This window comes from Nyctereutes procyonoides, unplaced genomic scaffold (genome assembly GCF_905146905.1).
Source record: "Nyctereutes procyonoides isolate TBG_1078 unplaced genomic scaffold, NYPRO_anot_genome, whole genome shotgun sequence".
NCBI classification, from domain to species: Eukaryota; Metazoa; Chordata; class Mammalia; order Carnivora; family Canidae; genus Nyctereutes; species Nyctereutes procyonoides.
In genome coordinates, this window is record NW_026575131.1 from 127,354 (window position 1) to 271,532 (window position 144,179).

The 144,179-nt window shown below is 45.9% G+C and overlaps 1 protein-coding gene and 1 pseudogene across 6 annotated transcripts; both read right to left on the bottom strand.

Moving 5' to 3' along the window:
• Window positions 1–1,602: 1,602 nt before the first annotated feature.
• On the bottom strand, window positions 1,603–2,571 carry LOC129521596 (E3 ubiquitin-protein ligase RNF152-like; annotated as a pseudogene).
• A 6,308-nt stretch (window positions 2,572–8,879) lies between these two features.
• SLC41A3 (solute carrier family 41 member 3) lies at window positions 8,880–103,726 on the bottom strand. Of its 6 annotated transcripts, none has more exons than XM_055344263.1 (11): window positions 103,584–103,726; window positions 80,367–80,647; window positions 59,447–59,554; window positions 38,823–38,894; window positions 30,121–30,265; window positions 27,044–27,190; window positions 25,473–25,617; window positions 24,276–24,355; window positions 22,137–22,271; window positions 10,985–11,133; window positions 8,880–9,774 (listed from the first exon to the last, which is right to left on the bottom strand). In XM_055344263.1, exons 2-11 carry the CDS (start codon window positions 80,613–80,615, stop codon window positions 9,565–9,567), a joined length of 1,440 nt encoding a protein of 479 aa, XP_055200238.1. In that variant the 5' UTR covers window positions 80,616–80,647; window positions 103,584–103,726; the 3' UTR covers window positions 8,880–9,564. The 6 variants fall into 6 exon arrangements, with proteins under 6 accessions (XP_055200238.1, XP_055200233.1, XP_055200234.1 ...); XM_055344258.1 differs by lacking the exon at window positions 103,584–103,726 and adding an exon at window positions 98,374–98,462; XM_055344259.1 differs by lacking the exon at window positions 103,584–103,726 and adding an exon at window positions 98,321–98,378.
• Between the last annotated feature and the right edge of the window lie 40,453 nt (window positions 103,727–144,179).

The window sequence follows — 144,179 nt, forward strand, 5'->3', positions numbered from 1 at the left end:
ACAGCGGCGGGGCCAGCTCTGGAGCCCTGGAGTCAGCTCCCACAGTAACTCTGGAGCTCTCGGTCTGCAGGGCCTGGAGGCTCTGGGGCGGGGCCGCTGATCTGCTCAGCTCCGGGCAGGAGCGTCCTCGCTGTCCTGGGCCCTCCCGGCCTCTGCCTGTCCCGGGGGAGGCCGGATCCTGGGCTGTGTCCCGGCGCTCTGTGCTCCGGGGCCTGCGCTATGGGATTAGCGCTCCCGCCCCGCAGCCCCCTCCGCGGAGCCGCCGCCCGAGCCCCTCCGAGCTGCTCCGGGTCCCGCCGTGCGCGCTGCAGCCCTTAGGGAGCTCGGAGCACTCTCCCGGGGCGCAGGTGTCTGTTAGTGTCCCAGGGAGCCCGAGGGCATCCCCGCCCTCCTGGGTCCTGCTCTAACTCCCTGCGGGCTCCTTTCCCCCGGGAAGGTTGGTGCAGCTCCTGCTCCTCCGGGACGGGGCTCTCCTGTCCTGGGGACACTCGCCCCGGCCTCAGCCCGGCTCCTCGCGGGGCCCCTCCACGTTGGAGGCCTTTTGTTTCTTTATTTCTACCCCACCCCAGTCTTCCTACCTTGATAGGAGCGTGAACTCTTCTCACTGTAGCATTCCAGCTGTTCTCTCTTTAAATCTCAGGCCAAATTCGTAGATTTTCAGGATGATTTGAAGGTTATCTAGGTAATTTGGTGGGGACAGGTGACTTGGGGACCCTACTCTTCTGCCATCTTGCCCCTCCTCCCCCAGGAATATATATATATATATTTTTTTAAAGACATATTTATTCAGCGTCATGATCAGACTATTACATTTATCAATCGACAGCATGGGTGCAAAAAAAAAATCTACATTAAAACCCTTTGTTGGAATGCTTTACACTTTCCACAGAACAGAAACAGAAATAACCTGTTATACAATTAGTCACAAATACAGTCCTCGAGTTTTTTGCCCGTACACATGAGTATTGTCTAAAACATGTCTTCTTTGTAGCAGCTAGGCCCTGCCACCACTGTGCTTGGGTGAGTTCACAAATCTGTTGTAACCTGTAGCTTCCCTGTCACTTCTCTGGCTCTCCTCTCTTGCTAAGCTTTGTTTCCTGGCAGTAATTAAACTAAAGGAGACTGGATTTCCATTAAAAAGGGAAAGAAACCAGCACTGCATGTCACTGCTGAATTTTTACCTGGATTCTCAGGTTTAATTCTACTTGTATACAAAGTATCTTTGTTTTAAGCTACCACCTTTAGAGAAAATCACATAGTATGCACTTGCACGGTTTGACGTCTAAGTAGAAAACGTTTCTTTCGTAACGTGATTTTGAACAATCAGAAATTACGGTGCATTTCCTAAATGCTTATGAGGATGCATGCAATCATCTTCGAAGCTGTTGCCACCAACACTCAGAATGATTTGCCTGGCACCCTGTGGAGACCTCTCCTCTGCCCTCCGGGATTGTCTTCCCTTAATCAAGGGGCAGCCCCGAGGCCAGCGCTGGCACCAAATCTCAGCGTCCCCCAGCCCCCCCACCTTGTCGCTGGGATCCCATTACCAACACCTGCTCAAGTCCTAGTTGGCACCCACGAGAGACTTTGTGGCAGGCCCGCTCAGCCACAGGATATCACAGTGAAGCGCTTAGCAATGCAAGACAGGTTGTGCAGCGCGATGCCCAGGAGGAAGACCAGGACGCAGGCCACAGGATCACAGTGCACACCCGGGACCAGGTGGCGGTCCCCCCGACCCCCCTGCTGGGGCTGATGTTCCCCAGGGATGGTCACCACCCTCCGGGACGGGCTTCTGCTGGCCCAGGGGCAGCAGGCAGCAGCCCACGTCTCTGGGCAGCAGCGCTCGCTCCTTGGAGATGGGCAAGGGCAGCATGTAGCACCCCTTCGCTGGGAAGTCTGATGAAGCCCGGGGTGTGCTGGGACGCGAGCCGAATGGTGATGACCGCCAGGACCTCGGTGTCGTTGGGGAGCTGGGACACGGAGAACCCGGGGGCAGCTTGGTGATGCCCCAGCACCGCAGGCATCTCACGTCCTTGTGGCTCGTCCTCCTCTGCTGGAGGCCTACGGAGCAGCAGGTGTGTTTGCAATGCAGCAGCTTGGGCCTTCGACTGGGGCTGGAGTCCCTGAAACGCATCTGACGTGGCAGCAAAGACTCTTTGCGGAGGGTGTCCTTCGTGCCGGGGCGGGGAAGCCAAGGCCAGGGCGGAGGAGCTTGCTGTCAGAGGCCGGCACGCCCGCGGCCTCCTCCGTGTGGTCTTTCCTAGTGGCCAGGTGACCCGGGAGCTCACAGGCACAGAGCACACTCGGGTGTGTTAGTTCTCTCTCCTCAGCAGGCTCCGGCGCTCCCTGCAGAGGCGGCGGCGGCCTGGCCCAGTGGTCCCCGCGCGCCTGCCCCCCTGCTGGGCCAGACCCGCGCGGCGGGCTGCGGGCTGCGGAGCGGGCGCGGGGGGCTCGGCGGCGGCGCCTGCAGCCCCTGAGGGAGGCTTGGCGGAGGCTCGGGAGGCGCCCCACCTGCCCGCCGCCCTGGGCGCTCCCGGTCCCGGTCCGAGCCGCCGCCAGGAAATCAGGCATTCTTTTAAGATCTTCATCTGGGTGTGTGTGGGGGGAATCCCTGGGTGGCTCAGAGGTTTAGCGCCTGCCTTTGGGCCAGGGCCTGGTCCCGGAGTCCCAGGATCAAGTTCCACGTCGGGCTCCCTGCATGGAGCCTGCTTCTCCCTCCTCCTGTGTCTCTGCCTCTCTCTCTCTCTCTCTCTCTCCCTCTTTCTCTCATGAATATAGAAGTAAAATCTTTAAGAAAAAAAGATCTTGATCTGTGAACTTGAGAGACCTGTCGCCTTGAGATGCCATCTATTTCCGGGAGTCACCTCCCTCGTCAATTTTAAGTTTAGATTTCTAGCTGATGTGCAATTCCAAGAGTCTAAAGTCTCTTTTAACTGGGACATGTGGACCTAAAAGTCAAGTTCCTGAAGTTTGACTACTGTATGGGTAGTGAGGAGGACCCGGTATGGTCTCTACCAAGGGGGTTCAAGGCAGTCTTTCTTCTTAGACCTTCCAAATCAGAAGGATGGGAGAAAAGTGACTTTACTATGGAGAGTTGTAGGAATCCACTTCAGTTTATATGTATATCACAAAACCTCAAAGACAGTAAGTAGGACTAAAATCTGAAACAAGAGGAAAAGAAAAAAGTAAAAAAGAAGTGATGGCCACTGTAAGCAGAGAGGTGGACTTTCTGGGGAAGGATCAAATGGCAACTGTAGACATTAAAATCATGCTAACCACACAGGAATTTAGTGAGCTCCTGAGCACGGAGCATTCAGTGAGCTTGCAGGTAGCGCCCCAGGACTTTCACAAACTTAAATATAACCCAAAACAGACCAATGAGAACAGTCAGGAACTGTGGAGAATGAGAAAGGATATAACATCTGTGTAGGGAAATACTACAATGAGAAGAAAACACGGGACATAGAAGAAATAAATACTTGAAGTACTAATGACAGAAAACTTGTCTTTCATGTACCTGAACCACAAATCCATACGTCTCAGAAAAGTCCAAGCAGGATACCTATCATGGGACCAACACTTTGCATGTGATATAACTTTGTGAAACATGAAGATAAGAAGAAAATGTTGACAGAAACTTCCCTGGAGCAAAACGAGAGTCATCAAAATTTCATTGGGTTCTCTTCAGCCAGACAGAGAAGCCAACCCAGTGTTGGAGGGACAGATTTCAAGTATGGAAAGAAAAACGCTGTCCATCTGAAATTCTGCATTCATCAAATGACCTCTCCAAATTGCCCAGTGTCCAGAACTTCCATGCTTTTTGTCCTTCTTTCTAATTATTGCTGGCACTTGAAGAGTTCTCTTCTCTTTCAGGCACTGGGGAAATTTCATAAAAATGACATTTTTTTTCTTTTGCAGTTTGACTTGCCAACATATAGTATAACCCCCAGTAATCATCCCGTCAGGTACCCCCCACAGTGTGTGACACCCAGTCACCCCATCCCCCCACCCACCTCCCCTTCCACTACCCCTTGTTCATTTCCCAGAGTTAGGAGTCTCTCGTGTTCTGTCTCCTTCACTGATATTTCCCCCTCATTTGCTCTCCCTTCCCCTTTATTCATTTTCAGTATTTTTATATTCCCCAAATGAATGCGACCATACACTGTCCTTCTCCAATTGACTTACTTCACTCAGCATAATACCCTCCAGTTCCATCCACGTCAAAGAAAATGGTGGGGATTCATCACTTCTGATGGCTGAGTAATATTCCACTGTATACATAGACCACATCGTCTGTATCCATTCATTGCCGATGGACACCGAGGTTCCTTCCACTGTTTGGCTATTGTGGACATTGCTGCTATGAACATTGGGGTGCAGGTGTCCTGGCATTTCACTCATCTGCATCTTTGGGGTAAATCCCCAGCAGTGCGATTGCTGGGTCGTAGGGCAGGTCTATTGTTAACTCTTTGAAGAACCTCCACACAGTTTTCCAGAGTGGCTGCACCAGTTCACATTCCCACCAACAGTGTAAGAGGGTTCCCCTTTCTCCATATCCTCTCCCACATTTGTTGTTTCCTGCCTTGTTAATTTTCCCCATTCTCACTGGTGTGGGGGGTACCTCATTGTGGGTTTGATTTGTATTTCCCTGATAGCCAGTGATACGGAGCATTTTCTCACGTGCTTGTTGGCCATGCCTATGTCTTCTTTGGCACTCTGTTTCAATCATCTTCCCAAGGGTACTTCTACATCTTCTCAAAAGAGATTAAAGATAACCCCTAAAAAGAATAGTCTGGAGGACAAGTATGTCTGAGAATATAATATTCATAATAAACAGCTTCAAGGTCTTTCTTTCATCAAACCAAAAGTAAGCTCCCAAAAGGAAATTGAAAGGAAATCCTAAAGTAAACCTTTTGATCATCACTTTGTATGTATGTACCCTTCCATATTGTTCTAGTTCATGAACCCGTACCTAAGCATCTTCACCGAATTTCCATTTTAACTGTATTTTGAACAGGGTAAATCAAAGTTGCATTTCATGCCCACATCCCAATCCTGTAGCTCTGGGCTAGTGACCTGCAGTTGTCACTGAGCTATTGGACCATCAGTCACTGAACAAGTCCCTCATCCATTACATGCCTAGAAATGCTCATCTACAGGGCCACACCTTGCCCCATATTTTGAGGGGCTTCAGTGGACGGACAACCCAGGATACATAATACGTATTTAAGAACTCATTTTGGCATAGTCCTTTGTGTGGAACACACATAGGAAGCACACATGCTCGTGGTCAGCCCACAGATCGTGAAAGGTATGGATGTAGGTTCCACCCTCCACCATGCAGGTCGACATCTGTCAGAGTTGGGGCAAATTCTCATGGATTGAAGCCTATGACAGCACCTCCCACTCCCTTCTCCCGACAGTGCTTGGCTATCAATCCTCTACTCTCTACTTCCATGACTTGGACTATTTACATACCTTGTGGTCACACAAACACACGGTATTTGTGTTTCTGTGATTGGCATATTACACTTACAATAATGCTCTCTAGCTTTGTTCGAGTCAGTAAGGGTCTGAGAATCCACTAGAAAGATCCAGGAGACAGTTGATGACTGACCACACTCTCAATGAAAGTAGGAAGAGTGGTTGGGCCCCTCCCTAACAACAAGATTGCTAATGCCATGTTTCCCTAGATTTCTGTGTGGAGAACCTTGAGGATTGAAGGAATGAGATGGGAAAATCTCCAGGTAGGAAACAATGCTGAGTAAACCCAATGGGAGAGATTCCCTGGGGAAAGTTGGGTTAGAGCTGCACATTTGGAGACTGAGCAAGTTGCATAGGAAATCAGATAAGAAAATGAGTTATGTGTAGGAATCACATTTGTCTACTTTATAACATAAATAGTCGTGACATAATACTAGAAAACATGAGTTCAGTGTGCGGGGTTTGTGAACATCTGTTCTCACTTTCTAAAAAGTACCTTTCCCTACACTTTCCCCTCTTTGCCAAAATCAAATGTCCAATCTCGGTTCTGTCTGGTTGACATCACTTGGGAATCATGCATGAAAGAGTTAGGATCTTTCTTGTCATTGACCTCCAGGGCACATAATCTGTGGCGACACAAGAACTCGCTCCCAGATACCTGAGCCTGGAGACCTGTAGGCTGTGCCAGGTGGTGGGTGGGAAGTAAAGTCTATAACTGACAGGACATGTCACATCATGTTCATGTCTCTGTCCTCACTTTGCCTCCTCCTCCAAGACCTCTCGTGCAGCTGGATTCATTAAAGACTATTTGCTGTGGAGCTCTGCACGTGCTCCATTCTAGTTTGGGCCTTGCCACCCTCCACACCTCACCTGAGTGTGATGTAGAAATGTGTTTCCTTCTTAGTGCGACCTCTGCACACATGCTCTGGAAGTTCTCAGTGGATGGTAGGATTTCTTTTCTTTCTTTTTTTTTTGTTTGTTTTGTTAGCCTTTTAGTCTTTTTTTAATAATAAATTTATTTTTTATTGGTGTTCAATTTGCCAACATACAGAATAACACCCAGTGCTCATCCCACCAAGTGCCCCCCTCAGTGGCCGTCACCCATTCACCCCCACCCCCTGCCCTCCTCCCCTTCCACCACCCCTAGTTTGTTTCTCAGAGTTAGGAGTCTTTATGTTCTGTCTCCCTCTCTGATATTTCCTACCCATTTCTTCTCCTTTCCCTTCTATTCTCTTTCACTATTATTTATATTCCCCCAAATGAATGAGAACATATAATGTTTGTCCTTCTCCGATTGACTCATTTCACTCAGCATAATACCCTCCAGTTCGGATGGTAGGATTTCTAGAGGGCTGTGTCAAGGGGCTGTTGGGGCTCCACCACAGACTTATTCTCATGGACCTGCTCACCTGCCACCTGACATTGATCAGGTCCAGGACAGAGACTCTGGGGAGCAATGCAGGGGTCTCTGCTCCCCTCCAATCCAGTAGTACAGCCACACAACCCTGGCCCTGCCTCCTATCAGGCCCCTGGTATCACCACACTCTGATATTTCCTCAGGCTTCTCCAGAACGTACATCCCCATCCTCTCTTTCCAACGTCTTGGGCAAACTCTGGCACGTAGCATGTGTTCATGTGGCCCTACTGTTATGGATATTGGAATAGAACTGTAGGTACAAAGTCAGAGGTCAACCTCCACAATACACAGGGGAAAAGACCCAGGCTGGGGAGGACCTAAGGAAGGGACAGATCATCTGGAATTCAGGGCACCTCAACCCTGGAGAAGTGAGGTCTAGGATATCACTGCCAGTAGTTCTGTACTTTACTTTCCCCCACCCACCCTGAAATCATTGCTGCGCTGTCGATTGGAAATGAGTCTGTGGATTCAGGGGATTCCAAGGAATGAAAAAATATGGTGCCTGTAATGTATTTGCTCCTTCATCCTTTTTCACTTCCTCTCTTTGCTCTCCACAGTTCCTCTTTATACCGCTCATCCATTTTCTCTTTCTAGGACTCTGGCCCTGTAGATCCTGGTATCATCCAGGCACTGGAAGCCTTGCCTCATCAGGGTCTAGGAAATCTCTGCAGCCACTCTCACCCCCTTCCTTAGCACTGCCCTGCACCTGACCCTGGGCCTGCACCACTGATTCATGGTGAGTGATCTGTCCTGAATGGCCCAGCAGGGAGCCAGGCTGTGAGTCAAAAAGCCAGCCAATCTGGCTCTGCCCAGTACAGTCTCCCTGCACACGGGTGACTCTGCTCATACTTGAAATCTTCCCTTCCTTTCAGCTGTCAAACCTTCTCCATTACAGGACCCAGGAGAAAGAGCAGAGGATGCAGTTTCTCAGCAGGAACACAAAGCCATGTAAATGTGCAGGGCCTGCCATGAAAAGGGTAAGGGAAAGAAGTACACGTGTTGTTTATCACTCCCTCAACTTTCTTGGTGGGTCTGCAGCTTGATCAGCCAAAATGCCTAGGTAGCTGCTCTTGCCTAGGTTCAAAAAATGAGGATGGCCGACATCTATGCAGGCCACTGGAGGATGCCCTGAGCACATCCCCCAGGGACCCAGTAGCTACTCCCATCATGCAGCAGAGCATGAAGGGCTATGTCCGCCAGCAGCTGCTTCCCTTGGACGCAGGGCTCTGGGTGCCTGAAGGCCATCATGGGCAGGCCTGGAGGAGGTGTTGTGCATTCTTTGCTTTCTGAAGGGCACCCTTGATGCTGTTCTTCATCTACCTCTGCAGGACACAGCCCTGCCTTTGTAACAGGCTCAGGTCAGCAGAGAGCTTGCTCTGTTAATCACTAGTTGTGAAGAGACTTTTGGGGGTGGTCCTGTGCTCCCCCTACCAGGCATCTGTTAAATGAGGGAAGGCACAGGGCACTCCAGTGTTCCCGCAAGCACGACTGCTCCCCTCTCCCAGATTTGCATTCCTCTGGCACATGGTAGGCCCTGGTATCGAGGTGGGAACATGATGGGATCCCCATTTTTGAGCATAGGTTTTTCTTGGTTGAGTGTTCACTTGGTTTTACAGATATGTAACTGGTTTTTAGAGCTCTCACAAAGCTGTTCTGGTCAGCGTGTTGTTTAGTTGATGTTTTCATTGGGGGAAGTTGGGCTGGAGCTTCCTAGTCTCCCATTCTGCAGATATCACTCTCTCTCAGTTTTCTTTTAAATTTATTTTTTGTTTTACCTTAGTTGTAGTAATCATTTCAGACTATTAACTCTAAGAAATGAACAATGGGTAGTGGAAAGGGAGGTCGGTGGGGGGATGGGGTGACTGGGTGACAGGCACTGAGGGAGGCACTTGACGGGACAAGCACTGGGGGTTATATGTTGGCAAGTCAAACTCCAGTAAAAAAATATACAAAAAAAATAAAAGAGAGAAAGGCCAAGTATAATATAATCTATGTTTTATTTTATACATCCCTGATTGTTAAAATCTAAACAGAAGTTTTGCTTAAACATAAAAAGAAAAAGAGAAAACACATTGATAGGATTAAGTACTAGGAGCAGAAGGAGGGTGTGCAAGGAAGGCTGTCCTGGAAAGGGTTGCACATTTGCAGGCACACCAGCAGAATGGCCCACAAAGCTTGGACACAGTGAAGGCTGTGCTTAAGCCATAGCTCAGTCCTGAGGCTTGGGCATAGAAGGCGTCTCCTTCCTGCTCCTCCCCAATCCAAGCTGCATGGACACAGAACAGGGCCAGCATATCCCTTGAGTGCACTGGACATGTCTCTTCCTTCAGCATCTTCAGGCCAGAGTCCCCTGCTCTCCACACATACATGTGCACTTATGTGCACTCACCAAGCACAGGGGTACACACTTATGTCCAGGAACATGCAGTCACATCGACACACAAACAAAGCTTCTGATTTCAGACCTCCCTCACCCTCACAGGCTCAGGTTCCAACTCCAGAGTCAAGATGTGCGTCAGTGTCATTAGCAGACTGACAAAGGGCCACTGCAGAGGCAGGATGTCAACCATCCTTCCTGAGGACCCAGCCAGGGAGAAACTGTATTCTGTACTCTTCTGGTGTGAAGGAAAATTCAACTGAGCAACTGGGGCTGCCTGAGTTCATTAGGGAGGTACAGATGCTGCTTCTGAGATGCCATCCAGCCCTGCTTCACTTCTCAAAAACCAGTTGATAAGAAAGCACAGAGTCAGGAGCCCAGTTCCTAGGAGGTCCCCCAGGCCTGTGAGATAGGGGATACAGTGGTTGTCTGGATCCAGGGCCTGGTGCCATGTCAGTCGAACCATCACTTCTGCCAGGTACAGCAGAATCGTCACCTGGCAAGCAAGACACACACAAAAAATGACAACTAAGTCAGAAAGCCAAGTGTCACTAAGAAACACTAGCAGATTTCAAAGGCGGAAACCAAGGTGACCATGTCAACTCCAGGGAGTTTCCTTCCTCCCACTTTTCTTGGGGTCAATGCCCAGCTCTGAGCTCATGCAGAGGCAGAAAGGCCACCTTCATCCATACTTGCCTAGCCTCCCTCTCTGTGGTCAGGCCCTGCTCGTGTCATCCTTAAGTGTTAGACCATCTCTGCCGCATCAGCTCCTCTCACTGTCCTTGGAAACTCAAGACACAGACCTTACTGGGACTTTAATTTGGGTTTTCTGGAAGCCCTTGGATGAACAGCTTTGGACAGTAAGCCATTCCTGAAAGTGCTACTGGCTAGTCTGCACAGTCCTAGCATTTCATTTCAGGGCTCCTTGGTCCCCTGACCCAGGCTGACTCCAGCCCCTTCCCTGCTCAAGACAGTTTCTCACTGTACCCCAGCCTATCCTTCAGAGTCAGGGACATGCAGCGACTGCAAGTGTCCTAACTCAAGGAGATTTGAAAATGTCAGTCCCTGGTTCTAGCATTGCCCTCCTAGAATTGCCCATCAGTGCCCAGTTATCTCTGTGGACACCTTGGTCCCAGGAGAGACACTGGCCATCTAGTCTGGGCAGACAGCCTGCAAAGTATTACCCAGAGGCAGGCATCAGCTTGACCTCTTTCATCATGTCCTTATAACCACCCAACCCTGACTAAAGTCCACATATACCTTTTAGCAACACCCCAGCAGGGTCTCTGCCCACCCTATCTGTGATGGGTGATTTGCATGGCCCATTTCATCAGCTAGATCTCCTCAAACAACTTGCTTCATGACAACTGGCTGCAACTTTAGGTTCATCCTCTGATCCTCTGGTAAGGTGTGTCCAGCATGCTATATGTAGTACTGAGTGTTCCTTGTCGGGAGTGTACCTTATGAAGTGTGCAGTATAGCATGTGTTGTGTGTAATGTGCAGTGTGAAGTGTGAATGTGGAGTGGCCTCTGTGTCTGGATCATGCCCTTGGGCTTGCATAAGTTGACTTCTTAGAAGATGGGGGCTGTACCCTGCCATGTCCAGGAACCCACCACCCTTACCCCTTCAGCATCTTTCCCAGGACAAGGAGATAAATCTAACTAACCACCGAATGCTGTTCTGATATTGCTATAGTTATCCTTACCTGGATGAGGCTTGCTAGCAGATAGAACACCACAAAGATCTTACTGTTTGGGACCAAATGGCCTTCCACCAAGTAGATGATGTAGAAGAAAATCAGATGGCCTGGAACCACCAGAAAGAGCAGGACTCGGGCTGATATGGAATTAATTTCTGGAAAAGACAAAACCAAGGATGTTGTATGACCTGTTGGACAGCAGAGGCCACCTTGGCATGTGACCGTCTCCAGGGAGGCATCCACATTCATTTATCTACTACATGAGTGTTTACTGAGCACCTACTACATGGCAAGCATGTTCTAGCAGATGGGGATACAATCCTGTCCCTTCCCTCACGGAACTGACATTTTAGGGAAGAAAAAAAAACCCAGAAGTGAGTAGCAGAAACAAACAAGAAACATCATTTGAAATTGACCAGTTCTAAGGGGAAAATAAACCAGGGTAAGGTAGTAGAGAACAAAGTGTATATTAGTATGATGAATACTAGAGACTAGAAGCCCCCTAGAGAAGATGACATATAAACTGACATATGAATCTGGAGGAGAGGACTCTGGGCAGAGGAAAGAGAACATGCAAGGGGCTTAAGGTGGAAGAGAGCTCTGGAATGTGGAAGAACAAAGGCTCAGCATGTGGAATTAGTAATCCATGGAAGGGTGGGACATTCATGGGGGGCCTCAGGCAGCCCCTTCCTCATGCTATACCTCTGGGATCTATTTGACACATTCTCTTTTGGCTTCAGCACTCAAAGAATTTGAGACTCTGCAAAAAGTATGACTTCTCTGCCCCAAACACTCACACTTTAAAAACTGTAACATGTGAATGCGACTGACTTCTCAAACAGAAATAGAGTTTCAATAAAAAGTCTCCACTTGTCTCTGAGTTAATATATTTCATCAAGCTAATAAGAAAGAGGAGGAATGATCATAAGGCTTAGAAGCTAAAAACACTACCATAAAATAATATGTAGAGAAAGGTGAGAATACTCAAGAGCTCCAAAATCTATTCATGATGAAAAAGTAGACAAGCTATGAAGATTCTTTGGAAAAAAAGTAGAAGCAAAATAAATAATTGCTATTGGCAGCTGACACTAAAACTCAAGAAAATCTATAGAAACACTACGTAAATAAAAATTCAGTAAAATAGTCAGATGCTGCTATTACTGGGTGCCCTCCACGACCCAGATCCATGTGTTGTAAGCTAACCCTCAATGTGATTGTATTTGGAAATGATTAGGTTATAAGGGCACAACATTCATGAATGCCATTAGTGCTTATAATCTTTTAAGAGAGACCTCACAAGGCTTCTTCGCCCCTTCCACCATGTTAACAACACAACAAAAAGACAACTGTCTAAGAACCAGGAAGCAGGCCATCACCAGACAGAATTTGTTAGTGCCTTGACCTTGAACTTACACCCACCAAACTATAAAAAATAAGTTTCTTGTGTTTATGATAGACCCATTCTATACCTCCATTATAGCAGCCTGAACTAAGGTACAGAAATAATAGAGAAAAAAAATAGATTTTCTGTATATAAATGACAAATCAGAAGATGTAATAGGAATTTCCACTTTAAGACAAGATGGCTAGACATATTTCTTCCTATTCCTCTCATTAAATACAGTTAAAACTCTTGAACATTATATATAAATCAAACATAAGAGATTTAAAAAGGTGGAGGGGGGCAGGCAAGATGGCGGAAGAGTAGGGTCCCCAAATCACTTGTCCCCACCAAATAACCTAGATAACCTTCAAATCATCCTGAAAATCTACGAATTCGGCCTGAGATTTAAAGAGAGACCAGCTGGAATGCTACAGTGAGAAGAGTTCCCGCTTCTATCAAGGTAGGAAGATGGGGGAAAAAGAAATAAAGAAACAAAAGGCCTCCGAGGGGGAGGGGCCCCGCGAGGAGCCGGGCTGAGGCCGGGGCGAGTGTCCCCAGGACAGGAGAGCCCCGTCCCGGAGGAGCAGGAGCTGCACCAACCTTCCCGGGGGAAAGGAGCCCGCAGGGAGTTAGAGCAGGACCCAGGAGGGCGGGGATGCCCTCGGGCTCCCTGGGACACTAACAGACACCTGCGCCCCGGGAGAGTGCTCCGAGCTCCCTAAGGGCTGCAGCGCGCACGGCGGGACCCGGAGCAGCTCGGAGGGGCTCGGGCGGCGGCTCCGCGGAGGGGGCTGCGGGGCGGGAGCGCTAATCCAACAGCGCAGGCCCCGGAGCACAGGGCGCCGGGACACAGCCCAGGATCCGGCCTCCCCCGGGACAGGCAGAGGCCGGGAGGGCCCAGGACAGCAAGGACGCTCCTGCACCGAGCTGAGCAGATCAGCGGCCCCGCCCCGGAGCCTCCAGGCCCTGCAGACGGAGAGCCCCGTAGTTCCTTCGGGAATTGACTCCAGGGCTGCAGAGCTGGCTCCGCCACTGGGGTTGTTCCTCCTGGGGCCTCACAGGAAAAACAACCCCCACTGCAAAAACAACCCCCACTGAGCCTCAGAGTGGCCACACCGGATAAACAGGATAAACATCACTCACTGAACCCTGCACCAGGCAGGGGGATGAGCAGCTCCCTCAAGTGCTAACACCTGTAAATCTGCACAGCAGGCCCTTCCCCCAGAAGACCACTAGATGGACAGGGGAAAAACAAATTATTGACCAAGCAAACTGGAAAGTTTCAGGGGAAGTAGAAGGATTTACAGTATACAGAATCAGAGGATACTTCCCATTGTTTTTTTGTTTTGTTTTATTTTTGTTTTTTTATTTCTTTGCTCCCTTTTTTTTCTTCCTTTTTTTCTTTCCTTATTTCTCTTCGCTCTTTTTCTCTTTCCCCAATACAACTTGTTCTTGGCAGTAGCACTGAGCAAAATGACTGGAAGGAAAACCTCACCTCAGAAGAAAGAATCAGAAACAGTCCTCTCTCCCACAGAGTTACAAAATCTGGATTACAATTCAATGTCAGAAAGCCAATTCAGAACCACGATTATAAAGCTACTGGTGGCTCTAGAAAATATCAGAAAGGGACACAGAACATAAAGACTCCTAACTCTGGGAAACGAACTAGGGGTGGTGGAAGGGGAGGAGGGCGGGGGGTGGGGGTGAATGGGTGACGGGCACGGAGGGGGACACTTGACGGGATGAGCACTGGGTGTTATTCTGTATGTTGGTAAATTGAACACCAATAAAAATTAATTTATAAAAAAAAAGCATAAAGGACTCAAGAGACTTCATGACTGCAGAATTAAGATCTAATCAGGCAGAAATTAAAAATCAATTAAATGAGGTGCAATCCAAACTAGAGGTCCTAGGACGAGGGTTAACGAGGTGGAAGAACGAGTGAGTGACATAGAAGACAAGTTGATGGCAAAGAGGGAAACTGAGGAAAAAAGAGACAATTAAAACATCCTGAGGATAGATTAAGGGAAATAAGTGACAGCCTAAGGAAGAAAAATCTACATTTAATTGGGGTTCCCGAGGGTGCGGAAAGGGACAGAGGTCCAGAATATGTATTTGAACAAATCATAGGTGAAAACTTTCCTAATCTGGGAAGGGAAACAGGCATTCGGATCCAGGAAATAGAGAGATCCCCCCAAAAATCAATAAAAACTACTCAACACCTCGACTTTTAATAGTGAAGCTTGCAAATTCCAAAGATAAAGAGAAGATCCTTAAAGCAGCAAGAGACAAGAAATCCCTAACTTATATGGGGAGAAAGATCAGATTAAGAGCAGACCTCTCTACAGAGACCTGGCAGGCCAGAAAGGGCTGGCAGGATATATTCAGGGTCCTAAATGAGAAGAACAAGCAGCCAAGAATACTTTATCCAACAAGGCTCTCATTCAGAATAGAAGGAGAGATAAAGAGCTTCCAAGACAGGCAGAAACTGAAAGAATATGTGACCACCAAGCCAGCTCTACAAGCAATCTTAAGGGGGACTCTTAAAAATCTTCTTTAAGAAGAAGTCCAATGGAACAATCCACAAAAACAGGGACTGAATAGGTATCATGATGACACTAAACTCATATCTTTCAATAGTAACTCTGAACGTGAACGGGCTTAATGACCCCATCAAAAGGCGCAGGGTTTCAGACTGGATAAAAAAGCAGGACCCATCTATTTGCTGTCTACAAGAGACTCATTTTAGACAGAAGGACACCTACAGCCTGAAAATAAAAGATTGGAGAAACATATACCATTCAAATAGCCCTCAAAAGAAAGCAGGGGTAGCCATCCTTATATCAGATAAATTAAACTTTATCCCAAAAACTGTAGTGAGAGATGAAGAGGGACACTATATCACACTTCAAGGATCTATCCAACAAGAAGGCTTAACAATCATGAATATTTAAGCCCCGAATGTGGGAGCCCCAAGAATATCAATCAATTAATAACCAAAGTTAAGACATACTTAGAATATAATACACTTATACTTGGTGACTTCAATGTAGAGCTTTCTACACTCGATAGGTCTTCTAGGAACAACATCTCCAAAGAAACCAGAGCTTTAAGTGATACACTGGACCAGATGGATTTCACAGATATCTACACAACTTTACGTCCAAACACAAGTGAATACACATTCTTCTCAAGTGCACATGGAACTTTCTCCAGAATAGACCACATACTGGGTCACAAATCAGGTCTGAACCGATACCAAAAGATTGGGATCATCCCCTGCATATTCTCAGACCATAATGCCTTGAAATTAGAACTAAATCACAACAATAAGTTTGGAAGGAATTCAAACATGTGGAGGTTAAGGACCATCCTGCTAAAAGATGAAAGGGTCAACCAGGAAATTAAGGAAGAATTTTAAACATTCATGGAAATTAATGACAATGAAGATGCAACCGTTCAAAATATTTGGGATACAGCAAAAGCAGTCCTGAGGGGAAAATACATCTCAATACAAGCATCCATCCAAAAACTGGAAAGAACTCAAATACAAAAGCTAACCTTACGCCTAAAGGAGCAAGAGAAAAAACAGCAAATAGATCCTACACCCAGCAGAAGAAGAGAGTTAATAAAGATTCAAGGAGAACTCAATGAAATCGAGACCAGAAGAACTGAGGAACAGATCAACAAAACCAGGAGTTGGTTCTTTGAAAGAATTAATAAGATAGATAAACCATTAGCCAGCCTTATTAAAATGAAGAAAGAGAAGACTCAAATTAATAAAAATCATGAATGAGAAAGGAGAGATGACCACCAACACCAAGGAAATACAAACCATTTTAAAAACATATTACGAACAGCTATACACCAATAAATTAGGCAATCTAGAAGAAATGGACGCATTTCTGGAAAACCTCAAACTACCAGAACTGGAACTGGAAGAAATAGAAAACCTGAACAGGCCAATAACCAGGGAGGAGATTGAAGAAGTCATCAAAAACCTCCCAAGACACAAAAGTCCAGGGCCAGATGGCTTCCCTGGGTAATTCTATCAAACGTTTAAAGAAGAAACCATACCTATCCTACTAAAGCTGTTTGGAAAGATAGAAAGAGATGGAGTACTTCCAAATTCGTTCTATGAGGCCAGCATCACCTTAATTCCAAAACCAGACAAAGACCCCAGCAAAAAGGAGAATTCTAGACCAATATCCCTGATGAGCGTGGATGCAAAAATTCTCAACAAGATACTAGCCAGTAGGATCCAACAGTACATTAAGAAGATTATTCACCATGATCAAGTGGGATTTATCCCCGGGACACAAGGCTGGTTCAACACTCGTAAAACAATCAATGTGACTCATCATATCAGCAAGAGAAAAACCAAGAACCATATGATCCTCTCATTAGATGCAGAGATAGCATTTGACAAAATACAGCATCCATTCCTGATCAAAACTCTTCAGAGTGTAGGGATAGAGGGAACTTTCCTCGACATCTTAAAAGCCATCTACGAAAAGCCCACAGCAAATATCATTCTCAATGGGGAAGCACTGGGAGCCTTTCCCCTAAGATCAGGAACAAGACAGGGATGTCCACTCTCACCACTGCTATTCAACATAGTACTGGAAGTCCTAGCCTCAGCAATCAGGCAACAAAAAGAAATAAAAGGCATTCAAATTGGCAAAGAAGAAGTCAAACTCTCTCTCTTCCCCGATGACTTGATACACTACATAGAAAACCGAAAAGATCCACCCCAAGATTGCTAGAACTCATACAGCTATTTGGCAGTGTGGCCGGATACAAACTCAATGTGCAGAAGTCAGTGGCATTTCTTGTTTTTTTTTTTTTAAGTTTTTATTTTTCTATCGTTTAAAAATAATACATTTATTTTTTATTGGTGTTCAATTTGCCAACATACAGAATAATACCCAGTGCTCATCCCGTCAAATGCCCACCTCAGTGCCTGCCACCCAGTCACCACCATCCGCCGCCCTCCTCCCCTTCCACCACCCCTAGTTTGTTTCCCAGAGTTAGGAGTCTTTATGTTCTGTCTCCCTTTCTGATATTTCCCACACATTTCTTCTCCCTTCCCTTATATTCCCTTTCACTATTATTCATATTCCCCAAATGAATGAGAACATACACTGTTTGTCCTTCTCCGATTGACTTACTTCACTCAGAATAATACCCTCCAGTTCCATCCACGTTGAAGCAAATGGTGGGTATTTGTCATTTCTAATGGCTGAGTAATATTCCATTGTATACATAAACCACATGTTCTTTATCCATTCATCTTTCAATGGACACCGAGGCTCCTTCCACAGTTTGGCTATTGTGGACATTGCTGCTATAAACATCGGGGTGCAGGTGTCCCGGCGTTTCATTGCATCTGTATCTTTGGGGTAAATCCCCAGCAGTGCAATTGCTGGGTCATAGGGCAGGTCTATTTTTTAACTCTTTGTAGAACCTCCACACACACTTCAGAGTGGCTGCACCAGTTCACATTCTCAGTGGCATTTGCATACACTAACAATGAGACTGAAGAAAGAGAAATTAAGGAGTCAATCCCATTTACAATGGCACCCAAAAGCATAAGATACCTAGGAATAAACCTAACCAAAGAGGGAAAGGATCTATACCCTAAAAACTATAGAACCTTTTTGAAAGAAACTGCGGAAGACACAAAGAGATGGAGAAATATTCCATGCTCATGGATTGGCAGAATTAATATTGTGAAAATGTCAATGTTACCCAGGGCAATTTACATGTTTAATGCAATCCCTATCAAAATACCATGGACTTTTCAGAGAATTAGAAGAAATTATTTTAAGATTTGTGTGGAATCAGTAAAGACCCTGAATAGCCAGGGGAATTTTAAAAAAGAATACCATAGCTGGGGGCTTCACAATGCCAGATTTCAGGTTGCACCACAAAGCTGTGGTCATCAAGACAGTGTGGTACTGGCACAAAAACAGACACATAGATCAATGGAATAGAATAGAGAACCCAGAAGTGGACCCTCAACTTCATGGTCAACTAATATTCGATAAAGGAGGAAAGACTATCCACTGGAAGAAAGACAGTCTCTTCAATAAATGGTGCTGGGAAAATTGTGGACATCCACATGCAGAAGAATGAAACTAGACCACTCTCTTGCACCATACACAAAGATAAACTAAAAATGGATGAAAGATCTAAATGGGAGACAAGATTCCATCAAAATCCTAGAGGAGAACACAGGCAACACCCTATTTGAACTCGGCCACAGTAACTTCTTGCAAGATATATCCACGAAGGCAAAAGAAACAAAAGCAAAAATGAACTATTGGGACTTCATCAATAAGAAGCTTTTGCACAGCAAAGGATACAGTCAGCAAAACTAAAAGACAACCTACAGAATGGGAGAAGATATTTGCAAATGATGTATCAGATAAAGGGCTAGTTTCCAAAATCTATAAAGAACTTATTAAACTCAACAGCAAAGAAACAAACAATCCAATCATGAAATGGGCAAAAGACATGAACAGAAATCTCACAGAGGAAGACATAGACATGGCCAACACGCACATGAGAAAATGCTCTGCATCACATGCCATCAGGGAAATACAAATCAAAACCACAATGAGATACCACCTCACACCAGTGAGAATGGGGAAAATTAATAAGGCAGGAAACCACAAATGTTGGAGAGGATGCAGAGAAAAGGGAACACTCTTACACTGTTGGTGGGAATGTGAACTGGTGCAGCCACTCTGGAAAACTGTGTGGAGGTTCCTCAAAGAGTTAAAAATAGACCTGCCCTACGACCCAGCACTTGCACTGCTGGGGATTTACCCAAAGATACAGATGCAGTGAAACACCGGGACACTGCACCCCGATGTTTATAGCAGCAATATCCACAATAGCCAAACTGGAAGGAGCCTCGGTGCCCATCGAAAGATGAATGGATAAAGAAGATGTGGTTTATGTATACAATGGAATATTCCTCAGCCATTAGAAACAACAAATACCCACCATTTCCTTTGACATGGATGGAACTGGAAGGTATTATGCTGAGTTGAGTAAGTCTATCGGAGAAGGACAAACATTATATGGTCTCATTCATGTGGGAAATATAAATAGTAGTGAAAGGGAATAAAGGGAAAGGAGAAAAAATAAGTGGGAAATATGAGAAAGGGAGAGAGAACGTGGAAGTCTCCTAACTCTGGGAAACAAACTATGGGTAGTTGAAGGGGAGGAGGGCAGTGGGTGGTGGTGACTGGGTGGCGGGCACTGAGGTGGGCACTTGACGGGATGAGCACTGGCGTTATTCTGTATGTTGGCAAATTGAACACCAGTATAATATAAAATTATTATTAAAAAATAAAATAAAAAGGTGGAGAGGAAAGATGAGCTGGCCATAGGCCTAGGGACATGACCAACAACACTGAGGGGAGTTCTCTGAGTTGTTTTGGTGTTTGGAGGGAGTTTTGCTTCATATATCCCAGACCAGATGCTGGAGAAATCAGCAACCCAGAAATTTCAATGGCCACAGACCAAAAAAAAAAAAAAAAAATCAATAACAGCCTGCTTCGTCTAACCAAAGAGCCAAAAGAGGGACAGCCTAGCACAACACAAAACTTTTAGACAACAACTGCTCTATTCCAGTCAAACATCACAGGAAAAAATGACAGCCCCACTTCCATCAGCAAAGATCCAAGTGGGAGCCTTGACTTCTAGGTAGAATATGGTACTCATCATTTCCAGTTGAGGTGTGATAGAGAAGGCTTAGTGGAAAGTAAGTGGTACTCTGCTTGGTGGTAATGAGACCCCCACCCCATCTTGTCTGTGAAGGCCATGTGGGCAGCAATAACAAGGCATCTCTCTCCTTCTCTGTCAGGGTGGTGTCAGACCACCAGCAATGAGGTGCTTCTCTTCCCTCAGTGTGTGAATGGAGATGGTATGGATGGTGGGGGTGGTGGAAATCTGGGATTCCACCCAAACCACTCCCCAGCAGTAAGGAAGCAATGCATTCCATTTCCTTCAGTGGTGCAGTGTCAGGAGAGGTAACTGAAAAAGACTTCGATGAGACCCAGAGTTTTGTAACCTATACCTTGAATGCCTGGGATTCACTCTGAAATCCCTTCTTATAAAAGAAATAAAATTTCAATGTGATGAGAAAAGACAACCAACAGACACTAAGAATGAGATGATGCAGATGGAATTATCTAAAAGCATTTTTAATGGATCCATTATAAAAGTGCTTCAACCAGCAATTACAAATATACTTGAAACAAATGATGAAAATAGAAAGTTTTGGTAAAAAGCAATACAAAACAAAGTCTCCAGAAAGAAACAAGATTCAAGGAAGACCCATGTGGAAACTTTATAACTGAAAAAGTACAATAGCCAAAAAAACCCAAAACAAATCAATGAAAGGATGAATAGCAGAGTTAGAGAGGGAAGAGGAAAGAATCTGTGAACTTGAAGAAAAAACATGGAAATTAGCCAGTCTGAACAAGAGAGAGTAAATTCGTTGGGGAAAAATCGAACAGAGCTTCAGGGGCCTGTGGGACTGTAACAGAAGATCCTCCATTCATGGCATCAGGATATCAGAGGAAAAGAAGAGAGTGGGGCTGAAAGCATATTTGAAAAAAAAATCATGGCTTAAAATTTCCCAAATTTGCCAAAAGATAAATCCATGTATTCAAGGAGCTGAGTGAACTCCAAATATAATAAACCCTAAGAAACCCACACCAATGTGCATCATAACTCAAAGACTATAAAGCAAGGAAAAGCCTTGAAATAAACAAAAGATAAATGTCACCCTGTATACAATAAAAACAATTTGAATGACAGCAATTTCTCATCAGAACCAGAGAAATCAGAAGAAAGTGGTACATTTTTCAAGTGCTGAAAAGAACCATCAACCCTGAATTTTACATCCAGCAAAAATATCCTTCTAGGATGTGCCAACAAACTTATCCTAAAAGAATGGCTAGTATTTGAAACAGAAAGGAAATGATAAAAGAAAATGCAATGGGAGAAAAGATCCAATTTTTAAAAGTAATCAAAAGAAAAAAGACCTGTGATGGTTTCCAGTGGTTCTCAGAATAGAACCCAGTCTCCCTTCCTCAAGCTTCAAGGCCCTAAAATAATTAACTCCTCTTTCCCTCTCTGGTCTCAGCTTCCTCCATCCTCTCCCCTGCTCATTATGCTCAGGCCTCACTGGCCTTTCACTTCTTCAGACTTACCAAGCTCCTTCCTGCTTCTGGGCCTTTGCTCATGCCGTCCCCCTGCCCCCATCCCCACCTCAAGCACTCCTGCATGCATCCCCCCCACCCTCCCCTCGCACCATCCCCTGCCCCCTGTGATCCTCAGAGAGGAACTTTCTAAACCCAAATCTCAGTATCTCCTGAAATTCCTTTCAATGCACCCTGTGCTTCTGTATTTTAAAAGATACCACAATTTGTAGTTAAAGGTCCCTTTTTTGGTGTGTTTATCTGCTCTTCTGGACTATGCATATCCCTGTGGGCAAGAATCATGTTTCTCTGACTCATCACTGCACCTAGGACCTGCCAGACCTTCAGTAAATGCTTGAATGAATCAGTAAGTCAACTAGAGGCAGGGTGGAGAGTCAAGTCTCTGGGAGGAAGAGCTGCGTCCTTGAAGATGATCTGTGCTGAGGTCGGTACTGGTCTTAGGCATCTGTCACTACAGACCAGAGTCCAGTGACAGCAAGTTTTACTTGTTTAAAGAAGTGGCTGTGTGGCCTCTGGAACACACCAGACCCACCTGAGGTACAGAACGTGGAGCATGGGTTAGGCCAAAACTGTTTCATCCAGAGGGGTAGGACACCAGGCGTGCTCCACATGTGCAGGTAGGTGGAGATCCGGCTGGTCTGGATGGCCACCAGATTGCCACCAACACCTGGGAGGAGGAAAAGAATGTTGTTTCTCCTCCCTTATTGTAAGTCTATGTCCTCCAGGAAGCCTTTCTTGACTGATTCAGCACTGTATCTCTTCTTCATCCCTACCACTTGGTCACAGATCTTGTTTGGCCCCAAGCAGGGTAAACTGGACTTTGTGAGTGAGGTATCAAGGTGATAACTGCATCACCTTGACAGCTAACTCTTATGGTGAGGGAAGTATGACTGGCAAAGTAGGTTTTTAACATGTATGTGTTGGGCAAAGGGATGAGTGTGAAGGGGGAGGGAGGATGGAGGACAGTGATGGGAAGGTCTATGGAAGGTATCTTGATGTGCCACTCAAGGAACCAGATTACAGACTGGAACATCTGAGATCATGAAAGGATATTTTTTACCCTAAGGTGGGAAGGAGACAGAAAAGAAAGTGGGGGACAGCAGCAAGGAAGAGGAGAAAACAGATGCAATGGGTCTGGGGCTTATTGCTGAGGCCCCTGCTTCCACAGTGAGCAGACTGTGCCCACTCTGACAGGACCACGGGGCCCAGGTGACAGAAACTATGCCAAGGTACCTCTTCAGGGCCAGGATTTGGGGCTGGCCGAGAATGGGGCCAACCCATAGCCATCTCTTTTAGAGGGTGGGCGGACTGCCCCCATTCTATTTCCTCAGCCCCCTGGGGAACAACCCCTCACTGGGCCAGATATGCCCCAGTGAGCTCCAGAGGGGGAAACCAACTGCCCTGGATACAAAAAATGGTCTATGGGCAGAGCACAGTTGCAGATCTATCTTGCTAGACCCTCACGATTAAAAAAAAATGAAAAAACTTTTAAGAAGTAACTCACATTAATTGTTAGCTTCTCCTAACAAGTCAGGTCAGGCCACTCCAGACCTCCATTCTTGCCAAGCAGCTACTTCCTGGAGCTGAGCAGGCCCCACTCTGTCCACACCAGGAACACATGCTGCAGTGTGAACTGTTCCCTGCTACTCCTTACCACCCGGTTACTGTCACACCTGCTGAGCACATTCAAACTACTCATGTGACCCCAGAGGCATCTCACTTGGTGACATCCAAGGAAATCTTTCCAGGTTTTAAACAGTGGGGCCTTATCTGTCTACTGCTGCCCTGTAGGTGGCCAGCCCCTTGTGCTGGGAGAAAACCTGCTGGGTGGCCCACTGACATGCAAGGAACAATCACCAGGGCTCCCACAGAAGTAAGGAGAAGGAGTGCTCAAGGGTCTTTGAAGCCTGTTTCTGCAGTCCCAGAGCACCAGGGCAAAGTGCACAGTAAGTCATCATGTTTGGTTCCTCTCCCAACCAGCTGGTCCCATTTACAGATCCTTATCAGAAGCTGGACATGAACCAAGCTTTGTTTAAAAGAGAGGTCCTCACCACAAATGCCCACAGAGTCTAAGCCTAGAACGTGAATCAGTGAAGGGTCAGGTGAAAGACTATGGGGAATGGAGGCGATTCAGGCAAAGTCGTCAGCACAAGTCGTCTCTCAGGAGGAGCTGATTCTCACCTCACCCAGAGCATAAATTCATTATTGTCATAGCCTTACTTTTTAAGGAGAAGACTGAAGTCCACATTTTTATGTACAAATGTCTGAGTTTTGAATATCATCAATGAATCTAAGTTTAAAAACATATAAAGCCAAACCATGACACCCCAGTTCTGAAGCCACCTGCAGTCCGCAGGAGCCAGTAAACCCTGGCTAAGACACTGTGTGCTTTCAAGGTGGGGGATTTAGCTCCATGGGAAGCTCAAGTCTCTGGGGTGACTATGAAGAAAAGGGTGTGGGCTGGCGGAGCAGTGGGCAGGGCTTTCTCCTCGGGGGGTCTCCTTCCACCTGAGACAAGCCAACCCAGCAGCTACTGCCCAGCAGAAGCATGGCCATGGCTGTTTCCCGACTCGGTCTCTGAGGGTGTGGGGCCAGATCTCTGAAGGGGCTGCTGTGCGGGTTCCACCACCCCGGCCCCGGGGCCCCAGGTGATGCTGCTGCCAGGACCTACCACAGATGATGGGAGTAAATATGGCCATGCCCTGGTACTGCTGTTTAGAAATAGTCTTGTTCAAGATGAGACCTCCAAAACTGGGGAGAAGGTAGAGGACAAATGGTTAGTTTACCCTTGTAGGTGACCCACTTCACCCCTATATGGGATGTTTCATCAGCATTGCCCTCTCAGCTTAGTGAATACTTTCCTGACTCCTCCACAAAATCTGTTATAGCTAAGCTGGTTTCCCCAGGCTCCCCTGCACTACGCACACTTGCTGGTCCACCTCTGTTCTGAGCCTCTGCTGTTTCAGAAGGCCCATCAGATAATGTCAGCCCATTAAAAAAGTATGATAAACTCTGTTCCAAGGCCACCTAGCTGGCTGGGCTCTCCCACGTGACAGCGCCTGAACCGCCACTGAAATGCTTGTTTCCTGAGCAGAAAATGGAACCTGCAGGAGCATCCTCATGCTCCTTGTGCTCAAGGATGCCACAACAAGACCTCAACTCCCACCAGCCCCTGTAGCTTAGCAAAGGCTGCCCTGCCCCTCCAGCCCTGGACAGGTTAAATTGGTCTGTAAAAGGATCCCAGGAGCTTTCTGGAAGCAACAACATCTAGACCATAACAGCGTCTCCCTGAGATTTACAGTTAGAGAGCACCTCAGAAAAGACTGGGGTGACCCCCATCCAGGTCTACTAACAGAAAGGGCTCTGGAGGATGGAGTTTGAGGGTGGAAGACCTGAGCTCAGCTGAAGGGCCCAGGACCACTCATCCCTCAGCCCCCAGGTCCCTCCAGCTCTGCTGTACAAATGGTGTCCACAGAGCTGTTGCCTTGGAACCTGCAGCCTAGCATGGGTCGAGGCCAGTGAGAGCTCTGGCATCCCAGGAGGGGAGACCCAGGGTCCTGCAGCACCATGAGGGGACCATGGCGGCAGTGCACTCATCTGATATTCCCAGGTTCAGCTCTTCCTGGCTCTCCGGTGCTCCTGAAATTGTAAATAGGACTGCCTCTCAGAATAAGGAAGGCCTAAGGTTCTTGGTGAGAGGGAAAGAGATGAAGAACAAAGAGGTATGACTCAACCGGCACCATGATCATGGAGGAAGTGAGTGCCACCCTGGCTCCAGCTCTGCAGCTCTTAGGCTACTCTCCTTGTCCACAGGGCTGGGGGTGGCAGGGGAAGGGAGAAGGTGGTGGCAGCCCTCACTCACACTCACCTGCTGATGACCATCGCTAAGATGATTGGGAACCACCCGAACTTCAGGATCTTCATGATGGGTGGGTTCTGCTTGGCAATGAGGACCCACATGGGGATCAGGGCCATGAAGCCAATACAGACCAGCGGTGTTAGATATCGATTTTCTGTGGGGAGAGAGGGGATGTGTGCCAGGGCACATGAGCATGGCCTGCTGGGCCACAGCCTAGGCTGCAAAGATGAGGGGTAGGCTGAGAGCTAAGGGTGCCAGAGGTCTAAGGAGACACTTTTGTCCCTGGCAGCTTAAGGTAGACCACCTAACATCTCTCAAAGAATTTTTTACCATCTTATTAAAGCAACTTGGAGAAGCTCCTCTTTGTCCTCACTTCTCTTTTTTGCTATTTTCTTGACATAAGTACCCTCTTCCATCTCCTCCCACCCCAACCTTATTATTATTATTAATGGTGCATTGGTGGAATTGTGACATGGGTGAGTTGTGTGCTCAGCACTTCCCAAGCACAAACTCATTTCATGTTCTCAGCTACTCCTCAGATGGGCATATGTGAGACTACAGTGCAAAGAGGTGGCCCACCAGGATTCAAGCCAACACACAGAAATCAGGACTGAAGCCAGAGTTAATTAATGATGCCAGTCCTGCTGCTGGCTGAGGCCAGCCCAAGGTGACCTTCTTGGCAACCAAGAGTCTCCTAGGGCCCAGAACATGGCCAGCTTTGAAGCTACTCATGCCCTCTGTCCTTTTTCTCAAGCTGGAGTGAGCCATGAAAATGGACTGATGCCACCTGCCCCCTGGCACTCAGGGTTGTGACCATGTTCAGAATCCACACTTAATAGATCCAAACAATTATGGGTGGCCAGTTTAGGGGGCAAGTGACCACTGTGATGCTCAGAGTGGAGTAGTCAGCTGTGCAAACCTAGCCGGTGAGAACCATCTGGCAAGAGGCATGCTGCCTATCTACACGGCCCAGGGTGTGAGCAAAGCTCGGTGCTCCCAGGGCAGACCTGGGGAGACCCCTGGCAGAATCAGGCCCTTGGCCTCGAGGGCTTGTCATATAAGATGTGTCAGTGCCTCCCTCAGCTGCTGACCAGGACACTGGGCTACCTTCGGAGGAGCCGTGGGCCTCTCCTGCCTCACATGGGTACAGAGAGCACAGGCTACTGCCGCTGCCCATGGCTGTGACATTCGTCCTTGGGAGTCCCTTCCTGGGGTTTGTATGCGTCCAGTGTGAATTGCCTTCCCATGGAACTCTGTTAACCTATGAGGATGCACTGAAATGGCCAGGCCAGCCTCCAGCCCTCCCTGGCCTCCTCTGGCACCCTTGACCTAAGGCGGAGACTGATAACCTATGTGCCAACCTGAATGGTTGGGAGAGCTTCAGGTACCTGCTGGAGAACACCTCAAACTTGTTGAATGACCTCAGGCTTTGCCTCTGGAAAAGTAGGATTTCTGATCCTATGGCAGACCCCAGAGTTTCCTTTCTGTGTGACGGCTTCCTGATTTGAATACTGCAAGCTGGGTGCGGACGTTGGACCCAGCCTTGCCTATGGACCCCTCCTCTCTGGGGCACTCCTTACCTCTGTGTTTATAGAAGAAGCTGCTAACAAAAGCCAGAATGGACAATGTGATGAGGTCCCCCAGGCTGGCAGCAATAGGTGTGGCAATGTTGTCTGGGTTGACTCCGAACTTCCGAGCGCCAATCACTATACAGACCATCAGCATTCCTGCAGAGAAGAAACACAGGAAACTCAAAGCACAGGATGAGAAGGTGGTCAGGGGGCTGCTCGGTAACTCACGTCTAACCACGCAGATCTGGCCTGGAGCCACACTGCTCTGACACTCCACTTGACCGCTACACTGGAGCCTGAGAAGGCTGTGCGGGGGCGGGGGGGGGGCGGGCAAGACCCCATGACTTGTGGCTGTAATGTCAAGGAGCAGCCTGAGAGCTTTGATGATACACTCAAACCCATGGGGGAGATAGCAGGAAGGTGATTCCTGGGCTCCCAAAAAACCTAGAATTACAGACACGAAGTTCACAGCCCTTCACTACAGGAAAAATGACTTTGAAACTGCTCTGAGCAGTGGAGCCCCGGGGGCAGAGCATCGCCTCCTGTGTCCCTTGGCATCCCTGGAGAAACAGGTGCCTCAGTGGGATTGGCCACAGGAGACGTTTGTTAGGAGCAAAGTCTGTGAGAGGGAGTACTGGCAGGGGCGGAGAGTGCTGGGAGAGCCATAGGGTGGCATGTAGGTGGCCCAGGGTAGGAAGAGAGGGAAGGATGTGGAAGCACATGCAGACTGCAGTGCAGTGCCCACAGTGGGGCCGTATCTCTGGGGAACAGGAGCCCGGCAAGGTGCAGGCAACAGGTGGCCTCTGCTGGGGAAGGTGGCTGGATTTTCAGGTGCCGTGCTGGAGACCCCCCAGGGTCTTACTTCCCATCCCAACCCTGTGTTCTGAGGCGAGTGTCATGTACCATCTTCCAGCCCTCAGCCACTGCCTAGGACTTAATCCACTGGGTCTTTAAGAAGGTACTTTGTATCTTGGCTATTGTTGTTTTAACACTTTACCCGGGATTCTGTAACTCTAAATATAATTATCACCTCAATGCCATACTAACGCTGCCACCACTGGCTTCAGTCTGTGCCTTATTTTGTGACCAGCTCATAGCTACTTTATCTCTTTTGAAATGTCAGTTCTAAGTGAAGTTGAGTCTGCGCAGCTGATGATCTGGTGACAGTCCCATGGGACTACATAGACACCACCAGTTTGAGAGCACTTCCCACCACCTGGCTTTACAGCACAGTCATGCTAAGGTCCCACTATGAGCCACCAGCAAAGTTTTGGAACGTCTACACATCTCTGGATCACGAGGCTATGTCCATGCTGCTGAGCTGCACTTCGGTTTCCTCATCTATAAAATGGGAGCTAGAAATGGCATTCTCACAGGATCCCACAGGAACAGGAGTGCCCTCCTGAATCATCTGATTGTGTTGTATTCAGAGGAGACTTCATGTCAAAGATCTCCTGGGCTCTAATTCTCCAGAAGGTATGGCGCACTCATCCTGTTCTTTCCTTGGCCAGACTGGTACACGAACCTGACCAGGAGCACACATCCTACCCAGGGAAGCAGAGTTTGTGGATCCCTTCCTGGGTTTCTGCCCTCCTACCCTCCCTCCTGATTATATATATACATTAACAGAGGGAGGAAGAGAGGCCGCCAAATAACCTGCCACATTATCTTACAGAACGCTGAGCTCAAAGGTGTTTTGTGAGCAGTCAGCTGAGGGACAGAAGAGCAAATGCAAATCCAATTTACATTTTCACTTATTCTTTCCTGCGCTTGCACACGGTTTGCAAGAGATGGTCAGACATGCAGTCCAGAAGAGAACCAGAATTAAGTCTATTCATTCAGCAAACATTTAAGAGTTGGTAATATGCCTATTTTAGGTACTGAAAATAACCATCAGGCTCTGTATTCATACAGTAAATGTTTGTCAGGTGGAAGAACAGACAGTGCCCAATAAATGATTAAGCATTTGAAGTACACAAACAGGACATGAAAAGAAAGCATAACTGTCAATGGGGGCAGGGGAGGGAGGCTTCCCTAGATTTCTGATCAGCGAGGGCTCAGAAAGGAGATACTTGGCACTTTGCTGAAATTATCTATGTGCTCATGTACAGATGTCTCACTCTGCATCAGAATATAAACATCGCAACATGGTGCAGTCACTCAACAGAGCATCCCTAGCACTGCAGCGGTGCCTGGCATGCAGTAGACACTCAGTAAGTGCTGAGTAACGAGCGACTAGGTGACATTCTATGGTAACTGCCCAGTCACTGTGGTTGCTACTGACATGCATGAGCTCCCTGAAGACAGGGTTATATCTGTCAATGCTTGTGTCTTCCTGCCTTCTGCATACATGTAGGAAGATCTGATGTGTGGCAGGCAGTGTGATCAGGGCAGAATAGGAGAAGCAGGGCCCCTCTCTGAGGAGCTGACATTTTAGCTAGCAGGTGAGACAGCAAATGAATGGAAAAAGTGGATAATTACAGATTTTCACAAGTGCTATAAAGGAAAATAGGTACATGGTGCAGAAGAGCATGGTGGCAACTGGGGGAAGGGTAGAGGGCAGAATTTGTTCAAACGTAGTCAGAAAAGACATCTCTGCAGAGATGACATTGAAGTTAACATCTGAGCCTTGCTCCTCACCGTGACTGCAGCCTCCAGAGCCTACCACAGGCCCATATGCAAGCCATGCTCAAGAAAAGTTTACAGACTGACTGACTGAATGAGTAAGTGAATGGATGGAAGGATGGGTGGATGGATGAATGAGGAGATGAATGTGTCTAATGAGTGAAGTCCAGTTTTTTAAACAAGCAGAGGGAAGAGAAGTGGAGTCAGCAGCTCACTCGGCACACACACCCTGCCTAGGAGCAGACTCATCATCCTCCCTGCCCACCTTTAATTTAACAGGGGTCTTAGAAACCCAACAGGCTCTCCTCCTTACCCTGGCAGGACAGGTGAGGCTTCATCATCGGCACTCCCATCTTTCACATCTCAAGGAATTGAAACAAAGAGCTGAGAGCAGAACACTGAGGAATGGGGCAGGGAGAGATCCAGGAGAGGGTGGTCACTGGGGTGGGGGCACAGCTCACCAAGGGCAAATGCGGCGAGGAAGGCAGTGATGATGCTGCTGGCACACAACAACTCCACCTTTGCAATGTCTAACTGCTCCCTAGACACAGCACCCAGCAGCAGGGCAGCCACAGCAGCCAGGAGCCCCACAACTGTGGCCTGCACCTGTCAGGGCAGAAATCAGAAACATGAAGGAAGGTGCCTCTGACCACCATTGCTCCTCTCTGCCTTTCACTCCGCCTCCTCTCTGACTTGGAGATGTCAGTATGCCACTCATCACTACCTCCCTTCCCTTGCCCTAAAATCTGCCAGTGGCCCCTCCAACCTGGTAAAGACAAAGACTGACACCTTGCTTCAATCCAACTCCCTTGAAAACTACTGTTTTCCTATTCTGCAGCTAGTTCAGTGCCATCTTCCATCAGGAAATCTTAATCTTTTCCTCAGCCCTTGGCCAAGGGCCCCTAGTCTCTTGCTCATGGCTCCTCTCACTGCTCTGGGCAAAAAGTGCTCTGTAATCTCCAGCTACCCAGACAACCAACCTCCCCTACAAGGTGAAAACATTCCATGACCCACAGTTACACCTTAGGAGTCTCTGTGCACACTTTCCATCTCTCTCCCTGACTTTCCTTCCTAGGCACTTGCCCTTTGTGCTAGTATTCCCCTTTCTCTACATTCTCCTCAATCCCAGCTGCAGTTCCCATCTCATCTCATCTCATCTCATCTCATCTCATCTCATCTCATCTCATCTCATCTCATCTCAGTGGAGACACAGCACTGCCACTCACTCAAGCCAGTACTGTGAGGTGCAGGTCGGAATATCAGATACTGGCATCTGTTATCAGTACAGTTGACCCTTGAACAACATAGGCATTAGGGGCACTGACATGCTGTGCAGTTGAAACCTGTGTATAACTCGTGACTCCCCCAAAACTTAACTACTCATAGCCTACTATTGACCAGAAGCCTTACCATAACATAAAGTCAATTAACACATATTTTGTGTGTTATGTGTTTTATATACTGTATTCTTACAATAAAGTAAGCTAGAGAAGAGAAAATTAAGAAAATCATAAGGAATCATACATCTATGGTACTATATTTATTGAAACAAATCTGTACAGAAACAGACCTGCAGGGTTCAAACCTGTGTCAACCAAGGGTCAACTGTAATTCAAATGTCTCAATGGAAACATGCTGTGTTATAAAGAAGGTTGAATAAACGGGGAACTCTACCATATATGTGGATGAAAAATGTTCCCCAAGTTAGCCTATGTAATTCCCATCAAAGTCCCAACAAGACTTTTCATGGCACTTAACAACTCATCTTAAAATTCACAAAGATGAGTAGATGTACAAGAACAGCCAAGACAATTTGAAAAAAAAAAAAGATAAAGAGGAAGTTAGGGCATATTCATTATCAAGACATAGTTTTGGGAGGCAGGGCAAGATGGCAGAAGAGTAGGGTCCCCAAGTCACCTGTCCCTACCAAATTACCTAGATAACTTTCAAATGATCCTGAAAATCTACGAATTCGGCCTGAGATTTAAAGAGAGAACAGCTGGAATGTTACAGTGAGAAGAGTTCATGCTTCTATCAAGGTAGGAAGACAGAAAAAACTAAATAAAAAAAGCATCCAAGGGGGAGGGGCCCCACGAGGACCCGGGCTAAGACTGCCCGGCCAGTGCCCCCAGGACAGGAAAGCCCAGGCCCGGAGAAGCAGGAGCTTTACAAACCTTACCGGACAGAAAGGCGCTCACAGGGAGCTCGGGCAAGACCCCAGGAGGGGCACGGTTGCCCACAGGCTGCCAGGGGCACGAACAGAGGATCTGCGCCCCAGGGGAGAGTTTGCCACACCCCGCAGCCGAGCTCCCTAAAGGGCTGCAGCCCCCGCCTGGTGGGGACCCGGGAGCAGCTGGGCGGGGGGGGGGGGGCGGCTCAGGCGGCGGCTCCACACGGGGGGGGGGGTGGGGGGGTGCGAGCCCTGGGAGCGATTGCAGCTGTGCAGGCCCCGGAGCCCAGGGCGCCGGGGGACAGAGCCCAAGATCCAGCTCTCCCTCCGGGATGGGAAGAGGCCAGGAGGGCCCAAGACAGCGAGGACGCTCCTGCCCCCAAGCTGTGCAGATCGGCGCCCCCCGCCCCTGGAGCATCCAGGACCCTGCAGACTGAGAGCTGCGGTAGTTATTGCGGGAGCTGACTCCAGGGCTGAAGAGCTGGCAGCCGCCACTGTTGTTGTTCCTACTGGTGTCACCTTGTGCCTGGGACTGAGCAGGGGCCTCACAGGATAAACAACTCCCATTGAGCCCTACACTTGGCAGGGGGCTGGGCATCTCCCCCAGGTGCACACACCTGAGAATCAGCACAGCAGGCCCCTCCCCTAGAAGACCAGCTGGAAGGACAGGGGAAAGCAAGTTATTGACCAAGCAGCACTGGAAAATTCCAGGGGAAGTTGAGGGATTTATAGCATATAGAATCAGAGGATACTCCCCCTTGTTTTTTGTTTTCTGTTTGCTTCCCACCAACTTTTTTCTTTTCTTCTTCTTTTTTTTTCTTTTTCTTTTTTTCTCTTCTCTTTCTCTCCTTTTTTCCAGTACAACTTGTTTTTGGCTACTCTGCACTGAGCAAAATGACTAGAAGGAAAAACTCACATAAAAAGAAAGAATCAGAAACAGTCCTCTCTCCCACAGAGTTAAAAATCTGGATTACAATTCAATGTCAGAAAGCCAATTCAGAAGCACAATTATAAAGCTACTGGTGGCTCTAGAAAAAATCATAAAGGATTCAAGAGACTTCATGATGGCAGAATTTAGATCTAATCAGGCAGAAATTAAAAATCAATTAAATGAGATGCAATCCAAACTAGAGGTCCTAACGACGAGGGTTAACGAGGTAGAAGAACGAGTCAGTGACATAGAAGACAATTTGATGGCAAGGAGGGAAACTGAGGGAAAAAGAGAAAAACAATTAAAAGATCATGAGGATAGGTTAAGGGAAATATATGACAGCCTCAGAAAGAAAAATCTATGTTTAATTGGGGTTCCCGAGGACGCTGAAAGGGACAGAGGTCCAGAATATGTATTTGTATGTATTTCATAGCTGAAAACTTTCCTAATCTGGGAATGGAAACAGGCATTCAGATCCAGGAAATAGAGAGATTCCCCCCCCCCCTAAAATAAATAAAAACCGCTCAACACCTCACATTTAATAGTGAAGCTTGCAAATTCCAAAGATAAAGAGAAGATCCTTAAAGCAGCAAGAGACAAGAAATCTCTAATATTTATGGGGACAAATATTAGATTAACAGCAGATGTCTCCATAGAGACCTGGCAGGCCAGAAAGGGCTGGCAGGATATAATCAGGGTCCTAAATGAGAAGAACATGCAACCAAGAATACTTTATCCAGCAAGGCTCTCATTTAGAATAGAAGGAGAGATGAAAAGCTTCCAAGATATGCAAAAACTGAAAGAATATGTGACCACCAAGCCAGCTCTGCAAGAAATACTAAGAGGGATGCTGTAATAGAATGAGGAAGTCAAAGGGAACAATCCACAAAAACAAGGACTGAATAGGTATCATGATGACACTAAACTCATATCTGTCAATAGTAACTCTGAACGTGAATGGGCTTAATGGCCCCATCAAAAGGCGCAGGGTTTCAGACAGGATAAAAAAGCAGGACCCATCTATTTGCTGTCTACAAGAGACTCATTTTAGACAGAAGGACACCTACAGCCTGAAAATAAAGGGTTGGAGAACCATTTACCATTCAAATGGTCCTCAAAAGTAGCAGGGGTAGCCATCCTTATATCAGATGAATTAAAGTTTATCCAGAAGACGGTAGTAAGAGATGAAGAAGGACACTATATCATACTTCAAGAATCTATCCAAAAGAGGACCTGACAATCATGAATATTTATGCCCCAAATGTGGGAGCTGCCTAGTATATCAATTAATAACCAAACTTAAGACATACTTAAGATAATAATACCCTTATAGTTGGTGACTTGAATGTAGCACTTTCTACAATCGACAGATCTTCTAAGCACAACATCTCCAAAGAAACAAGAGTTTTTTCTTAAATAATAAATTTATTTTTATTGGTGTTCAATTTACGAACATACAGAATAACACCCAGTGCTCATCCCATCAAGCGCCCCCCCAGTGCCCGTCACCCATTCACCCCCACCCTCCTCCCCTTCCATCACCCCTAGTTCGTTTTCCAGAGTTAGGAGTCTTTATGTTCTGTCTTAAATGATAGACTGGAATAGATGGATTTCAAGATATTTGCAGAACTTTACATCTAAACGCAACTGAATACACATTCTTCTCAAGTGCACATGGAACTTGCTCCAGAATAGACCACATACTGGGTCAAAAATCAGGTCTTAACCAGTACCAAAAGTTTGGGATCATCCACTGCATATTTTTAGACTATAATGCTTTGAAATTAGAACTAAATCACAAGAAGAAGTTTGGAAGGATTTCAAACACGTGGGGGTTAAGGACCATCCTGCTAAAAGATGCAAGGGTCAACCAGGAAATCAGGGAAAAATTAAAAGGATTCTTGGAAACTAAAGAGAATGAAGATACAACCATTCAAAATCTTTGGGATACAGCAAAAGCAGTCCTGAGGGGGAAATACATCGCAATACAAACATCCGTCCAAAAACTGGAAAGAATTCAAATACAAAAGCTAATCTTGCATCTAAAGGAGCTAGAGAAAAAACAGCAAATAGATCCTACACCCAGAAGAAGAAGAGAGTTCATAAATATTTGAGCAGAACTCAACGAAATGGAGACCAGAAGAACTGTGGAACAGATCAACAAAACCAGGAGTTGGTTCTTTGAAAGAATCAATAAGATAGATAAACCATTAGCCAGCCTTATTAAAAAGAGGAGAGAGAAGACTCAAATTAATAAAATCATGAATGAGAAAGGAGAGATGACCACCAACACCAAGGAAATACAAACCATTTTAAAAACATATTATGAACAGCTCTATGCCAATAAATTAGTCAATCTAGAAGAAATGGACGCATTCCTGGAAAGCCACAAACTACCAAAACTGGAACAGGAAGAAATAGAAAACCTGAACAGGCCAATAACCAGGGAGGAAATTGAAGAAGTCATCAAAAACCTCCCAAGACACAAGAGTCCAGGGCCAGATGGCTTCCCAGGGGAATTCTATCAAACGTTTAAAGAAGAAACCATACCTATTCTACTAAAGCTGTTTGGAAAGATAGAAAGAGATGGAGTACTTCCAAATTCGTTCTATGAGGCCAGCATCACCTTAATTCCAAAACCAGACAAAGACCCCACCAAAAAGGAGAATTACAGACCAATATCCCCGATGAACATGGATGCAAAAATTCTCAACAAGATACTAGCCAATAGGATCCAACGGTACATTAAGAAGATTATTCACCATGACCAAGTGGGATTTATCCCCGGGATGCAATAAAAAATAAATTTATTATTAAAAAAATTTTTTTAATGAACATCAATAAAAATAAATTATTAAAAAATGGAAAAAAATACACATTAAGAAATATATGGGAAAATGGTTCTCCTATACATAGATGGTAAAACTGATATAGGAATTTGTGGGGGGGGGTGGTAAATCTGGCTACAATTTATCCATATACTTTATGATCTAGCACTTTCCCAGGAAAACATTCACATATGTGAATAAAGAACCATGTAATAGTGATAATGATGGCTGGAGCTGATATTTACTAAGTGCTTACTATCTGCTAGTCTAAGTGATTTTCTATTTATTAAGTCACTTTAAAAGCACAAGTTACGGAATTATATGTACAGTGCAATACATTTTATGCTTAAAAAACACAGAAAGTTGTATCATGTATTGTCTATGGGCACATACTTACATCAGCAAATGCAGAAAGCCATTCAGAAGAATACTTTCAATGCTGGTGAGGTTATGGAGAAACTAATAATTGAAATATTAATACTGCTATTATTATTTGCTATTAAGAATTCAAATATTTTATAATCCTTTTTTGAAAAATCCAGAACTTTAAATTGTTCAAACCTTGTGAACTTGTGGGAAGAGCTCTTAAGAAGTACATGCAAAAAGAGAACAATTTCATTGCAGTATAATTTGTCGAGTAGAAGCCTACAAACATTTGCAGGTGCATCCTCGTGGTGACAATCAAATGAAGTGGAACAGGGCTGAGTTTGGACAGTTTGCCTTGGCCCTTCCAGACCAGCTCTCCGTGGGCCCTACAAGTTGTTAAATATTGTGGGTATATTTGTTTTTTTTAAGAGTTTTTTTAAATTTATTTATTCATGAGAGACAGAGAGAGAAGCAGGCAGAGACATAGGCAGAGGAAGAAGCAGGCTCCATGCAGGGAGCCAGATGTGAGACTCGATCCTGGTTCTCCAGGATCACATGCTGGGCTGAAGGCAGATGCTCAACTGCTGAGCCACCCAGGCGTCCCTGTGGGTATATTTGTGATAGAGTACAGTTATTAAAAGCTCAATTATGAAATTTATTGTACCACTTACGATTTAGTGTTAAGCTTTTCTAAAAATGGAAGAGAAAAAATTATATCCATGCATGATCAGGACAATATCTAAGCCAGTGCCTGGCCCAGAGTGGGACTTAATGAATGCTAAGAATCAATCAGGGGATCCCTGGGTGGCTCAGTGGTTTGGTGCCTGCCTTTGGGCCGGGGTGTGATCCTGGGGTCCTGGGATCAAGTCCCGCATTGAGCTCCCAGCATGGAGCCTGCTTCTCCCTCTGCCTGTGTCTCTGCCTCTCTCTCTCTCCCTCTCTATCATAAATAGATAAATAAATAAATCTTTTTTTTTTTAAAAGCATCAATCATGCGGAAATGTGCACACCTATGGACCAGGATTCGCTGACTGAGGGGTTTATTACCTGCCCCTTGCCAGACCCTCTGTTAAGGGTATCAGGAGCATCTCATTTAGTCTCCAAAGTTCTTTAGCCACAGGCCATGGGCCTGGCCCACATGACTCAGCTCAAGTGGAGAAGGCAGACATCTAAACACAGAATTGCAACCAGGGCCACCCCAGCAGCATGTGCAAGGCCCCAAAGAGTACCCAGTGTCGAGCTGGACCTGAGACCCAACTGGAGCTTCACTGCCGGGAGAACAGAAGAGAAAGGACAGTCCAAGGAGAGACAACCACATATGCAAAGGAACATGAGGCTGTAGGACAGGACCAGACCAGGAGCATCTCTGGGCTGGACCGACATTTGGATGAAAACAACCAGCAACAGAACTTTAGGAGAAGGATTCTTGATCAGGTTTCGGATTTAGAAAAGGTCACTCAGGGGCCATCCAGAGGAGGACTGGAGAGGAAGAAGCCTGGGACAGAACAGTGAAGAGGTTTTCAGTCAGTGAGGCCAGAGACCAAGAGGCCAAGGTGAAGAGGAAAAGCAAGGCTGATTCAAGCACAACTCAGAGGCAGACTCCTCAGCAACTGGACATAAGGATGAAGAGCAGAGAGATTCTGAGGGCAAGTTGGTCTCTAGCCTGGTTAATGGGCCCAGCAACCACGATTGTGAGACTACCACAAGCTGGCCAGGTGCGACAGCCCTCCACAATTAACACTTCACAATGGCCCATCTTATACATAAGGTGAGGTGACTTGCCCAAGGGCCACCAGCTGGTCAACCTCCAAAATGAGCTTTCAACCATCAAACTCTTTAGGGTTGGGAACTTCACTAGAGAGGAGTGTGAGAAGATGAGGTGATGAGGCCAGATCTGGCTAAGCTGTTTCGGGGATGCTTCTGGGACAGGTAGATGGAGATGCCCAGTGGGTAGCTAGAAAAAGGGACTCTGGAACTCAGGTGAACTAATTCGATAGAGAGATACAGCTAAGCAAATCTTGTGTGTCCTGCACAAGGCCACCCAGTTGATAAATGACAGCCTTAACTCCAGGCCCATCTGATCTGAGTCTGGGTTGTTTGAGTGGCCAAAGAATCCCATAGGATCTGGATGAAGCCACTTATTCTCCTGCCTTGAGCCAACCTTTTCTCAGTTTCCCCATGCCCCAGACTTCCTGACTCTGTAATACTCTGAGATTCCGAGGATGAGAATTTAGCCCAATGAGGGTCTGCTAGAAGGAGGTACAAGTCTGACTGAGCATGAAACATTTAAGGGACAAAGGCATAGAGGAAGGGGGGGCAAAGTATCCTGCAAAGGCTAAAAGGAACAGGCTGAGAGGCAGGATGGTGACCTAGGAGGACCCTCCAGGCAGGAAGAATCACAGATGCTCTAGAAAAAGTAAGTAGGATCATGCGTATGAGGTGAGCAGAAGGTATGCCAATTAGGATGTCAGTGACCTTGGCAAGCACAACTTGAGTCAAAATAGGGGGAAGAGAGAGCTGTTAGCTCCGTCCAGGCTATGAGAAAGAGGAGTGAGTAAGTACAGGTGAATCTTTCAATAAGCCGGTCTTAAAAGACAGGTGGAGGTGGTCGCTAGAGAGACCTTAGGTTCCTAGAAGCAGCATCTACTTTCAGGTAGACATGCTGGTGCCCTGTAGTTGAGCTGAGCCTCCAGGTGCTATATGAGTGTGGTCTGGTAGGTGCAGGGTGGACAGGTGGCCCATTCCCGAAGTTCAGTCCAGAATGCAGGGATAAGCACTTACTTAGTTGTCACCTTTCCTATCTGGAGCAGGCCTGGAAGATTCAAAAGCAGGGAGGAGAGTCATCGATTGGACAAAGGAGAGAGTCACCTGAATGAGGGCGAGGTTACTGCTGATCACTCTGTGCTGCTCCTGGGGATCATCAATTTGTCCAGTGTTGGCCTAGGATGGAGAGAAAAGGACAAAGGGTAAGTCTGGCCAGGCACAAAGCCAGGCCAAGCCTTCCTGGAAAAGGCAGTCTCTCAGGAGAGAAATCAGCAAATATCATTTCATTGACATTAGAACAAGTTATTCTGGCCAGCTTTCAAAACTGACTGGGGGTGGGAAACATAAGGACAGAAGTCCTTTTAAGAATAAGATGGTGTCACAGACCATCTCTCCCATGCTCAAGTACACATGACATTCCAGGGCCACCTGACTCTCAAGCTCATCCACAGACAGCAGGGAGAAGACTCCTGCTGGGAAGCCAGCTTGTGCCCTCAGCCAGGTCTTTGGCCACGTTCTCCCCAACACCCACAATTCCCTTCTTCCCCCTCCTCCAGCAAGTCACATCTCAGATGACCACTAATCACCCCAACATGACCCCTGCAAATCATCCCATTTAAGAAATGCTTAAATCTTTCTTCTCTCAGGATAAAAAAACAAGATCAGAAATATGATTTCTTCCTTTAAAAATGGTAGTCAGCTCCTAACTTCATAGCACTTGCCAGCAAAATTTGGGACATAGATAAATGTATTTTCCTAGCTCCTTTGTACTGAGTTCATGAAGTTCCTGAACTCCAAGGGAAAAATGGAATTACTTTTCATGAACAAATAAGGGGATACTTTTGTTTTTGGCATGATGGACTCCTCAGATGCACCAAGGAACACCCATGGAGTCCCAGGTGACTCTTCCTTCACAAATAGACAGGTACCCACCTCAGGGGTGCTCACAGGGACAAGGGACCAAGGTGGAGCAGAACATAGCCACAGAGCTGCCCTGTGCCAAACAGCAGGCTTGTTTCCACTCTCTGCTCCCCACTGCACTAGGTGCTTACTGGACTCCGCATGCCTGTTTGTTGTTTCCTATCAGTCAGCCAACTCCAACTCTAGTACTCTTCAGTTAAGGGGTGCTACTGGCCCATGACCCCTGAGTATGTATCAGAAAGGCATTCCTTCTCAAGATGTGATATTTCCAAGTTGAGGCTAAACAGGAAAGGGAGTGTTGCTAAGAGGTGCAGGAGGAGGAGGGGAGGGCTGGGGAGCTAGCAGACCTCATAGAGATGAGGGAGGAAGAGCACTAGAGGGAAGGGAGCCATGAGAAGAGGTGGGATGTTAAGTAATAGGATTTTGGAGCATGTGTAAGTATTTCAAGACCAGGCAAGGGGCCTGGGCAGCTGAAGTGGAATGGAGGTGAACATCACTGGAGAGGAAGCTGTCCAAAAATTGGGAGGCTTGGGTTTGGGGTGAGTTATCTATGTGGATGCTGAGATAGTCCAGGATGCTGGTGGGATTTGGTGTGAACATCATTAGATGGTCCATTTTCTAGGACTGTGGGGAACTTATTAAGCCAGTAAGAGGCAGAGAAGGAAGCAGGGCAAGATAGTGAAGACCAGGCCAGTAGGATAAACCACAGGGAGGAGACCCAGGGGCCAGGTCTCAATCAAGGAGATGGACACAGCTCTACCCTGGAATGGCAGTCCCAGAGATGTTAGGGTAAGAGCTGGAGCAACAAAGCCAGTCTAGGGGCACCTGGGTGGCTCAGTAGTTGAGCATCTGCCTTTGACTCAAGTCATAATCCGGGGGTCCTAGGATCGAGTCCTGCATCGGGCTCCCTGCAGGGAGCCTGCTTCTCCCTCTGCCTGTGTCTCTGCCTCTGTCTCTCATGAATAAATAAATAAAATCTTTAAAACAAACAAACAAACAAAGTCAGCCAGCCTAAGCACAGGCTTGGTGGCTTTTTGCTAAGAATGCAAAGAGAAAATCAGTGAAAGTTGGGGCATCTATTAGAGTGATCAACTTAGATTCATCTCAGCAGAAGAGGTTGGGGAGGCCCTTCCCAAATGTGCATTTAGATCACATACACTTGAACATTTTAAAATGTCTTTTAATGTTTAACAGGCATAGGGGTTCTACGTGAAATCCTATGGGATCCTATCAAAGTTTTAGGTTTTCTAAATCTTTCCTTACTGGCTGCATCAAACAGGCTGTTTTCATCGATTCAGACTGTGATGATGAAAGGTACCCTCCAGGTACTTCCCTGGGTCTGGATTGTGCCTGGAAGGCTGACACATAGAGCTGCATATACAAGCTAGCTCCCTTGCCTTGTTGTTTCTGGTTGGTTCTGACCAATGGGAGTCATGGAAAGGCCCCAGCAGGACAGCAAAGGTGAGAATGGGGTAGGTGTATCTCTGTGAACTTCCCACTGCCCCGTGGCTGTGTTCCTTCACACAGACCTTCAGCTCCAGCCAGATGGCCCTCTCCTACAACTGACAGGTTGTAGGTTCAGCTCTCCAGGGTTCTGAGAACCATCCCCACTCCCACCCATCCTCTTGCCCCTTTAGGCCTAGACTAATCATCACTTCCTGTTGTTGCCAGTCCTGGGTGCTTCACTGGATCTTGATGGTTTCCCATAACCCTGTCCACAACTTGGTCAATAAACTGTTCATTGAACTCTGGCTCAAATCCCATCAGTATGTTCCACCTCTAGTGGTCCTTTTGTTTTATTTTGCTCTGTTCTTCTTTTTTCCTTTATTTTCTGGCCTCTGACTTCTTCGGAGTTCTCTAGGGTGTATTTTACATAGGACGTGGTTAATATTTTTGACTCAGCCCGCTCATACAGTCACTCTACACTGGACAAAATGACTAGAAGGAAGAATTCACCACAAAAGAGAAAACCAGAACCAATACTCTCTGTCACAGAGTTACTGTATGTGGATTCAAATACAATGTCAGAAATTCAATTCAGAAGTACGACTATAAAGATACTGGTGGCATAAAGGACTCTAGAGACTCTGTTACTGCAGAACTGAAACCTAATCAGGCTTAAAGATACTTTAACTGAGATTCAATCCAAACTGGATGCTTTATAACTGCTAGGGTTAATTAGGTGGAAGAGTGAGTGACATAGAAGACAATTTGATGGCAAGTAAGGAAGCTGAGGAAAAAAGAGAAAAACAATTAAGAGCCCATGAGGAAAGCCTTAGGGAAATAAATGATAGCTTGAGAAGGAAAACTATACATCTAATTGGGATTCCAGAAGAGGATGAGAGAGAGAGAGAGAGAACCACAAAGTATATTTGAATAAGTCATAGCTGAGAACCTCCCTAATATGGGGAAGGAAACAGATATTCAGACCCAACAGATAGAGGACCCCCCAAAAAATCAATTAAAAATGTTCAACACCTCACCTCGACACTTAATAGTGAAAATTGCAAATTTCAAAGATAAAGAGAAAATTCTTAAATTCAACAGCAAAGAAACAAACAGTCCAATCATGAAATGGGCAAAAGACATGAACAGAAATTTCACCAAAGAAGACATACACATGGCCAACAAACACATGAGAAAATGCTCTGCATCACTGGCCATCAGGGAAATACAAATCAAAACCACAATGAGATACCACCTCACACCAGTGAGAATGGGGAAAATTAACAAGGCAAGAAACCACAAATGTTGGAGAGGATGTGGAGAAAGGGGAACCCTCTTGCACTGTTGGTAGGAATGTGAACTGGTGCAGCCACCCTGGAAAACTGTGTGGAGGTTCCTCAAAGAGGTAAAACTAGAACTGCCCTATGACCCAGCAATTGCACTGCTGGGGATTTACCCCAAAGATAAAGATGCAGTGAAATGCCAGTTCACCTGCTCTCCAATATTCATAGCAGCAATGTCCACAATAGCCAAACTGTGGAAGGAGCCTCGGTGTCCATCGACATATGAATGGATAAGGAAGATGTGGTCTATATATACAATGGAATATTACTCAGCCATTAGAAATGACAAATACCCACCATTTGCTTCAATGTGGATGGAACTGGAGGGTATTATGCTTGGTGAAGTAAGTGAATCGGAGAAGGACAATCATCATACGGTTTCACTCATACAGGGAATATAAAAAAGTAGTGAAAGGGATTATAGGGGAAAGGAAAGAAAATGAGTGAGAAAAAGTAGAGAGGGTGAGAAAACATGAGAGACTCCTAACTCTGGGAAACGACAAGGGGTAGTGGAAAGGGAGGTGGGTGGCGGATGGGGTGACTGGTGACGGGCACTGAGGGGGGCACTTGACGGGATGAGCACTGGATGTTATACTATATGTTGGCAAATTGAACTCCAATAAAAAATATAGAAAGAAAGAAAGAAAGAAAGAAAGAAAGAAAGAAAGAAAGAAGAAAGAAAGAAAGAAAGAAAGAAAGAAAAATACACAAAAAGAAAGAAAAATATACACAGAAAGAAAGAAAAGAAAAGAAAAGAAAAAAGAAAGAAAGAAAGAAAGAAAGAAAGAAAGAAAGAAAGAAAGAATAGAAAAAGGAGAAAATGAAATCAGGATTTGGTTCTTTGGAAAGATCTACAAAATTCACAAATCTTTAACTACACTGACTAGGAAAAAGAAAAGACTCAAAACTAGAAATGAAAGATGGACATTATTATCAATCTCTATCAAAATCACAATGGTATTTTTTTGCAAAAGAGAATAATCCACTTAAAAATGCATATAAGGGGCAGCCCCAGTGGCTTAGTGGTTTAGCGCTGCCTTCAGCCCAGGGTGTGATCCTGGAGACCCAGGATCAAGTCCCACATCGGGCTCGCTGCATGGAGCCTGCTTCTCCCTCTGCCTGTGTCTCTGCCCCCTCCTCCTCTGTGTGTGTGTGTCTCTCATGAATAAATAAATAAAATCTTTTTTAATAGTGAAAGAGAATATAAGGGAAGGGAGAAGAAGTGTGTGGGAAATATCAGAAAGGGAGACAGAACATAAAGACTCATAACTCTGGGAAACAAACTAGGGGTGGTGGAAGGGGAGGAGGGCGGGGCGTGGGGGTAATGGGTGACGGGCACTGAGGGGGACACTTGACGGGATGAGCACTGGGTGTTATTCTGTATGTTGGTAAATTGAACACCAATACAAATTAATTTATTAAAAAAAATAAAAAAAAATAAAAATGGGAAAAAAAATGCATTATCAGGGGCACCTGGGTGGCTCAGTGGTTGAGCATTTCCCTTTGGCTCAGGTCATGATCTGGGAGTACTGGGATCGAGTCCCACATCAGGTTCCCCACAGGGAGCCTGCTTCTCCCTCTGCCTATGTCTCTGCCTCTTTCTCTGTGTCTCTCATGAATAAAGAAATAAAATCATAAGAAAAAATTTGTATGATTTCAAGGAACCCCAAATAACCAAAATAATCACAAAAAAAGGAAAGAAAAAGTGGGAGGTTTTACATGCCATGATTTTAAAACGTATTACAAAGTTACAGTAATCAAAACAGTGTGGCACTAACATAAAAACAGACATGTAGATCAATAGAATAGACTAGAGAGCCTAGTAATAAACCTTCACATATATGGTTGAAAGATATTCAACAAGGATGCCACAAGTATTCAATGGGAAAAAGACAAACTTTTCACCAAATCATGCTGGAGAAAATTGCATATCCACATGCAAAAGAATCAAGTGGGACCCAATATCACACCTAGAAATGAATTCAAAATGGATCAAAGGCCGACACATAAGAGTTGAAACTACAAAAGCCTTCTAGAAAAACATAGGAGGGATCCCTGGGTGGTGCAGGGGTTTGGTGCCTGCCTTTGGCCCAGGACGCGATCCTGGAGACCCGGGATCGAATCCCACGTCGGGCTCCTGGTGCATGGAGCCTGCTTCTCCCTCTGCCTGTGTCTCTGCCTCTCTCTCTCTCCCTCTGTGACTATCATAAATAAATAAAAATAAATAAAAAAAATTTAAAAAAAAGAAAACATAGGAGAAAAGCTTTATGACATTAGATCTGGCAATGATTTCTTGGATATGATACCAAAAGCACAGAAAATAAAAGTAAAAATAAACAAACTGGACTACATCAAAATTAAAAACTTCTCTGCATCAAAGGATACCATCAGCAGGGTATAAGGGCAACCTACAGAATGCATGATAATATCTGCAAATCACAGATCTGATAAGGGATTAATATCCAGAATATATAAAGAACAAACTCCAACAAAAACAAACAACCCAATTAAAAATATGCAAAGGACTTGAATAGACATTACTCCAACACAGAATGGCTAAAAAGCACATGAAAAGATGCTCAACATAACTAATTTACCAGGTAAATGTATATCAGAAATACAATAGGTACCACCTCACACCCATTAGGATGTTCACTATCAAAGAAACAGAAAGTAACAAGTGCTGGAAATAATGTGGGGAATTTGGAACTCCTGTGCACCATTGTTGGTAATCTAAAATTGTGCAGCCCCTACAGAAATTAGTATTGTGGTTCCTCAAAAAATTAAAAATAGAATTACCACATGATCTAGAAATTGTACCTGGAACTGAATGCAGGGATGTTAAGATGTAGCTACATACGCATTTTCATAGCAGTATTATTTGCAATACCCAAATGGTGGAAACAACTCTAGTGTGTACTAAAGAATGAATGGATAAACAAACAGTGCTCTATACACACAATGGAATATTAGTGTTAATAAGAAAGTAAATTCTGACATGCTAAAATGTCAGTAAACTTGATCACACTATGCTAAGCAAAATAATACACTCACAAAAGGACAAAGACTGGAGAGGAGGGGCAAGATGGCAGAAGAGTAGGGTCCCCAAGTCACCTGTCCCCACCAAATTACCTAGATAAACTTCAAATCATCCTGAAAATCTATGAATTCGGCCTGAGATTTAAAGAGAGACCAGCGAATGCTACAGTGAGAAGAGTTCACGCTTCCATCAAGGTAGGAAGGCGGGGAAAACGAAATAAAGAAACAAAAGGCCTCCGAGGGGGAGGGGCCCCGCGAGGAGCCGGGCTGAGGCCAGGGCGAGTGTCCCCAGGACAGGAGAGCCCCGTCCCGGAGGAGCAGGAGCTGCACCAACCTTCCCGGGCGGCAAGGGGCCCGCAGGGAGTTAGAGCAGGACCCAGGAGGGCGGGGATGCCCTCGGGCTCCCGGGGACACTAACAGACACCTGCGCCCCGGGGGAGTGCTCCGAGCTCCCTAAGGGCTGCAGCGCGCACGGCGGGACCCGGAGCAGCTCGGAGGGGCTCGGGCGGCGGCTCCGCGAAGGGGGCTGCGGGGCGGGAGCACGAGCGCGAATCCAACAGCGCAGGCCCTGGAGCACAGGGCGCCGGACACGGCCCAGGATCCGGCCTCCCCCGGGACAGGCAGAGGCCAGGAGGGCCCAGGACAGCAAGGATGCTCCTGCCCCGAGCTGAGCAGATCAGCGGCCGCGCCCCGGAGCCTCCAGGCCCTGCAGACCGAGAGCTCTGGAGCTACTGCGGGAGCTGACTCCAGGGCTGCAGAGCTGGCCCCGCCACTGGGGTTGCTCCTCCTGGGGCCTCACGGGGTAAACAACCCCTACTGAGCCTCACAGTGGCCTCACCGGATACATAGCTTAAACATGTTTCACTGAGCCCTGCACCAGGCAGGGGGCTGAGAACCTTCCCCAAGTGCTAACACCTGAAAATCAGCACAGCAGGCCAATCCCCCAGAAGACCAGCTAGACAGGGGAAAAACAAATTATTGACCAAGCAACACTGGAAAGTCCCAGGGGAAGACAAGGGATTGAGAGTATACAGAATCAGAGGATACACCCCCTTGTCTTCTGTTTTTTGATTTGTTTACTTCCCCCCACCCTTTTTTCTTTTTTCTTTTCTTTTCTCTTTTTCTTTTTCTTTTCTACTTTCTCTTCTCTCTTTTTCTCCTTTTCCCAATACAACGTGTTTTTGACCATTCTGCACTGACCAAAATGACCAGAAGGAAAACCTCACCTCAAAACAAAGAATCAGAAACAGTTCTCTCTCCCACAGAGGTACAAAATTTGGATTACAATTCAATGTCAGAAAGCCAATTCAGAAGCACTATTATACAGCTACTGGTGGCTCTAGAAAAAAGCATAAAGGACTCAAGAGACTTCATGATGGCAGAATTTAGATCTAATCAGGCAGAAATTAAAAATCAATTGAATGAGATGCAATCCAAACTAGAGGTCCTAACGAAGAGGGTTAACAAGGTAGAAGAACGAGTCAGTGACATAGAAGACAAGTTGATGGCAAAGAGGGAAACTGAGGAAAAAAGAGACAAACAATTAAAAGATCATGAGGATAGATTAACAGGAAAAAAATGACAGCGTGAGGAAGAAAAATCTACGTTTAACTGGGGTTCCTGAGGGCACCGAAAGGGACAGAGGTCCAGAATATGTATTTGAACAAATCATAGCTGAAAACATTCCTAATCTAGGAATGGAAACAGGCATTCAGATCCAGGAAATAGAGATTTCCCCCACCCCTAAAATAAATAAAAACCGCACAACACCTCGACATTTAATAGCTAAGCTTGCAAATTCCAAAGATAAAGAGAAGATCCTTAAAGCAGCAAGAGATAAGAAATCTTCACTTTTATGGGGACAAATACTGGATTAACAGCAGACCTCTCCACAGAGACCTGGCAGGCCAGAAAGGACTGGCAGGATATATTCAGGGTCCTAAATGAGAACATGCATCCAAGAATACTTTATCCAGCAAGGCTCTCATTCAGAATAGAAGGAGAGACACAGAGCTTCCAAGACAGGCAGGAACTGAAAGAATACATGACCTCCAAACCAGCTCTGCAAGAAATTTTAAGGGGGACTCTTAAAATTCTTCTTTAAGAAGAAGTCCAATGGAACAATCCACAAAAACAGGGACTGAATAGGTATCATGATGACACTAAACTCATATCTTTCAATAGTAACTCTGAACGTGAACGGGCTTAATGACCCCATCAAAAGGTACAGGGTTTCAGACTGGATAAAAAAGCAGGACCCATATATTTCCTGTCTACAAGAGACTCATTTTAGACAGAAGGACACCTACAGCCTGAAAATAAAAGGTTGGAGAACCATTTACCATACAAATGGTCCTCAAAAGAAAGCAGGGGTAGCCATTCTCATATCAGATAAACTAAAATTTACCCCGAAGACTGTAGTGAGAGATGAAGAGGGACACTATATCATACATAAAGGATCTATCCAACAAGAGGACTTAACAGTCCTCAATATATATGCCCCGAATGTGGGAGCTGCCAAATATGTCAATCAATTAATAACCAAAGTGAAGAAATACTTAGATAATAAGACACTTATACTTGGTGACTTCAATCTGGCACTTTTTAGACTCGATAGGTCTTCTAAACACAACATCTCAAAGAAACAAGAACTTTAAATGATACACAGGACCTGATGGATTTCACAGATATCTAAAGAACTTCACTTCCAAACTCAACTGAATACACATTCTTCTCAAGTGCACATGGAACTTTCTCCAGAATAGACCACATACTGGGGCACAAATCGGGTCTGAACCGATACCAAAAGATTGGGATCGTCCCCTGCATATTCTCAGACCATAATGCCTTGAAATTAGGACTAAATCACAAGAAGTTTGGAAGGACTTCAAACACATGGAGGTTAAGGACCATCTTGCTAAAAGATGAAAGGGTCAACCAGGAAATTAAGGAAGAATTAAAAAGATTCATGGAAACTAATGAGAATGAAGATACAACCGTTCAAAATACTTGGGATACAGCAAAAGCAGTCCTGAGGGGGAAATACATCGCAATACAAGCAGCCATCCAAAAAAATGGAAAGAACTCAAATACAAAAGCTAACCATACACCTAAAGAAGCAAGAGAAAAAACAGCAAATAGATCCTACACCCAGCAGAAGAAGAGAGTTAATTAAGATTTGAGCAGAACTCAATGAAATCGAGACCAGAAGAACTGTGGAACAGATCAACAAAACCAGGAGTTCGTTCTTTGAAAGAATTAATAAGATAGATAAACCATTAGCCAGCCTTATTAAAATGAAGAGAGAGAAGACTCAAATTAATAAAATCATGAATGAGAAAGGAGAGATACTACCACCACCAAGGAAATACAAACCATTTTAAAAACATATTATGAACACCTATAAGCCAATAAATTAGGCAATCTAGAAGAAATGGATGCATTCCTGGAAAGCCACAAACTACCAAAACTGGAACAGGAAGAAATAGAAAACCTGAACAGGCCAATAACCAGGGAGGAAATTGAAGCAGTCATCAAAAACCTCCCAACACACAAGAGTCCAGGGCCAGATGGCTTCCCTGGGGAATTCTATCAAACGTTTAAAGAAGAAACCATACATAGTCTACTAAAGCTGTTTGGAAAGATAGAAAGAGATGGAGTACTTCCAAATTCGTTCTATGAGGCCAGCATCACCTTAATTCCAAAACCAGACAAAGACCCCACCAAAAAGGAGAATTACAGACCAATATCCCTGATGAACATGGATGCAAAAATTCTCAACAAGATACTAACCAATAGGATCCAACAACACATTAAGAAAATTATTCACCATGACCAAGTAGGATTTATCCCCGGGACACAAGGCTGGTTCAACACTCGTAAAACAATCAATGTGATTCATCATATCAGCAAGAGAAAAACCAAGAACCATATGATCCTCTCATTAGATGCAGAGAAAGCATTTGACAAAATACAGCATCCATTCCTGATCAAAACTCTTCAGAGCGTAGGGATAGAGGGAACATTCGTCAACATCTTAAAAGCCATCTACGAAATCCCACAGCAAATATCATTCTCAAAGGGGAAGCACTGGGAGCCTTTCCCCTAAGATCAGGAACAAGACAGGGATGTCCACTCTCACCACTGCTATTCAACATAGTACTGGAAGTCCTAGCCTCAGCAATCAGACAACAAAAAGACATTAAAGGCATTCAAATTGGCAAAGAAGAAGTCAAACTCTCTTTTCGTCAATGACGTGATACTCTACATAGATAACCAAAATGACTCCACCCCAAGATTGCTAGAACTCATACAGCAATTTGGCAGTGTGGCAGGATACAAAATCAATGCCCAGAAATCAGTGGCATTTCTATACACTAACAATGAGACTGAAGAAAGAGAAATTAAGGAGTCAATCCCATTTACAATGGCACTCTAAAGTATAAGATACCTAGGAATAAACCTAACCAACGAGGTAAAGGATCTATACCCTAAAAAGTATAGAACACTTCTGAAAGAAATTGAGGAAGACACAAAAATATGGAAAAATATTCCATGCCAATGGATTGGCAGAATTAATATTGTGAAAATGTCAATGTTACCCAGGGCAATTTACACGTTTAATGCAATCCCTATCAAAATACCATGGACTTTCTTCAGAGAGTAGAACAAATTATTTTAAGATTTGTGTGGAATCAGAAAAGACCCCGGATAGCCAGGGGAATTTTAAAAGAAAACCATATCTGGGGGCATCACAATGCCAAATTTCAGGTTGTACTACAAAGCTGTGGTCATCAAGACAGTGTGGTACTGGCACAAAAACAGACATACAGATCAATGGAACAGAATAGAGAACCCAGAGGTGGACCCTCAACTTCATGGTCAACTAATATTCGACAAAGCAGGAAAGACTATCCACCGGAAGAAAGACAGTCTCTTCAATAAATGGTGTTGGGAAAACTGGACATCCACATGCAGAAGAATGAAACTAGACCACTCTCTTGCACCATACACAAAGATAAACTCAAAATGGATGAAAATTTAAATGTGAGACAAGACTCCATCAAAATCCTAGAGGAGAACACAGGCAAAACCCTTTTTGAACTTGGCCACAGTAACTTCTTGCAAGATACATCCACGAAAACAAAAGAAACAAAAGCAAAAATGAACTATTGGGACTTCATCAAGATAAGAAGCTTTTGCACAGCAAAGGACACAGTCAACAAAACTCAAAGACAACCTACAGAATGGGAGAAGATATTTGCAAATAACATATCAGATAAAGGGCTAGTTTCCAAAATCTATAAAGAACTTATTAAACTCAACAGCAAAGAAACAAACAATCCAATCATGAAATGGGCAAAGGACATGAAGAGAAATCTCACAGAGGAAGACATAGACATGGCCAACAGGCACATGAGAAAATGCTCTGCATCACTTGCCATCAGGGAAATACAAATCAAAACCACAATGAGATACCACCTCACACCAGTGAGAATGGGGAAAATTAATAAGGCAGGAAACAACAAATGTTGGAGAGGATGCGGAGAAAAGGGAACACTCTTACACTGTTGGTGGGAATGTGAACTGGTGCAGCCACTCTGGAAAACTGTGTGGAGGTTCCTCGAAGAATTAAAAATAGACCTGCCCTACGACCCAGCAATTGCACTGTTAGGGATTTACCCCGAAGATTCAGATGCAATGAAACGCCGGGGCACCTGCACCCCGATGTTTCTAGCAGCCATGTCCACAATAGCCAAACTGTGGAAGGAGCCTTGGTGCCCATCGAAAGATGAATGGATAAAGAAGATGTGGTTTATGTATACAATGGAATATTACTCAGCCATTAGAAACAACAAATACCCACCATTTGCTTCAACGTGGATGGAACTGGAGGGTATTATGCTGAGTGAAGTAAGTCAATCGGAGAAGGACAAACAGTGTATGTTCTCACTCATTTGGGGAATATGAATAATAGTGAAGGGGAATATAAGGGAAGGGAGAAGAAATGTGTGGGAGATATCAGAAAGGGAGACAGAACATAAAAACTTCTAACTCTGGGAAATGAACTAGGGGTGGTGAAAGGGGAGGAGGGCGGGGGGTGGGGGTGAATGGGTGACGGGCACGGAGGGGGACACTTGACGGGATGAGCACTGGGTGTTATTCTGTATGTTGGTAAATTGAACACCAATAAAAATTAATTTATTAAAAAAAATAAATTATGTTGATAAAATTAAATTGAAAAAAAAAGAAGTGTTCTATAGTTTTTAGGGTATAGATCCTTTACCTCGTTGGTTAGGTCTATTCCTAGGTATCTTATGCTTTTGGGTGCAATTGTAAATGGGATTGACTCCTTAATTTCTCTTTCTTCAGTCTCATTGTTAGTGCATAGAAATGCCACTGATTTCTGGGCATTGATTTTGTATCCTGCCACACTGTCAAATTGCTGTATGAGTTCTAGCAATCTTGGGGTGGAGGCTTTTGGGTTTTCTACGTAGAGTATCATGTCATCGGCGAAGAGGGAGAGTTTGACTTCTTCTTTGCCAATTTGAATGCCTTTAATGTCTTTTTGTTGTCTGATTGCTGAGGCTAGGACTTCCAGTACTATGTTGAATAGCAGTGGTGAGAGTGGACATCCCTGTCTTGTTCCTGATCTTAGGGGAAAGGCTCCCAGTGCTTCCCCATTGAGAATGATATTTGCTGTGGGCTTTTCGTAGATGGCTTTTAAGATGTCGAGGAAAGTTCCCTCTATCCCTACACTCTGAAGAGTTTTGATCAGGAATGGATGCTGTATTTTGTCAAATGCTATCTCTGCATCTAATGAGAGGATCATATGGTTCTTGGTTTTTCTCTTGCTGATATGATGAATCACATTGAAGCACTGGGTGTTATTGTACATGTTGGCAAATTGAGCACCAATAAAAAATAAACTTATATTAAAAAAAGGACAAATACTGTATTATTCCACTTATATCAGAGGTTACTTGCCAAAATCATAGTAACAGAGATTAGAATGGTGGTTGCCAGGGGCTGAGGCAGGGAGAGTGAGAAATCATTGTTTGATAGGAAGAATATTTAGTTTTCCAAAACCAACAGTCTTTGCATGGATGGTGGTGACATTTGTCCAAGAATGTGAATATACTTAATGCCAGTTAACTGAATGCTCTCAGATGGTTAAGATGGTAAATTTCATATTATGTGTACTTTATCGCAATTTAAAATTTTTTTATTTTATTTTTTTTTAATTTTTATTTATTTATGATAGTCACACAGAGGGAGAGAGAGAGAGAGGCAGAGACACAGGCAGAGGGAGAAGCAGGCTCCATGCACCAGGAGCCCGATGTGGGATTCGATCCCGGGTCTCCAGGATCGCGCCCTGGGCCAAAGGCAGGCGCCAAACCGCTGCGCCACCCAGGGATCCCTAAAATTTTTTTAAATGAACCATGTTGGGATGGGAAATGAAAAGACAAGCTATGGACTAGTAGAAAATGTTTACAAACCACCTGACAAAGGACTCATGCATAGAATGTATAAAGAACTCTCAAGAATCAAAAATAGAAAAACAATCCTATTAGAAATGGGACAAGATATGAATGAATACTTCTCAGAAGAGGATATGTGAAGGGCAAATAAGCACATGAAAAGATTCCCAACAACATTAGTCTTCAGGAAACAATATGAGATATTAGTGCTAACTCAATAAAACAGCTAAAATTAAAAATAGTGACAATACTAAATACTGTCAAGGATGTGGAAAAACTGGTTATGTAAAAAATTGCTGGGGGGAACTGACAAAATTTTCTGGTGGTTTTTTTTTTTAAAGCTAAAATACCATACTGCTCAGCTATCTCACTCCCAGGCATTTATGTCAGAGAAAAATGAAAACTTATAACTACACAAAATCCTGTACACAAATTTTCATAACAGCTTTATTTGTGATAGTCCCAAACAGGAAACAACCAAAATACCCTTCAATATGTGAATGGTTAAACAAACTGTGGTATATCCATACCATGGAATGGAGTTCTACTAAGCTATATAAACAAGGATCTACTGATACACATAACAAACCACCTGAATGGAACTCAAGGACATTATCCTTAGTAACACTAAGCCCCTCTCAGATGACAAAACCGTAAAGGTGGAAAATAGACAAGTGGTTGCCGGGTATTCAGGTTGGGAGAAGGGTGCTGTGACTATAAAGGGCTGCGGAGAAACAATTCCGATTCTTGACCATAGTGATGACCACACAAATCTACATGTGATCGCATGACAAGGAACTCTGCACACGTGTCCATGTCAACTTCTTCATCTCAGTAATGTACTAGAACTATGTTAAGATGCAAACAGTGGGGAAAGGTCAACTCTGTACTATCTTAGCAACTTCCTATCAATCTCTAATTACTTAAAAATTTTATTTTTAAGTAGGAAAAAAAGAGCTATTGGGGAATATCCTTGTACTGATATCTCTGGGTAATCAACAGCTTCTTTAGGATAACACCAGATATAAACCAAAGGGCTTACATATATTTGTGGTTTTATAAATTGCTCTTCTGAAAGACTACCAAATTATATGTGCCAACATCATGAGGACAATCCTCATACTCCGCACTACTGCCAACAGTGGACACACATATTCATACACATCTGAACCAACTTGATTTGCAATAAAATAGTATTGGTTAATGAATATCTACTGGTGACTAGTATAACAGATTTTTTCTCTATTGGTTTATAGTCTTATATATTTGTGAACATGAATTTATGATTTGCGTCCTTTGTTTACTTTGACTGGAAGGGTTTGTCTTCATATTGATATGTAAGAGCTATTTAGATACTTGAGGATATAAACTGTTAATTTCATATATTATAACTTCTTCCCTTGTTAGTTATTCCCCATTTAAATTTATGCAAGGAAACTGTTGTAGAATTGTATCCCTCAAAAGATGTTAAGGTCCTAACCCCAAGTACCTCAAAATGTGATTTTATTTGGAAGTAGGGTTGCAATGATGTAATTAGTTTAGACAAAGTCATACTGGAGTAAAATGGGCATTAATACTGGCCTCCTGGCAAAAAGGAGAAATCTGGACACAGACAGGAACACAGGTAGAATGGCATGTGATGAGGCTGGGATGGGAGTGATGCGTTTACAAGCCAAGGAACGCTGCTAATTTCCCGCAAACCCCCAGAAGTGGGGAGAGAGACTTGGAACAGATCCTCCCTCATGGCCCTCAGAAGGAAGCAGCCCTGCCAACACCTTGATCTGGACATGCAGCCCCTCATAACAGTGAGACAATCCACCTGTTTAAGCTAATGTTTGGGGTACTTTGTTTTCTAGGGCCACCATATTACATTGTTTCCAATTCGGTTAAGAAGAGGCCATCAGAAATATCAGTGAGAAAGACAGAATGTGAGAGACTCCTAACTCTGGGGAACGAACAAGGGGTAGTGGAAAGGGAGGTGGGGGGTTGGAGTGACTGGGTGATGGGCACTGAGGGGGGCACTTGATGGGATGAGCACTGGGTGATATGCTATATGTTGGCAAATTGAACTCCAATAAAAAAATAATTTAAAAAAAGAAGAGGCCATCATCTTTCCTTTATGGGTTTTGTATTTGTTATGCTTCTTAAAAAACTATCACCAGATTCTAAAAATAATGGTGTATTTTCCTGGTATCATGCTTCACATTAAATTATTCAATCCACTCAACATACATATTGATAAATGACATAAGGAAAAGTTCTAAAGAATTAACCAATGATGCCACCACCCACCTCCCCTTCCACTACCCATTGTTCGTTTCCCAGAGTTAAGAGTTGTGACTGGATGATGGGCACTGATGGGGGCATTTGATGAGATGAGCACTGGGTGTCATACTATATGTTGGCAAATCGAAATCCAATAAAATTAAAAAAAAGAATTAACCAATGATCTTGGCACCATTTAATAATAATTTATCCTTTTTGGGGGTATCTGGGTAGCTTGGGAGGTTTAGTGACCAATACTTCGTTTTGACTCAGATCATGACCTCAGGGTCCTGGGATCAAGCCCTGCTCAGGCACTGTACTCAGTGGGATTCTGTTTGAGTATTCTCTCTCTCCCTCTTCCTCTCCACCTTCCCTCACTCACACTCTCTCCTAAAATAATCTTTAAAAAGTAATAATTTTTCACCGGTTTAAAATGTCAGCGTTCCATTGATCATATTTGTATACATCTGAGCTTATTTCTGGATGTTCTGTTGTTGTGTATCAGTATCAACTGACACTGATTACAAAATAGTTTAATTACTATAGCATTATACTACATTGTAAAATGCGGAAATCATGTGTGGAACCAGAAAAGACCCCGAATAGCCAGGGGAATTTTAAAAAAGAAAACCATAGCTGGGGGCATCACAATGCCAGATTTCAGGTGATACTACAAAGCTGTGGTGCAGCCACTCTGGAAAACTGTGTGGAGGTTCCTCAAAGAGTTAAAAATAGACCTGCCCTATGACCCAGCAATTGCACTGCTGGGGATTTACCCCAAAGATACAGATGCAATGAAACGCCGGGACACCTTTATAGCAGCAATGTCCACAATAGCCCAACTGTGGAAGGAGCCTCGATGTCCATCAAAAGATGAATGGAGGGATCCCTGGGTGGCGCAGTGGTTTGGTGCCTGCCTTTGGCCCAGGGCGCGATCTTGGAGACCCGGGATAGAATCCCACATCGGGCTCCCGGTACATGGAGCCTGCTTCTCCCTCTGCCTGTGTCTCTGCCTCTCTCTCTCTCTCTCTGTGACTATCATAAATAAATAAAAAAAATTAAAAAAAAAGAAAGATGAATGGATAAAGAAGATGTGGTTTATGTATACAATGGAATATTACTCAGCCATTAGAAATGACAAATACCCACCATTTGCTTCAACGTGGATGGAACTGGAGGGTATTAGGCTGAGTGAAGTAAGTCAATCGGAGCAGGACAAACATTATATGGTCTCATTCATTTGGGGAATATAAAAAATAGTGAAAGGGAATATAAGGGAAAGGAGAAGAAATGTGTGGGAAATATCAGAAAGGGAGACAGAACATAAAGACTCCTAACTCTGGGAAACGAACTAGGGGTGATGGAAGGGGAGGAGGGCGGGGGGGGAGGTGAATGGGTGATGGGCACTGAGGGGGGCACTTGATGGGATGAGCACTGGGTGTTATTCTGTATGTTGGCAAATTGAACACCAATAAAAAATAAATTTATTATTAAAAAAAAGGAAAAAAGGGGAAAGGAGAAAAAATGAGTGAGAAATATCAGAAAGGGAGACAGAATATGAAAGACTCCTAACTCTGGGAACCTAGGGGTAGTGGAAGGGGAGGTGGGCCGGGGGTGGGGGTGACTGGGTGATGGGCACTGAGGTGGGCACTTGGCAGGATGAGCACTGGGTTTTATTCTATATGTTGGCAAATTGAACACCAATAAAAAATAAATTTATTTTAAAAATTGGAAAAAAATAAAACTAAAATGCGGAAATCAGTATTCTTTCTCTTTTCCTTTTAATATTTCCTTGGCTATTCTCACTCACATATGTATCCAGATCATCTTTAAAATAGTATTGTCAATTTTAAAATAATATTGTTCTCCTAATTCCCTCTGGCATACTGATAGCAACAGCACTAATTTTATAAACTAAAACAAGGAAAATTGGTAACTTACAGCATTGACTTTTCCCATTCAGGAACTTGATCTCTCTCTCTCTCCAAATTTATATTTCCCTTGTAAAGTATTGCTGTTTTATTTGTATAAATCCTGAACATTTCTGAGGCTTCAGTCTGAAGATGTTTTAAAATTAGTTAATGGCTTGAAAGATACCTCTTTTCTAACTGTATTTTATAAATGATTATTTCTAGTGTATACAGGGATACACTGATACACATTTATGTATGTCAATACATATATTTTTAAAATTTCATTCAGATATTTTGAAACCAGATCACTTTATTGAGCTTATTAGTTTAATAGTTTTCTAGTTGATTTGCTTAGATTTTTCCAAAATGGCAAAATCTATAGAAAATAATGAGTTTTTTTCCTCCTTCTCAATATTCAAGGCTCTTACTTCTTTATTTATTACATTACCTAAAACATCCAGAACAATATAGGTTCTGGAACAATAAAACAATGTAAATAAAACAAAGTAAATATAAAACAATATAAAAAATTCCTGTACTTCAAGTTGCACTAAGAATATTTTTTTTAAATCATGAATGCTCATTGAAAACAAAACTTATCTAAGGAGACTGGAGCTGGATCACAGTTGCCAGGACAGAGTGGCAGGAGAGGCTGGACAGAGTATGTCAGGAGACATCTCCTGAGGAGAAGGAAATGTTCTAGATCTCGACTGGGGTGGTACTTACACAGGGACACAGATCTGTCAAAAGCCAATGACCTGTACACTTAATATTTGTGAGTTTCTATTTTTATTAATTTATACCTAATACAGCAAATTAAACAAAAATAAAGAAGGGGGGGTAGTACCTTCAAAGGTTCTACTGCGATGATAATGGTATTCTCCTTGGACAGACACCTGTAATGAATTATACTACCAGTTGTCTTTGCCCTCCCTGTTTGATGTATTTTTAAACAAATTACAACTAAGATTTGATCATTGTAGAGAATGTTTAACATGTAGGGAAGCATCATGAAATAAAAATGTTATACTTTAACTGAAGAGATGGCAATCAACACTTCTTCCCTCTCAAACACTTACCAACATAATCACACATGTGTGTGTCTGCATCATGTTATCTGCTGCTTAAAACATTTCAATGTCCTATGAGGCTAGAAATGATCCAGCCCTACACATTAATTCCCTATTACTATTGTAACAAATTATCACAAATTTCATGGTTTGAAACAACAAATGCATTCTCCTATAGTTCTGGAGGCCCAGAGTCTGAAACGAGCCTTCTGGGGCAAACATCAAGGTGTCAACAGGGCCTCACTCCCCTGGAAGCTCTAGGGAGGAATCTGTTTCTTTCCCTCCCTAGCACATAGCACTACATTTCCTGGCTCTTCCTCTGTCTTCAAATTCAGTGGCCTAGCATATTCTCTGACTTGGCATCCCTCACATGACTTTTTCTTCTGAAACTCCCCTGTCTTCCTCTCCCTTGTGATGACACTGGAGCCCACCTGGATAATCCAGGGTCATCTCCCAGGCCAAGGTCCTTCACTTAACCACACCTGCAAAGACCCTGTCCACATGAGAATGGACACATGGCACAGGCCCCATGGATGAGGGTGTGGTTCCTCAGGGGCCACTGTCCAGCTGACTGCCCCTCACCCACTTCTCAGGCAGCCTCTGCCCCTTGCCTGCACTATTCCAGCTCTATCGCTCATCTTTCCTTCTCTTGTGTATACCACACCTCCTCTTGCCACAGGTACCATGCACATACTGGATGTGAGATGGGCTTCACAGAAGGGGAGAGACCATTCTACATAATGGAAGAAGACTTTCAGTTCTCAGGGTAGCCACAAGAGGTGAAGGAGTGACCACGAGAGGGAGAGTGTGAACCACAGATCCCTCTGCTGATGGAACATTCAAGAAGCCAATCTAGAGAATAAAATCCTCTAACCGAGGTGGGCAGTGTGGTGATCCAAATCCTCCATCTCCTCTCCCAAACCCTCCAGTAAGCCTGTGCTGCTCATTACAGCTTGTATGTGTGTGTGGAGCTGGGCTCAGGGACACAGAGCAGCCCCTGACACCGGGTTAAATCAGTGGCACACAGGGCTGGGTCCAGCCCTTGTCAGCAGTTTAGCTGGGCCATGGAAAAACAGGATGCCAGGCCAGGAGGAGTGACCAGATGGAGCATCATGATAGAACAAACCTTCATGATACTGGTGTTTCCAGAAAGTACAACCCACCTGCTAACGAGCTACAAGGCGAGACTGGGAGGTGCCCAGTGGCCAACCCCAGGGGACAGGTGGCCTAGACGCTCAGGTGTCTACTTACAGCTGTGGAGAGTCGCGATGCCAGTGTCATTTCCAGGTTCCCCTTCAGGCCCACCAGGGGTGGCACCAACGTCAACAGGTCTTTAACCTCCACAAACACGGGCCAGTGCTGGTGAGGAAAGAAATAAGATCAATCCGAATACACATGTTGGCACATCTTCCAAATTTCTTCAAAGAAGTTGTGGCAAGTTCCTTTGCATTTGTCAGACCAAGTAGTTTCTTAAATGGGTTTAAATTAAACACAGAATAAAAAAGCCATGGAATTTTCTTAATACTATTCAGTGAAGAGCACCAGTGGGCCTCAAGAGAGCCCCTTTCTTTCTCTGGCCTTCAGCACCTGGGAAAACCAGAGGCCAAGCTGGGTCCAAGGCTGCCTTGCAAACATGTGTGTCTGGTGTGGCCCATGTGTTTGCAGCAACAGAAACGAGTCATAGGCAAGGAGGTGCTCCTACTGTCTGTTGGCAGCCTCCCGGTCTCCCAGAAGCATCCGGCCCCAGTGCCCTGTGCAACTGTCCTATCAGTGCACCATATCCTGTCCAGACAGGTCAGTTTGCCATCCAGTTCCTGGTGCAGGCCTCCCTGCCTGGGCTCTGGCCTCCCCTGAGGCTGGCATCCTCTACCCCAAGCCTCGTCCCACCTCTAGCAAGCTGGCCTGCTCTGAAGCACTCTCTGTTGGGCCAACACACAAGACCAACTCAGGAGTAAAAATAACCCCCCTCTCTCAGCATCCCCTGCCACAGAAGCCTCACCAATAACCAAAAGACTGTCTGTACTACGCGTACAGCCTGAGCAGAGCAGACAGGTCCCCTCCCCACCTGTCCAGCGCCCTATCCCCATGACCAAGGCCACTTGATCTTCCTTACTCCTTGCAAATGCCCCCTCATTCATCTGTATCTCTGCACACAGAGTTCCCTTTGCTTGGAACGTTTGCTACCTCTCACATCATCCTAGAAACTGTTATATTGTCCTTTAAGGTCCAACTCCATTGTCTTGTTGATCACAGATTCTCTGACCCCTCTGGGAAGAATGAATTATTTCCTCTTTCTTGGCTCACTGCCTCTGCTCCCTTATACTCCTTTGTGGGATGATCCAATGAGCACCTGCCTCACCCGCGAGGCTACAAATGCCAGGAAGGCAGGGACAGGTCTGTTTCTGCTCACTGCGACACCCCCAAGGCCCAAGAGCAACTGGCACAGAATTCAACACAATATGCTGAGTGAGTAAATGAGGAACCAGATGAATGAATGAATTCACCTAACCTACTCTGCGCTACAAAGCAGGCATCCTGTCTGAATCCTCTCTAACAGTTAAAGCCACAGCCATTGCCTCTGGGTGCATGCTCACTCACATAACCCCGATAAAGTCTGAAGGACACACATGACCTGATAACAGAGGCTTCCTCCAGGAAAAAATGGAGACTGAGGGCTTAACTTCAACTGCAATATTTATTTTATAAAAAAGAGAAACATTTGTACTTTCCTTGTGTAACAGAAAAATAATTTTTTGAAAAATAAAAATGAACTGCTACTCTGGCCACTTACTGGGTCTCAATCCCTGGGTCCCACTAGAGACTGAACCCAGACCCTATAAACAGAGACCCCTGGCCCCAGAGGTCAAGCCAGCACCTGCACCGTGGCCTTGGGGCCAGCCCACTGTGCCAGGGGCGGCCATACGGCGCACTTGCCAGGCGGTCGTGCTTGATGCAGACTCACACACCCCAAGGCCCCAGCATGCAGAGCCTGGGTGCAGCTGGGGCAGGTCACCCTCCCGTGCTGTGGCCTCCCCTGGGGAGCGGCACTGGCAAGGCCGCCTCCTGCACCACTGAGCGGCTGTGAGCAGGGTGGTTGTGGTGCACAGGCAGGAGCCACACAAACTTGAGTGCCCTTGAATTTCACTGCCTGGAAGTGAAAAGTGGGGAGAAGGAATGAGCAGTGTCTTCCGGGGCTGTTTTCTGTTTCTCTCAGCTGCTGGGCCTCCTTATGCTGGATGGCTCAAGGCCTGAAATTGCAATCTTCCCCCAGTCTGCTCTGGGCCCGAGCCCAAGACACCCCTTCTTGTGCACGCTAGACACACAGACCCAGAGAGGCGTTCCACCGTCCAGCTGGACTTCTTCCTAGACTGGCCTTCTGTGCCACCTCTATTGTTGGCCACGCATCATCCCAAGCCCATCTTCCCCTCACATGCCACCACATCTTCTAGGCTCTACCAAGATCCTTCAACTGATTGATCAATAGTTTTCCAGGCCGTAGCAAGTAAGGGAAATGCAAGGTGGTTGGAGGGGCTCGAACCCATGCTCCAAAAGGAGGTCATGGAAGGTCAAAAAAGGAGAGACCCAGAGCAGAGCCTTTCTCCCCAGGATCCAAAGAAGGGTCTTAGGGAAGGGGTGAGACTACTGGAGCAGCTCAAGGGATGAAGCTCTGAGGTGGGAGAGATGGGTATCTAGGCTGCAAGCCCAAATGAATGCTGACAGCAAGCTGCCCCAGCCCCAGGACGGAGGAGCACCATCTGCTGAGCTGTGCAAGCAGAGGCCACCCAGGAGGCATCATGAGCCTCATCCAGAGGCCAGGGAACAGGTGGGTGCTGAGTATCCCTTTCCACCTCAGAGACAGGTGCACAGGGAATGCTGAGTGGTCATCGGGAAGGAGATATGGGTTTAACCGATGAAGGCACACACTAGCTGGGATGTCCCCAGGGCCTCCAAAATGAAATTTAAATTTAATTTCACTGACTAAAAAGCATATCATATAGTATGATGCCATACTTTCTTGACAGATACACACCACAATGTTGATAGAGTTCATGGGCACCCTCACTTCTTCACTTAGATTTATTGTCTAGTTTTTCTGGAATCACAAACTAATTCTATAAAGATGTTTAGGCAAACAGAGCCAACCCTCGATGATTCAGACAGCATCACCTGAGCCAACCCCAGGGCATAAGCAGATCAGGAGAAGTGAAGTGTATGCTCACTTGGAGGCCTCCCCACAAATGCCTCCACCCAACAGAGATCACCACATCCCCCTGCTTGCCTGGACCCCAGCCCAGGCTCCAGACCTTGTCCCCCTCCCATGAAGAGCCCCATAGAGATGGGGGTAGCTGGAGGGAACAGTGCCCACCCTCACAACCCTATGATGCAGGTGCATTCGTTAACCCCATCTATAGCTGGGGAAGCTGATGAGGGGGAGGCTAACGAATTTTCTCAGGGAGTGAGCAAATGGCAGAGGATCTGAACCTCCCCAAGGCTACTGGAGGAACCTGCGGCGGGCACCATTGTGGGACTCCTGGACATCAGGCCAGGCTCAGGGCTGCAGCTCCACTCAGGGCCTCTGCTGTCCCCTGGCCAGTCCTATCCGTGATGCCCAGGGAGCCTGGTTCTCCTCACCCTCCACCCAGGGCCCTGAGCTGGCCCTCAAATGCCCAGTACGCACTTGGATGGTGTTCATCACCAGGCCGGCCGTCAACATGCCCAAGCCGGAGAGTAGAATGGGCACCACAATCTGGCAAATGATAGTGAAGATGGTCTCAGGGAAGACTCCATGGGGGGACCGGGTGAGTTCACAGCTGAAGCCTCGCAGCTTCTGGCCCTGGAAGCGAAACTCCAGATTCAGCTGGGTGACCACCATGGTCAGGCTGCGATCACATCTGCAGGAGCAAGATGTCCAAGTCTATCCTCTGTCCTCCTTGCCCACACCAGGGTACGTTTCCTAAGAGGTCCACACAGGTAACATTGCTAGTGCTCTGAGCTGGCAGAAGGCTCTCCAACTGCCCCTCAGCCAAGGGCAAGAGCAAGCAAGGAACAAAGACCAGTGTGACTCAGAGCTTCAGTCAGGGCCTTGGCGAGCTCCTGCTTTCTGTCCACTCCCTCAGATCAGGTTCCGCTCAGAGTGGTTGCCGTGTCAGCCGGGACCTCCCTCAGCTGGGCTGTTGTGAGGAGGCTCAAAGTCTCTCTCAGTGACCTTGACATCATCCAGCCATCCAGCCCACACTGACTTGGGCTGGACCCAGGGAGATAGAGCTGCAGGAGGCCTGGCCTTGGTGAGGGCCACAAAGAATCCTGCCCACCTCTGTACATGCAACCCAGGCTGCTTCTACGCTTGGCAGAGAAGGGCCTGGAGAAATCTCCATAAAGGACACACTCCTACCGTCCCCTGAGGAGTTTCATTCTTTAAGGTCGAGAGGGCTGGAGGCACCCAAGAAAGAAGCCATGTCCTGCAATCCCCATGACTTCAGAGTCCAAAGGCTCATGGCCATAGGAAGATATATTCACAGAGTAAATGCAGCCCTATTCTTTCCCAAGGGCCCAGAAGGCTTATAAACATGCTTCAAAAGGAACCCCACCATTCTCATCCACTACAAAGGTCAGACCAGCCCTAATCTCCACTGGCTCCCCCAACCCAGAGAACTAGCTGGGATGTCACCTCTGCTGCCAGGGATTCTAGTGTTGAGTGTGCCCTGTGCATTCATTCCACAGGTACCAGGGACAAATTGTCAGGCCTGAGGGCTGGCTGGAACAAGGATCAAGGCCACAGCCAAACAAGGCCTGAGGTCAGAAGCACACTCACCTACTGACCCCAGGGGACTTCACCTGGACCAGGCCCTGATCTAGGCCTCAACTTCTGCTCCTGTTCCTCTTGGGCAACTCAGATGGCTACCCTCTGTTGAACAGTCTAACCCACACTCAGGTCCCATCCCCTTAGCCTGGAGTTCATGGTCCTCATCAATCTAGATCCTCTTGACTTCCCCAACCCTACCCACCTCCTCACCAACTACAGCCAAACTTGTCCAACAATTATCTCCCTCAAATGCCAGATACTGCTCCTCTCTGCACCTGTCCTTACACAATTCATCTACTCATTCATTCAACAGATACTTTTAAGCCCTTCCTTGGAGCCAGATAATGAGCTCTAACCATCTTGGACTTTCCTCCCATCAAGAGTTGGAGTTTCTGTCTCCTCCCCTTTGATTTGTGACTGCAAATAGACCAGTAGAACACAGCAGAAGAGACACCATGCCAGTCCGATTCTTGAGAGACTGAGTCTCTACTTCCTATCTCCTGAGATGCTCATGCTTGAAACCTAAACACCACGCTGTGAGGAACCCAAGTGGTCACACAGAGAGGCCACCTACAACTGAGATTCCAAGTGACAGCCAGCAGCAACTTTCACGTCCTGTGACTGAACTAGACTGCAATGTGCACAATGCGTAGCAAGTCAACCAAGCAGATTCTGTGACTGAGGAGACATTCATTCTCACAGAGCCCTATCCAAACTGTAGATTCATGATCCAACTGGCTTTTAAAAAGCCACTAAATTTGAGTGTGGGTATACTGTGTAGCAATAGGTCACGGGGACATCTCGGGAGCCTCATCCCCACTCTTTACTTTTCTCATCTCAGATAAACTAACAACTTCCAAGCCTCCCCTGAACTTTCAGGCTCCATGTAACCCCCATGTAACTCGATCAATCTTCCATGATCATTCTTTCCAACCCCTCTCTCAAGCCTCCTGCCTCAATGAATGGTTCTGCCAGAAACCCAAACCCCACTCCAATCACACATCCCCCAACCATCTCAACCCCACATCTAATCTGCCTGTTCCCTTGTCTCTCCCATGTGTATCCCCTCCTCTCCAGCACATGAACACCACCTTCACCACGGTCCTTTCTACTTCCTAACCCATCTTCCACCAGAAGTAATACATGTTCTTCACATTAACATTTTATATTACATCTCCAAGTACCTGCTTTCCCAAATATTCTTAAGAGCTGTCAATTCATTACCTGAGAAGTTGAGATTCTGTGGTCAGACATTCAAGGTTCTTCACAATTGGGGAGGAGGGAAGCATCCATTTCAGCCCTCTCTTTCTAGAACATGGTCACAAACCATACTCCCTAGAAGGAACTTCCCATGGACATTCACGTGGGCTGTGCCTATGTTCACACTGTTCCTTCTACAGGTTCCACACATTGCTCAGGCCAAACTCCCACCAAACTTTATGGCCAAGTGAGATGCTTTACCATATTTGAGGCCATCCCAGTTTCCTGGCCAGAGCCCAACATCTCCACCAAAATTCCCAAAGTTCTTTTTCTGAAGACCTCTGAGGACAAGTCTACATTTCCCGGATACAGCATGAAATGCACACACATTGACTCTCCCTTCCTGGAGTGCACTCCTCTTGCAATAGAGTCTGGCTGACACACAGCCACAAACTTCAGAGCAAGGGAAAGTATTCATCATTTATTCCACAATGAGTACTGGGGGCCTTATGTTTGCCAGACTCTTGGTCTAAGGGTCATGGTACATCCGTTAGCTGAAAGACACATGCTAAGAGCCTTTCAGTGTGGCAGCTAATCATAAAAATAAAAATGTAATTATGACCTGCAGTAAATGCTCTGAAGGAAACCCAAGGAATAGGAGCAGAGGTGAGGACCAGCCAACCACACACGGCACCAAGATCTGCAAATGAATGAATGAATGAATGAACGAATGAAAGATCTTCATTCTCTTATATAGCCATCTGTGCTTCCCAATATCCATTCATGTTAAATCATTTCACATTCAATCTATCACCAGAATTGCAAAATATCTCTAAGATGTTCACCAGGAAGAACAACCTTCTGTTTTTGCAAATGAGAAGTCAAAGGCCCTGAGAGGTTTTGCCCAAGATCACACTCCATCAGGATCAGAGGCAGGACTAAGCTCTGACATGGGGTGCAGACTGCTTCCACCTCTCCCTGCGGTTGGCTCCTTGCTCTTCTCTCATCTGCTGCTCCCCACCATCTGTGGTATGGGTCGATGTGTTCAAACAAGAGTCTGAACCAGTAGAAGGCAGAGAGAAATGGTATATTTCTTTTCTTTAAAATTCTGTTAATTAACATACACTATATTATTGGTTTCAAAGGTAGAAGTCAATGATTCATCAGTCTCATACAACACCCAGTGCTCATTCCATCATGTGCCCTCCTTAATGTCTATCACCTAGTTACCCCATCCTCCACATACCACCCCTCCAGCTATCCTCAGTTTGTTTCCTATGGTTAAGAGTCTCTTATGATTTGTCTCCTTCTCTGATTTTGTCTCATTTTATTTTTCCCTGTCTTCCTCTATGTTCATCTGTTTTGTTTATTAAATTCTACATATGAAGGAGGGGCAAGATGGCGGAAGAGTAGGGTCCCCAAGTCACCTGTCCCCACCAAATTACCTAGATAACTTTCACATCATCCTGAAAACCTATGAATTCGGCCTGAGAATTAAAGAGAGAACAAAAATGCCACAGTGAGAAGAGTTCATGCTTTTATCAAGGTAGGAAGACAGGGGGGAAAAATAAAGAAATAAAAAGCATCCAAGGGGGAGGGGCCCCGTGAGGAGCCGGGCTAAGGTCTCCCGGCGACTGCCCGCAGGACAGGAAAGCCCAGTCCCAGAGAAGCAGGACCTTCACCATCTTCCCGGACCAAAAGGTGCTCCCAGGGAGTTGGAGCAGGACCCTAGGAGGGCGGGGATGCCCTCAGGCTCCCAGGGGCACTAACAGAGGACCTGCGCCCCGGGGGAGAGCACGCCACACCCCACAGACGAGCTCCCTAAAGGGCTGCAGCAAGTGCCCAGCAGGGCGGGGAGCAGCTCAGGTGGCAGCTCCCACGGCGGCTCTGCGCGGAGGGGGCTGCAGCTGAGAGCACGATTCCAGTGGTGCAGGCTGCGCAGAGCCCAGGGCGCCAGGGGACACAGCCTGGGATCCAGCGCTCCCCCTGCGATGGGCAGAGGCTAGGAGGGCCCAGGACAGTGAGGACGCTCCTGCCCCAGAGCTGTGCCGATTGGCTCCCTCCCCCCCAGAGCATCCAGGTCCCTGCAGACTGAGAGCTCCAGCAGTTACTGCAGGAGCTGACTCTAGGGCTGGAGAGCTGACTGCCGCCACTGTTGTTCCTCCCGGGGCTTCACAGGATAAACAACCCCCACTGAGCCTTACAGTGGCCTCACAGGATAAACAGGATAAACAACTTTCACTGAGTCCTGCACCAGGCAGGGGGCTGAGCAGCTCCCCCAAGTGCTCACACCTGAGAATCAGCACAGCTGGCCCCTCCCCCAGAAGACCAGCTAGACGGACAGGGGAAAAGCAAGTTATTGACCAAGCAACACTGGAAAGTTCCAGGGGACGTCAAGAGATTGACAGTATAGAGAATCAGAGGATACTCCCCCTTGTTTTTTGTTTTCTGTTTGCTTCCCTCCCGTTTTTTCTTTTTCTTATCTTCTTCTTCTATTTTTTTCTTTTTCTTTTCTTTTTTCTCTTCTTTTTCTCCTTTTCCCAGTACAACTTATTTTGCCCACTCTGCACTGGGCAAAATGACTAGAAGGAAAAACTCACCTCAAAGGAAAGAATCAGAAACAGTCCTCTCTCCCACATAGTTACAAAATTTGGATTACAATTCAATGTCAGAAAGCCAATTCAGAACCACGATTATAAAGCTACTGGTGGCTCTAGAAAAAAGCATAAAGGACTCAAGAGACTTCATGACTGCAGAATTTAGATATAATGAGGCAGAAATTAAAAATCAATTAAATGAGATGCAATCCAAACTAGAGGTCCTAACAATGAGGGTTAACGAGGTAGAACAAGTGAGTGACCTAGAAGATAAGTTGATGGCAAAAGGGAAACTGAGGGAAAAAAGAAAAAACAATTAAAAGATCATGAGGATAAGTTAAGGGAAATAAGTGACAGCCTCAAAAGGAAAAATCTATGTTTAATTGGGATTCCCAAGGGCACCAAAAGAGACAGAGGTCCAGAATACGTATTTGTATGTATTTCATAGCTGAAAACTTTCCTAATCTGGGAAGGGAAACAGGCATTCAGATCCAGGAAATAGAGATTCCCCACCCCAAAATCAATAAAAACTGCTCAACACCTCAAAATTTAATAGTGAAGCTTACAAATTCCAAAGACAAAGAGAAGGTCCCTAAAGTACCTGGAGACAAGAAATCTCTAAATTTATGGGGAGAAATATTAGATTAACAGCAAACCTCTCCACAGAGACCTGGCAGGCCAGAAAGGGCTGGCAAGATATATTCAGGATCCTACATGAGAAGAACCTGCAGCCAAGAATCCTTTATCCAGCAAGGCTCTCATTCAGAATAGGAGAGATAAAGAGCTTCCAAGATAGGCAGAAACTGAAAGAATATGTGACCACCAAACCAGTTCTCCAAGAAATACTAAGGGGGATTCTGTAATAGAGGAAGTCCAAGGGAACAATCCACAAAAACAGGGACTGAATAGGTATCATGATGACACTAAATTCATATCTTTCAATAGTAACTCTGAACGTGAATGGGCTTAATGGCCCCATCAAAAGGCGCAGGGTTTCAGACAGGATGAAAAAGCAGGACCCATCTATTTGCTGTCTACAAGAGACTCATTTTAGACAGAAGGACACCTACACCCTGAAAATAAAAGACTGGAGAAACATATACCATTCAAATAGCCCCCAAAAGAAAGCAGGGGTAGCCATCCTTATATCAGATAAACTAAACTTTATCCCGAAGATGGTAGTAAGAGATGAAGAGGGGTACTATATCATACTTCAAGAATCTATCCAACAAGAGGACTTAACAATCCTGAATATTTATGCCCCGAATGAGGGAGCTGCCAAGAATATCAATCAATTAATAAACAAAGTTAAGACATACTTAAGATAATAAGACATTTATACTTGGTGACTTCAATCTAGAGCTTTCTACAATCGACAGATCTTCTAAGCACAACATCTCCAAAGAACAAGAGGTTTTTTTTTTTAAAATTTTTTTTTATTTATGATAGTCACACACAGAAAGAGAGAGAGGCAGAGAAATAGGCAGAGGGAGAAGCAGGCTCCATGCACCGGGAGCCTGATGTGAGATTCGATCCTGGGTCTCCAGGATCGCGCCCTGGGCCAAAGGCAGGCGCTAAACTGCTGCGCCACCCAGGGATCCCAGAACAAGAGTTTTAAATGATACACTGGACCAGATGGATTTCACAAATATCTACAGAACTTTAATCCAAACGCAACTGAATACACATTCTTCTCAACTGCACATGGAACTTGCTCCATGATAGACCACATACTGGGTCACAAATGAGGGCTTAACTGATACAAAAAGACTGGGATTATCCACTGCATATTTTTAGACCATAATGCTTTGAAATTAGAACTAAATCACAAGAAGAAGTTTGGAAGGATTTCAAACACGTGGAGGTTAAGGACCATCCTGCTAAAAGATGAAAGGGTCACCCAGGAAATCAGGGAAAAATTAAAAAGATGCATGGAAACTAAAGAGAATGAAGATACAACCGTTCAAAATCGTTCGGATACAGCAAAAGCAGTCCTGAGGGGGAAATACATTGCAATAAAAACATCCATCCAAAAACTGGAAAGAACTCAAATACAAAAGCTAACCTTACACCTAAAAGAGCTAGAGAAAAAGCAGCAAATAGATCCTACAACCAGCAGAAGAAGAGAGTTCATAAAGATTTGAGCAGAACTCAATGAAATCGAGACTAGAAGAACTGTGGAAGAGATTCAACAAAACCAGGAGTTGGTTCTTTGAAAGAATTAATGAGAGATAAACCATTAGCCAGCCTTATTAAAAAGAAGAGAGAAAACATTCAAATTAATAAAATCATTAATGAGAAAGGAGGGATCACCACCAACACCAAGGAAATACAAATGATCTTAAAAACATATTATGAGCAGCTATATGCCAATAAATTAGGCAATCTAGAAGAAATGGACGCATTTCTGCAAAACCACAAAATACGAAAACTGGAACAGGAAGAAATAGAAAACCTGAACAGGCCAATAACCAGGGAGGAAATTGAAGCAGTCATCAAAAACCTCCCAAGACACAAAAGTCCAGGGCCATATGGCTTCCCTGGGGAATTCTATCAAACGTTTAAAGAAGAAACCATACCTATCCTACTAAAGCTGTTTGGAAAGATAGAAAGAGATGGAGTACTTCCAAATTCATTCTATGAGGCCAGCATCACCTTAATTCCAAAACCAGACAAAGACCCCACCAAAAAGGAGAATTCTAGACCAATATCCCTGATGAACATGGATGCAAAAATTCTCAACAAGATACTAGCCAATAGGATCCAACAACACATTAAGAAAATTATTCACCATGACCAAGTAGGATTTATCCCCAGGACACAAGGTTGCCACAACACTCGTAAAACAATCAATGTGATTCATCATATCAGCAAGAGAAAAACCAAGAACCATATGATCCTCTCATTAGATGCAGAGAAAGCATTTGACAAAATACTGCATCCTTTCCTGATCAAAACTCTTCAGAGCGTAGGGATAGAGGGAACATTCCTCAACATCTTAAAAGCCATCTACGAAATCCCACAGCAAATATCATTCTCAAAGGGGAAGCACTGGGAGCCTTTCCCCTAAGATCAGGAACAAGACAGGGATGTCCACTCTTACCACTGCTATTCAACATAGTACTGGAAGTCCTAGCCTCAGCAATCAGACAAAAAGACATTAAAGGCATTCAAATTGGCAAAGAAGAAGTCAAACTCTCCCTCTTCACGGATGACATGATACTCTACCTAGAAAACCCGAAAGCCTCCGCCCCAAGATTGCTAGAACTCATACAGCAATTTGGCAGCGTGGCAGGATACAAAATCAATGCCCAGAAGTCAGTGGCATTTCTATGCACTAACAATGAGACTGAAGAAAGAGAAATTCAGGAGTCAATCCCATTTACAATGCACCCAAGAGCATAAGATACCTAGGAATAAACCTAACCAAAGAGGTAAAGGATCTATACCCTAAAAACTATAGAACACTTCTGAAAGAAATTGAGGAAGACACAAAGAGATGGAAAAATATTCTATGCTCATGGATTGGCAGAATTAATATTGTGAAAATGTCAATGTTATCCAGGGCAATTTACACGTTTAATGCAATCCCTATCAAAATACCATGGACTTTCTTCAGAGAGTTAAAACGAATTATTTTAAGATTTGTGTGGAATCAGAAAAGACCCCAAATAGCCAGGGGAATTTTAAAAAAGAAAACCATAGCTGGGGGCATCACAATGCCAGATTTGAGGTTGTACTACAAAGCTGTGGTCATCAAGACAGTGTGGTACTGGCACAAAAACAGACACATAGATCAATGGAACAGAATAGAGAACCCAGAAGTGGACCCTCAACTTTATGGTCAACTAATATTCGATAAAGGAGGAAAGATGATCCACTGGAAGAAAGACAGTCTCTTCAATAAAGGGTGCTGGGAAAATTGGTCATCCACATGCAGAAGAATGAAACTAGACCACTCTCTTGCACCATACACAAAGATAAACTCAAAATGGATGAAAGATCTAAATGTGAGACAATATTCCATCAAAATCCTAGAGGAGAACACAGACAACACCCTTTTTGAACTCAGCCACAGTAACTTCTTGCAAGATACATCTACGAAGGTAAAAGAAACCAAAGCAAAAATGAACTATTGGGACTTCATCAAGATAAGAAGCTTTTGCACAGCAAAGGATACAGTCAACAGAACTAAAAGACAACCTGCAGAATGGGAGAAGATATTTGCAAATGACGTATCAGATAAAGGGCTAGTTTCCAAGATCTATAAAGAACTTATTAAACTCAACACCAAAGAAACAAACAATCCAATCATGAAATGGGCAAAAGACATGAAGAGAAATCTCACAGAGGAAGACATAGACATGGCCAACACACACATGAGAAAATGCTCTGCATCACTTGCCATCAGGGAAATACAAATCAAAACCACAATGAGATACCACCTCACACCAGTGAGAATGGGGAAAATTAACAAGGCAGGAAACCACAAATGTTGGAGAGGATGCGGAGAAAAGGGAACCCTCTTACACTGTTGGTGGGAATGTGAACTGGAAAACTGTGTGGAGGTTCCTCAAAGAATTAAAAATAGACCTGCCCTACGACCCAGCAATTGCACTAGGGTTTTACCCCAAAGATTCAGATGCAATGAAACGCCGGGACACCTGCACCCCGATGTTTCTAGCAGCAATGTCCACAATAGCCAAACTGTGGAAGGAGCCTCGGTGTCCATCGAAAGATGAATGGATAAAGAAGATGTGGTTTATGTTTACAATGGAATATTAGCCATTAGAAACGACAAATACCCACCATTTGCTTCAATGTGGATGGAACTGGAGGGTATTATGCTGAGTGAAGTAAGTCAATCGGAGAAGGACAAACTGTGTATGTTCTCATTCATTTGCGGAATATAAATAATAGTGAAAGGGGAAAGGAGGAAAAATAAGTGGGAAATATCAGAAAGGGAGACAGAAAATGAGAGACTCCTAACTCTGGGAAACGAACTAGGGGTGGTGGAAGGGGAGGTGGGCAGGGGGTGGGGGTGACTGGGTGGCGGGCACTGAGGGGGCACTTGATGGGATGAGCACTGGGTGTTCTTCTGTATGTTGGCAAATTGAACACCAATAAAAAATAAATTTATTATGAAAAAAAATAAAGACTCCTAACTCTGGGAAACGAACTAAGGGTGGTGGAAGGGGAGGTGGGCGGGGGGTGGGGGAGACTGGGTGATGGGCACTGAGGTGAGCACTTGATGGGATGAGCACTGGGTGTTATTCTATATGTTGATAAATTGAACACCAATAAAAAATAAATTTATAAAAAAATCCTCCTTATCAAGGAGATCAGGCATAGTCCCCACTTATCCCTCAGTAGGGGGTATTAGTTCCTGCCAGCCCATAGAATTAGTCAAACAAGCCAACCACACCTTCCCATGGGAACCAAGGGCACTTCATCCTATTGTTACTACAAAGCCTGCCTCCTCAAGCTCCTGGCAGTTCACTCTGTTCCCCGGTGCTACCTTGTGTGTCCCTGGGTGGTAGGCAGTGTCCTCCTCCCCCAGGCTGTGAATACATGTGACTGATAAACTCTGTGATTTCCTCTGTTCAGTGCTGGCTTGTCATGTGTTTGGACATCTCCATAATGCTAGGGTGGGAACCAATACCTGGCATCGTGAATAGGACAGTCCAAGTCTGGTCAGCTTTTTCCAGCTGCTCTCTGCTGACCAACCAGCTCCTGTCATGGCCAGGGCTGCCTGGGCTGGGGCTGCTGACTGCCAGCCAGCTTGTGTATTAGCCTGCTCCATGTTCCACTGCCATCTCCTCTCATTCCTAAGAACTATTGCCAACTGGCCATATCCTCAGCAGGAGGTGCCGTCAGGGGCAGTCTGTGTTTAGCAAATGCTCTATGATACTCGGGGCACCTAGTCTGACTTATAAATTAAATTGCCAAAATGGGATCCCATGAAAGAACCCCTTCTGCTGAACTCAAATAGTTAACATAGTCCAACATAAACTAACATAAGGTCTTTAAGGATTGAAATTAATCGTATAAGACCTACTTGGTAAAGGGTTGATGATTGCTACTGTTTCTCCTTTTTAAAAATCCAATTTGGCCTGTTCTTTAAGGTGGAAAGAATATACAGTGCCTTCAAGCGAATGACCACAGCCTCAATGCTCTGGTTCCATTCCTTAAGGCCCCATCCAATATTACTGAGATTACTGACTCCACCCAATCAGCAACCAGTATTTTGCTACTAGAGATCTGGCTAATATGTTCTACTCAGTGTCTATTTCAACAGCCTCTTAGGCACAGTTGACCTTCAACTCCAAATGGGCACCGTAGACTTTTCCAGGCTACTCACTACCTCACCAGCTCTGCCATGCACACTCTTTGCAGAGTGTGCACACTCTCAACTATTTGCACCTTTATCTAAGAGCACAGATCTGACATTACATTCTGATGTCCTCCTCCAAAGAGACTCACATGACACATTCATTAAGGACATCCAGATACTCAGAAAGGAGCTCACAAAAAGAGGATGGGCCATTACTCTACATGTAGGGCAAAGCTGGCCATCTTGGCAAATTCATGAAAATTATTTTGGTCAACCAAGGGCAACTCCATTCATGATACTATAAGAAAACAGCTACTGAACTCTCAGCACATACACAGTTAATACGAGACCAACATCTTTTAGTGCTTTTTGGATTCCAGAGGCAACAGTCCTCATCTACACATTTTCCTTATGCCCATTTATGCTGTCACTTGCAAAGAAGCCTGCCTTGAATGGACACCTCCAACAAAAAGCTCTAGAATCTGTCCCAATTAAAATCAACAGGCATTCCCATGTGCCCTCAAATACTCCTTCACTGATAGAGCGTTAGCAACCTCCTCGTATGCTTCCTGGAGTCTCTGGACCACATATCCATAATGGACATACAGTGCCCAAGGCCCTCAGATGCAAGAAAATATCCTCCTTGTCTACACTATATACCAACCAAGTAACAACTGCTGCCCACATCCTGGGCTCTCCTGGAAAGAGAGGTTCCTATAGATACTGGTGTGTGACCCTCCACATCCAGCTGTCCATTGAGCCTTGGGAGGCATAGCTACTGAGGTCTCCTCAATGTAGGAGAGAGTCAAGCTTGAGGCCACTGGCTTATCCCATCTGCAGGGGGAGGTCTCCCCTGTTCTTCCTCAGTCCCTTGCTGGATGCCACCATACCAGAGGAGGTCACCCCTCCCCAGTCCCCTTGGCTATGTAGGGAGCCCCCATGACATCAACTGAGTGAACTGCAATGGAGTTTGTCTACTTTATGGATGATATGAGCACCATGCTACAGCGTGGAGCTCATGTGGAATATTTATGTCCCTAATAAAGGACACAACCCACCCAACAGTCAGTAAAAGAAGCCAAGCTTTAGGCTGCCATTTAGCACTGGATGCCCTGGTCAGCAAATGGCTCCATCAGCACCTCTTACAAACTCTTGGGCCACTGTCTAAGAGTTGTTCCTTTTAGAGTAAGGAACTCAGGGCACTCTTGCCTCAGAGACACCCCAAATATAAATCAAAATCACAGATGTCCCCACATGCAGTAAGGCCACAATGCAAGGCCTCCCTGGGACACCACTTGTCCTCCTTGGTGTTCCAACATTACAGATCATGGCCAGACCCTCATTTTGCTTCTCAGGATACATAATGCTGGCCCTACAGGAAGGACTCAATAAATAAAATCCCACCTCCCCTGGAGACCACAAGCAGCCAGTGGAACTGAGAGGCACACACTGGTCTCCTCAAACAACTCCTATTTAAGCTACAAGGTGTCAAATGAGCCTCCAGTGGGGCCAGGGGGCTGATTAATCTGGCTTTGGTTAAAATCTGGATTCATGCTCCTGGGGACACACACTCCATGCACCCCCAACACAGGCCCCTCCACTGCCTTTATTAGCTGCAATGGGGAAGCCCTATAAGTTCACCATGGGGCCCTCAGCCCTCAGGTCAAGAGACTTCTTCACTTGGGCGGGAGGCAGTGTGCCTGTTCCCTAGAAGTCCCAGTCACCACCAAGGCTTAAGTTAGTGTGAAGGCATCACTGGCTTAATGTGGTGTGAGGCCTCAAACTAGCAATATTAGGTGCTGCTGTGAATGGGGGCAAAGCAGGAGGGCTCTGAGTAGCCTAAACCCCAAGTTCCACCCTGATGTGCCCACAGCCCTTCTTACCACGGCACCTTATTATCCCTGACTAGTGGGCTCCATCTATTTCCCTGCCAGCCCATGAATAAGCCAGTCACACCCTCCTGCAGAAACAGGGGCTCCTCCACCTTCTTGAGATCACAGAGTGCCTCCCACAGCCCCTGCAGGCTCATGCTGCTCCCAAGGAGTCCCTTGTGCGGGCCCTACACAGCATCTGCTATCCCCTCTCAGGCTAGGGGGACATGTGATGACAAACCTGCTGTATTTCTCAACAGTCCAGGGCTGGGCGCCCTGGGTTCAGTCATCCCCATAACCCTAGGATGGGAATCCTCCCTCACCAAGGGAAGGCAACAGGATGGCCTCATCCCCTGCGGCACTCAATCCAGGCTTCAATCCCTTACCTCACAGAACTCTCCACATCCTCGCTTCTCTCTCCTGCCAGCCCCCTGCCGTCCTCCCTGTCTAGGCTGCTCCATATCTCTGCTAAGGCACGATCCGTGTCAGACCCTCCCTCTTCTCTACCCTGACCCTACTTCCATGGGGCCCAAGGTTCCTGACCACTCTACAGACCAGCACTATGTCTGTGGACCACCAGTTTGAACTTCTGCTATGTGTAGTGCAGACTCATCACAAAGAATGGGGTTCTTTCTTCTTCATGTGAACACATTCCCAAACCTTGTAATATATGGGCACCTAGGGGCTGGAGGGCTGGATGAGAGGCAGCTTCTGTTTCAACAAAAGACACGGGCTCAGAGCCTTAAAAGAAAGAGTATTAATCTCACTACATCAAAGCAATATGCAGGGCGAAAAAACCACCAAAAGCAAAGTCAAAAGACAGATAGAAAAATGAGAAACATATTTATGATCCATATCGCAATTAAAGGGCCAATTGCCCTATATATAAAGAGCCCTTAGGTATCAATAAGAAAAAGGACAGCCACTCCATAAAAATATGGGCAAAGAATAGAAGCAAATGCCCAGAGATATTCAACTTTACTCATTAATCTAAGAAATGCAAATTACACTGCAAGGGGCCTCGAGAACGGCCCAGTGCCTACACGCCATGTAATCTCCTCTTGAACACAGGCTGAGTTCAGTGACTTGCTTGTAGCCAAAAGAAGAAAGATGTTCTTCTGTGGGGAGGTTACAAAAGGCAGGCTTTTGTGTCTTGCTAGCAGACGCTGCTTCCTTCTCAGACTGCATGCTTTGATGAAGTAGCCATGCTGGACACGTCCAGGGGGGAAAGTACTGAAGGTGGCCTCTGGGCAACAGCCAGTGAGGAACTCAGTCCAACAACTCACCAGGAGCTGAATCCCTCCCACAGCCATGTGAGCACTCCAGGAAGATGCCTCCGCCGTGGCCCAACACCTGGACTATGGCCTCCTGAGAGGCCTGGCAGCAGAAAACCCAGCTAACCAGGGTTCGTGGCCCACAGCACCCACGAGATGATAAGTGAATGCCATTTCAAGCTGCTAACTTTGGTGATAACATGTTACATCCAGATGGAAACTAATAGAGCGTACAATGAAATGCAATTTTCCATCTACCTGATTATTCAAGATCAAAGGATCTGATAATAAAAACTGTGTTGCCAAGTGCTGGGAATCAGGCATTTTCCTTTGGTGCTGGAGGGAGTAAAACTGTCCCCACCCCCAGGGCAAGTGATTTGAAGATATCTGTCAAAGTGCAGGCACTTCTACTGGCCACAAGCACTTCTACTGGCAATAATTCATCCAACTCACTTACTCAGGAGCCCGTTAAATGTCAAGAAGATTTATTGTAGCTTTTGTGAGAGGAATATCATTTGAAGTTGTCAGGAGCTGCATCGTGCCCCCTCCCCTAAACTGAAGTTCTAACCACCCTCATACTTCACAATATGACTGTATGTGGTGCCAACAAATTGGGCTTTAAAAAAAAAAAGATTTTACTTATTTATTCATTCAGGAGAGAGAGAGAGAGAGAGAGGCAGAGACACAGGCAGAGGGAGAAGCAGGCTCCATGTAGGGAGCCCGACGTGGGACTCGATCCTGGGTTAGCTGGATCATACACCCTGGGCTGAAGGCGGTGCTAAACCACTGAGCCACCAGGGCTGCCCCAAATCGGGCTTTAAAGAGGTATTAAATTGTAATGAGGTCATAAGCGGAGGCCTCAATCCAATCTGACCAATATCCTCACAAGAAAAGGACATTTGAACATAGCACAGAGGGAAGGCCACACGAGGGCACAGGGAGAAGATGGCCAGCGGCAGCCAAGGGCAGGGAACTCAGGAGAGACCAACCCGAGGACAGACACCTGGATTTGGCATTTCCAGCCTCCAGAACCATGAGAAAATAAGTCTCTCTCATTTAAGCCATTTTTAATGGTTGTTCAGTGTTCCATTATAGAAATACACCAGAATTTATTTAGCCATTTCTGTTCAGATGTGCTTTTAAATTTAATATAATAGTGTGCTAAGGCTGCCATCACAAAGTGGCTTAAATGTTCTGCTCATGGCTATGCGACCTCTCCCAATGTAATTTATAAACTTGTGTGTGGCGCACATTTCCTAAACCACTGTGGGAGACCATATACACATGTATGTATACATGCACACGTGTGATGGATGGGTGTGTGTGTGTGTGTGTGTGTGTGTGTGAGGGACATGTGCTCAGTGATGTCATACTGACAGGAACATGCAATAAAAGAGGCTTTTTGAGAATTTCAGGTGTAGAGCACAGACTGCAGGGTGCAGGACCTGAAGGAAGGAGGGTGGTGAGGAGGCAGGGGAGGAGATGGGAGTGGGGTGGGGAGGAATCAACCAGTTATGGGCACCAGGTCACCGGAAGAGGGGGCTGAGGGATCTGGAGGTCACAGGGACACCGAACATGGGGGATGGGGCTGAATCAGACTGGGATGGGGACTCCAGTTTAGGAGAGCCATCCTGGGGCCTGACAAGGTCCAGGTGGATCCTGGAAATGGAGCTTGTGGTCACAGGTGTGATGTCATGAGGAACTGGACAGCTGGGTGCTGGAAGGGTCTCTGAGAACCTCAGACTAGGGTGGGGCCAGGCAGGTGATGGAGTGGAGTGGGATGATGTGATAAGAGGGAATGTGGGGATAGTGGCATCTAAAGGAGGCAGCAACCACTGCCTATGGCCATGAGACAATGTGGGTTCAACATAGTTACCAAATTTTCAAGAGGAAACAGAAATTCAGACTTATATATGAAATCTGATATTAGCATTGCTTAAAAAAAAAAAAAAAGGTAAACCACCAGCCTTGGGGCACCCAGGTGGCTCAGTCAGTGGGTGTCTGTCTTCAGCTCAGATCAGGATCCCAGAGTCCTGGATCAAGTCCCGCATTGGGCTCCTCGATCAGCAGGGAGCCTGCTTTTCCCTCTGCCTCCGCTCCCCTTTGCTTGTGTGCTCACTCTCTGACAAATAAATAAAATCTTAAAAAAAATAAGAAATAAACCACCAGCCTTACAGCTAAGTGGCAGAACTGGGATTCAAATGAGTGAGGGGCAGGGCCTAAGTTGACACCCCCCCCACACACACACACACAGAGTCCCTAGAGCCTTGAGCGAGGCATGGCTGGGAGCTGTCACGTGTGTCAGTCCTGCTTCTTCCAGCCTGCCCCACTCTATGATCTTTGTTCTCTGTTGCTTGCTGAGTGATAGGACAGATCTGGCCAGTCATGACTTAGAATATTCTTAGGTATTATGCTTTTCCAGGGAGGGGTTCTGAAGATCTCCCTGATGGAAGGCTGAGGCTTTAATGGTAGAACAGGAAAGGCATGGTACTTTGGTAACTTTTTTGTCTGATGGGTTCTCACTAGGTGGCATTCTGGTAGGGCTGCAAATCAAGGGGCCCTGCCTCCCCTCAATAAATGATGACACTGTGAGTCCAGCTAGCCAAGCAGAGAATGTCCTCCCTCAGGGAATAGTGACTGGAACAGGAGTAGACATCAGGATCAATTTTTAGAGATTGACAAAGTAGTCTCTCTTTATTCTAAGAACACATGTACTAAGGATTAACTGCCAAGGGCCATCCTCCCCTCTAGGTAAGGAATCTCGCCTGAAAATAAAACACAGCTAAATGACAGAAAAAAGGCCAGCATCCTGATATCATCTAAGCACCTGGATCAGGCCATGCCTGATATCCAACCCCTTGGCTATTTCGACTATATGCGCTTATAAATTGTCGTTTTAAAGCTTAACCTGGGTTAAATTTAGTCTCTGTCACCAGGAACTACAAGAATCTTGCCCAATTTGTAACAAAATGGTATTTGCGAAGAGAAGGTCCTGCCCCTTGTCTCTCAAGCTAGACTCAACATGCCTACTCTTCAGGTATGAAGTTCAACAATGCCCCAAACAGCACCATTACCATTTAGTTCCCTCTTACCTGGAAATAGTTCAGAAGTACGCCAGCCCCAGAGAGTCCCAGTCCTGCAAACAGGAAAGGCACTATCACCTGAAGGCCAATGGACAAGGCAGTCTCCCTGCTAAGCTCAGACCCCGGTGGTTTCAGGACTACCACATCTGATACACTCAGAGGTCCATCTTCTGAGGCTGCAGAGAGTCTTCCAGGACTGAGGGTATGTGGCAGAACCAGCTCCTCTGGCCTCCGCTGTCGAGTCTCTGTCCCATCCATGTGAGCAGAGCTGAGCCCCGGGCAGCCTTAACCTGGGAGACACAAGGTAACAGAGGCTGTCAGTAGAGCGCTTGACCGTAGGGCTGATGCCCTTGGGCCCTCCTGCCCAGCAGACAGCTCACCCAGGGACTGCTCCAATGGTCTCCTGCAACCCCTATTTAAACAGCTTTTTATTTAATTGGCACATGTTTGAGGAAAAAAACACTTTCTAGAAGAGAGCACTAAATATTTACAAATTACACTTAGCAAAACTGGTGGCATAGGGAGCTCTGAGAATTCTCTTCTCCATAAAAGAACAAGAAAGCCAGTAAAAACTATCAGGATCCACTTGTTCAGAACTCTGGAAATTAATCAAAGGCTTGCAGCAGTGCAAGGAAGAAAGAAATGCTGAGTCCTCAGCAGGAACAGCAACACGGGTGCCTGTGATAAGGTAACTGTGCCTCAGTCCCACCTCTGCTTTCTGGCTCTGCAGCAGTCTTGAGAACCAACAGCCCAGGGAGAACAGAATGAGCTCCAGCTCTTTCAAAGCCTCATTCTCAAAAAAAACAATGGTCATTATTTGACCTAGCAGGTGGAATTGCCATGTACAGACTGGCGGTATCTCACCCAACTTACAATTCTTTCAGGAGAAAATGCCTTCTGCCTGGGGAACATTGGTTGAAGCAATCAGAGGTACTACACAGCTGGCTGAGGCAATGGGTGGCAGCTGGGGCCCATAATAACTAACCAAAAAGCCTAAAAGGAAAAGCTGGGGAACGAGCTGTCTTTGTAAATTCTGAACAGTTGCTAAATATTGCAGGGAATCTAGCTGGCCATTCACATTCAGCTGGGCATCTGCTCAGGAAATAGCTGAGGAGGCCCGAAGCTCTGACCTCCAGCTCATCTGGAGGCTCTGCAGGAGCAGGAGGGGGCCGCACTGCCAGCGCCTGACGTGTGCGGAGCCCCCCAGGCAAAGACGGTGAGATTCCTGGGGTCCACGCACATCATTCCAGGAGATCTCCTGCCACGCCTTACCTGACCACCAGCAGAGGTACAACACAGAATGCAAAGCAAGAATGCAATGCTGAAGAAGAATTCAGCAAAGTCACTAAAGACAACCCCAGCAAGCAGCAATAACAAGAAACCCTGAGAAGAGGGGAGCATCTGATTTCCAGAGTTGTCACATTCCAGAATTTTAAATGTCCAGTTTTCTTTTTTTTTTAATTTATTTATGATAGGCACACAGTGAGAGAGAGAGAGGCAGAGACACAGGCAGAGGGAGAAGCAGGCTCCATGTACCGGGAGCCCGACGTGGGATTCGATCCCGGATCTCCAGGATCGTGCCCCGGGCCAAAGGCAGGCGCCAAACCGCTGCGCCACCCAGGGGTCCCAAATGTCCAATTTTCAACAAAAAATATGAGACCTCCTAACTCTGGGAAACGAACTAGGGGTGGTGGAAGGGGAGGTGGGCGGAGGGTGGGGGTCACTGGGTGGCGGGCACTGAAAGGGCACTTGACAGGATGAGCACTGGGTGTTATTCTGTATGTTGACAAATTGAACACCAATAAAAAATAAATTAAAAAAAATATGAGACCTGCAAGGAACCATGACACAGTGAGCTAGGCACAGGGATGAAAAGCAATTAATAAAATATATCATGAGGAAGCCCAGACATTGGACTAACTAGGCAAGAACTTTAAATAGCTATTTTTAAAAAAATAAAAAATAAATCAACTTTTTAAATACGTTCAAAGAACTTGGGTAACCATGCATGAAGAACTAGAAAAGTATGAAAATGAAGTCTAACCAAATAAGGACTATCAATAAAGAGATAAAAACTACTTTTAAAAGAACCAAATAGAAATTCTGGAGTCATAAAATAAAATAACCAAAATGTAAAATTCCCTCGAGGAGTGCGCCAGTTGACCTGGGCGGAAGAGTAAGGAACCACTGAACTGAAAGATAAACCAGCAGAGATTATCCAACCCGAAGAACAGAAAGAAAACGAGATGAAGAAAAATGAACCAGTCCTCAGTGGGCTACGGGACACCATCAAAGCAGCCAGCGTAACAGGAGGCTCAGAAAGGGATGAAAGATCAGAATATCTGAAGACATAACAGGCAAAACCTTTTCAGATACGGTCAGAAAGATTTCCATATTCAAGAAGCTCAACAAATTCCAAGTAAAGTAAATTTAGAGATCCACACAAAGACACACTATCATCAAACAATGACAAAGAATCTTAAAGGCAGGGAGAAGCCCCCCTTCATGCACCAGGGCTCCTCAAGAAGATTAACAGCTTAATTCTCATCAGAAACCACCAAGGAAGAAATGGGTAGGAAATATCAGAAAGGGAGACAGAACATAAAGACTCCTAACTCTGGGAAACGAACTAGGGGTGGTGGAAGGGGAGGAGGGTGGGGGGTGGGGGTGAATGGGTGACGGGCACTGAGGGGGGCACTTGACGGGATGAGCACTGGGTGTTCTGTATGTTGGCAAATTGAACACCAATAAAAAATTTATTAAAAAGAAAAGAAAAAAAAAACCACCAAGGCCAGAGGCAACAGGATGACATATTCCAAGGCTTAAAGAATGAGACCACCAATCGAGAGCTCTGTAAGGAGCAAACAAAGGTAGCCTTCAAAAATGAAGGACAAATTGAGAGATTCCCAGACGAACAAAGACCAAGAGAATTTGACACTAGCACACCTGCCTACGGGGAACACCAAAGAAAGTCCTTCAGGCTTCAACTGACAGGACCCAGATAGCAGTTCTTATCCACAAAAAGAAATCCAGAGCGTGAGCAAAGGTAACTATATAGAGAAATAAAACAAACAAAAAAAACAGTATAAATGTATTTTTGTTAGTAGCTCTTTTTTCTCTTATCCAATCCAAAGACAGCTGCGTAATTCAGCAATTATATTGGTGTAAATATGTATTTTCTGTTCTCTTGAATCATACATTTTGGAGGGGTAAATTTTATGGTATGTGATTTGTAGCTCAATAAAAAAATATTCGTGAATTATTTATGGAAAATAAGGTCAAGGAGCAGAAGGCCACCAGCTTCCCGAAGTGTCTGAGCCCCTGTCCAATAACAGCCCCTGCTCTTTATCACAGAGGCCCAGTGTCCAAGCTCCTCGGTTTTTGTTTCATTCCTTCCTTAGTGTTACCAACTGCGAGTGCAGTCCTCAACATAGTGTTCTGCTCACTTTACGATTTAGATTAGCAAAGTCACACTCCATCCATCCATATCTGATTTGTTTAGCCCGACCTTAAGTTTCTCACATTCATCTTTGTGTCTGGTGCAAGAGAGTGGTCTAGTTCCATTCTTCTGCACGTGGCTGTCCAATTTTCCCAGCACCATTTACTGAACTGTCCTTTGTCCAGTGGAGAGTCTTTCCTGCTTTGTCGAATATTAGTTGACCATAGAGTTGAGGGTCCACTTCTAGATTCTCTATTCTGTTCCATTGATCTATGTGTCTGTTTTTGTGCCAGTACCACACTGTCTTGATGACCACAGCTTTGTAGTACAACCTGAAATCTAGCATTGTGATGCCCCCAGCTCTGGTTTTCTTTTTTAATATTCCCCTGGCTATTCGGGGTCTTTTCTGATTCCACACAAATCTTAAGATGATCAGCCAGACTGTGGGACCATCTCTTTTCACTGCTGCATAGAATGTGACATGCCATGATCCCCCGTTCTACTCTTGAAGGACATCCTTTCCAAAATAAAAATCACTTGATTTTTTTTAAGATTTTATTTATTCATGAGAGACAGAGAGAGAGAGAGAGAGAGAGAGAGAGAGAGAGAGAGAGGCAGAGACACAGGCAGAGGGAGAAGCAGGCTCCATGCAGGGAGCCCGACGTGGGACTTGATCCCAGGACTCCAGGATCATGCCCCGGGCCGAAGGCAGGCACTCAACCGCTGAGCCACCAGGCAACCCACTTGATTGATTTTTAATACACAAGTAATGTGTTCATAAGAAATACAATTTAGAAAACACAAAAAGGTATAAATATGGAAGTTTAAATCATCAACATTTTTTTAAAAGATTTTATTTATTTAGTAGGAAGTATGGGGGGTGCGGGGGGGGAGAAACAGCACCCCCCCCAGGCTGAACAGAGTGCCGGTTGCGGGGCTCCATCCCAGGACCCTGAGATCATGACCTGAGCTCACAGCAGACGCCTCACTGCCTGAGCCACTGTGGCGCCCCAAGTCATCAACAATTTTACTGCCCCCAAATAAGTAATGCTAAATCTAGTTATATACCCTTCCAGTGTACACAAACATACACACTATTTTTTTCATGTTCTAGATCCCAGGCTGTTTTATTTAATAAAATGTATATACCTGTCCACCTCTAGTTTTAGCACAGATGTAATTTTTATGGCTTCTTATGTCATCCTTGACAGTGCGCCCAGGTGTTGGTAAAACTTTCTTTTCCACAGGATTTATAGACTGAAGAAGAGCAGAGAGAAGAACCCAGCACAGACAAGTTGCTACATGTTTTAACTTGTATCCACAAGCTGCCCAAGGCCACCAGCCCCATTTCCTTATTGGCAGGGGGGCCACGGCCTGCACTGTGCACAACAGGTTTATTGAGTCAGTAGAGACGCTGGGCCTGTGAGCACAGTCTGAATGAGCAATGGGTAAGCAGAGCACAGGGGAAGACTCACATCTTTTAGGGACACCTCTGAAGGTAGGAACAATCCCCACACACAAGCCTATAGAACTTGGGCCAAGGCAGGCTTTGCTCGGCTCAAAAAGGCAGTAAACCACACACACACACACACACACAAAGAAAGAAAAAAGAAAAGAAAAGAAAAGAAAAGAAAAGAAAAGAAAAGAAAAGAAAAGAAAAGAAAAAAAAAGGTAATGGGAATTACTTATTCCTGCATGACTCCACTGTCCTAAAGGCTTTGTAGCAGCGCCAGCAGTAGGATAGGAAATGTCTGCTCCTCTTGCCACACCAGGGCAGTGCCACCCTGGCCTCCACCCTGGTCCTGCCCCCACAGGAGCCACCCTTACCTGGCTGGTCCAGGCACAGGTCATTCGTTAGAACTAAGACCCACACCCCACCTTCCCAGTGGCTTTCCTGTCCTAGACCCTCTAAGCCTGAACCTTAGACCCTTGAGACAAACCAACCACTCTCTTTAAATGCATCACATGCTGTGCAGAAATGCTAGTAAACTGAGTCAGGCCCACTTGGGAGGCCAGGCCATTGCAGCAAAGTGGGTCATGGTAGAGAGACGAGTCCCAGCCCCACCATCACTGGGAGCACATGCAGAGCTGTCAACTTGGGCTCAGGTCCCCATTCTGCCGTTCTATGCAGCTCCCCTGGAACCCACAGGGATGAAGGACAATTAGAACAGGGCTGGGGGGCTCTGGGTCCCTGCAGTGCCAGATCCACAATCTCTTCAAACAAATAATAGACACAGCTACCCATGACCCATGCGGTGGGCCTCCATACCCTGTACCCCCACCAGGAAGGTCTATTACTGCCTGCATCACATGGCAGAGGAAACAGGATAAAGGGGGCGAGGAGTCCCAAAGCCCACCTCAGCCTCTCAAGGACTTGCACTCACCAGGGTCTCCTCTCTCCTGCCTTTTCAGTTTCTCCCCCTCTACCTCTGTGGGATCATCTGATGAAAATAGGTCCTTGTTCTAGAATCTTCTCAAACATGCTCCCTTGACCTCATGCCCACCCTCTAGCTTGCACACTATTTCTCTCCTCCCTCTCAGGACACAATGAAACAGACACATCCTCACCGTCTCTGTGTCCTTGTCTCTGTGCTCAATACCCATCTGGCTCCTTCCTGCACACGTGGCCCTTGCCAAGGCCAGCGGTCACCTACATGATGCCAAACAGTTTCCCCAGACCTCAGTGTGGCATGAGACACTCTCAGGGACTTGAGACCTGCCACCCGGGCCTCCCCACATCCTGGCCCCAGCAGTGTGCCCTCCACCCCCTCCTGCCTGTGACTTTAACTCCTGCTCCTTTCATCCCTCCTGATAAAGTCTGCTGACCCTCAAGAACAATGCCCTGCTCTCAGTTCTGAAACTGGCTGGACTGGGACTGCCCCCTTCCTTTTCAGTCTAGGGAAATTCGGACCAATACCTTCCTGCTAAAGCCCGTAAAGCATTCCACCCTCCTTCTCTAAACTAGAATGTTCTTTTGGAGAATAAATGCAGTGTTACTGGTGCTGGGGCTGTGTTTCTGCTGAGGCTCCCTAAGGCTCCTTTGCAGTGTGTGCCTCACATGAAGAGTTTGATGGCCAAGGTGTCCATGTCAAAGACATCCACGAACCCAGCTGTATGACACAGCTCCTAATAAACCAACCGAACAGCCAGGCCCCCACGCCCACGGAGCCCCCTGTCAGCAAGTCCTGGCTAACCTGATCGCTGACTGCCTGAGGGATCCCACTTCTCCCTTCCCTCATTCTAATTCTTGCTCTTAGGTTTTAAGTCAACCAATCAACAGTGAACCCATGAAACCCTAGTCATCCCACCCTAGCAAAGCAGAGTCCCGTGTCCTCACACCCTCCCTCTCTCCCTAAGAGCATACTGTGTGGCCCACAAGCATGCCATGTCCCTTCCAGGGCCTGTGAACCATAAAGCTCGTTCTTCCAAGTTCCCTGATGGTTTTTGCTAAGGTGCCCCCTGTTATGACAAAACCACGAGGGCCAGTCTAGCCTCAACAATGGGGAACTGGCTGGGGGCTCATCACAAGTGGTACAGGCCCACAGGTCTCTCTGGCCTGCACAGCATCACCGTGGGAAGGCTGAGATGGACATCACACACTTCTCCTTCTAGCTTTGGGCTGCCAGATTTAGCAGATCAAATGGGACACATTTATGCTGAAGAGTGATTCATTGTTTACCTGAAATTCTGGGTCTTTCCTGGTGGCCCTTCCCAGGTTTCCATGCATGCCTCACTTTGTCCTATCCACTGTTGTCCTACTGTCTCTTTTCCTGGTGTGGCTTCTGCCCCCATTCCAGCGCTGACACTCCAGATGCTCCTCACTTCTGTGCACAGGCTGTGTCTGGACCTCCTCCAGAACCAGGCCTAAAGTAACAATGATGTGCTGCTGCTGCCTCCTGAACACACGACTCTAGCTCAGGTGGGATCCAGACGCGGAAAGCCAACTCCCCACTCGGTGATTGGAGAGGCGTCTCGGGCACCTGAGGCCTAACACAGATCTCTCAATTTCCCCATCCTGCTTCTCAATCTCCTCCTTCCCTTGAAAGGCACCACAGCCCCCCAACCAGCCAACACAGGGGCTGTGGATATAAACAGGGATGGCTTGAGGGACACGAGGCATAGATATAATCCTTTGGATTTTGTACAAATCTATATTGTTCAGACTTTTCCCCAATGGATGCATGCTATTTAAAAAAAAAAATTGAGTGCAGAGGAGAGGAGGGGAAAGATGGTTGAAGAGTAGGGTCCCCAAGTCACCTGTCCCCACCAAATTTCCTAGATAACCTTCAAATCATCCTGAAAATCTACGAATTCGGCCTGAGATTTAAAGAGAGACCAGCTGGAATGCTACAGTGAGAAGAGTTCATGCTTCTGTCAAGGTAGGAAGACGGGGAAAACGAAATAAAGAAACAAAAGGCCTCCGAGGGGGAGGGGCCCTGCGAGGGGCCTGGCTGAGGCCGGGGTGAGTGTCCCCAGGACAGGAGAGCCCCGTCCCGGAGAAGCAGGAGCTGCACCAACCTTCCCGGGCGGAAAGGGGCTCGCAGGGAGTTGGAGCAGGACCCAGGAGGGCGGGGATGCCCTCGGGCTCCCTGGGACACTAACAGACACCTGCGCGCGTGCACAGGAGAGTGCGCCGAGCTCCCTAAGGGCTGCAGCGCGCACGGCGGGACCGGAGCAGCTCGGAGGGGCTCGGGCGGCGGCTCCGCATAGGGGGCTGCGAGTCCCAGGAGCAGCTCGGAGGAGGCTCCGGCAGAGGAAGAGGCTCCGGGCGGAGGGGGCTGCGCGGCCGGATCGGGAATCCAACAGCGCAGGCCCCGGAGCACAGGGCGCCGGGACACAGCCCAGGATCCGGCCTCCCTGGGGACAGGCAGAGGCCGGGAGGGCCCAGGACAACAAGGACGCTCCTGCCCTGAGCTGAGCAGATCAGCGGCCCCGCCCCGGAGCCTCCAGGCCCTGCAGACGGAGAGCTCTGGAGCTACTGCAGGAGCTGACTCCAGGGCTGCAGAGCTGGCCGCTGCCACTGGCTGTTGTTCCTCCTGGGGCCTAACAGGGTTAACAACCCCCACTGAGCCCTGCAGCAGGCAGGGGCAGAGCAGCTCCCCCAAGTGCTAACACCTGAAAATCAGCACAACAGGCCCCTCCCCCAGAAGACCAGCTAGACGGACAAGTTCCAGGGGAAGTCAAGGGACTTAAAGTACACAGAATCAGGAGATACTCCCCCGTGGTTTTGTTTTGTTTTGTTTTTTGATTTCTGTTTGCTTCCACCACCCTTTTTTTCCTTTCTTTCTTTTTCTTTTTTTTTCTTTTTCTTTATCTCTTTTCTTTCCTTCTTTCTCTCCACTCTTTTTCTCCTTTTCCCAATACTACTTGTTTTTGGCCACTCTGCACTCAGCAAAATGACTAGAAGGAAAACCTCACCTCTAAAGAAAGAATCAGAAACAGTCCTCTCTCCCACAGAGTTACAAAATCTGTATTACAATTCAATGTCAGAAAGCCAATTCAGAAGCACTATTATAAAGCTAGGGTGGCTCTAGAAAAAAGCATAAAGGACTCAAGAGAATTCATAACTGCAGAATTAAGATCTTATCCGGCAGAAATTACAAATCAACTAAATGAGGTGCAATCCAAACTAGAGGTCCTAACGATGAGGGTTAATGAGGTGGAAGAATGAGTGAGTGACATAGAAGACATGTTGATGACAAAGAGGGAAACTGAGGAAAAAAGAGACAATTAAAAGACCATGAAGATAGATTAAGGGAAATAAATGACAGCCTGAGGAAGAAAAACATACCTTTAATTGAGGTTCCCGAGGGCGCCAAAAGGGCCAGAGGGCCAGAATATATATTTGAACAAATCATAGTTGAAAACTTTCCTAATCTGGGAAGGGTAACAGGCATTCAGATCCAGGAAACAGAGAGATCCCCCCCTAAAATCAATAAAAACTGTTCAACACCTCCACATTTGATAGTTAACCTTGCAAATTCCAAAGATAAATAGAAGACCCTTAAAGCAGCAAGAGACAAGAAATCCCTGACCTTTATGGGGAAGAGTATTAGGGTAACAGCAGACCTCTCCACAGAGACCTGGCAGGCCAGAAAGGGCTGGCAGGATATATTCAGGGTCCTAAATGAGAAGAACATGCAACCAAGAATACTTTATCCAGCAAGGCTCTCATTCAGAATGGAAGGAGAGATAAAGAGCTTCCAAGACAGGCAGGAACTGAAAGAATATGTGACCTCCAAACCAGCTCTGCAAGAAATTTTAAGGGGGACTCTTAAAATTCCCCTTTAAGAAGAAGTCCAGTGGAACAATCCACAAAAACAAGGACTGAATAGGTATCATGATGACACTAAACTCATATCTTTCAATAGTAACTCTGAACGTGAACGGGCTTAATGACCCCATCAAAAGGTGCAGGGTTTCAGACTGGATAAAAAAGCAGGACCCATCTATTTGCTGTCTACAAGAGATTCATTTTAGACCGAAGGACACCTACAACCAGAAAATAAAAGGTTGGAGAACCATTTACCATTTAAATGGTACTCAGAAGAAAACAGGGGTAGCCATCCTCATATCAGATAAACTAAAATTTACCCCGAAGACTGTAGTGAGAGATGAAGAGGGACACTATATCATACATAAAGGATCTATCCAACAAGAGGACTTAACAGTCCTCAATATATATGCCCCGAATGTGGGAGCTGCCAAATATGTCAATCAATTAATAACCAAAGTGAAGAAATACTTAGATAATAATACACTTATACTTGGTGAATTCAATCTAGCGCTTTCTACACTCGATAGGTATTCTAAACACAACATCTCCAAAGAAACGAGAGCTTTAAATGATACACTGGACCAGATGGATTTCACAGATATCTATAGAACTTTACATCCAAACTCAACTGAATACACATTCTTCTCAAGTACACATGGAACTTTCTCCAGAATAGACCACATACTGGGTCACAAATCGGATCTGAACCGATACCAAAAGATTGGGATCGTCCCCTGCATATTCTCAGACCATAACGCCTTGAAATTAGAACTCAATCACAAGAAGAAGTTTGGAAGGACATCAAACACGTGGAGGTTAAGGACCATCCTGCTAAAAGATGAAAGGGTCAACCAGGAAATTAAAGAAGAATTAAAAAGATTCATGGAAACTAATGAGAATGAATATACAACTGTTCAAAATCTTTGGGATGCAGCAAAAGCAGTCCTGAGGGGGAAATACATCACAATACAAGCATCCATTCAAAAACTGGAAGAACTCAAATACAAAAGCTAACCTTGCACCTAAAGGAGCTAGAGAAAAAACAGCAAATAGATCCTACACCCAGGAGAAGAAGAGAGTTCATAAATATTCGAGCAGAACTCAATGAAATCGAGACCAGAAGAACTGTGGTACAGATCAACAAAACCAGGAGTTGGTTCCTTGATAGAATCAATAAGATAGATAAACCATTAAACCTTATTAAAACCAACCTTATTAAAAAGAAGAGAGAGAAGACTCAAATTAATAAAATCATGAATGAGAAAGGAGAGATGACCACCAACACCAAGGAAATACAAACGATTTTAAAAACATATTATGAACAGCTATACACCAATAAATTAGGCAATCTAGAAGAAATGGATGCATTCCTGGAAAGCCACAAACTACCAAAACTGGAACAGGAAGAAATAGAAAACCTGAACAGGCCAATAACCAGGGAGGAAATTGAAGCAGTCATCAAAAACCTCCCAAGACACAAAAGTCCAGGGCCAGATGGCTTCCCTGGGAATTCTATCAAACATTTAAAGAAGAAACCATACCTATTCTACTAAAGCTGTTTGGAAAGATAGAAAGAGATGGAGTACTTCCAAATTTGTTTTATTAGGACAGCATCACCTTAATTCCAAAACCAGACAAAGACCCCACCAAAAAGGAGAATTACAGACCAATATCCCTGATGAACATGGATGCAAAAATTACTAACCAATAGGATCCAACAGTACATTAAGAAGATTATTCACCATGACCAAGTAGGATTTATTCCCGGGACTCAAGGCTGGTTCAACACTCGTAAAACAATCAATGTGATTCATCATATCAGCAAGAGAAAAACCAAGAACCATATGATCCTCTCATTAGATGCAGAGAAAGCATTTGACAAAATACTGCATCCATTCCTGATCAAAACTCTTCAGAGTGTAGGGATAGAGGGAACATTCCTCAACATCTTAAAAGCCATCTACGAAAAGCCCACAGCAAATATCATTCTCAATGGGGAAGCACTGGGAGCCTTTCCCCTAAGATCAGGAACAAGACAGGGATGCCCACTCTCACCACTGCTATTCAACATAGTACTGGAAGTCCTAGCCTCAGCAATCAGGCAACAAAAAGACATTAAAGGCATTCAAATTGGCAACGAAGAAGTCAAACTCTCTTTTCGTTGATGACATGATACTCTACATAGATAACCAAAATGACTCCACTCCAAGATTGCTAGAACTCATATAGCAATTTGACAGTGTGGCAGGATACAAAATCAATGCCCAGAAGTCAGTGGCATTTCTATACACTAACAATGAGACTGAAGAAAGAGAAATTAAGGAGTCAATCCCATTTACAATGGCACTCTAAAGTATAAGATACCTAGGAATAAACCTAACCAAAGAGGTAAAGGATCTATACCCTAAAAACCCTAGAACACTTCTGAAAGAAATTGAGGAAGACACAAAGAGATGGAAAAATATTCCATGCTCTTGGATTGGCAGAATTAATATTGTGAAAATGTCAATGTGACCCAGGGCAATGTACATGTTTAATGCAATCCCTATCAAAATACCATGGACTTTCTTCAGAGAATTAGAACAAATTATTTTAAGATTTGTGTGGAATCAGAAAAGGCCCCGGATAGCCAGGGGAATTTTAAAAAAGAAAACCATAGCTGGGGGCATCACAATGCCAGATTTCAGGTTGTACTACAAAGTTGTGGTCATCAAGACAGTGTGGCACTGGCACAAAAACAGACACATAGATCAATGGAACAGAATAGAGAACCCAGAGGTGGACCCTGAACTTTATGGTCAACTAATATTCAATAAAGGAGGAAAGACGATCCACTGGAAGAAAGACAGTCTCTTCAATAGATGGTGCTGGGAAAATTGGGACAACCACATGCAGAAGAATGAAACTAGACCACTCTCTTTCACTATACACAGATAAACTCAAAATGGATGAAAGATCTAAATGTGAGACAAGATTCCATCAAAATCCTAGAGGAGAACACAGGCAACACCCTTTTTGAACTCGGCCACAGTAACTTCTTGCAAGATACATCCATGAAGGCAAAAGAAACCAAAGCAAAAATGAACTATTGGGACTTCATCAAGATAAGAAGCTTTTGCACAGCAAAGGATACAGTCAACAAAACTAAAAGACAACCTGCAGAATGGGAGAAGATATTTGCAATTGATGTATCAGATAAAGGGCTAGTTTCCAAGATCTATAAAGAACTTATTAAACTCAACAGCAAAGGAACAAACAATCCAATCATGAAATGGGCAAAAGACATGAACAGAAATCTCACAGAGGAAGACATAGACATGGCCAACATGCACATGGGAAAATGCTCTGCATCACTTTCCATCAGGGAAATACAAATCAAAACCACAGTGAGATACCACCTCACACCAGTGAGAATAGGGAAAATTAACAAGGCAGGAAACCACAAATGTTGGAGAGGATGCGGAGAAAAGGGAACCCTCTTACACTGTTGGTGGGAAAGTGAACTGGTGCAGCCACTCTGGAAAACTGTGTGGCGGTTCCTCAAAGAGGTAAAAATAGACCTGCCCTATGATCCATCAATTGCACTGCTGGGGATTTACCCCAAAGATACGGATGCAATGAAACGCCGGGACACCTGCATCTGGATGTTTATAGCAGCAATGTCCACAATAGCCAAACTGTGGAAGGAGCCTCAGTGTCCATTGAAAGATGAATGGATAAAGAAGATGTGGTCTATGTGTCCAATGGAATATTCCTCAGCCATTAGAAACGACAAATACCCACCATTTGCTTCGATGTGGATGGAACTGGAGGGTATTATGCTGAGTGAAGTAAGTCAATCGGAGAAGGACAAACCTTCTATGTTCTCATTCATTTGAGGAATATAAGTAATAGTGAAAGGGAATAGAAGGGAAGGGAGAAGAAATGTGTGGGAAATATCAGAAAGGGAGACAGAACATAAAGACTCCTAACTCTGGGAAACTAACTAGGGGTGGTGGAAGGGGAGGAGACTGGGTGGTGGGGGTGACTGGGTGACGGGCACTGAGGGGCACTTGACGGGATGAGCACTGGATGTTATTCTGTATGTTGGTAAATTGAACACCAATAAAAATAAATTTATTATAAAAAAAATTGAGTGAAAGATACAGAGTTCCATATACCCCCCACCCCATCATCCCACACGAGAGAGGAGCATGTTACACTGAACTTACACCGACACATCATAATCACCCTGAGTCCAGTTCACTCTTGCACCGTACACTCAATAGGTTTGGACAAATGTATAATGACATGTATCCATCATAATAGCATACAGAGTAGTTTCACTGCCCTAAAAACTCTCTGTGCTCCACCTATTCATCCTTTTCTCCCCCTCAGTACCTGAATGATTCATCATCCATTCAACAAATAACATTTTGTTCTTTCCTTCTATGCTGGTCATTTTCCAGGTACTGAGAACACACTGAAAAGCAAGACAGATAAAGGTCCTACTCTCAGGAAATCTGTATTCTAGAGGCCGAGATAGAAATAAACAGGAGAACAAATAAATAAATGAGTCAAATTAAATACAGTGAACTGTCAGGGACTATCCCTGGAAAGTGTAGGGTAGGGAACAGATGGAGGATCAAGGAAGGCCCTAGAAGAAGGTGTGACATTTTACTAAACCCCCATTGATAAATAAATAAATACATGCATACACACATACATACATACATACAACAATGCCAACTGCACAGGGGCTCCTGGTTGGCTCAGCTGGAAAAGCATGCAACTCTTGATCTTGGGGTTGTGAGTTCGAGCCCCATGTTGGGTATAGCGATTACTGAAAAATAAATAAAACTTAAAAGAAATGCCAACTGTGCAAAGGTCTAGGGAAAGAGCCCTGCAAGCAGAGACAGCAGCAAGTATAAAGGCACTCAAGTAGGGCAAATGTGGCACTTCCAAGGAAGGAACAGCAAAGAGGCCAACAAGTCTGGGGTACCTGGATGAAAGAGGATGGCAGGATGTGAGCCCAGGGCTGCCAGTCCTGTAGGGTCTTACAGGCAAAGCAAGTTCATGTTTCTTCCTCAGAGTGATTTTTTATGTTTAAAACATAAAAACCAGTGGCAACACTATTGGTTGCCCCACTAAAAGGAATCAGGGCCCATGAGTGACCCCAAATGACCCCCATAAAGGATAACTGAGAATGGGCCAGCTCTGTGACTTCAGCTACATTCCACCTGCTCTCTGGGGGCGAGAGAGTTGAGGATTGCCATGTGGGAGAAAATCTTAGCTGCCCATGACCCTATGTCCTTCAAGAATAGCTGGGTACTTAGCATCAAAACTCTAAAAGTTGGGATCCCTGAGTGGCGCAGCGGTTTGGCGCCTGCCTTTGGCCCAGGGCGCGATCCTGGAGACCCCGGATCGAATCCCACGTCGGGCTCCCGGTGCATGGAGCCTGCTTCTCCCTCTGCCTGTGTCTCTGCCTCTCTCTCTCTCTGTCTCACTGTGTGCCTATCATAAATAAATAAAAAATAAAAAACTCTAAAAGTCAACGTGAGCTCCAGCCTTAAAAAAGGATCTACCTTCTGGCTCTGACACTTCTAAAAGCAGTCCAAAGCAACAATTCCCCTTAGTCTGGGGATACCTCCATGCACCTCTGACACTCAGATTTTCATCTCCCATACTCAGAGACAGAGCCCTTGGAGGACAATAAATCCCCTAACTTGAGGCAGAAGAAAAATCAAGATGGCTCCGGAACATTCTGTGGTTGCCAGAAATTAAGAGATTTTCAAAGGCATCAGACGAAGGACTATTAAATGACAAAGGAACAAAATGTAAACAGACCACCACAGTCAATCAGCAACAACTTCAGCATTTAATAATAATAAATATAGTACAACTGCCACTTCACAAGTTGAATCTGCAAAGGGCCACAAGTTCATGATATCAAAACACAAAAGGTAAATTAATACAAAACATATAAAACCAATAAAGAATAAAATGAAACAGCAGACAAAACCAGTCACGAATTAGAGTCAACAAAGGATGAAATATAGCCTACTAGAGAATCCTTCCTTCATTAACTTTAACGATCTGGGCCCTGTGTTGGCTTGATCACGACTGAATCACTTCACCAAGAGAAGACACATCCTTGACCCCTCGCGTGTAAACAGGAAGGAGTGGCCAAGGCAGACAGTGCTGGAAAGAGCAGAAATCCCCCAGCACCCTTGCTCACAGGATAACCAGGCAGCAGGAAAGCTCACCCGCTAGAGGGCACAGATGGCCAGACAAGATAACTAATTAAAAAGAGGACCAAAAGTATTTATAAAAACTAGGTAATTAGAGAAACGTGTAACCCGAAGATTCTTTCTCTCCTCCCAAAGGGAGAAAAACCCTCTGGATGACCCACTCACCATGTTCAGATTCAAGTGGAACACAAATGGATTTCTAAATATGCCAAGAAGCAACTGCCGGCAGCTCTGCTAAACTGAAGGCTTCCCCGACTGCGGAGAAAGAGGCTATGTCTCAAGGTGCGAGGCAGAGCTACGCGGACCGCACAGAGCAGCTCCAAGAGAAACTCGCGTGAGGCAAGCACACTGAGGAAGGCCCTCTAAAATCATTTAACATGCATCCGAGGCCCAGTGTGGTCGGCACCCAGCAGGCATTCCCACCTGCTCTGTGCCCCTTACATGTGGGGACACCGTGACCCACCCACAGCGACCTCACGTTCCCATGGATGGTGGTCAAAGGCACTCAGCTGCCTCGGGAACTGGGAGCATTTCAGAAGCAGGATGTGTTCAAATGTGGATCAATAGCAACGAGTACAGTTGGACACACCAGGTCCTGGAGCACAGGCCTGCTGCTGAGGGAGGCTCCCGTCCGGAGTGTGGCCTTGGACACAGGTAAAGAGCCTCTCCTGCAGCCCACGGAGAAGGGTGAGGCTGCGGGGAGATGGCACTGGCTCCAGGGCAGGGGTTCCCACCCAGCCTGACCCACAGAGGATGCGATATGGACGCAGTGCTCCAGGACAGCCCCCACCACAGGCAACTACCCGGCCAAGGTGTCAGAGTGTGGAGCGAGAGCCCTGCAGGGCCCGAGTGCTTGGGGCCCCTTCCTTGGGCACAGGCCATCAGAGTGGCTGGGCAGGGGGACTGAGCCCACCTGGCTGCCAGTCACATGACTCTATAAAGGTCACTGACCTTCCAGATGCCTCTCAGGGGTCCGTCCCATCGGTTGTAGGCATCCCAGTGAGTCAAGGAGAAGCTGACCTTGAATCCAAGGCCTTTTGGGCACTCCAGAGCACGTCAGGTCTGAGACCTGGTCACCAGTACCTCATACACGCGAGTGCTCACTGCAAGCCAGGAGGCAGGGCCACTCCTAACTACTCACTGAACAACCATTTCCACTCAGCAGCCTGCTACCTGGCTGTGAGGTCAAAGTGCCTCTGGGCTTCACAGGGGACAGGCTTCAGTGGAAGCACCCTGGGGCCTACCTGAGGGTCTGAAATCCAGCTCCTTCCTTTCCTAGATGCGGGTCCTTGGAAAAGTTCTTTTTCTGTTAAATGGGGACCACAGCGCCGACTTCAGAGTTGTGAAGATTAAGCGAATAATGCCTTTGTATCACAAGACACCTGGCCAGTCCCACCCCCAGTCCAAACCCCTCAAAGTTCGAAAGTTTCAGACCAGTGTCCCTCAAACTACAGCTGCATCAAAAGCACCTGTAGTACCGCCCCTCCCCTCGGTAGTTTCTGGGGGAGAGGGAGCAGCAGACAAACCTGAACAAGACCTGCGCACTCCTCATGGCCTGGACGCCCCCCTGCCACCCGCAAGGGCGTGGCACGCCCCCCCCCCCCCCCCCCCCCCGGGCCCTGGGTTTGCCTCTGTCGGTCTCAGGTGCCTCGTCCAGCGCAGCCCCTGCCTTGGTCCTTACCTGGCTACCTCCTCAGGCGCCGCCTCCGCCCTGGGTCCCCCGGGACCACTTTTTCTTCTCCTTCCCGGTTTTACCTTACATCACCGTACCTCCCGGCCCCGGGCCTCCCCTCTAAGACCCCGGCTCTCGGTTTCCCAGGTCCTCCGCGTTCCCCAAGCCCCGAGCCTCCCCGGGGTGCCCAGCCGGGCCCCGCGATCCCCGGGAGGGGTCCTTCCTCTCCGGCGCCTCCCCCACCCCGGGCTCCACCCGGCGCTTCCCGTGGACCTCCCCTGAGTGCCACCCCCACCCCCCGCCCGCCCTCGGAACTCCCCCCTTTGGACCCCATCCCCCGTTTACCCCGGACTTCGCGCGCCTCTGTCCCCGCCCGCGTGGGCGCAGGGCCGGCTTACCGGATCCCCTCCCGGCGGGGCGGGGCGCGGGGGGCGGGGGGGGCGGGCTCGCGGAGGAAAGGGGGAAGCCGGACTGTGTAGCCTCCCCCACGGCGGGGCGGGGCGCGGGAGGGGCGGGCTCGCGGAGGAAAGGGGGAAGCCGGGATGTGTAGCCTCCCCACGTCGGGGCGGGGCGCGGGGGGGCGGGGTGCGGGGGGCGGGCTCGCGGAGGAAAGGGGGAAGCCGGACTGTGTAGCCTCCCCCACGGCGGGGCGGGGCGCGGGGGGGCGGGGTGCGGGGGGGGCGGGCTCGCGGAGGAAAGGGGGAAGCCGGACTGTGTAGCCTCCTCTCCCGGCGGGGCGGGGCGCGGGAGGGGCGGGCTCGCGGAGGAAAGGGGGAAGCCGGCTTGTGTAGCCTCCCCACGTCGGGGCGGGGCGGGCTCGCGGAGGAAAGGGGGAAGCCGGACTGTGTAGCCTCCCCCGGGGCGGGGCGCGGGGGGCGGGCCCCCAGTCGGACAGTCGCGCGGCCAGCCCAGCGCGCGGGAAGGCAGGGCGGTGCAGAACCCCGCCCCGGGCCGCAGAGCGCGGAAGCCGGAGTCACCCGCAGGTCGGGCTCCCCGAGGCTGAGCGCCCTGAGCTCCACTCCTCGTGTGTTGCAGGGAATCATCCGAGGCTTGGTTTCCAAAGAATTAAACCGACTCTCGGGCTGTGAAACATCCTGGAGGAAAGGGGCCTGGAGGATCCCGCCTTTAGAGGAGCTGTGCAGACTGTGCACACTGGCCATTCCCAAGGAATGGATGCTTCGCCTGCAGCCCCTGCTCCACTGAGCCTCCAGGAACAGCGCTTTCTTCTTGCGGTGACCTCTTTATTGTAGAAATGTTCACACGTGCAAAAGTATGGCAGTAAAATGAACCCACACACCCGTGGTCAGCTTCCATCATGGTCTGCCTCTTGCCTTTTTGTTCCCGTCTATAGCCCTCCCCACACACATCTTCCCTGCCCCCCCCCACCAGAGTAACTTTAAGACATTCCAGCAAACATATTTCACCTTTAAACACTTGAGTATGTTTATCTAATCTATAAATGTTTGTTTTTTCAAACATCCCCATAATATCACACCTAACAACAACAACAAAAAAAAGCAATACCCAGTCTGGTTCTACTTTTCCAGATGACTCAAAGATGTCTTGACTGCCACCCTCTTCTAACTAAGATCTAAAGAGGGATGAGAGATTTTGGAGGGAGAGAGCCTCAGGTAAAGTTCACCCTCATGGTTTGAGCCACAACATGAGTCCAACCACAGGATAGTCCAAAACAGGGGTGGAAATGCATTGACAAGTGAAAAGCTAAATATTTAAAAAGATTTAGTACTACATTATATTACTTCAGCAAAGACAACTCTGTGTATAAGAAGGGCCTCTGGATATAGGCCATCTTGCCCAATCCCTGGTTTGTATGGCCTACACACCTCTGTACACAGCTAGGCTTCAGGGCCCAGCCATCCCCTGACACCTCCTGCCCTCCCCACGGAAAGAGGGATCATATCCACCGGCAGCCAGTAACCCTACCCTAAACTTTCCAGATCAAGCTCCCAACTCTCCAGGATCTGGGAATTCTGAGTGACTCTAAGCCCACTTCCAGAATGTATACCCACCCAGATCAGTGCCTAGAGAAGGAACAGGCTGGGGGCACACCTGTATCTTTACACAGGAGTCCGAGGATTCTACACTTGAACCCAGCCTCCCAAATTGCTATGGAGCTACATTTGTCAAGGCCAGAAAAGAAAAACAATTCAACTCTACAGGCATGTTTTATATGCCTATGTCGTTAAACATATGGTTTGTGTGCCCCCGTTGGTAATCTTGCTCTGGGCTCTGTAACTTTTGAGATGGGCTGATCTTGTTTCAGTATAGCTATGGGTACAGGAAACATTTTATTTCCTACTTAACTCTAATGCTAGAAAAATGAAACAACAAAAGTGTCTTGATGAATAGCAACTAACAGTTGAACTCAGTTGTAAAGAAACCACAGGGAGAATGTAGCATTCTTGCAAAGGGTGCAGCCTCAGCTAAGCTCCAAAGGACAATTGCCATGCTACAACCCAAGGACCCATTCCTTAGGGCCTTGGTACGTGGCAGGTGGTGTGCACCAGGTCGTAGCTCGTGCCCCATTCTCTTCTCCTCATTTACAGCATTTATAAGTGCCCAGAGTACTGCCTCAAGGAGTCTGCAGGCCTATCTGAATTTTAAGCAGAGAGTGGCTTTTGCACAGAGCTACTATGCCAAAACGTAGTCCTGGGATGGAAATTTAAGATATGTAGACCTCACTACTTACAAAATGACATTTGTAAATAATAAAGTTTTATACAATGTTAGAGGATATTGTGGACTGAATTATGTTGGTTCCCTCCACCCCCAAATTTGTATAGTAAAGCCCTAATCCTCAGTGTGACTTCTTGGATATAGGCCTCTAGGAATACAATAAAGGTTAAATGAGGTCTTATGGGCAGCACTTTGACCAGATAGGACTGGTATCCCAACATCTAGGGGAAGAGACTCAAGAACTGGCTTGCTCTCTCTCTCACTCCCTCTCTCTCTGTGCCCACAGAGAAGAGGCCATGTGAAGACCCAGCAATATGGTGGCCATCTACAAGCCAGGAAGAGGATCTCACCAGAAACCAATCCTGTTGGCATCTTTAGCTTGGACTTCAAGCTCCAGACCTCTGAGAAATCAATTTCTATGGGTTAGGCCACTGGGTCTGTAACACTTTGTTGTGCGGCCTGAGCTGGATAATTGCAAGGGATCAATGACTTCACAAGCTGTGCTTAGGAACAGGATGAACCTCAGTTTTCTCGTCTGTGAAGTGGTGTTAATATTAGTGCCTACCTCGGAGAGTTGAGGACGGAAGGAAGCTGTCAACGTAAGGCCCTCAGCACAGTGCCTCGCCTGTGGTGAGGGCTTCACATGTTTCCCGCTACCGTGTTTTTACTATTGAAGCTCTGACAGGACACACCACAAGCAGGGGCTGATTCCAGGCATATGGCTGGACCATTGCAGGAGGCTTGGGGCACAAGTTGGGCCTTACCCTGCCCACAGCTTTTCTTATGTCTGTCCCAGCTTCCTGCTGTACCTCTGCCACCACAGCACCCATCCTTCATTCCCAGCCAGGCCTTGTCTTCCCCAGATGGCCTTAAGCTTGGTGGCAGCAGCCCCAGTTCAAGGCCTGCCCTGGCCCCCACCCTGCCCCTCCAGGGTCCATGTGATGGGCTAGCCAAGCCCTGACCCTGACTACCCCTCTGCCCAGAGCAGAGGGATGTGCCCTGCCCCACAGGTTGACCCCATAAAATGAATTTGAAGCTTAAGGCCCTGACTGCCTTCCCACAACAAGCCTGCCTGCCCTGGGCCATCCCTGCAGAGACCACACCTTGCAGCCGGGTCAGCCTCCTGCCCAGTCCTGTCCTTATAAAGTTGCCCCTACGATGGCTCCCTGAGCCTCTGCTCGGTTTGTCCTCCCCTGGGAAAGTCAAGCGCATGCCCCTTAGCCTCCTTCCGCCCAACCCCGTGATGCCTCTTAACTATGTCATTGTGCTATATTATCTCTTAGACTATAAGGAGAATCTGTCCATCTCTGAACATGTCCACTAGTATATATTAGACACTTGCTTTAAGTTACCTCCCTCCCAGCCCCCAGAAGTGACCTTGCAATGAGAACCCAAGTGCAAGTAGTTTATCTGGGAGGTGATCCCAGGGAGGTGGGGAGGTGAGGCAGGGAAAGGAGGGCAGTCAATAAAGTTCATTACCAAGCAAGTTACCACTGAGGGCAACTCAGTCCTGTCTGGACCTCTGGGAACCTCAGACATACTCCTCCTGCAGGGGATCCAAATCCTAGCTTCTGCCAAGTTTTATGGGTTTAGAGGCTACTTCCAGGGCACAATAGAGTGCTGGCCCCTCAGGCCTGATGAACTGTCAGACAAGGTGGGCCAGGTGGCTCCCACAGGCAGGGAAAGCCCTCTTAGGCATCACTGCTGGCCCACATGAGGAAATCAGGCAAGTGTGCCCAGGGATGGAGGGGAACCTGAGTGGGATATCTGCAGCACTGGAAAGACATTTACTGATTGAGGAAAATGAAAAGGTGCAATGATGGAGAGCAGAAGTCTGATTCCCAGCCACTCACTCTGAATGCAGATGGCTGTCTGCCCATCAGTGCTAACCCCTGGGAGCAAGCCCATGAGGGGAATGTCACCTGCCTTTTTATGGATGAGGAAAATGAGGTCCCAAAGAGCTATTCCACTTGCTCAAGGTCACAGCCTTGAGAGACAGAGCCAGGATTCACACTCTGTTCTGACTGAATCTGAAGATGACTAGACTACCGCTCTCAAGCAAACAAGCAAGTGAATGAATGCATGAACAAATGCGTGTTTATAAGGGAGATGCTCTGGCTCATCCAGTGTCCCAGTTCAAAGATGACTGCTCAGTGGATTAGCTGCTTTTTGATATTAAATTTATAATATCAGATTTGCACAGGAAACAGTAAAGTTCCAAGGAATGAAATTTGGTCTGTGATGATGATGAAGATATTTCCAGATCACTTGGGGCCTGCCCCTCACGGTTCCCTGCTTGGCATGCTGAGTAACCCAGGCTGGCTTAGTGCGCACCACCCCTGCCTGTCCACCGACATCCAAGGGCCATTCTGTGCTTCACTCACATGTGGAGAAGTAGGCCATTGTTCTTGTTTGTCCTGCCAAATCAGTGACCCCATTCAGAGCTCTGCAGGGAACTAATGGAGATTTAGTGACAGCAGGAAGAACCACACAGGTCTCGAGGTGGCTCGGGAATGCAGTAGTTCTCTCTGCCCTGGGCCCAGACCACCGCCCTTGCACCGACAGCGACCAGGAAGGAAGACAGCGCCACTGCACGGAACCCTCTTGCAATTTGCAAAAGCACAAACATGAACAAGTGTTCATGCTGTAATGGAAATAGTACCTTGCACTTTACTAGGACATTCCAACACATGCTCACAACCACGATGTCATAGAATCATTGTAACAGACTGGAGGCAGGAGGCTTGCCCACCAGGGAGTGTCCGGCAGCACTGCATTTACAATGCAAGGGGTGCTCATGCCTCTGTTAGAAAACATCCTACAGCAGACCTGAGTCTTCTCCACCCCCAAATTACTTAACAGCCAGGGATGGACTTGTTGCCTTTGCTGAGAATCATGCAAGGGGACTTACAGCACTGGATAGGGGAATGGACTCGGGGTTGGCCTCCGTGAAGCTGCTGGTTCTCCCTCCAGGTGGAAGTGTCGGGAGCAACTAGGCCAACATTCTGGATCCTGCAGGCCAGGAGATGCGGGAGGGAACAGCCCCCCAGAGGAGGATAGAACACGCAGCTGCTGCCACGTCAGGGCTCATAGGACCGTGAGACACAACATCCAGGCTGCTGGGAAGATGCCTCAAGGCCCCAGGTCTTAGAAGGAAGGCCTAAGGTCACTGAGCCCGCCACTAAAAATAGTCCCACAAGTTCTGCTGATCTCACTATAAAAAGCAACTGGCAAAGGGTAAGCCACTCACTAGATATGAGAGCCTGAGGAAAGCCTGCCTCCTCACCTGGGAGATGCAGACCATTTGCTCTCTAAGGCCCAAGAAGCCTGGGCCCCCTCCATGCCTGGAGGCTAGCAGTGTATCAAAAAGATGAAGGAATGTCAAAACCAGGATTACAAAATTTGTGATGTGTTTTAAATATTAATATGGAACACGTTAATGCTGAAACATATGGGGAAGAGGGGCAAGATGGCGGAAGAGTAGGGTCCCCAAGTCACCTGTCCCCACCAAATTACCTAGATAACCTTCAAATCATCCTGAAAATCTACGAATTCGGCCTGAGATTTAAAGAGAGGCCAGCTGGAATGCTACAGTGAGAAGAGTTCGCGCTTCCATCAAGGTAGGAAGACGGGGAAAAAGAAATAAAGAAACAAAAGGCCTCCGAGGGGGAGGGGCCCCGCGAGGAGCCGGGCTGAGGCCGGGGCGAGTGTCCCCAGGACAGGAGAGCCCCGTCCCGGAGGAGCAGGAGCTGCACCAACCTTCCCAGGCGGAAAGGGGCCCGCAGGGAGTTGGAGCAGGACACAGGAGGGCGGGGATGCCCTCGGGCTCCCGGGGACACTCACAGACACCTGCGCCCCAGGAGAGTGCGCCGAGCTCCCTAAGGGCTGCAGCGCGCACGGCGGGGCCAGAGCAGCTCGGAGGGGCTCGGGCGGCAGGTCCGCGGAGGGGGCTGCGGGGCGGGAGCGCGAATCCAACAGTGCAGGCCCCGGAGCACAGGGCGCCTGGACACAGCCCAGGATCCGGCCTCCCCCGGGACAGGCAGAGGCCGGGAGAGCCCAAGACAGCGAGGACGCTCAGGCCCCGAGCTGAGCAGATCAGCGGCCCCGCCCCGGAGCCTCCAGGCCCTGCAGACGGAGAGCCCCGTAGTTACTGCGGGAGCTGACTCCAGGGCTGAAGAGCTGGCCCCGCCACTGCGGTTGTTCCTCCTGGGGCCGCACGGGGGAAACAGCCCCCACTGAGCCCTGCACCAGGCAGGGGCAGAGCAGCTCTCCCAAGTGCTAACACCTGAAAATCAGCACAACAGGCCCCTCCACCAGAAGACCAGCTGGACGGACCAGTTCCAGGGGAAGTCAAGGGACTTAAAGTACACAGAATCAGAAGATACTCCCCCGTGTTTTTTTTTTCTTTTTTTTCTTTTTTGATTTCTGATTGCTTCCCCCACCCTTTTTTTCCACCTTTCTTTCTTTTTCTTTCTCTTTTTCTTCTCTTATTTTTCCTTTTTTCTTCCTTTTTTCTTTTTTTATTTTCTTTCCTTCTCTCTCTCTCTTTTCTCCTTTTCCCAATACAACTTGTTTTTGGCCACTCTGCACTGAGCAAAATGACAAGAAGGAAAACGTCACCTCAAAAGAAAGAATCAGAAACAGTCCTCTCTCCCACAGAGTTACAAAATCTGGATTACAATTCGATGTCCGAAAGCCAATTCAGAAGCACTATTATACAGCTACTGGTGGCTCTAGACAAAAGCATTAAGGACTCAAGAGATTTCATGACTGCAGAATTTAGATCCTCAGGCAGAAATTAAAAATCAATTGAAAGAGATGCAATCCAAACTAGAAGTACTAACGATGAGGGTTGACGAGGTGGAAGAACGAGTGAGTGACATAGAAGACAAGTTGATGGCAAAGAGGAAAACTGAGGAAAAATGAGACAGACAATTAAAAGACCATGAAGACAGATTAAGGTAAATAAACGACAGCCTGAGGAAGAAAAACATACCTTTAATTGGGGTTCCCGAGGGCGCCGAAAGGGACAGAGGGCCAGAATATGTATTTAAACAAATCCTAGCGGAAAACTTTCCTAATCTGGGAAGGGAAACATGCATTCAGATCCAGGAAATAGAGAGATCCCCCCCCCAAAATCAATAAAAACCGTTCAACACCTCGACATTTAAGAGTGAAGCTTGCAAATTCCAAAGATAAAGAGAAGAGCCTTAAAGCAGCAAGAGACGAGAAATCCCTGACTTTTATGGGGAGGAATATTAGGGTAACAGCAGACCTCTCCACAGAGACCTGGCAGGCCAGAAAGGGCTGGCAGGATATATTCAGGGTCCTAAATGAGAAGAACATGCAGTCAAGAATACTTTATCCAGCAAGGCTCTCATTCAGAATGGAAGGACAGATAAAGAGCTTCCAAGAAGGCAGGAACTGAAAGAATATGTGACCTCCAAACCAGCTCTGCAAGAAATTTTAAGGGGGACTCTTAAAATTCCCCTTTAAGAAGAAGTTCAGTGGAACAATCCACAAAAACAAGGACTGAATAGATATCATGATGACCCTAAACTCATATCTTTCAATAGTAACTCTGAATGTGAACGGGCTTAATGACCCCATCAAAAGGCGCAGGGTTTCAGACTGGATAAAAAAGCAGAACCCATCTATTTGCTGTCTACAAGAGACTCATTTTAGACAGAAGGACACCTACAGCCTGAAAATAAAAGGTTGGAGAACCATTTACCATTCAAATGGTCCTCAAAAGAAGGCAGGGGTAGCCATCCTCATATCAGATAAACTAAAATTTACCCCGAAGACTGTAGTGAGAGATGAAGAGGGACACTATATCATACATAAAGGATCTATCCAACAAGAGGACTTAACAGTCCTCAATATATATGCCCCGAATGTGGGAGCTGCCAAATATGTCAATCAATTAATAACCAAAGTGAAGAAATACTTAGATAATAAGACACTTATACTTGGTGACTTCAATCTAGCGCTTTCTACACTCGATAGGTCTTCTAAGCACAACATCTCCAAAGAAAAGAGAGCTTTAAATGATACACTGGACCAGATGGATTTCACAGATATCTACAGAACTTTACATCCAAACTCAACTGAATACACATTCTTCTCAAGTGCACATGGAACTTTCTCCAGAATAGACCACATACTGGGTCACAAATCGGGTCTGAACTGATACCAAAAGATTGGGATCGTCCCCTGCATATTCTCAGAGCATAATGCCTTGAAATTAGAACTGAATCACAACAAGAAGTTTGGAAGGACCTCAAACACGTGGAGGTTAAGGACCATCCTGCTAAAAGATGAAAGGGTCAACCAGGAAATTAAGGAAGAATTAAACAGATTCATGGAAACTAATGAGAATGAAGATACAACCTTTCAAAATCCTTGGGATGCAGCAAATGCAGTCCTGAGGGGGAAATACATCGCAATACAAGCATCCATTCAAAAACTGGAAAGAACTCAAAGACAAAAGCTAACCTTACACCTGAAGGAGCTAGAGAAAAAACAGCAGATGGACCCTACACCCAGCAGAAGAAGAGAGTTAATTAAAATTCGAGCAGAACTCAACGAAATTGAGACCAGAAGAACTGTGGAACAGATCAATAGAACCAGGAGTTGGTTCTTTGAAAGAATTAATAAGATAGATAAACCATTAGCCAACCTTATTAAAAAGAAGAGAGAGAAGACGCAAATTAATAAAATCATGAATGAGAAAGGAGAGATCATTACCAAAACCAAGGAAATACAAACGATTTTAAAAACATATTATGAACAGCTCTACGCCAATAAATTAGGCAATCTAGAAGAAATGGATGCATTCCTGGAAAGCCACAAACTACCAAAACTGGAGCAGGAAGAAATAGAAAACCTGAACAGGCCAATAACCAGGGAGGAAATTGAAGAAGTCATCAAAAACCTCCCAAGACACAAGAGTCCAGGGCCAGATGGCTTCCCAGGGGAATTCTATCAAACGTTTAAAGAAGAAATCATACCTATTCTACTAAAGCTGTTTGGAAAGATAGAAAGAGATGGAGTACTTCCAAATTCATTCTATGAGGCCAGCATCACCTTAATTCCAAAACCAGACAAAGACCCCACCAAAAAGGAGAATTACAGACCACTATCCCTGATGATCATGGATGCAAAAATTCTCAAGAAGATACTAGCCAATAGGATCCAATAACACATTAAGAAAATTATTCACCATGACCAAGTAGGATTTATCCCCGGGACACAAGGCTGGTTCAACACTCGTAAAACAATCAATGTGATTCATCATATCAGCAAGAGAAATACCACGAACCATATGATCCTCTCATTAGATGCAGAGAAAGCATTTGACAAAATACTGCATCCATTCCTGATCAAAACTCTTCAGAGTGTAGGGATAGAGGGAACTTTCCTCGACATCTTAAAAGCCATCTACGAAAAGCCCACAGCAAATATCATTCTCAATGGGGAAGCACTGGGAGCCTTTCCCCTAAGATCAGGAACCAGACAGGGATGTCCACTCTCACCACTGCTATTCAACATAGAATTGGAAGTCCTAGCCTCAGCAATCAGACAACAAAAAGACATTAAAGGCATTCAAATTGGCAAAGAAGAAGTCAAACACTCCCTCTTCGCCGATGACATGATACTCTACATAGAAAACCCAAAAGCCTCCACCCCAAGATTGCTAGAACTCATACAGCAATTTAGTAGCGTGGCAGGATACAAAATCAATGCCCAGAAATCAATGGCATTCCTATACACTAACAATGAGACTGAAGAAAGAGAAATTAAGGAGTCAATCCCATTTACAATTGCACCCAAAAGCATAAGATACCTAGGAATAAACCTAACCAAAGGGGTAAAGGATCTATACCCTAAAAACTATAGAACACTTCTGAAAGAAATTGAGGAAGACACAAAGAGATGGAAAAATATTCCATGCTCATGGATTGGCAGAATTAATATTGTGAAAATGTCAATGTGACCCAGGGCAATTTACACGTTTAATGCAATCCCTATCAAAATACCATGGACTTTCTTCAGAGAGTTAGAACAAATTATTTTAAGATTTGTGTGGAATCAGAAAAGACCCCGAATAGCCAGGGGAATTTTAAAAAAGAAAACCATATCTGGGGGCATCACAATGCCAGATTTCAGGTTGTACTACAAAGCTGTGGTCATCAAGACAGTGTGGTACTGGCACAAAAACAGACACATAGATCAATGGAACAGAATAGAGAACCCAGAAGTGGACCCTGAACTTTATGGTCAACTAATATTCGACAAAGGAGGAAAGATGATCCACTGGAAGAAAGACAGTCTCTTCAATAAATGGTGCTGGGAAAATTGGACATCCACATGCAGAAGAATGAAACTGGACCACTCTCTTGCACCATACACAAAGATAAACTCAAAATGGATGAAAGATCTAAATGTGAGACAAGATTCCATCAAAATCCTAGAGGAGAACTCAGGCAACACCCTTTTTGAACTTGTCCACAGTAACCGGAGAAGGACAAACAGTGTATGTTCCATTCATTTGGGAATATGAATAATAGTGAAAGGGAATATAAGGGAAGGGAGAAGAAAGTGTGAGAAATATCAGAAAGGGAGACAGAACATAAAGACTTCTAACTCTGGGAAATGAACTCGGGGTGGTGGAGGGGGAGGAGGGCGGGGGTGGGGGTGAATGGGTGATGGGCACTGAGGGGGACACTTGACGGGATGAGCACTGGGTGTTATTCTGTATGTTGGTAAATTGAACACCAATAAAAATTAATTTATAAAAAAAACAGCAAAGAAACAAACAATCCAATCATGAAATGGGCAAAAGACATGAAGAGAAATCTCACAGAGGAAGACATAGACATGGCCAACATGCACATGAGAAAATGCTCTGCATCACTTGCCATCAGGGAAATACAAATCAAAACCACAATGAGATACCACCTCACACCAGTGAGAATGGGGAAAATTAACAAGGCAGGAAACCACAAATGTTGGAGAGGATGCGGAGAAAAGGGAACCCTCTTACACTGTTGGTGGGAATGTGAACTGGTGCAGCCACTCTGGAAAACTGTGTGGAGGTGGAGTTAAACTAGACCTGCCCTATGACCCATCAATTGCACTGCTGGGGATTTACCCCAAAGATACAGGTGCAATGAAACGCCGGGACACCTGCACCTGGATGTTTCTAGCAGCAATGTCCACAATAGCCAAACTGTGGAAGGAGCCTCGGTGTCCATCGAAAGATGAATGGATAAAGAAGATGTGGTTTATGTATACAATGGAATATTACTCAGCCATTAGAAACGACGAATACCCACCATTTGCTTCGACGTGGATGGAACTGGAGGGTATATGCTGAGGGAAGTAAGTCAATCAGAGAAGGACAAACATTATATGGTCTCATTCATTTGGGGAATATAAACAATAGTGAAAGGGAATAAAGGGGAAAGGAGAAAAAATAAGTGGGAAATATCAGAAAGGGAAACAGAACATGAAGACTCCTAACTCTGGGAAATGAACTAGGGGTGGTGGAAGGGGAGGTGGGCGGGGGGTGGTGGTGACTGGGTGGTGGGCACTGAGGTGGGCACTTGACGAGATGAGCACTGGGTGTTATTCTGTGTGTTGGCAAATTGAACACCAATTAAAAAATAAATTTATTAAAAAAGAGTAAACATAAAAATGTGCCTCCCTCAGTGCCTGCCACCCAGTCACCCCATCCCCCCATCCACTTCTCCTTGCTCTACCCCTAGTTCATTTCCCAGAGTTAGGAGTCTCTCATGTTCTGTCACCCTCTCTAATATTTCCCACTCATTTTCTCTCCTTTACCCTATAATCCCTTTCATTAATTTTTGAATTCCCCATATGAGTGAAACCATATAATGTTTGTCCTTCTCCAATTGACTTACTTCACTCACCATCACACCCTACAGTTCTATCCACCTTGAAGCAAAAGGTGGGTATTCATCGTTTCTGATGGCTGAGTAATATTCCACTGTACATATAGACCACATCTTTATCCATTCATTGTCAATGGACACTGAGGCTCTTCCGTAGTTTGCTATTGTGGACATTGCTGCTATAAACATTGGGGTTGCAAGTGTTGGCGTTTCAAGAATCTGCATCTTTGGGGTAAATCCCCAGCAGTGCAATTGCTGTGTCATTGGGCAGTTCTAGTTTAACTCCACCTCCACACAGTTTTCCAGAGTGGCTGTACCAGTTCACATTCCCACCAACAGTGCAAGAGGGTTCCCCTTTCTCCACATCCTCTCCAACATTTGTTGTTTCCTGTCTTGTTAATTTTTACCATTCTCACTAGCATGAGGTCGTATCTCATTGTGGGTTTTATTTGTATTTCCCTGATGGCAAGTGATCCAGAGCATTTTCTTTTGCCCATTTCATGATTGGATTGTTTGTTTCTTTGCTGTTGAATTTAATACGTTCTTTGTAGATCTTGGGATACTAGCCCTTTATCTGATACGTCATTTGCAAACATCTTCTCCCATTCTGTAGGTTGTCTTTAGTTTTGTTGACTGTTTCTTTTGCTGTGCAGAAGCTTCTTGTCTTGAGTAAGTCCCAATAGTTCATTTTTGCTTTTGTTTCTTTTGCCTTCATCGATGTATCTTGCAAGAAGTTGCTGTGGCCAAGTTCAAAAAGGGTGTTGCCTGTGATCTCCTCTAGATTTCGATGGATTCTTGCCTCACATTTAGAAATTTCATCCATTTTGAGTATCTTTGTGTATTGTGTAAGAGAATGGTCTAGTTTCATTCTTCTGCACGTGGCTGTCCAATTTTCCCAGCACCATTTATTGAAGAGACTGATCTTTTTCCAGTGGAGAGTCTTTTCTGCTTTGTCGAAGATGAGTTGACCGTACAGTTGAGGGCCCATTTTTGGGTTCTCTATTCTGTTCCATTGATCTATGTGTCTGTTTTGGGGCCATTACCACATTGTTTTGATGATCACAGCTTTGCAGTACAACTTAAAACCTGGCATTGTGATGCACCCGGCTCTGGTTTTCTTTTTCAGTATTCCCCTGGGTATTCAGGGTCTTTTCTGTTTCCACACAAATCTTAAGATGATTTGTTCCAACTCTCTGAAGAAAGTCCTTGGTGTTTTGATAGGGATTGCATTAAATGTGTAAATTGCTCTGGGTAGCATTGACATTTTCACAATATTAATTCCTCCAATCCATGAGCATGGAGTATTTTTCCATTGCTTTGTGTCTTCCTCAATTTCCCTCAGAAGTGTTGTGTAGTTTTTAGGGTATAGATGCTTTACCTCTTTGATTGGGTTTATTCATCGGTATCTTAAGCTTTTGGGTGCAATTGCAAATGGGATTGATTCCTTCATTTATTATTCTTCAGTCTCAATATTAGTGTATAGAACTGCCACTAATTTCTGGGCATCTATTTTGTATCCTGCCACACTGCCGAATTGCTATATGAGTTCCAGCAATCCTGGCGTGGAGCCTTTTGGCATTTCTACGCACAGTATCATGTCATCTGTGAAGAGGGAGAGTTTGACTTCTTCTTTGCCAATTGGAATGCCTTTTATGTCTTTTTGTTGCCTGATTGCTGCGGCTTGGACTTCTATGTTGAATGGCAGTGGTGAGAGTGAACATCCCTGTCGTGTTCCTGATCTTAGGGGAAAGGCAGGCTCTCAGTGTTTCCCCATTGAGAATGATATTTGCTGTGGGCTTTTCGTAGATGGCTTTTAAGCTGCTGAGGACTGTTCCCTCCCTCCCTTACACTCTGAAGAGTTTTGATCAGGAATGGATGCTGTATTTTGTCAAATGCTTTCTCTGCATCTATTGAGAGGATCATATGGTTCTTGTATTTTCTTTTGTTGACATGATCTATCACGTTGATTGGTTTACGAGTGTTGAACCAGCCCTGCATCCCAGAGATAAATCCCACTAGGTCATGGTGAATAATCTTCTTAATGTACTGTTGGATCCTATTGGCTAGTATCTTGTTGAGAACTTTTGCATCGTGTTCATCAGGGATATTGGTCTGTAATTCTCCTTTGGTGGGGTTTCTGTCTGGTTATGGAATTAAGGTGATGCTGGCTTCATAAAATGAGTTTGGAAGTATTCCGTCCCTTTTTTCTTTCAGAACAGCTTTAATAGAAGTGGAATTGTTTCTTCTTTAAACCTTTAATAGAATTCCACTGGGAAGCCATCTGGCCCTGGTCTTGGGAGGTTTTTGATGACAGATTCAATTTCCTCCCTGGTTATTGGCCTCTTCAGGTTTTCTATTTCTTCCTGTTCCAGTTTTGGTAATTTGTGGTTTTCCAAAAATGCATACATTTCTTCTATGATTGTCTAATTTATCACATATAGCTGCTTATAACATGTTTTTAAAATCGTTTGTATTTCCTTGGTATTGGATGTGACCTCTCTTCTTTCATTCATGATTTTATTAATTTGAGTCTTTTTTCTTTTTAATAAGGCTGGCTAATGTTTATATATCTTATTAATTCTTTCAAAGAACCAAATCCTGGTTTTGTTGATCTGTTCTACAGTTCTTCTGGTCTCTATTTCATTGTCCTCTGCTTGGTGTAGGTTTTACTTACTGTTCTTTCTCCAGTTCCTTTAGGTACCAGGTTAGATTGTATATTTGAGTTTCTTCCAATTTTTTGAGGGATGCTTGTATTGCATTGTATTTCCCAATAGGACTGCTTTTGCTGAATCCCAAAGATTTTGAATGATTGTATCTTCACTTTCACTAGTTTCCAGAAATCTTTTATTTCTTCTCTAATTTCCTGATTGACCCATTTATCTTTTAGCAGGATGCTCTTTAACCTCCACGTGTTTGAGTTTCTTGCAAATTTCTTCTTGTGATTGAGTTCTAGTTTCAAAGCATTGTGGTCTGAATACGCAGGTGCCAATTCCAATATTTTGGTATTGGTTGAGACCTGATTTGTGACCCAGTATGTGGTCTATTCTGCGGAAAGTTCCATGTGCACTTGAGAAGAATGTGTATTCAGTTGCGTTCAGTTGTATATATCTGTTAAATCCATCTGGTCCAGTGTATCATTTAAAGCTATTGTTTCTTTGGTGATGTTGTGTTTAGAATATCTGTCATTTGCCGAAACTGCCATGTTGAAATCTCCTACTATTAGTGTATTATTATCTAAGTCTGTCTTTACTTTGGTTATTAGTGGATTGATATTCTTGGCAGCTCCTACATTAAAGGCATAAATACTCCTGACTGTTAGGCGTTTTTGTTGGATAGACCCTTTAATATGATATAGTGTCGCTCCTCATCTCTTATGACAGTCTTTTGGATAAACTTTAATTTATATTATATGAGGATTGCTACCCCAGCTTCCTCTTGAGGACCACTTGAATGGTAAACGGTTCTCCACTCTTTCATTTTCAGGCTGGAGAGGACCTTAGGTCTAAAATGAATCTCTCGTAGACAGCAAAAGGGTCTTCCTTTTTATCCAGTCCGAAACCCTGCAAAGATCTTTTGATGGGTTCATTTAGCCCATTCAACGTTCAGAGTAACTATTGAAACATATGAATTTAGTGTCATTGTAATACCTATTCAGTCCCTGTTTTATGGATTATTTCTTTGGGCTTCCTCTTTCTTTTACAGGGTCCCCCTTAATATTTCTTGCAGAGCTGGTTTGGTGGTCACATTCTTTCAGCGTCTGCCTATGTTGGAAACGCTCTATGTCTCCTTCTATTCTGAATGAGAGCCTTGATGGATATAGTATTCTTGTCTGCTTGTTCTTCTCATTTAGGACCCTGAATATATCCTGCCAGCCCTTTCTGGCCTGCCAGGTCTCTGTGGAAAGGTCTGCTGTTAATCTGATATTTCTTCCCATATGTTAGAAATCTTGTCTCTTGTTGCTTTAAGGATTTTCTCTCTATCTTTGGAATTTGCTAGTTTCACTATTAAATGTCAAGTTGTTGAAAGATTTTTATTGATTTTGGTGGGGGGACCTCTCTGGCTCCTGGATCTGAATGCCTGTTTCCCTCCCCAGATCAGGGAAATTCTCAGCTATGATTTGTTCAAATATGCTTTCTGGTCCTTTGTCCCTCTTGGCGCCCTCTGGAACCCCAATTAAATGTAGATTTTTCCTTCTGAGGCTGTCATTTATTTCCCTTAACTTTTACTCATGGTCTTTTAATTGTTTTTCTCTTTTTTCCTCAACTTCCTTCCTTGCCATCAACTTGTCTTCTATGTTGCTCACTCTTTCTTCCACCTCATTAACCCCTGTGTTAGGACTTCCAGTTTGGATTGCATCTCATTTAATTTATTTTTAATTTTGGCCTGATTAGATCTAAATTCTGCCGTCATGAAGTCTCTTGATTCCTTTATGCTTTTTTCCTGAGCCACCGGTAGCTTTATAATAGTGCTTCTGAATTGGCTTTCTGACAATGAATTATAATCCAAATTCTGTAACTCTGTGGCAGAGAGTACTGTTTCTGATTCTTTCTTTTGTGGTGAGTTCTTCCTTCTAGTCATTTTGTGCCATGCAGAGTGGCTGTATGACCGGGCTGAGTCAAGAATATAAACCACGACCTAAGCAAATTTCACCCTAGATTATTCTGATGAGTTCAGAGACCAGAAATTGAAAACAAAGATCAGAATTGAATAAAACAAAAGGACCACTAAAGTGAAAAATAAATTTTATTTATTTATTTATTTATTTATTTATTTATTTTTATAAATTTATTTTTTATTGGTGTTCAATTTGCCAACATACAGAATAACACTCTGTGCTCATCCCGTCAAGTGTCCCCCTCAGTCCCGTCACCCACTGACCCCCACCCCCCACCCTCCTCCCCTTCTGTCTCCCTTTCTGATATTTCCCACACATTTCTTCTCCCTTCCCTTCTATTCCCTTTCACTATTATCTATATTCCCCAAATGAACGAGAACATACAGTGTTTGTCTTTCTCCGATTGACTTACTTCACTCAGCATATACCCTCCAGTTCCATCCACGTTGAAGCAAATGGTGGGTATTTGTCGTTCCTTTTTTTTTTTTTTTTATAAATTAATTTTTATTGGTGTTCAATTTACCAACATACAGAATAACACCCAGTGCTCATCCCGTCAAGTGTCCCCCTCCGTGCCCGTCACCCATTCACCCCCACCCCCCGCCCTCCTCCCCTTCCACCACCCCTAGTTCATTTCCCAGAGTTAGAAGTCTTTATGTTCTGTGTCCCTTTCTGATATCTCCCACACATTTCTTCTCCCTTCCCTTATATTCCCCTTCACTATTATTCATATTCCCCAAATAAGTGAGAACATACACTGTTTGTCCTTCTCCGATTGACTTACTTCACTCAGCATAATACCCTCCAGTTCCATCCACGTTGAAGCAAATGGTGGGTATTTGTTGTTTCTAATGGCTGAGTAATATTCCATTGTATACATAAACCACATCTTCTTTATCCATTCATCTTTCGATGGGCACCGAGGCTCCTTCCACAGTTTGGCTATTGTGGACATGGCTGCTAGAAACATCGGGGTGCAGGTGCCCCGGCGTTTCATTGCATCTGAATCTTCGGGGTAAATCCCTAACAGTGCAATTGCTGGGTCGTAGGGCAGGTCTATTTTTAATTCTTTGAGGAACCTCCACACAGTTTTCCAGAGTGGCTGCACCAGTTCACATTCCCACCAACAGTGTAAGAGGGTTCCCTTTTCTCCGCATCCTCTCCAACATTTGTTGTTTCCTGCCTTGTTAATTTTCCCCATTCTCACTGGTGTGAGGTGGTATCTCATTGTGGTTTTGATTTGTATTTCCCTGATGGCAAGTGATGCAGAGCATTTTCTCATGTGCATGTTGGCCATGTCTATGTCTTCCTCTGTGAGATTTCTCTTCATGTCTTTTGCCCATTTCATGATTGGATTGTTTGTTTCTTTGGTGTTGAGTTTAATAAGTTCTTTATAGATTTTGGAAACTAGCCCTTTATCTGATATGTTATTTGCAAATATCTTCTCCCATTCTGTAGGTTGTCTTTGAGTTTTGTTGACTGTATCCTTTGCTGTGCAAAAGCTTCTTATCTTGATGAAGTCCCAATAGTTCATTTTTGCTTTTGTTTCTTTTGTTTTCGTGGATGTATCTTGCAAGAAGTTACTGTGGCCAAGTTCAAAAAGGGTGTTGCCTGTGTTCTCCTCTAGGATTTTGATGGAGTCTTGTCTCACATTTAAATCTTTCATCCATTTTGAGTTTATCTTTGTGTATGGTGCAAGAGAGTGGTCTAGTTTCATTCTTCTGCATGTGGATGACCAATTTTCCCAGCACCATTTATTGAAGAGACTGTCTTTCTTCCAGTGGATCGTCTTTCCTCCTTTGTCGAATATTAGTTGACCATAAAGTTCAGGGTCCATTTCTGGATTCTCTATTCTGTTCCATTGGTCTATGTGTCTGTTTTTGTGCCAGTACCACACTGTCTTGATGACCACAGCTTTGTAGTACAACCTGAAATCTGGCATTGTGATGCCCCCAGCTATGGTTTTCTTTTTTAAAATTCCCCTGGCTATTCGGGGTCTTTTCTGATTCCACACAAATCTTAAAATAATTTGTTCTAAGTCTCTGAAAAAAGTCCATGGTATTTTGATAGGGATTGCATTGAACGTGTAAATTGCCCTGGGTAGCATTGACATTTTCACAATATTAATTCTGCCAATCCATGAGCATGGAATATTTTCCCATCTCTTTGTGTCTTCCTCCATTTCTTTCAGAAGTGTTCTATAGTTTTTAGGGTATAGATCCTTTCCCTCTTTGGTTAGGTTTATTCCTAGGTATCTTATGCTTTTGGGTGACATTGTAAATGGGATTGACTCCTTAATTTCTCTTTCTTCAGTCTCATTGTTAGTGTATAGAAATGCCACTGACTTCTGGGCATCGATTTGTATCCTGCCACACTGCCGAATTGCTGTATGAGTTCTAGCAATCTTGGGGTGGAGGCTTTTGGGTTTTCTAGGTACAGTATCATGTCATCTGTGAAGAGGGAGAGTTTGACTTCTTCTTTGCCAATATGAATGCCTTTTATGTCTTTTTGTTGCCTGATTGCTGAGGCTAGGACTTCTAGTACTATGTTGAATAGCAGTGGTGAGAGAGGACATCCCTGTCTTGTTCCTGATCTTAGGCTCCCAGTGCTTCCCCATTGAGAATGATATTTGCTGAGGGTTTTTCGTAGATGGCTTTTAAGATGTTGAGGAATGTTCCCTCTATCCCTACACTCTGAAGAGTTTTTGATCAGGAATGGATGCTGTGGGGGAGGGGCAAGATGGCGGAAGAGCAGGGTCCCCAAATCACCTGTCCCCACCAAATTACCTAGATAACCTTCAAACCATCCTGAAAATTTACGAATTCGGCCTGAGATGTAAAGAGAGACCAGCTGGAATGCTACAGTGAGAAAAGTCCGCGCTTCTATCAAGGTAGGAAGACGGGGAAAAAGAAATAAAGAAACAAAAGGCCTCCGAGGGGGAGGGGCCCCGCGAGGAGCCGGGCTGAGGCCGGGGCGAGTGTCCCCAGGACAGGAGAGCCCCGTCCCGGAGGAGCAGGAGCTGCACCAACCTTCCCGGGCGGGCGGAAAGGGGCTCGCAGGGAGTTGGAGCAGGACCCAGGAGAGCGGGGATGCCCTCAGGCTCCCTGGGACACTAACAGACACCTGCGAGCGCAGGAGAGTGCTCCGAGCTCCCTAAGGGCTGCAGCACGCACCGGAGCAGCTCGGAGGGGCTCGGGAGCCGCTCCAGGGAGGGAGCTGCGGGGCGGGAGCGCAAATCCAACAACACAGGCCCCGGAGCACAGGGCGCCGGGACACAGCCCAGGATCCGGCCTCCCCCCGGGACAGGCAGAGGCCGGGAGGGCCCAGGACAGCAAGGACGCTCCTGCCGGGAGCTGAGCAGATCAGCGGCCCCGCCCCGGAGCCTCCAGGCCCTGCGGACAGGACGGAGAGCCGAGAGCCCCGAGCCCCGTAGTTCCTGCGGAGACTGAATCCAGGCTTCCAGAGTTGCCATAGCAACTGCCGCTGATCCTCCTGAGACCTCACGGGGTAAACAACCCCCGCTGAGCCCTGCAGCAGGCAGGGGCAGAGCAGCTCCCCCAAGTGCTAACACCGGAAAATCAGCGTAACAGGCCCCTCCCCCAGAAGACCAGCTGGACGGACCAGTTCCAGGGGAAGTCAAGGGACTTAAACTCTACAGAAATACTCCCCCGTGTTTTTTTTTCTTTTTTCTTTTCTTTTTGAAGTATTTGTCGTTCCTAATGGCTGAGTAATATTCCATTGTATACATAAACCACATCTTCTTTATCCATTCATCTTTCGATGGACACCGAGGCTCCTTCCACAGTTTGGCTATTGTGGACATTGCTGCTAGAAACATCGGGGTGCAGGTGTTCCGGCCTTTCACTGCATCTGTATCTTTGGGGTAAATCCCCAGCAGGGCAATTGATGGGTCGCAGTACTAGGTATTTATCCAAAGGATAAACATAGTAATTTGAAGGGGCACACGCACACCAAGGGTTATAGCAGCATTATCAACAACAGGAAAAATATGGAAAGAGCCTTGATGTCCATCAACAGATGAAAGGATAAAGATGTGATATACATATTATATACAAATTATTATTTATACTTATATAAATATTAGTCAGTCATCAGAAAATGAAATTTTGGCATTTGTAACTACATGCATGAAAGTGGAGGGTATTATTATGAGTGAAATAAGTCAGTCAGAGAAAGACAAATTATTTTCTTCCACTTATATGTGGAATTTAAGAAACAAAACACATGAACATTGGGGAAGGGAAGAAAAAATAAGATGAAAATGGAGAGGGAGAGAAATATTAAGAGACTCTGTAGGAAACAAACTGAGGATTACTGGAGGGGAGATGGGTGGGTGGATGAGGTAACTGGGTGATGGGCGTTAAGGAGAGCACTTGATGTCATGAGCACTGGGTGTTATGTGCATCTGGTGAATCACTAAATCCTGCCTCTGAAAGTAATAATACATTATATATTAATCAAATGGAATTTATTTTTATTTATTTTTGTTTATTTATTAATTCATGATAGACAGAGAGAGAGAGAGAGAGGCAGAGACATAGGCAGAGGGAGAAGCAGGCTCCATGCTGGGAGCCCAACGCAGGACTCGATCCTGGGACTCCAGGATCGCACCCTGTGCCCAAAGGTAGGCGCTAAACCGCTGAGCCACCTAGGGATCCCCTCAAATTGAGTTTAAATAAGAAAAAACAGAAGCACTAATTCAAAAAGATATATGCAGACTCAATATTATTGCAGCTATAAATACAGCAGCCAATTATGGAGGCAATCCAGTTTTCCATCATAGCTGAATGGATAAAAAGATGTAAAATATATATTGTATATATTCCCTTGAAAATTACATTTATAAAGAATGAAACCTTGCCAGTTGTGACAAATAGGTGTATCTAGAGGATATTAGGCTAAGTGTAATACTTGAGAGAAAGATAAAAACCATATGATTGATTTCAGTACATGTAGGATTTAAAAAAACAAAACAGAAGCAGATTCATAGATACAGAGAACAATCTGGTGACTGCCAGAGGAGAGGAGGATGGAGGTAGACAAAATAGAGAAAGGGTGGTCTTCTAGTTACAAAGGGGAAAATTCCATTCCAGATGTTTCAGTTGAAGACATAGGGAATGGGCTCAGCTGATGAGAGGATGCAAAGAGGGCCCCCGGCATTGTCTGCACACTAGACGCTCTAGAGTTGGTTGCTGAGTGGTTACAAACTAATACCACCCTCTTAGCGGTGAGAGCAGTGCCCCTGCCTGTGGATGTTTCCTGACTGAGTAGGTCGATATTATTGGAAGACTCATTCCAGAACATTTCGTTTTTCCATCCTGGTTGTTGTCATTTCTTCTATTCTCTTTATTCCTGTTTGCCTCACTTGACAGTTGCAGGTGGGGAGGCTGGTTTCAGCTTGGGGTGGGTGCAACCTCCCCAACACAAGCCATGCAGCTGCTGAACAGGGTTCCTGCCATTTCTTCCAGCCCCACTGGTGGGTTCCCCGGCCCTCTGGATAACTAATACTCCAGTCCAATGGCTAGATTAATGCTGCTCTACAGACTAACTCGAGTCCTCAACATGCTTCATTTACAATTATGTGGATGCTTTATTTTAGGAGCTTTTCTTTGAAAGGGCCACATAGCCCTACAGATAAATGACCTGCTGGGCTGTGTAGAAAATATTGTTCAAATGTTGCCAAATAATTGACTTTGTAAGGGGGATATTAAGCTGCTGTTTATAAAGCTGGATGTCTAAAAAAGCATTCTTGCTTGCTCTCTCTGTTTTACATGGTGTCTTAGCAAGTCCCGAATTTTTCCAATGAACCCAATTTCAATAATATGGCATTTTTGTATGCCAAACTGGTGGCTTGTCCTTTGTATATATGGTAATGCTGATTTTATGACATCTGTTAAAACAAATTGCTATGATTCCAGTTCATAGAACGAAAAAAAGAGAATGTTTTATTTAAATTCCATTTGCCAAAATACATTATCACACCCAGTGTTCTTTCCATCAAGCGCCCTCTGTAGTGACCATCACACAGTTACCAGGTGCCCTTTAATGCAGCAGAAATGTGTTCGGAACGGGAAGCCTTGTGTAGTGGTATTAGTAGCTCTCATGGTTTAGTGAACATGTGTCCCTGGGAAGTGGCTTTAAGTGCTTCCAAGACTTTGTTCCCATTAGGTAAGAGAATAGCAGAGGGAGCTGGAGTTGGGTCCCCTGGTCCACAGAGAAGCCTGGAGGGCTCTATGTGTGGATATTTTTCTGTGTTCACTTGTCTCTCCAGTTTTTCTGGGGACAGTCTGGCGTGAGATCTCAGTTCTCTGATGGATTTTGGGAGGATTTGTTGATTTTCAGCTTCTTCGGCATTTCTCTTGTTGCAATGACAGGATTAATGAGGTCTACACTCCACACATATCAGATGACACATTGGAAGTCTACTAAACTCATAGAATATACCCTTAGCAAAACTCAACTACCATATGGTCTGTCTTATAAGTGACATTTAAGAAGAAAACCATATGAACACAGGGGAAGGGAAGACAGAATGAAAAAGAACAGAGACGGGATCCCTGGGTGGCGCAGCGGTTTGGCACCTGCCTTTGGCCGAGGGCGCGATCCTGGAGACCCGGGATCGAATCCCGCGACGGGCTCCCGGTGCATGGAGCCTGCTTCTCTCTCTCTGCCTGTGTCTCTGCCTCTCTCTCTCTCTCTCTCTGCGACTATCATAAATAAATAAAGAAATAAATTAAAAAAAACAGAGACAAAAGCAAATATAGGAGACTTTTAATTCTAGGAAACAAGTTGATGGACAGGAAGTAGGTGGGGAATGGGGTAATTGAGGGATGGGCATTAAAGAGGGATTGTGACTTGATGAGCACTGGCCTTTCCATTCAACCTATTGATCACTGAATTCTGCCCCTGAAACTAATAATACATTATATGTTAACTACATCAAATTTAAAATTTTTAAAATTCCTCTGACCTTGTTTCCTCTACACAAGCATATGTATCCTTGAGTTGAGATTGCCACCCTCCTTACAAGGATGCTCTTGCTGTGTTCATCACAGAGATAGGGCTCTAGGAGTAGACACCTGGTAACACCCACCAGTAAAGGCATACTGGCAGACAGTTGTCCTGGGCCCTCTGCTATAAGTCAGGAGCTCTGAGAGGGCAGGGCTCAGGAGATGTGAGTTGAAGGGCAGTAGTGCATCTCCACAGAGTGGTGTCTATGGCGTTGACCTCAGGGTGAGGGGCTGTCTGGGGACCGACAGTCCTTCAGGTATGCTCAAGGAGGGGCTGGACATGGCAGCAGCAGTGATGGGCAGGCTGTGGTGGGGAGGGTCACTAGGACCCCAGTGGGAAGGGAGCCCTGCCAAGTGAAGACAGGAAAATCTATACATCCCAGGTGGGGGCTCTATTTCAGAGGTGCTGGGAGCAGCAGGGAGGTACAACTGGCATCTGCTTCAGCTATAACTGAGGCCTTGTGTTACAGAGGGCCTGCCCACTAAACCCAGTAGAGGGTAATCCAGGATGGGCCGGAGTCCTATATGGAGGGGGACAGGGACTGCAGCTGCTTCTGGAGCTGGCCGGTCAGGAGTTGGGAGTCTCATGCAGACTCCCTGCCTGGTGAGGTGGAGGGGCCAGGGGCAGTGCTTTGAGGACCCAGTAGGTCAGGCCAACCAAAGTGACATGTGGCAGTGAGCAGGGCTCAGTCAGCCAGAAGGACAGGGCTGGGGACAGTGATGGTGAACAGGTGACTGAAAGGGGTTCTGACCGAGAGGAGAGGAGGCCAGGTGAGCTGTGTGCCCTCTGAAACAGAGGATGCACAGATGCTGCCCCTCAATTGGACTCTAGGGTGGTCACGGAGCCGTGGTAGTCCTGCATCTTCTTGCACCTCTCACACTGTGCATTCCTTCTGGGATTGGAGAGACAGCTGGAGGAGCAGCAGACCTTGCAGTAGGCAGGGGGAAAGAACTGGAAGGCTGTATAGTGCTGTAGTTAGAGATGGGACACTAACCGGCCTCCAGACTCCCTGAAATGCACTGGGTGAGACCTGGGGTGCTGCTTCCTCCTCAGTTGCTAGTTCATTAGTACTGACTCTCAACCCAACTCAAAGGGTGTGGCAATCTCAGAGGCTCCCTCTGTCTTGTCTCCAGGGCTCCTGAGTCTTGTCTGCTGGTTGGAAGTGCAAGAATCTTCAGTTCCTGAGGCCTGCAAGTGTAAAGTGCACCTGAGCAGTACCTGCAGGTGTGTTTCTGCCTCATGGGAAGACCCCTGGGAAACCAGCAGAGCTGCAGCAGGAGACCAAAGGCCCATCAGTCCATTACGATGAGGGCCTCTGGAGCCACGAGGTCTGGGAGATGGCAAGAAGTTCCTCCTCTGCACCTGTGAGAAACAGGACACGCTGTTGTACAAGATTACGGCATTTTGTTTGCTACAGCTTTTATAGGAGTGCTAGGATTTCTCTTAGGTTGGTTTTCTGAACTCTTGGGATGGAAGTTTCTTTGCAGAACCCAAGCCTGACACCAAGGAAGAGAAATTGCATCCATCCCCTGGGGCCTGAATGAAGGCTATATCAGCAATGCCATCGGGGCGCTTCCCTAAGACCCCACCTCCCTGTCGGTGCAGGGTGCTTCTGTTGCTTGCCAGTCACCTGCCCAATCTCTCTGAGAGCACTCAAGTGAACTCACTCAAACTCACTCAAGTGAGTTTCTTTCTGGATGAACCTTGGGCACATCTGCCTGTGGTGCATGGCATAGCAGCCAGGCTGCTGTAGCACATCGGGAATGAGTTTGAAGAATACACACACTGAGCTGCAAGACATGTCTGAGTGGGAGCACAGGGCTCTGCTTTCCCTGATGGCTTTGTCTGCCCACTGGGACAGAATCTATGGAAGCTCCAAGGTCACGTGGAAAACTATTGCCATGAAGCTTGCCCCTATGTCCCAAAAGGGTCCATAAGGGTCAAGAAACCCAAGGAAATGGGAAGCTGCCAGCCAGATGGGGATTGCATCGTGACCCCACCTTGATACCAGGGCCTACCATGTGCCAGAGGGATGCACATCTGCGAGAGGAGAGCAGTCGTGCTTGCATGAGCACTGGAATGCCCTTTGCCTTCTCTCATTTAACAGATGCCTGAAGAGGGGGAGCACAGTGCAACCCCCAAATGTCTCTTCACAACTAGTGATTAACAGAGGAAGCCCTCTGCTGACTTGGAGCCTGTTACAAAGGCAGGGCTGTGTCCTGCAGAGGGAGATGAAGAACAGAATCAAGGGCGCTCTTCAGAGAGCAAAGAATGCACAACACCTCCTCCAGGCCTGCCCATGGTGACCTTCAGGCACCCAGAGCCCTGCCTGCTGGCGGACATTTCACTTCATGCTCTGCTGCATGCTGGGAGTAGCTACTGGGTCCCTGGGGGATTTGCTCAGGGCATCCTCCAGTGGCCTGCATAGATGTCGGCCATCCTCTTATTTTTTGAACCTAGGCAAGAGCAGCTACCTAGGCATTTTGGCTGATCAAGCTGCAGACCCACCAAGAAAGTTGAGGGAGTGATGAGCAACGCTTCTTTCCCTTACCCTTTTCATGGCAGGCACTGTGCATTTACATGGCTTTGTGTTCCTGCTGAGAAACTGCATCCTCCGCTCTTTCTCCTGGGTCCTGTAATGGAGAAGGTTTGACAGCTGAAAGGAAGGGAAGATTTCAAGTATGAGCAGAGTCACCCGTGTGCAGGGAGACTGTACTGGGCAGAGCCAGATTGGCTGGCTTTTTGACTCACAGCCTGGCTCCCTGCTGGGCCATTCAGGACAGATCACTCACCATGAATCAGTGGTGCAGGCCCAGGGTCAGGTGCAGGGCAGTGCTAAGGAAGGGGGTGAGAGTGGCTGCAGAGATTTCCTAGACCCTGATGAGGCAAGGCTTCCAGTGCCTGGATGATACCAGGATCTACAGGGCCAGAGTCCTAGAAAGAGAAAATGGATGAGCGGTATAAAGAGGAACTGTGGAGAGCAAAGAGAGGAAGTGAAAAAGGATGAAGGAGCAAATACATTAGAGGCACCTTTCTTCTTCATTCCTTGGAACCTTTGAATGCACAGACTCTTGTTCAGGTGGACAGCGCAGCAATGATTTCAGGGTGGGTGGGGGAAAGGAAAGTGCAAAGCAATAGGCAGTGATATCCTAGACCCCACTTCTCCAGCGTTGAGGTGCCCTGAATTCCAGATGATCTGTCCCTTCCTCAAGTCCTCCCCATCCTGGGTCTTTCTCCTATGCATTGAGGAACTTGACCTCTGTCCTCCAACCTACACTTCCATCCCATTATCTTGTGAAGATTTAGAGAGAATGAGAGAAAACTACAGGACAGTAACTTGTCCAATACCCCTTAGTCTTTAAGTGGGGTCCTTGGAGATGTGAAGAGTATGGCCACATGAACACATGCTACTACGTGCCAGTGTTTACCCTGGACATTGGAGAGAGAGGATGAGGATGGATGTTCTGGAGAAGCTTGAGGAAATGACAGCATGTGTTGAGGGTGGCAAGGCCCAAAGTAGAATGGAGCTCGTGCAGAGCCCCACAGCAAACAGTCTTTAGTGAATCCAGCTGCGTGAGTGCTCTTGATGGAGGAGCCAGGGTGAGGACAGAGACATGAAGGTGATGTGACATGTCCTGTCAGTTAATAGAGTTTACTTCTTACCCATCACCTGGCCCAGCCTACAGGTCTCCAGGCTCAGGTATCTGGGAGTGAGTTCTTGTGTCCCTGCAGATTATGTGCCCCATAGGTCAATGAGAAGAAAGATCCTAACTCTTTCATGCATGTTTCCAAAGTGATGTCAATGAGACAGAACCGAGATTGGACATTTGATTTTGGCAAAGAGAGGAAAGTGTAGGGAAAGGTACTTTTTAGAAAGTGAGAACAGATGTTCACAAACCCCGCACACTGAACTCATGTTTTCTAGTATTATGTCACGACTATTTATGTTATAAAGTAGACAAATGTGATTCCTACACATAACTCATTTTCTTTTCTGATTTCATATGCAACTTGCTCAGTCTCCAAATGAGCAGTTCCAACACAACTCCTCCCAGGGAATCTCTCCCATTGGGTTTACTCAGCATTGTTTCCTACCTGGAGATTTTCCCATCTCATTCCTTCAATCCTCTATGTTCTCCACACACAAATCTAGGGAAAAACAGCGTTAGCAATATTGTTGTTAGTAGGGGACCAGCCACTCCTCCTACTTTCATTGAGAGTGTGGTCAGTCATCAACTATCTCCTGGATCTTTCTAGTGGATTCTCAGACCCTTACTGACTCGAAGCTAGAGAGCATTATTGTTAAGTGTAATATGCCAGTCACAGAAACACAAATACCATGTGTTTGGTGACGACAAAGTATGTTAGTAGTCCAGTCATGGAAGTAGAGAGTAGAGGATTGATAGCCAAGCACTGTCGGGAGAAGGGAGTGGGAGGTGCTGTCATAGGCTTCAATCATGCATGAGAATTTGCCCCAACTCTGACAGATGTCGACCTGCATGGTGGAGGGTGGAACCTACATCCATACCTTTCACGATCTGTGGGCTGACCACGAGCATGTGTGCTTCCTATGTGTGTTCCACACAAAGGACTATGCCAAAATGAGTTCTTAAATGCATATTATGCATCCTGGGTTATTTTTCCACTGAAGCCACTTAAAATATGGGGCACAGTGTGGCCTTATAGATAAGCATTTCCAGGTATGTAATGCATGAGGGACTTGTTACGTGACTGATGCTCCCATAACTGAGGGACAACTGCAGATCCAGGCCCAGAGTCACAGGAGTGGGATGCGGGTATGGAATGCTACTTTTATGTTTCCATATAGAAGGCAAGAGCTGGAGGTATTCTCTCAGCAGGATCTCCTTCTGAGGAAAGAGAATTTTAAGCAAAACTGAAGGTACCGCTGTGTAGAGGAAAGCATGTGGTATTGCATGCAACACTGCTATATGAAGTGTAAATGTGGTGATGGTGACATTTTGGGGGGGGAAGTTTGACTTGTGCTATTGGAAAATATGTCCTGAGGAAACAGACCCACAAAGACACACGCACACACACACACATGCATTGGCAGTTAAAGCACAGAGATAAACACAGCCACCCCCAATCCTCACACACACAACCCACACCACCTAAAAGACCTAGTACCTCAGAAAGTGTAGAACATGGACATGTTCCTTAGGGGACTGTTCCTCTCAATACATCACAAAATCCATACTCAGCTTGAGCCTAGTGTTAGGGTGGCTGTGCATACAAGAAGTCCTCACCTTCTTCCATCCTTATATTCTGACACGGAAAATGGATCTTGATAAAGAAAGGATCATTTTCCTTCCTGCCTGCATTCACCTGCAATTAGAGAGAAAATGTAGGAGCGCATGGCTCTATACAGCATTTACGCAGGTCTTTCTCTCTCTTTTGGAAAGTAAATGAAACAGTGGCGGAGTCTTTGACCCCAGAGTAACACACAGAGGACACTGAAGAAGCTCAAGCATTTCATACAAGATCTGGTGGGTCCATTTTGATCAGGAAACCAATAACTCACTTTCAAGGACGGACATTTCTGCTGAGGAAAATGCTCCCTCCCATACCGTTTGTCCGTGATCTTGTCATCCATCAAATACCCTATTGTACCAGGTATCAGTTGGTAACACACTCTCCCTTGAAACTCTCCACACTGAGAGAATTAGATACATCTCAGAATCACAGCTTCATTCTATTGAAAAGGTAAAAAATGTCTGTCTTAGACAAAAGAGTTTACCTTAGAGACTTTTGGGGCTTCTTCCTCTTCGGCTATGAGGTCCTCAGTGGGAGCTAGGGGGATACATAGGCACTGTTAGGGCCGCAGTGAAGGTGCTCAGAAAGTAGTCTGGGAGCTCTGCTGGATGTGGTTACATTGCGGGAGTGCGCACATGGGTGGCGAGTCAGTACGCATTGAGCTGCTGCGGGGCCCTCCTCCTTGGTGGACAAAGGGAGGCAGAGAGGGCAGGAGCAAAGAAGGGAGAAACGGGACCTTTCACTTCCTTGTGAGAAGAATCCTATTCGGTGGGAAGAAGTCAGTCTAAAGAGCATATACCCTAACATATATGCTATGTTGTAACGACAGAGTCCCTGATGCCTCCTGTATCTTTGAGGTTCAGCTAAATTGCCACTTTCTTCTTTGCAAACCGGTTCTTCCCCCAGGATGCCCACAGTCTGCTACTGTACTGATCATGTCTTCTGTAACATTTTCGGAGGCTGAAAGCAACCCTAGGCCAATATCCCTTTGTAGTTGTTCACTGATCAATCATCCTAAAGAAAATCACATACAGAAGATTTGAAATATGGACATCCTAACATTTAAAAATAGCCATTTTCCTTTTCTTTATATTCAAGTTAGTTACCGTAACATGTAGTTTTGGTATCAGGAATAGAATGTATTAATTATCTGTCAAGTGGAATTTTCCCTCCAGTCTTCCTTTCCTATGCAGTGTGTGTGTGTGTGTGTGTGTGTGTGTGTGTGAGTGTGTATGTGAGTGTGTGTGTGTCCGTGGGGGTCCATGGAGTCTGGGTGTAATTATACTGGCATGGGCCATGGAGCCAGTGGGAGGGTCATTGCCGAGAGGAACCAAACAGCGAGTGCTCGCAGTCTCTGGCCTGACTGTGCAGGAGACTGAAACAAGGGTGTTAAGCACCAAGCTAAGGACCAAGTTTTCCGTTGAGTTCCTCTTTTCCACTGTCCCCTGGCTGTGTGATTGCAGGAGTCAAGCGCTTGTATGCCTAATGAAAATGTCATCAAACACACTGAAATATCTGTCTGCTGCTTCTCTGCTTCAGCCGTGTCTGATCAAGGACTCCAGCACTGATTGCTGTTTCCTGCACTGTCTTGCATGGGCCCTCTCCCCTCTGAGAATCTGTGGGCTGACCAGAAGTGCAGGCCTTCTAGGTGCAGTACACACCAATGCTATGCCCAAGCAGCTGTGAAGTACCCTCTAACTCCCCTGCTTTCTGGGGCCACTGAGGCCTCGTTCTACTTTTGGGCATTCTGTGGGACCTCTGTAGCCTCCGGTACTGTCAGTCATTGACTCTGATGCTGGAATTCCCTTGCTCTCTGATGACCCAGGGGCTGAGAGATAAGGGCAGGTCAGTAGCCCAGGGCACCAACATTGGGACATAGGCGTTGGTTTGCATGGTGACCTTTCCACATAGGAAGGGAAGGGCTTGGGCCATTCATCTCTGCTCTATATCTAGTGAGGTGAAGTAATGTTGAAGAATCCTCCAGACACAAATGCTGTGAAGGAGGAATGGGCCAATGTAGGCAAAGTGTGCCTTGGAGGGTTTTTTTTTCTTCTTTACAACTTCAACACTTGCAGTTTGTTGTTTAAGTGAGAAAGAGCTCCAGAAGGAATGTGCACACACACAACCACATGCACACAGACACCTCTCACAGTCATGTTACAGAGACTCATGCGTAACTCCCTCCAAACCTCATACACATAAACCTCATTGAAAAAACTACTTCCTCTGGAGTCTATAGAACATGGTTCTAGTTCTTCCCAGGAGAGGCCGTTGCTCTCGTGATTCTCCTATCCCCCTCCCAGCGGAAACCCGGAAACTGGTGCTTCTCCAAAGCAGCCAGGGCAGCCCCACGTTCTTCATCACCTAGATTCTGTGTGAAAACGCCCTGAGTCTAGGATACGTAGAGCTCTCCTTTCCTCCTGCATCCACCTGTGATTGAGAGAAAAGAAGACATTATGAGGGTCATATCCTTCTATACACTGCTTTGAAGATGAGTCCAGGAAACCAGATCATATACAGTGTTTGAGTCAATGGCTCCCCCAATTTAAAGAGGACACCCAAGGGAAGAGGCTTGACCATTGCCTGGCAGACCTGTCCAGTCCATTCTGATCAGCAAGTACAAAATTCGTTTTCAAGGAATGCTCTCTACTCTACATGTTGTAACTGATGCTGTCATTTCTCTTGCCTCTTGTTTCAGCTGTCAGGTGATTATAGACTTTCACTCGACATGGCCCCAAACAGGGAATTGCACATAGCATTGCTTGTGTACATTGTGACGTCCTACAATCTGCATTGATTTGAAAACTACCCGAGAGGAGAGAGGAGAGAGAGAGATAGAGACAGAGACAGAGACAGAGAGAGACAGAGAGATTTCTACATCAGGAAAAGAAAGCTGATCTTACCTTGGGGAGATATGGGGCCCCTTCCTCTGCCCTGCCACCAGGAGAAACCTCCAGTGGGCCCTCTGCAAGACAGGGAAGGCACAGGAACCTGTTAGCGCATTGCTGGTGTTGCTCAGGAATTACTCAAGGAGCTTTGCTTGAGGTGGACACAGGGCTACAGCGCTTGTACTCACTGGTGAACAAGGAAGGACTGAGCTGCTCCTGGGCCCACCTACTTAGTGGATGACGGAAGGCAAAGGAGAGGAGCAGCAAAGAAGTGGGAAACATAATCTATGTCTTTTTTAGCTAAGGAGACATAATCAGTGTGAAATAGTCAACGTGAAGAAGGGCAAACACTAAGTGCATACCTTGTTGCAGTGACAGGGTCGTGGGAAGCACCCTGCCCAGGGTAAATTTCCACTTCTCCACATAATATAGGACTCCTCTGGCTTCTATGCGTTCACAAATGCAGCTTCTCTATTCATCATCTAGTCTATAGGATTACTCCTTGTGTTTTGGGGGATGTAACTGACCTAATGTCTATGCTTCTCATCGTGTGTAAGTACACGCTCGGGGGTGATAATGACATTCAGAGTTCTTTGTGTCCATTACTACCATTTACACACAAAACTCTCACCAAGTCGAAAAGTACCTCTGTACCCTTGAAGAACTAACTCCGCCCTCTCGCCCCCACCCCGCCGCCTTTAACCCTTGTAACCTCCCCTTTCTTTCTCTAGAAATTGCCTGCTGTGTAGAGTTCTTTCAAGGGAATCATAAAATATAGGATTTTCTCAGCTGGCAGCTCCAAAATATCCTATTTCTCAAGGTCGATTCATGTTGTAGCATGTTGTGAATTCAATTGTATGAATGTTTGATTACTATTTCACACTGTGTGTGCAACACACAGACACACGCACTCACGTATATGCCATTTGATTTATCAATTCTTCAGTTGATGGCCTTTTCGGGAGTGTCCACCTGTAGCTATTGTGCGTCATGCTACTGTGGACGTAGGTGTAAAGATTCTGTGCGTTGCCAGAGGGGGGACACTTGACATGATGCAGTTGTCAAAGCTCTTAGAATGTCAACTCACAAAGCATGGGTTTTAGTGTAAATTCAGCACTTTGCATTTAAAAATATATGGGTGTAGTTTCTCTGATTGAAAGAAATGTCCCACACTCATGTAAGAAGCTATCCCTTAGGGGAAAGTGGAGGTGTAACTTATGGAGATTTTCTGCATTATCTGTCCAACCTTTATGTGTACCTTAACCTGCCCTGAATCCTGGCTGTTAGTTGGCTTGAAAAGTTTAGAAGCAGTGGTCCAGGGAGAGCTTTAGACCTCCCAATACTCCAAAATCAGCTAAGGTCTAAAGATGCACTAGAGAAGTTGTTTACTGGTAGAGTGAGCCCACTTTTGAGTTAGAAATGCATCTGGACCCTTCTCCTACCACCAGTTGACTTAGTGAATTTAAATTTGTACACAGGAAATAACAACAACAAAAAGGACCGTCACATTATGTTTTTGCCATCTCATAAGCATATGGTCCTTAATGAAAGAGAGTACTCTGGATTGACTTAATGAGGAAATTTCCACAATACCTTCCTCTGTGTCCGCTGCAGGATTGACCCTATTGCGGGGCCAGAAGCGGCCTTGCCTGGTCTGCCTTTTGAGGACAGAAGGTGATGTTCTTGGTGTGTCCAGCACGTTTCCTCTTCTGCAGTCCGAGAAAAATTCTGGAAATTGGGCCAGAGGGGAGAAAATTGTCGGCCACTTGCAGGCAGAAAACCATAGGGAATTGCACGGTTCAGTCTGTTCAGCTGTTCAGCTTGAGCCCTCTGGATCAAAGTTGGAGGCAGGAGGTTGCTACAGTTGGTGTGTACTTACAACCCCCACAGATAAGTTTTGTGGGCAATCACATGACTTTGGCTGAGTTATTAGAGAGATGCCACATGGCACAGGGAGGAAAACTGACGACCTAGGACGGGAGTCCTAGTTAGGACGACCATGTACCCCAGAGAGTGGTGGGGAGCCCTCTGCACCTACGTTCCCTATTCTGGAATGTGGAAACGAGGCAAGATTTGGTTGACCACCAATAAAACCGAAAGGAAAGGAAAGGACTGGTGCTTCGCTATTGCTCCGTAAGCGTTCAGATTTTGAATGAGTAGAGAATGAGCTGGACACTTGGTAATGAGTGAATCCAGAGAGGGGAATTGAATGTCTCCACAGTAACGGAGGATGGAGGCTTAGTCCTCAGCCTTGACATGAGACTGATGTGTCCAGATCACGGAGAATATGTTATTAACATCTGCTGTGATCCGACACCAGCCTTCTTAGGGCTTGGCAAGCAGGGATCGTCATTCATGTCCTAGAGTGAAGCTGTGGGAAATTACGTAGAATTATTGAAATTGAGGGAGATTAAAATTTAAGGAGACGGAGTAACATGTCCAGACTTGCCACACTGGTGAATGATGGATCTGGGGCACCAAAGTAGTTAGGTTCAGGGTATAGAGATCACTGGCCACCTGAGACCAAACTGAGGACCCTGAGAAAATGCCTGGGGTCCCTGAATCATGACTCTCCTCCATGTCCCAAATCTTCTTGCCCCAGAGTTTCTATGGGAGAGAATGGGTGCCCTGGAAGAAGTGTCTGACTAGAGAAAAATCCACGACTGAATTCAGCTGATAGCTCTAGGAATCCGTCCCACCCCAGAATGGTTGAATGAGTGAATTCTGTGAATCTCAGTGACTTGCTATTTATCTGGCAAAGGTCTGAGGGGCATGGACTAAGGACAGGCGGAGAGTGGGCTTGGTTGCTCCTTCTGACCTCCTACATATCCATCCCCACTCTCAGTATCCATCACCCTCTCTAGACACCATGGTGGCAGGGGACAGGGTGGAGATCCCAGTCTAAGACTCTCTTGAGAACGTTGGCCAAACCCTCCATCCCTCAGTTGCAAATAGTCCATTTCACTGTGGCCACAAATGACGCTGTCCCATCTTACCCCAGTCCCAGGTATCACTCCAAAGCCAGTGAACGTGTGCACTTTGACCCAGAAAACTCCTGCAAGAATTCCGTTTCACGGCGGGACACCTGCACCCCGATGTTTCTAGCAGCAATGTCCACAATAGCCAAACTGTGGAAGGAGCCTCGGTGTCCATCGAAGGATGAATGGATAAAGAAGATGTGGTCTATGTCTACAATGGAATATTCCTCAGCCATTAGAAATGACAAATACCCACCATTTGCTTCAATGTGGATGGAACTGGAGGGTATTATGCTGAGGGAAGTAAGTCAATCGGAGAAGGACAAACATTATATGGTCTCATTCATTTGGGGAATATAAATAATAGTGAAGGGATCCCTGGGTGGCGCAGCGGTTTGGCGCCTGCCTTTGGCCCGGGGCACGATCCTGGGGACCCAGGATCGAATCCCATGTCGGGCTCCCAGTGCATGGAGCCTGCTTCTCCCTCTGCCTGTGTATCTGCCTCTCTCTCTCTCTCTCTCTGTATGACTATCGTAAAAAAAAATAATAGTGAAAGGGAATAGAAGGGGAGGGAGAAGAAATGGGTAGGAAATATCTGAAAGGGAGACAGAACATGAAGACTCCTAACTCTGGGAAACGAACTAGGGGTGGTGGAAGGGGAGGAGGGTGGGGTGGGGGTGAATGGGTGACGGGCACTGAAGGGGGCACTTGACGGGATGGGCACTGGGTGTTATTCTGTATGTTGGCAAATTGAACACCAATAAAAAAATAAATTTATTATTAAAAAAAAGAATTCCATTTCATTCTATAGAAAAATCTCTGGATTTAGACTGGGAGTATATGCCCTCAGATTCTGACATCTATATTGAGGAAAACTTGAGCGGGAATTCTCCTGGTATTCTCCAAATGGAGTGACTCTTGCTGAAATGGCACCAACACTCTCCAGACCCATTGAAAGCAGTGTGGGTGTGTTTCCGTGTGTTTTCTCGATGCGAATATATACAAAACTGGCATTTGGAAATCACACATTGTCCTAAATTTAGGATGGTATTAAGGCAGGCAGCTTGAGGAGAAGGACAATAGGCCCGTAAGTTTATAGAATATCTTTACATAACCCTCTAAACAATCAGACGAGAAGTTTAAAAAGTTGAGCGTAATTTAGAAAAGTTTCATAGCCAATTTGAAGGAACAGGCCTTGGAACTCGAATAGGTACATACCTGCAGAGCAACAGTTCAGATTTCCCATCGTGGGGAGCTCCACAACTATTACCACACTGGTACTGCTCAGCTCTGAGAGTAACAGTGGGAAATTAAGGGATTGTGCGCATCATCACATCCCCATGGTAACGGGCCATTGTATAACTTCCGGAGTGAATGCACATCTACACAGTATGGGCCTTTGTGATGCGGTGTGGGCTACTGTCTGTCTACATGGCCACCTGTGGCACTTAGCAGGAAAAAAGTTAAGTTTTTCCCCTAAGGTTAGGAACTCAACAGAGATGCCCATTCTCACCGCTGTTGTTTGACATAGTGCTAGAAGTCCCGGCCTCAGGAATATGACAACAAAAAGAAACAAAAGGCATTCAAATGGTCAAAGAAGAAGTCAAACTCTTACCATCTGCAGATGACAGGATACTGTATGTACAAAACCCAAAAGACTCCACCCTAAGATGGGTGGAACTGGTAGAGGAATTCAGTACTGTGGCGGGGTACAAAGTCAATGCACAGGAATCTGTTGATGAGACAGAAAAAAGAGTTTTTTTTTTTTCCAAATTTCCTCTTGTGATTGAGTTCTAGTTTCAAATCATGTGTTCTGAAAATATGCAGGGGACAATCCCAATCTTTTAGTTCTGTATATAGGTGAAATCTATTGGGTCTACTGTATCATTTAAAGCCCTTGTTAATTTGGGCATAAACATTCATGATTGTTAGGTCTTCTTGTTGGATATATCCTTTAAGTATGATATAGTATACCTCTTTTCTCTTACCAAAGTCTTTGGGATAAAGTTCGTTTTATCTAATATGAGGATGGCTACCCCAGCTTCCTTTTGAGAACCATTTGAATGGTAAATGGTTCTCCAAACATTCATTTTCAGGCTGGAGGTGTCCTTAGCTCTAAAATGAGTCTCTTCGAGACTAAAGGGATCTGTCTTGCTTTATTATCCTGTCAGAAACCCTGCATCTTTTCATGGGATCATTTTGCCCTTTCACATTCAGAGTAACTATTGAAACATACGAATTTAGTGTCATCATAATACCTCTTCAATCCCTGTTTTGTGGATTATTTCTTCGAGCTTCCTCTTTCTTTTACAGGGTCCCCCTTAATATTTTTTTGCAGAGCTTGTTTGGTGGTCACATATTTTTTAAGTTTCTGCCTATGTTGGAAGCTCTTTATGTCTCCTTCTTTCTGAATGAGAGCCTTGAAGGATAGAGTATTCTTGGCTGCATGTTCTTCCCCTTTAGGACCTTGAATATATCCTGCCAGGCCATCTGGCCTGCCAGCTCTCTGTGGAGAACTCTGCTGTTAATCTAATAAATTTCCCCATATAAGTTTGGAATCTCCTATCTCTCACTGCTTTAAGGATTTTCTCTTGTCTTTGGCAAGTTTCAAGTTAAATGTCAAGGTATTTGTCAAGGTATAAATGTCTATATACAGACATATAGATCAATAGAACAGAATAGAGAACCCAGAAATGGGCGCTCAACTCTATGTTCAACTAATATTCGAAGGCAGCAAAGACTGTCCCCTGGAAAAAGGACAGTCTCTTCAATAAATGGCGCTGGGAAAATTGAACAGCCATGTGCAGAAGAATGAACTACACCATTCTTTTCCACCAGACAAAAAGATAAACTCTAACTGGATTAAAGATCTAAATGTGAGACAAGAATCCATCAAGTTCCTAGAGGATAACACAGGCAACACCATTTTTGAACTTGGCCACAGCAACGTCCTGCAAGATACATCTATGAAGGCAAGGGAACAAAAGCAAAAATGAACTATTGGGACTTCATCAAGATAAAGAGCTTCTGCACAGCAAAAGAAAAAGTCTACAAAACTACAAGACAACCTACAGAATGGAAGAAGATATTTGCAAATGACATATTAGTTAATGGGCTAGTATCCAAGATTGATAGAGAACTTATCAAGCTTAACACCAAGGAACAAAAAATCTAATCATGAAATGGGCAGAGGACAAAAACAGACAAATCTACAAAGAAGGCATACTCATGGTCAACAAGCATATGAGAAAATGCTCCACATCACATGCCATTGGGTAAATACAAATCAAAACTACAATGAGATACTACCACATGCCAGTGAGATTGGCGAAACTAACAAGGCAGGACACAGCAAACTTTGGAGAGGATGTGGGAAAAGGGGAAACATCTTGCACTGTTGGTGGAAATGTGAACTGGTAGCCACTCTGGGAAAATGTGTGGAGGTTCCTCAAGAAACTAAAACTAGACCTACCTTACAACCCAGCAACTCCACTGCTGGGGATTTACCCTAAAGACACAGATGTAGTGAAACACCATGATTTTGATGGAATCTTGTCTCACATTTAGATCTTTCATCCATTTTGAGTTTATCTTTGTGTATGGTGCAAGAGAGTGGTCTAGTTTCATTCTTCTGCCACCTGCACTCCAGTGTTCATACCAGCAATATCCACAACAGGAAAACTGTAGAGGAGCCACGATTTCCTTCGACACATGAATGGGTAAGGAAGATGTGGTCTAAATATACAATGGAATATTAGCCATCAGAAAGGACAAACACCAGCATTTGCTTCGATGTGGATGGAACTGGAGGGCATGATGCTGACTGAAGTCAGTCAATGGGAGAAAGGCAATCATCATATGCTTCCACTCATATGTGAAAAATAAGCAATAGTGAAAAGGGTTATCAAGAAAGGAGGGGAACTGAGAGGAAAAATTAGAGAGGGAGAGAAACCATGAGAGACTCCTAACTCTGGGAAATGAACAAAGGGTTGCAGAAGGGGAGGTGCGTGGGGCAATGGGATGACTGCACAATGGCCACTAAGGAGGGCACTCGAAGGAATGAGCACTGTGTGTTAAACTATATGTTGGCAAATGGAATTTAAATGCAATAATCATGATTAAAATCCAGAAACACTCTTTCAGGGAGATAGCGATAATGCTCTATGTCCAAAAAGTAGCTAAGGTCTGTGAATTGCACCGGACACATTGGTTACTAGTAAAGTGAACTGAATGTACCCATTGTCTGAGTAAATGTAAATTTGAGCATGTGAATTCACAGGGAAAGATGGGTCCCCTGGCTGCCTCAATCAAGGAGGCACGCAACTCTTGATCTCAGGGTCCTCACATTGAACATACAGCCTAGTTTTTAAACGTTCTTTTCAAACACAGAGAAGTGTGTCCCAGCATGTTTATTCCTGTGTCTTAAGGACATGAGACTTAGAGAGAATCCTCCATGTCAACCAAGTGAGGAAATCTCCACAGTACCTTGATCTGAGTCATCTGTACCTTGTACCCGTGTGTGGCCAGAAGTGGACTTTCGCCAATGGTCAGAAGGGGGGCCAGAAGTTGATATTTCTAGACTAGGGATGCCCATTTCTTCCTGAATCTCGCAAACAAGATCCTGGGAAATACATAACAATACAGAGCACGGTTGGCAACTTGCTGACAGAAGACCATAGGGAACTTTGTCAGAGCGCAATCTTCTTTCCTTCTTCATCAGCTGCCCGGCAGAGACTCCTGAATTACAGTTGACCTTAGAAAGATGTTGCAGATTGGCCTGGACTTCCACAGCGCACAGACTGGGTTGGTGGACAGATACCTTCTCTGGCTGACACATTCTAGACACGCAGCACAGTGACGACACCTATTGGCCCGGGTTCCCATACCACTTAGCAGGTACACATAGCTGAGAGAGTTATGGGGACCCCTCGGTGCCTCAGATCCCTGTTCTGCAGAGTGGAAATGTTATCCAGGTCTACAAATTGCTGTTCGATGTGTTAAGTTAGGAGGCTAAGAGCACTTTCCTACCAGGGAAGCCTTAAGGGAAGGAAAGGACTGACGCTTCACAATTGCTCTGTAGCTGTTCAGCTACTGAATGCCTAGAGAATGAGCTCCACACATGGTAGTGGCTGCTTCCAGAGAGGGGACATGGCTGGCTCCACAGCAGGGGGGATGGAGGCTGACTCCTCAGCCTTTACATGGCAATGTCGCAGAAGGGCTCATAGATAACATGTATCGTCGGCTCCTGTGATCCCCCCTTCAGCCCGCCCGGAGGGGCCAGAGAAGGGGCTTCAACCCATCGTTTACAGTGTAGGCTTTGGAAATGTAGAGAGATTAAGTGAATGCCCAGAGGTGGCTACAATGATGAGTGTTAGATCCCAGACAGGAATGTAGTTGTTCCCTGGGAGAGAGATCTGAAATACTCTGTATTTTCACAAATCCTCCTGCCCCACAATTGCCGAGGGATACAGTGCATGCCCTGGAGTAGGTGCCTGGGCCAGGAAAAGAGCTGGAAACCTAGCTCAGCCTCCTGATCCCGTGTTTCTTCTCCCTGAGAGAAGATAGGATGGTTTCCTCCAAACCAAGCCCATGTGAGGTTCAGGGAAATCCAACAGTGGCCATCCTCCCCAGCATCTTCCCAGCGTCTGCTTCCTCTCCCTGGGCCTTTCAATGACCAGGTGACCACACCCAATGACCAGTGGTCTCTTCAGCCCTCAAGCTGACTCCAAACCCATGACATCCCAAACCAACTGTTATATGATGGCTCTGCCCAGAATTAGCTTCTCTTCAACTCACCAACTCTAGATGAACAGTTCCAGCATGCTCATGGGAAGGGGGACGTCTGGGCTAGGGCTTTAGTTGTTGAAAGATTAATTCTGTGCTGTTCAGCGTCTCACTACTGATGTGAGTGACTGAGCAGCGTGGACTAAGGCCTGGCTGACAGCGCGTGTGGCTACACTGGCTGCTTTCTTGCCTTTCTGCTCCCATTCTCCCGTGCAACCAGTCTGTGCTCTGGGATCTCTCCTCATCCTTCTCTAGACCCAGCATTGGGAGGCAGCAGGGGCTTCCCTGCATACCCACCAAAACCAAAGCCTGGGGGAGCCCACCTCTGGTCTCTCTTTAGAAAACAACAGCCAGACCATCTGCTTCTCGTGGCCTGATACAAGAATGAACATTGTAAAGTAACAGCACAGTATTAGAAAACACCTTTCTATAACCCTGTAGACGAATTGGAGAGTGGAAATACAAAAGAGCACGTGAATATGATTTCAGTAAAAGTTATCCAGCCCAGGGGAAGGAACAGTCTTAAGAAAAGTAATGTGAACATACCTGTAGAAAAACAATTCAGATTTCCCATCATGAGGAGCATCTCAGCTATCACCACTTGGCTGTTGCTCAGCTCAGAGAGTGACAGTTGGGCTAGAATGCAAAGTGTGCATCATCATATCCCCATGGCGATTGGTCATCGAGGGCCTTCAGAGTGAACGTGCCTCTGCACGCTGTGGGTCCAACTGCTGCTGTTTAGATGAGTGTCTGTTTACATGGGCACGTGTGGCATTTACGAGGACATATGTGTTTCAAGTTATACCAGAAAACAGAAAACAAAAAAGAAAACAGTGTCCGCCTAATGCAGGTGGCAGAAAAAGTTTCAGCGTGAAAAGTGCAAAGCGAGCATGTTCAAAAAAGAGAAGCTCCATCCTTGATTTGAAATACCATCTCCCCCCACTTTGACTATTCCTGAGCTTCCATGATTTTAGGAAACTCCAGGTCAAACTCTCCAGGAGAGGGAGGGGGCAAGAGGGCAGAAGAGGAGGGGCCTCAACTCACCTGATCCCACCCACTTACCTAGATGACTTTCAAAATACCCTACACACCTACGAATTTGACCTGAGACTGCTGAGGAGGTCTACCTGGTGCATGATGAGCTGGACAAGCCCCTGGGGAAACTGGCCCTGAAGCTGGGAAGAAGCTCCAGGGGCCACAACGGAGTCCATTCCTGCATTAGCTGTCTCAATTCCAGTGCAATGCCGAGGCTGCGGGTGGGCATCGGGCGCCCAACAGAGCCTGATACAGTGAAGGCCTACGTGCTAGGCTGTTTCTCCGCCGCTGAGCAGGAACTGCTGCCTCCATTGCTGGAGCGAGCTACTGACCTGCTCCTGGACCACATCCGTGAGCGAAGCCAGGGCTTGTCGTCAGGCTTTAACATCCATGAACACATGCCTGCCTGACCACCACGCCCACACACCCAGCCCCGTTTACAGAGGTGCCATACCAACCTGTGGTATCCACTTTTTTTTTAATTTTTTTTTCATTATTTATGATAGTCACAGAGAGAGAGAGGCAGAGACATAGGCAGAGGGAGAAGCAGGCTCCATGCACCGGGAGCCCGACGTGGGATTCGATCCCGGGTCTCTAGGATCGCGCCCTGGGCCAAAGGCAGGCGCCAAACCGCTGCGCCACCCAGGGATCCCCGGTATCCACTTTTTATAGAACTCTTCTCTGGGCTGCCTCAGGCTGCCTATAGATTGAAGAGGGGACTGTGGCTGCAATGGTCCACTTCTGGGGTGGGGATTAGTCTTCTCTCTGTGTCTTACTTGGAAAGTGGAGAAATTTCAGGAAGAGTAAACTTTTTGAACCTTTAAAAAAAAAAATCTCAACTCTTTTTTTTTTAAGTTGGTAAAATAAAATTTTATTTTGCAGTTATTTCCAAAGTTAGAGAAATGGATTAAATGTCCCAATCAGGGGATCCCTGGGTGGCGCAGCGGTTTAGCGCCTGCCTTTGGCCCAGGGCGCGATCCTGGAGACCCGGGATCGAATCCCACATCTGGCTCCCGGTGCATGGAGCCTGCTTCTCCCTCTGCCTGTCTCTCTCTCTCTCTCTCTCTCTCTCTCTCTCTCTCTCTCTCTGTGACTATCATAAATAAATAAAAATTTAAAAAAATTTTAAAAAAAATGTCCCAATCAGTTGTACTGATTGCAAAAAATGTTCATAACCACTTCATAGAAATTGTAGTTTCTCCTAAGTTAACAGAATACTTGGGATGGACACATCACATCTAAATAGTTTAATCCATAAGCATAAAGGATAAACAGCCAGAGGCAAAGACTGAGCTGTTGAGTATTTTATTGAAATAGGATGCCCTGCTGTCCCATCAGCATCCAGCCACCTCCCCCACCTGCTAAATGTGGCTGGGTTCAGACCCAATGGTGTCAGGCAGGACTCCAGACTGAGAAACTGGTTATCAAAGCAGGAAACCAGATGAGAGTCTTTAGTTGACAAGTATTTAAGTGGTAAAAGGCTCTTAAAGAATGTAGGATGAGTTCTGAATGGAAGTGCTGGCGGCCCTCCTCGGAGTTTTGTTTTGTTTTGTTTTTTTTTGTTTTTGTTTTTTTTTTTTTGTGCTGCTGGATTCTTTTATTAGCCAAGAAGGACAAAGAACAGGTCACAACATCACAGGAAGTCAGACGGACAGACGGATCACAGGACAGTCTCATGCTGCACTACGCAGGAGGCAGGGCAGGGAGGGGGGAATCTGAGTCTTGATTTTTTTCAACTAACAATAAATAAATACGGTACACAGTGTTTTTGCCATGGCCTGGCACGACCTCTAAGCACAAATGGTCACGAAACAGCTGGTTTGGAAAGCAGTCTGTACAGCCCACCAGCTACGGAGTCAGGGTGGGGGCCCGGGCCCCTGGACCATGCTCTGGGGTGGGGGGAGGTGAAGCAGTAGGGAGATGGAGACACCTCGGATAAGAGGGAGAAGTGGGGCCTGAGGCTTTCCTGGAAGGGACAGCCAGAGATGGAGCCTCCAGGTGAGCCTGCAGTCCTGGAGGAGCCCACCCCAAGCCTGTGCCCTGGGACGCCCTCCTGTGGCTCTCTAGCCACCTGCAATAACTCGGGCTGGTTCCCTGAGCTAGGCTGACATCTGCCCAGGGGCCAGGAGTCGCACGCACTTTCCCTGCCTTCTCAACGCGCCAGGTGAAGTGCCAGAGGCTGAAGTGGTTGTTGGGGACGGCGCTGTAGGGCACGCAGAAGGAAGTCCAGTGCGGCAGGTGCCGCTGCAGCAGGTGCCGCGTCAGCACCTCCGAGGCTGAGAGAATAGCTGGAATGCTACACGGAGAAACATTTTTGCTGCTAACAAGGTAGGAAAGCCTACTATCCAAGATCTATAAAGAACTTACTAAACTCAACACCAAAGAAACAAACAATCCAATCATGAAATGGGCAAAAGACATGAACAGAAATCTCACGAGGAAGATATAGACATGGCCAACATGCACATGGGAAATGCTCCGCATCACGTGCCATCAGGGGAATTCAATCAAAACCACAATGAGATACCACCTCACCCCAGTGAGAATGGGGAAGATTAACAAGGCAGGAAACAGGATCCCTGGGTGGCACAGCGGTTTGGCGCCGGCCTTTGGCCCAGGGCGCGATCCTGGAGACCCGGGATCGAATCCCACGTTGGGCTCCCGGTGCATGGAGCCTGCTTCTCCCTCTGCCTGTGTCTCTGCCTCTGTGTGTGTGTGTGTGTGTGTGTGTGTGTGTGTGTGTGTGTGTGACTATCATAAAAAAAAAAAAGGCAGGACACAACAAATGTTGGAGAGGACGTGGAGAAAGGGGAACCCGCTTGCACTGTTGGTGGGAATGTGAACTGGTGCAGCCACTCTGGAAAACTGTGTGGAGGTTCCTCAAAGAGTTAAAAATAGATCTGCCCTACGACCCAGCAATTGCACTGCTGGGGATTTACCCCAAAGGTACAGATGCAGTGAAACGCCAGGACACCTTTATAGCAGCAATGTCCACAATAGCCAAACTGTGGAAGGAGCCTCGGTGTCCATCGAAAGATGAATGGATAAAGAAGATGTGGTCTATGTATACAATGGAATATTACTCAGCCATCAGAAACGACAAATACCCACCATTTGCTTCGATGTGGATGGAATTGGAGGGTATTACACTGAGTGAAATAAGTCAACCGAAGAAGGGCAAACATTATATGTTCTCATTCATTTGGGGAATATAAAAAATAGTGAAAGGGAATAAAGGGGGAAGGAGAAAAAATGAGTGGGAAATATCAGAGAGGGAGACAGAACATGAGAGACTCCTAACTCTGGGAAACGAACTAGGGGTAGTGGAAGGGGAGGAGGGCGGGGGGTGGGGGTGACTGGGTGATGGGCACTGAGGGGGGTGCTTGATGGGATGAGCACTGGGAGTTTTGCTATATGTTGGCAAATGGAACTCCAATAAAAATAATAAATAAAAAAATTAAAAAGAGAAAAAAACCACATGGATTAAAATTCACAAGGAACCAACCCTTCAACTTCACAGAAACATTTTAGCTAAAGTATTAATGATGATGTGCCTGTGTTAGCAGTGCCATAAAACAAGTGACCTTCATGGACAAAACTTTGTGGTTAAAATTAAAAAGACAAAGGAAAATGAGATCTGATTATTAATGTAATTAGTTGATGATCCAGTGGGATGACAGATCCATAAATGCCAGCTATAGACTGATGATAATGGAGCATTCAAATCTCCAAACTGGTGCTCAAGTCCTGCTCTCAGAAATAATGAGGGACCTGTTTCCTCTATCCTGCCTCCTTGCAAGGTGCTAATGCCATGTTCCGAATAATGATGTGCCAAGCTAGCATAATGGCAGTGCTGCTCTTGCTGCACATTAACTCCACTATTTGTTTTCTGTTCCTCCAGGGTCTGAGCTTTTGAAAATTGGACATTTATGAAGTGCTATCATGAATCAGACAGGGAGAGAATATTATGATTAACCCTGC

Bases quoted from the DNA above. Each gene is read 5' to 3' on its own strand.
- SLC41A3 (XM_055344263.1), bottom strand. From the start codon at position 80,615: ATGGATGGGACAGAGACTCGACAGCGGAGGCCAGAGGAGCTGGTTCTG. The intron at 22,272-24,275 runs GTAGGTCCTGGC...TCCTCCTCCCAG, and splicing joins ATTTACTCCCATCATCTGTG to GTGTTGGTGGCAATCTGGTG. The intron at 9,775-10,984 runs GTAAGGATAACT...CTTGCTTGCCAG, and splicing joins TGCTAGCAAGCCTCATCCAG to GTGACGATTCTGCTGTACCT.